The 129,764-nt window shown below is 42.4% G+C and overlaps 1 protein-coding gene across 7 annotated transcripts; it reads left to right on the forward strand.

The window, feature by feature from the left end:
- The first annotated feature begins 9,780 nt into the window (after window positions 1-9,780).
- Window positions 9,781-109,633, forward strand: LOC138717805 (PR domain zinc finger protein 1-like). Of its 7 annotated transcripts, none has more exons than XM_069851660.1 (7): window positions 9,781-9,803; window positions 87,049-87,297; window positions 93,595-93,714; window positions 96,795-97,047; window positions 104,560-105,668; window positions 105,980-106,108; window positions 106,532-109,633. In XM_069851660.1, the coding sequence occupies exons 2-7, from the start codon at window positions 87,115-87,117 to the stop codon at window positions 107,105-107,107; spliced, it is 2,370 nt and encodes a 789-aa protein (XP_069707761.1). In that variant the 5' UTR covers window positions 9,781-9,803; window positions 87,049-87,114; the 3' UTR covers window positions 107,108-109,633. The 7 variants fall into 7 exon arrangements, with proteins under 7 accessions (XP_069707761.1, XP_069707757.1, XP_069707755.1 ...); XM_069851656.1 differs by lacking the exon at window positions 9,781-9,803 and adding an exon at window positions 45,855-45,909; XM_069851654.1 differs by lacking the exon at window positions 9,781-9,803 and adding an exon at window positions 77,073-77,149.
- Window positions 109,634-129,764: the final 20,131 nt, after the last annotated feature.

Raw genomic sequence — 129,764 nt, forward strand, 5'->3', positions numbered from 1 at the left:
CCCAAATCTTTATGAAATGCCGGCATTCGTTGCTTTCTAATTAGCGGCGCCTGAATCCGTCTGCTTTGTCTCGCTCTTCGAGGCGCTGCCGCTACGCGAGTGCACATCAAACAAGGAGAAAAAAAAAAAACCAACCACCTATATTTTAATTAAATTGCCTCGCCTGCTCGCGAGGAAATAAAAATAAGCCGATGGACGTTCTGGGAGCTCATCCCTTTAGTTTGTGCTCCCCTCTGCCCACGGTTGCCCATCCCCGTCGCCGCGCGTGTTGTTTGTTTGCGTGTGTTTGTGTTTCCCGATAGTCGCACGGTAAAGCTGCTTACGCGAGCTGCACCAAAGGAACCGACGCAGAAGGAGATTTTTGGGAAGGATGTGAAAATGAATGCGGTTTGATAGTGCCGGGACCAACTGCGGAGTTCGCATTTAAATCGCGCTCTTCGTCCCTAGCGCTTCGGTTGCGCGGAAAAGGAAGAAATAAATGAAAGGACTAGGAAAAAAAAAAAACAAAAAAACCACAACTTTCTGGGAATAAAGTCCTCTTCTCGGTGGTGCCGAGGTGGTGCCTGCCGGCCCCCGCTGTCCGCAGCCGCGGCAGGTGGGACGGGGCAGAGCCGCTCCCTCCTTAAAGGAGAGCGGGGCAGAGGGATAATTAACGCGGCGCTAAGTGATCCCCTCGGCAGCATCGGGGCTCATCTCGCGGCTGGGGCGCCCCCGGGGAGCCTCCCCGCATCCCCCGCGACCCGCGCTGGGAGCCAGCCCGACACGAGGTTATTTAGGTTTTTTTTTCTTTTCCCTCTCGCCGATCGCTGGTGGGATAACGGTGCGATGCTTTGATTGCTCTCAAGCGCGCAACTTCTCGGTAATTCCTGTGCTGAAGGGTGAATGAGCCACTGGTAGGACAAGCTCAGGGAACGCACCCGGACTGATATCGGCAAGGAGAGGGAGCATCTTTATTTTTTCTTTTTCTTCCCGGGGATTTATGTGAAAGAAGAAAAAAAAATCCCTTTAAAGTGCGTTTTAAAATGCACGAATTCATGATGAAACGTGAAGCCCCCTGGCAGAGGGTTTAGGCTGAGTCCGAGGAGTTAACTCGTTCCTCCGAGCCGCTCCTCGCCGGCTCCGCTGCCCTCGAAGCCACTCGCCGAGGCTGCCTTCATACAGGGTTCATAAAAACCGATTCCCATCCGCGAGCAGTTCCTCAGAAGCTAAATGACCCGATATTATCGGTTCTCTGAGTTTACCACTTGCCTTTGGGGTAAAGCAACGGTAACCTGACAAGGCACTTACCCTGGGGGTGGAAATGAGATTCCAGGAGGATGCTGATGTCTTCCTTGGATTGTCTTAAATTTAACACTTTGCATAGTCTCTAGTGGCTTCCTGGTTATTAAAACCCCACGGAATTATTGGGGGGTGTCAAAGACAGGAGGCCCCTGTGCTGGCAGCAGGAGAGATACACGTGCTGGATTTTGGGAGTGGGGACTAGCAATCAAGCGAGCACTTACTTTCCTCCTAAACCAATCCTTTCAAACCCAGTGCACCTACTCCATTGAGGACCTGAGCCTGTTTCTCACCAGTTTAAAAAAAATTGGCTTGTTGGGGCTCTGGAATGGTTGGCAAGCTATTGATTACCCAGCTATCAGGAAGACAGACTGAAGGCAATTCAGCAGATGCAAACAGGCAGAGCCTGGCTGAGAGACTGTTTTCTTCCAGAAAACAACCTTGCAAGATGCTGAGGTTATTGACTCTGGAGTCGGGAAGGAGGTGTCTGATAATGAGCTCACTCTCTGTCTCCCTTAGATTTATAGATCAGGGCCTCCCTGTCAGTCCTGAAAATATAATCATGCTAGCAATAAACCCTGAGGGAAGAATGAGAGTAAGTGTTTTTTCTCAGAGCTAACGCAGCGACCTTCGAGTTACATACGTAAACGAGCCATAATGTTATAGCTGGACTATTTGATCGCCTTGTCTTGATTTAGCTGCCCAGGAAGGTGCCACAGCTGTCCCAGCACATGCACAGCTGGCAGCGCTTCCCACACCTAGTGCCTTACTCTGGGTCTGAAACTGCTGCTATGAGGGGTAGGGCTGCTTTGAGGTATGTAATTTGGGAATAGGGGAGATATCTGTCTCACTTTGTTTCACCAGATGGGAAAACTGCACCAGAGGGACTGCTTTTTTTTTTTTTTTTTTTTGACAGAAACATTTCCTGTCTTCTTTGCAAAAATGTATTTTATGACCATTTTACTGTGCAGACTTCTCCCTCTCTGGACATTGCACAGAGTAATGCAACACCTTCAATCTGTGGAGCAGATACCTCGTGATTTCTTTATCTCAGAACATGCCTTTGTTTCTCTTCGACCTGTTCTTGCTCTTTAGTGAAAACTCACCTTTTTACAAGCTGTCAAACGTAACAGCTGAGCATTCCTTGGGAAAAAAAACCCAACATATTTACTTAGAAATCACTTAGTATTTATGGCTCTTTGATTTTTTATTAGCCTTTTAACAGTGTCTCTCACTTTAACACTAATCCAGAGGGAAGGGGCTCCCTCCTGTTCCTAGAGCAGATACATCCAAACAGAGAAGGGGGAAAAAAAGGGTTGTTTAATTGTTTCCAGTATTTCTGATATTTCAGGCCATTTTGGAACAAGTAAAAGACCTCACTTCAGTGTGCCCTCTGCTAAAAGAAATATTGTTTCCAAATTTCATGGTTTACCCCTAATAAGCGGAATTCAAACAAACAGCACAAAAGGCTGCAAATGCAACTGCTCCTAGAATCTTATTCCAGAGAGGAGACACTGTTTCCCAAGGGATCTCCATTTAACAAGGAAGAACATAATAAGGAGATGAAAGTTTGGCCCTTTGACATAAAATGGCTCAAGCTTTGCAGTTCTCCTTCACTTTCTTTCCTAAACTCAGTCGAGTAACTCCAGCCTTCCCATAGTCTGGCAGATGAAAGAAGGATAAGTGCAGCTAAGTGGTATCCATCTTAAATGGTGCAAGTGGTTACTTCAGCCAAATACTTGACAGACTGAGAGGCATTTCAGAGAGGCTCAAGGCAGCCACAAGAACCGGTAACAGCTTGGCAAATGTTAAACAGCAGACACATGATTTGAAAAACGCATTCACTGATTTGCGCCTCAGTTTGCTGTAGTGACTCAGGATGGAAATCTGGACATCACTGTGGATAACAGTGAAAACCGCTGGTCAAAGGGCAGCAACAGCAAAGGAAGCTAATTAAATATTGGTTAGCAAAGGAAAGGGGAGGCATGCGTGGGAGAAAGATTTACATAAGCTTTGTCATCGTGTAGATCAGTGGGAAGCCCCTGCCAGCAACAGGATCTTAAAAAGAGCAGAAATAAAATGGCCCAGGGTAGAACACTGCAAATTGTCGGTGATATAGACAACACTGATATCTGAAAAGACCATGGCTGCTTTGGGGAGCATGGGACAACTAGAGGGAAAGATGAATAACACAGATGTGTAAAATACAATGGATGTTATATAAGGTAGATTAGGAACTTCTTGGCCACCCTCATGACTTGTATGAGTAATACATAAACAAGACAAGAGGAAATGGAAAAGAGATCTTAGGAATTTTCTCTACAAGGCATAGTTAACTTGTGGAATGCACTGTCATCAGATGCCATGAAAAGCAAGGTCTTTAAGGAATTCAAGGAAAAAATATATATGGATAATGCGAGCTATATTCTTAATGAAGGTAAGAATAGGCTTGTATTATCATGTTTAGAAGCAATGCAGATCTTCCCCTCTAAGTAAAAGGACATAGGGAAAAAAAGCATGATTAATCTATAAATGCATTTTGTTGGGGTTCTTGCAGCTTCCTCTGAAGTAGCCACTAGCAGCCATAATTTGAGATTGAATACTGGATACACCTTAGACTGAGATAGTTATGACCATTGCCATGTTTTTACATCTCTTCTGGAGCAGCTTTCTTTCCTGGACAGATTTTAGCTATGCTTGCTAGCACCAAGCCTGGAACTGAATTCACAGAATAGAAGTACCAAATATGACACTAAAATATTAAGTAGAACACATCAAATAAAGCTTTGTCCTTTTCTCAGTGCTATTACAGCACCTATGTGACTTAGTATGTCTCATTGCCTGTCAGAAAAATATTGCCTCCAAATTTTTGAAGATGGGACTTGAGAGCTTTTGAAAACATTACCCACTGCCTAAATAACAGTGTGTAATGTATAAAATGTTTCCTCTTAAACCTAATCGAAGTAAGAATCCTGACCAATCGTCTGGCTCTTCACATGTGGCAAAGTCAGTTTGACTTTCCCTTCCAATTCAAGTAATTGCTACAGGAAATCTTGACATTTGTGTTCTAATTTTGGGACTTAGATTTGTTTTTAGTGGAACTAGAAAAAAGTACAAGCACGCAACGTAAAATTTCTTTAGAACTACAAAGTGAAATGTTCCACTTTTATTTTTGCTCCTTAACTTTTAATAACTTTAATTTAACACATCTGGGCAGCTTGCAGACTATCAGATAATGCCTGTGTACGCAGTGTTCTAAATACCATGGACAAATACAATGACTTAACAAATTTATATTAAAAAAATCTCACATTAAATAAAGCCAAGAATTGACACTCATCAACTACTCTTACACACCCACATTACTATTTCTTCATCTTCCTTCTATTCTAGGCAAGGCAAAATGAGTAGGGGGGTTGTACCCCAAAAGGAAGTACTTTCAGTAAATTCAAGCTGTTTGAAGCTTAGAAATAAAATAAGCAGGAGATTTCCAGGACTCCAATATAGTAACTTCTCCTTCAGTACAGACTGAGGTTCAATACCAGTACCTCTGCTAACTGAAATTACAAAGGGAAGGGAATTTCTTAAAAGACTCCTTGCCACTTCGGATCAAGCACCTTCCATGTGGGATGGCTGAAGCAGAAAAAGTAATGCCCAGTGACCTGCCCAAGGTTATAGGAAGTCTGTCTAATTCAGGAGCAGAAAGTTCTTCTCTAACCCCCATAGGAAGACCACCTTTCCACACTGTATTTAATCCAGTCGGCCCACCTCCCACAGCACCACATTTGTCACATTTTGTCCGTATCTGTTGTCTTTATGGCCGAAGGACTAAAAAGGGTGTAGACTTCCCCAAAGCACTTGTCTGTCAGCTCCTTTCTTCAGAACAGGATGCCATTTAGACTCATGCATACCATTATCATAAATAACTTCAGAACTACTTAAATCACAAACAATTTGCACAAGCATTTGGAAACAAATATATGTACTGGGTATATATTTTAATTTATCGTTCCTTCTCATTTTTCACTTACATATTTTGGTAAATGAGAATAATGTGAAAAATACATAAAGGGACAGCTTTGAGGTTGCTTATCCTTCCCTTCACTGCTCAGCACCGTGGCCCGTGTTTTCTGTGTACCTTGACATGCAAAAGCCGTCTCAGATTATTCTGCTACTGATCATTAAAATATTTTTCTGTTATGCAGCTCTCCTCCCTGTGATTTTGGAAATGGAAAGCCTTTCAGCCAGCTGATTTAAAACTCTGCTTCACTTGTTTCAGGCCACTTTTTCTGATGTAAAAAAAGCCAAAAAACAGACAAAGCGCCCCAATTTACTTAAAACATTATGGATACTTGGTGGACACTTAACTTGATATTCCTTTAATTCTAGCCTTTTCAAAGTAGAACTGATGTTCTTTCAATTCCAAAATTTAAATTAAAATGCCCCGTGATGAAAATGTGATAAATAAATGGGTTTGTGCCTCTCTTTTTAAACTAAAAAAAAAAAAAAGTAAAGTTCCTTCCTCTCACTTTCTGTACTTCCCACCTTTTCCTTTTGTTTTCCAGGCATCCAAAGGTAATAGTGCTTGATAAAAATGCAGCCAGCAAAGGGAGGGGGGAGGGGGTGGACAGGGGGAGGAGAGGAAAGATAACATTATTCCAGGCCCTTGCTCTCAGATTTAATCTTTGGGCAGCACCAGAAGATAGGCCTGAATGACTGCCTGATCATCTCTTCACTCTCTCTTCATTTATCTGGATTACTCTCCACTCTTTTCAGGGACGGTATCTCACTATTCTTATTTGGTAAATTAGACTATTGTTCCCCTGTATTTCACTTACTGCAAAATGTTTTCTTTCTTAACTTCAGGCCATTGTTCCTGGTCAGTGTTCATGCTGTCACTGGTGAGGGGATGCAGGAGGAAACTGTATAAATGGGAACAGATTCTGCCCTATTTTGCCAGTATCTTGGTGTCTAGCACTCTTCATTTTGTGGAAGTTTCTAGCAGAAAAACAAAGGGTCAAATTCGGCCTTGTAACTGAAGGGACAATTAAGGAAAGATAATGAATGTTATGGACTGTAGAATATCTCAAACGGCAATTTAATTTTCAAGTTAGCAAATGCTCAGAATAAGAGGCTATGCACTAGATGGTTGTGGAGGGAGCATTTGTTCATAGTCTGATTTATCAGTGCGTCTTGTTGCCTCATGATAAATGTTAAAAAAGGAAGAAATGCAAACACAAATGTCAGTCATTTTTGTTCCATTTAACGATGAACATCAAGGCTAATAGCTGTGGTTCAGGAACAGAAAGCTCAGAACAGAATACTATAATATGTGGAGCTATAATTGTTGTCGCTGGAATGTACATTCTGGGTGGCAATCTTTTATCTAACTGTGCTTTGAAAACAAACCCCCAAAACAAAACCCACTGTAATTATATTTTGCTTGTTCGTGCTGTGTCAAACATGCCATTGCGGAGAGCAGGCTGAGGTGCGGAGGGACTAAGTGTGAGCATGTGCTGGTGCTTTACAGCCTGACGGTTGGCACAGGCACCAGCTGAGCTCCTATGAAACCCAAGGAACTGCTGCTGTGTTTGTGATGAGGGCTCAAGGAAGATGGTTACAGGCCAGCTCATCAAAGATGATGAACGTGCATTGCGCCACGTTTGATGATTGTTGAGAGGACAGAGTGAAAGACCTTACATAAAAGCATTAGCAAAGACAGAATGCCAGTTGACTCACTTGCACGGCACTGTCTCCGCAAAGAGGATGTGAAGCCATAATCAGTGAAATAAGTCCTGCTGTGTCTTCCGAGAACTGTTGAGACCCACCAGCTTTGTTACACGGTTAATGACCACCTGCCTGTGAGCACCATGCGGATGTTGGGCCTTTCACAGGAGCCACGTGGGGAGCCTGTCCGGAGGAGGATACTGCTCTTTTCTGGCTCTTTCCCATGGTTTGAATGCTACCAGGGGTCTCTCTCCCCTGGTTTTGAATGGTACCAACATTTAGACCAGCTGTGCTCACAGAAAATGTCATTCATGCAGGAGGGCCATGCCCACGAGAGTGAGATGCCTACAGTAAAAGAGGGCAGGAAGACAGAAGTCATAACTCCCTTTTCCTATTTAATCACTCTTCAGAATGAAGCAGGGAGGCAATGGCATTTGACACACTTGCATTGACTGTGCCTCTCACTCCCAAAGTATTTATTCCGAGCTCAAAAAACCAGGATGCTGGGCCAGATGCATCCTTGGTGTAAGCATGGGATGCTGGACTGGCTGTTGGTGGGGCACCGAGTAGTCTATGCTTGCCAGCGTGGGGATTGAGTGTTTTGGTGGGAAGCAAGGAGAAGACCTGCGGAGGCTCTGCCACGTGCCCACACAGGATACTGGAAAAACACTCACGGTGACCTGTCCTGCAGCGCAAGGCGCGGCGCTGGCTCTCCAGCAGTAGGATTTTCACCGACTCCTGTAGATAAACTGCCTGAAGCAACCAAGCAGCTTGAAGGGGATGGGATGTACAGCAGATCAGTCCCACCAGAAGCCAGGGAAAGGAATGCCCCGTGCCCACTCGTGGCCCTGCAGCACCCCTCTGCTGCAGCATTACGTGCCCTCCCCTAGCCCGGAGCACCCACAAGCCCGTTGATCTCGTTCTTACTCTCTTCAAAAGAGGAGAGGAGGGCTGAGAGCGCCGGGCGAGCGGAGCAGCGGGGCCAGGGGCGCCCCCGCACCCCGGGGAGAGGCGGAGGCTGCTGCCCCGGGAGCCCCTCGGTGGGGCCAAAAGCGAAAGTGAAGCGGCTCCCGAAACCCCTCGGGGGTGGCGGCAGGAGCCATGTGACAGCCGGGAACCGGCCGGGCCGCACGGGGCTGCGGGGGGCGGTGCGTGTGTGTGAGTGTGTGTGTGTGAGTGTGTGCGTGTGGCCGCGGCAGCCCCGCACCGCCTCTCCTCATCCCGCAGCGCCTCCCCTCCCCTCCATCCCGCAGCAGCATCTTCCCCCCGCGCTCACGCCCGTTCCCGGCGCGGGAGGCAGGGCAGGAGCGCGCCCCGCAGCGCTGCCCCCGGTGGGAGGGACCGGCCCCTGCGGGATGGTGGCGGCGGCTTATTAGGGTGGTCGTCTCTCTCTCTCTCTCTGTGTTCTGTTTCTTTTTCTTTTTTTTTTTTCTTTCCCATTTAATTAATTACCCTCCGGTCCCCGTTGCTCCGCTCCCCCCGCTCCTCCCGGCGCGATGCGGGGGGCAGCGGCAGGTAAGCGGGGGGGGGGTGGGGGGTGGGAGGTGCCGGAGCGGTGCTGGGACCCCGCTCCGCAGCCTTGTCATCCCAAAAGGACACCCCTTTCCCTTCCACCCCCACCCCCCCCCAACCCCCAGTTGCGACCTCTGGGGTCTCTGCTCCTTCTTGGATTGCCCCTTGCTTTAACTCCCCCCGTTCCCTCCCGGTGTTAAACCTGTGTCCCCTCTCTCCAGCCTGACCGCCCCGCTGCCCTCCCCGCTGGGACTCGCTCCCCCACCCCCGCTCTGGTTTGTAAGGGACTCCCCTCCAACCTGTCCGTAGGTATGTTTGTGTAACCGGACACCCGGAGTAACTGTCTGCCGAGGAATTAACTCGGCAACCCCCCAAAGCTTAGTTTGCATTCAATAGAGGTGTTTGTTTTTCAGGTTTAAACCTCCAGACAGGTTGAAGAAACCGCCCGAAAGGAGCCACTTGGCAGGTCTTGTTTCCTTCCCCTTCAAACCCCACTGGACGTGGAGCAGGTCGGGGATCGGGAGGGGAGAGATTTTTGGGGGAGCGGAGGAGTGAGCGGGGGCTGGGGGGGGGTGGGAAGGAGGGGAAAAAGGGCTTTAAAGTTGGGAGAGTGGAGTCTCACTTTCCCCTTTCCTCTCCTCTGAGAGCAGCGAGGATCGCTCAAGGCTTTCGCTCTCGTTCGTTAAAAATAAATACTACACAAGTTGGCAAATTTTGTAGTTTTAGAGAAGTGGATTCTCTCCAGGATTAACGTAAAAAATGTTGATGTTTGAGGAACTGCTCTTGCTCAACCCGTAAATAAAGTGGAGATGTTGACCGCTTGTCTAGTCTCTGGTAAACGAGAACAAAAAACATTTCATTTCTTGAAGGGCATCAATAATTGTGAGAGTGGGAGGGAGAGGAAGGGGTTTAACTATTAACCTTTATCTGGGATCGTAAATGAGTTGAAACCCGTGTTTCTGAAGCTTCTTTCACGCATTCGCGTTTCTGGTTTTGCCCCCTCTGCTTTCCTTCCCTGGAAGATGGTGAAAGGTAAATGAAAACGATGATGCTCGCATTAATTGGACGAGCAGGCGATTTTATGGCTCACCAGTAAAAAATAAACGCCCCGGGAAAGTTGGTGTTTGTAGTGCAAGCGGTGGGAAAGTGGCCGGGGGGGCTGGGGGCGGGACGGCGAAGCAGCGGGGCTGGCAAAAGGCAGGTTGTGCTCTTGTTACTTTAGGGGTTTCTGTTGTTTGTGTTTCCAGATCATTCACTTGAAGACGCCAGAGGACGATTTCTGGAAGGTAAGAAAGCCTTTTCCCCCCAGTGATTGTATCATTTGGGCTACACACTGTGCAGCTACCCGGGTGTTTGCCCGCAGTGCCAGCACGCTCTGTGTCTCACGTCTGTGTCCCAGGGAAGAGAAAAACGGGAGAGTGCCGAGCTGTTGCTGGCCACAGAGTGGATACTGGGAAGCAACAACATTTTTTAGCAAACAAGTAAACTGCTTTTATACACCAAGATGCTTGTTAGAGCTGATGAGTTCCTCCCTTCCAAAAAAAAAAATATATACCCTTCCTTTCCTTCATCATGACATAGCTTAGGAGAACAGGAGATGAAGAGTACGATGAAAAAGTTTCTGTTGCAGCTGTTTTCTACATGTGGAAGTAATATGTCTAACTTAACATATAGGTTGTTTCTAGCAGAGACGTTAATACTGATTTTGGTATGAAATGGAAAAAATATATCCTTGCACCTTCTAATTGCAGCTTTCACAAATGTGTTGTTATGTTACTTTGTGGCACGATTCTTGTCTGAAGTGAAATAAAATTTCTCTAACTACCTCTGAAAATAAACTGTCTGGCCACCAGAACTTTTCTTCTTCCCACAGGCTTAACGAAGTGAAAGCAGGAGATTGTCGGGGGGAGGCAGGGGTGGAAGAGATATGTGATCATAAAATTTGGCAGAGCAAGTGATTGGTGAGGGGAGTGGTGGCATAGTTTGTCAGTGTTGCAGTTACAAGCAAAATGTGCTGTTCAAGTAAATGCAAATTCAAGTAATTTCAAATGAAAACTATAAAAAAATGCTTTTTTTTTTTTTCCTTATGAAGAACAGCATCTTTCATTTGATTGTCATTATTTTGTCACTCTCTTGTCCAGGAATCAAAAATACAAACACAGAGTAATAGTGCTTATGCTGAGGAGTTACTATAGAAATCTGTACAGCATGCTCAGTTCTGAGAGCGTTCCTCTTCCCCTCCAATTAAATGAGTCCCTGCCAACAACAAGTGTGTTGATAGACTGATCTAAAGGAATTTGGCATGATGCCAACTCAAGCAATTTAAATGACGTGGTTAATAGTGCCTGCACTGTCCTTATCATACAGTAGTTGTCTTTAATAAACTTGGTGAACTTCCAAGTGATAATTGTGGATGACAAATTAACTTGAGTCCTAGCTTTCCTGTTCAGATGAACTTCGTTTTGCTCTCTTTGATAAATATTAAATGCTAATTCCAGATGAACTACATGAATTTGAAAAAATACATCTCTCTCCTCTAAATGTGTGATTTCTTTCAGGCAAATAAGAGCCGATTGGATTATCTGAAAGAATTTCTAATGCTTAAGTGTTCCCATGTATTCAACTGCTAGCAGTGTAATTTTTTTCTGTAGTGTAATTTTTTTCACGTCTGACACTGCATGCTTCAAATGAATACTTAATCAAACGCTTAAAAAGAGGAAATAATTTTGCATAAACTTGGTAAGCCAGTATAATATGTCTTACAAATTAAACCACTGTAAGTCCTGTAAAGCATTTTGTATGGAAGTTAAAATGATTGTTCCATCAATGTCACTCTGAAGTAGATAACCTTTACAAAGCAGCTAATACTATTTCAGAAGTATATACACTGGCAAACAGTGTACTGTTCCACAGTGGGAGTTTTAAAGTTTTTGAGTACCTCTAGTACCACACTGACTTTCCTTTTGTAGTATTAAAAGATTATAACATAATATGAAACTATGGAAGAGGCAGAGTAGTACAATTGAGAGTCTTAACTTCACATTGAATGTATGATTGCTTAGAGTATGATTTTTATTTTTGAGATCCTAAAAATATCTTTACTAGATCTCATCTTCCTGATTTCCACACTTGCTAGATCTTGCCAAAAGCTGTAGAAATGGCAACGTTCTCGGCAGCTGCTAAGAACTTGCTGAAGTGCTTAGTAATAATAATGTGTTTCATGTCTTGTGGCTGTGATTGAAATACAGTGTTGTGTGCTTAACTGATATTTGGGAACACTCTTCTTAATGGCCAAGACTGTTTTTGAAAATTAATACATGAATGCAGATTGTCTAATGTCACAGGTTTGATTTCTTGTGGCTTTGTTTGCAAAATTAATTTCTTTGAGACTACTGAAAGCTAACTTAATTCTACCTGTGTCCTAAAAGTAACAACAGATAAGTAGTAAAAGCCAATTACTTTCCTAAAAGCCTTGTACAAATGAAGAAGTCTGACAGATGGGTTTGTTTTTTTTTTTGTACTTCCAAGCATATTATAGCCTCAATGAAAGTATTTTAAGTGTTAGCTTTTGTAACAGACCTAAGCTGAGATATTGAAATGTTATCAGAGAATGGGGTGAAGAAGGGAATATGCCTTTATGTATATATTCACTACATATTAGATAGGTTCATTTCTGTCATTCTTTGTCAGTATGGATCTGCCCTCTTCATTAATACTGATTATTGGTTGGTTCCAAGTAAGATTTGGAAAGATATCTTATGATGTGAAAACACAGTGTTTCTAGAAACACTTTTTGATAGTTGATATGTCTCCTTAGATGTTCTGAAATTTTGGTTGTGTCTTTCTGATACATAATATGTGAAGTTAAAAGTGATAAGCCAAATAGTTGTTAAGCCTTGTAATTTATGAGTTTTTTCCCTGCAGCCCTTCTCAAACCTGATAGCCCTTTCAGTTTCACAGTTGGCCCCATGTTCCACTTTTCTTCTTGCTTTGAAGGCTGGGTGGAAAGCTCGTTAGGGTTTGCAGTTGCACTGCTGCATGCGGGGCTGGGTGGCTGTAGTTTAAACCATATGGGTGCTACTCTTCAAGAACTGCTGCCACCATTCCCAATTCCTCTTTTTTATTAAAGCCAGTGCTTAGGATCTCTTCATTAGCAGTGTATCACATTAGAAACAACATGCTAAGCATCATATAGTTGCATAATGATATTTTGAAAGATAAAGCCTTGAAGACCTGGGTTTTTTTTATTGGTGAAAACTGGTCATGTTAAACACACAGAAAAAGTGTTCAGACTCAGAAAGATTTACAGATATAGTGTGTCTGATTAATTTCTTTTGAAAATATTGTTCTCTTTTATCCTCCATTTCTTGCTATGTTCATCACTTAAGACGTGAAAATGCTAGCATGTGTAGTAAGTACAGTCTTATTACAGTGAAGAATGCCACAGAAATTTTTGCAGTAATTTTTGGTAAAGCAGTGATCTGTGTTTGCAGAATGGACTAGCCCTTGTCTTTTAAGCTCCACAGGGCAGGAAATTGTCTTCGAGGTATTTTCTGTAAAGTGCCTGGTATGTCTGTGAGTGCCAAGAAGTGATAAATAATAGCAAACAGTAGTCGACGAATTATTTGATTTTTTTTTTTTTTGGTATTATTTTGGAATTTGCCTATAGGGTACTTTCTAGCAAAAAGAAAAATGCCAGAGTAGCTTCCAGCTGGGGCAAGATGTGCCCTGATGGTGAGAGAAGCTTTTAATCGAAATAGAACACACATTTAATTGATAGTGTCTTCTATGAAGCTGTCGGGCCAAAACGTCAACTGGAGTAAATCAGTGTATATCCACTAAAGTCTGTAGAGACTTGGCTGACTTGCACCAGATGATACGAGTGTCCTTTTTGGCTCTAACAATTTTCCTTTAATCTTCTTGCCACTTAAACTTTTCTATGATCTGCCCGCATTCCAGAAGTGTGGAACGAATATGGGATAACGTTTCTTTACTTTCCTCCTCCTTTAAGCCTTTGGTGGCTTTTCTTTTGTGTTATCATGTATGGCTTATTAGTTATATATGCTCTAGTCTCTCCTTCAGGCCTGTGAGGATAACTGCCCTCCTCCAAGTCGCGCCTGAAAAGGAGTATCATTTTATTCTGAAACACTCCAGTCTTTTCTAGCTTGCCAGATGCAGGTGTATTGTAAATAGCTTCTTGATCGTACTGATTTTGTGATCAGAGGTTCCTCAATACTGTTGTTAGTAACTGTCTTACCAGTAATTTATGTCATGTGAAGAAGTTTAGAAACATTGCCCCCCGCCCTCCCCATCTATTTCCCAGAATAATTTTATTGTGGCTGCCATGCATCTTAATGTTTTAGTTACTAAACTGCATCATCTGTATGAAGTAATTGAAAATGCTGCTTGTGAACATCTTGTGTGGTGGGAAGACTCAAATGATATTTGGGCAGTAAAGATGAGAAATTATTCTTCTTTATCTTCCAAGACTCTAATAAATATTTTTGAAGGCAGTATTGGTAAACTAGTTCTTATTAGACACAGGAAACCTGCTTATTTTCCAAAGTTCAAGCTAAATCTTGCTCTTTCCTGTTGAAGTATAATGCCATTTCTAGAATTTCAGCATAAATATTTTTAACAAAATTTGCTTTTTTAAGTAATGCAGAAAAATAGTTAAGTTAGATGATTGCCCAAAAATGACAGTTTTGAAGAAATATAGCATGCATACAAGTATGTGTCTGTATTCAGATTTGGAAGCAGCAGAGCAATCATAAATACTAACACACACAGCAGCTATGAGGAGAACATGATTAACTGCCTAATCATACATTTTTCCTCAAACATCTTCTCACCCTATGCCCATTTTTTTCCTGAGTTTTTTAAACTAATAATATCTTCAGTAGGAAAAAAGCAATAAGATGAAAATATTGTGCCTGGATGCTGCACTGCAGAAGGTCACTTAGAAACGTCTGCAGAGCCTGATAAAGAGTGGATTCTGCAAGTGGAAATGAGCATACTCCATTTCCTTTGAACTGACTAGAAAGTTACTTTCCTCTTTCTAGCTTGCCAGTTCTTCCAGAGCTATAAAGGACCATAGTAACTAAACCTTTCACCAACATTTTATTAAAGCAGGAAATATATGTAATTACAACATTTCAAGTAACTCAATAAAGATATGTAGAAAACCAATAATGTATGCAACAATTTTAGTTCTTACAGGCACTCAGATGTCGATTTCCTTTTCGTTTGTAGTTAGGAAAAACTTCAGATAGAAATTGGGTTGCAAAAGGGCAAGAGTTGATGCCAAAAACAGAGCACATCTGAGAGCCCGTCTTGATTTTATTTTCTATCAGTGATACATTATTTGCAGAAAGTGAAAATATTCTAAGAGAACTCTAAACTTGACTGTAAGGCTCTAAGAGACATTTTAAAAAAAATGTATCTCCAATATACTTCCAGCTTGTGCAAGAGACATGTTTTCAGTCTTTTTCTTTGTACCTATTTTATTGTTAGAAACACTTTACAGGTCTTAAAATTAGTCCTAGTGGATGTCAGCTCCAGTTGATTTGTGACAGTTTATAGCAGCTAAGGATCTGATACAATACTGACTTGAAAGCCTGGTCCCATTAATGTAACATTTAGTGAAATCAGATTTCATAGGTAGCATGCTATAGTAAGAAAAATTCTAGATTTTCATCCCAGAATTTCCTAAAAGTACTGATTTATAAGATGCTTTCACAGGAGAGGGAAATCCTATTATTTTACTGATTTTAATGCTTTTCTTAAACTTCTGTATGGTATTTACAAACTCCAGCTAGTGATGAAGAATCAAATCCCATTATACTTGCATTGTAGATTGCTACGTCTAATGGTGTTTTTTGGGGGTTGCAAATACTTCACTGGCATTTAATTTATAGCTAAAATAAAATAATATCTCTGTTCACTTCCTTAAGATCGTAACAACTGCAGCTTATGAATTGGAGAATGATTTTTATCAACTATTTTCAAGTAATTTTTAACTTTTTAATGAAATTGCATAAGTGTATAAAAGGCCAGAGGTGGTTGTTGGGAAGCCCTTTAGAGAAAGTAGAAAAAGAAAATAAATTTTAAGTGAAGATCAGTTAAGCTAGAAATTATTAGTTTTGCTTGAACTTTGCTCCTAGAGCGAGAAACACCCTCAAAAAAATTTTCTTTTAAAGTTTTTTAAATATTGTAGAACAGTGGAAGAAATAATATATTTTGGATTGCTTTTGTGTGTAGTGAGGATTTTTTTAAGGCTAGATCTCAGAGGATTTTATATTAACTACGTATCACTCCCAACCAGTCTCTAAAACTGCAGGATGCCTACTCATGTAAGGTTTTTGTTTTGAAATCAAACTTCTTTTTGCTTCTGCAGTATAAACAATTTGAGTGATATATTGGTTGCATTACATTAAATAGCAGGACACCCAAAAGTCTAGCAGATCAGGAGTTTTATCCTTCCACCCTTGCTCTGCAATCGTGTTCGTGCAAGTTAAGTGTCTGGTTATATGAATCGGATTGCAGCGAGAGGGAAACACTTGGGACAGTGCAGACAGAAAGCTGTTCGTGTGGGAGTGTTTGCAATATCAGAGCCTTGTACTGTAAGCTGACCCTCATGATTTCAAAAGGAAAGCGCATTAACCTATAAGCTTAAAAAAGTTATCCTTAATTTAAATATGCATCAACAGAACCCTGTAGTCTTCTAAGTGCTCTTCTGCTGTGATCTAGTATGCTGATTTATCTATAATAGAACTTACTAATGAAATAAAAAAAAAACACAGAAAAAATATATCAGATCAAAGCGATTGTTAGGAATGACACTATTTGATAAGATCATCTACTGAAAATAAAAGGGGAAATGAGATCCGACTGAGGTAAAACCAGGTAAATAGCTTTCAGCTCTGCTTTTGTTATTCAAGAAGAAAGAGAAACAATAGGTGCTGTTTGGAGTCAGGAGCTGCCCTTCTAACCTCTGCTGCTCTTAAAATGCCTGAAGGTTATTGCATGGTTCATGGTGGCTTTTATGCTTGCAGTTCAACTTTTAATTTTCTAACAAAGGCAATGCGGTAGCAGCCTGCTGATAAACAGCCTGCAAAACAGAGAAAAATGGAAAAATCCCCTGCGCTTTTTTTCCTCCTTTCCAGTTACAGGCATATTTTTAACAGAAGAAGAGCACTGCCTCCTGTGTTAAGCTGCCAAAGCTGGAGACTGATTTTTTTAAAAGTAGGAACATTATTTCTATGAGGATCGATGTGCTTCTGCATTCAACAGACCCAGCCCAAATAATTGATTTGTTGCGTGCTGTTACGGGGAGTGATCTGAACGTCCACAGGGGCTGTATCTATTTCAACAAGATTTTTATTTCTCGCTGGACTGGCAAAATCAAGTTGAGTTAGCCTTTAATCCAGCCTTGTCACTATCAAAACTGCAGCTATCTGGCATGGAAGCATTCCTGCTGAGCATGAGAAGCACCCTTTGTGATCTGTAAAGCTGTGCACAGTCTAAGTAACACAGACAAACCTCATCCAGCATTTTGGCCCTGTCCTTATGTGTGCTGCTTGAATTTGTCAGTGTGATCATTGCCGGTGTTTAGAATATCATGCTTGCTGTGATGCTTTGTACTTGGACACTGGTGCAGTCTGAGGAGAGAAGGGGTCAACTTCTGAAGGTATTGTTTTCCAGCACAACTGAAAGTAATGGAATGTAACAGTTTCAGGAATGTACACCTCTGAGTATATAATAAGAGAGTATCTGTTTGTGTATTTTCACTGCTGACATTCAGATCAAAGGTTCCCTAGGTGTTGTAGTTTGAAAAAGGGAAAGGGGCCACATGTCTTACCAACTCTGACCTGTCGTCTTGCTTGTTGTTTGCAAGTTTTCACTAGAAAATCAGTCATGAGTCTGCTTCAATGAGGTGGCTTACTTTCAGGGGTTCACCTAGTGCATGTGGATATTCAGTTCAAAAAGTGGCAGATTTCAGTGATTAGAAGAAGAAATAGTATGAGCAAGTGCTGTTGCTTAAACATCAAAACTGATGGCAGATCTTGCATTGGATGGCACTGCATTGGTGTCACGAGCACTCAAAAAAACATTGTGTTTTTGAGGCAGTGTGCATTACTCGTGAATGACTGATGTCAGGAAGGCTGGTAAGTAAACTGAGAATCATCTTCAAGCCTTCACAAACACATACCAGCTTAAGCGTATTTGATCACATACATGCTAGTTAAAAGAAAAAAAGGTGAGCAGGAGTCCTATCTCTTGCCTTCCAGCTTGCTCAGAGCTAAGGGAAATGTATCCCAAATGGAGGAATATACCCCAGCCCCTAGAAGTTGTGTTAGTTTCATCTCTTTCAGCCTACTTATTAAATACCATTTCTTTACAAACAAGGGCAAATGAAAAAGATGATTACACCTGGGAGAAACAAGGACACCTGTTAAATCTTCATCTACTGTTAAGCACTGTTTTTGACAAAAATATTTAGATTAAATTTTAGATATGCAGAATAAATAAAAATACACTTCCTTCTTTTTATGTAGGTTATGTGGGATTTGTGTCATACTAATATATGCTGTTACATCTGGCAGTGAGTTTCATCTTCTGAGAGTGAGAGACCTAACTTGCTTAGATCAGAAATACTAGCTTTTTTATTTATTAGGATTGAGAGAGAATTTTACTGTCCAGTTTTTGCTTGTCACCATGACATGTCCAGCTTGATTTCTGTATAACAGAAGTGTTTTAGATGAGAGTCAAAACTACCCTCACCAGAGTCTTAAATGTTTTTCTGCTTCTGTTGCATTAACATTTCGGTCATGATAGGCTTCTTGGCAGCTTATGATGTAATTTATCATGTTGCTTCAGTGCTGGGGTTTTGTCAGCAACACGGAATTTCAGGAAGAATTTTCCATTGGCTCAACAAAGCCAGCAGCACCACTGTGAGAATTTTGCATGGAAATCTGTGTGTAGACATGGCCTAAGGGAAACTACTCATGTGTCTGATTTTGGGGCACGTTTGGTAAGAAGTAGTAAGCCAGCAGAGTTGGGTAACTGTGGTCATCAAGAGCTTTGCTTGCTGTCTATGCTCAATGTGCGTAAGACCTCTGGCAATCTTTTCTCAACATGTTGTGGAAAGTTAGTAGTGCTTTGATAATACACATTTTTCTCTTTCCCTGAGGGCTCTGCAGCTCCAGTTTTCTCTGGATGAATTCATGGGGCACATTGTTTGCTTACTGTACTTAGGCCTGGGAAATCAGTATTTTATTAGGCGATACAGACTGTTGTTCGGACAGTTTGATTTAACATATTCTTCCTGAGATACAGTCAGATGGAGTCCTCATTTTGTTTTACCCAGATTTATTCCACAGAAAAATCGCAAGCTGGGTATAATTTGCAAATGTTTGCTTTAGTTGCACAGTTTTCACAGTGTGTTCTCCCAGTTGAAGGGTGGGGAAAATATGCAGTAAGGCCTGTGACACCATTTCACACAACCCTCGGCCACATGGTTTTATTTTATTTTTGCTTTCTGTTGGCAGGCATTAAAGGGGGTGTTAATTTGTGGCCTGATAATTTTGCTTAGAAGGTCTATTCAGCCACCAACACAAAAAAGGGTTACCAGCCTTGCTGTTGTCTATGCAGCTATGGTGCAACAGCAGCACATGCTGCTACGATCACGAGGTTGGACTATTGTAATTTCTTCCCTGTAAAGCCTTCAGTCCTGCTTGTCCTTTGCTTGCCCACTGCTTCTTTGGAAAGCAGCATTGTGGTTGCTTGTCAGCCAGTAGTACTGTGTGGTCGCTGTGCTAGCTCTTTGTCTTTGGGGGTTGGCAAACTATGAAACAATGACGTCAAGATGCTGCTGCTATATATATTTCAAAGCTACATGGTAGGACCTAGTTACCTTAAAGACTGCTTCCTGGAGCTTCAGTCTGTAGGATATTTGTCTTCAGATGCTAACCCGTTTAATTTTCCCATTGTTACATCGACTACAAGCAGGGGTTGTGAAATGTTTCCCTGCTGGACCCTGCCCCAGCCCTTACGGTTTACTTCTAGTCCATCTTCAGTCATTTGGGCACAGAGACATTGTTGCAAAAGGTGCAGGTCCACAACAACTTAAGCTCTGGAAGTGGTGTAAAAGTGCAGCTTGGCTCATGCCAACATGAAACTTTTTTCCTAGTACTGCAGTTATTACACATATTCCTAAGCAGGAAAGCCTCTTCATTGTTTGATCACATGTCTGTACACATGAGAGAGCAAGACAAAAGCTGGGGACATTTAAACATCCCCGTTAAAGGGCCCGTGTTTTGTTGTAAATGTTATCAAAATATTTGTGGTTGCCAATGACTGAGAGCAGGTCTGTATTATCCTATTAGTTTTCTTCACATTTGGAGATAATATATCAGCAAAACAATTTCCAAATTAGGAAACTATACCACTTTAGTTTAAGCCCAAGAAACAAGGGTGCAATCTGTCCTCTATGCTTCTGGAATTCCTCCTTTCTGCGAAAGACTTGGCAATACCATAGCAGGCATTTTTGGCTAAAGCAAGGAGTCTATTTGCGGTATTTACGTAAATATTTTTTTTTCTGGAGGAAATGCCACTTACTCTACTTAATACTTCAGGTGATCAGCCGGTGGGAGAAAATGAGTTTGTTGCTGTTTAGCTTGCTAAAGAAGATAAACACTGTCTGCTTATGTTTTTGCCTTTTAAATATCAGAAATCTTTACATTCCCTGTTTGTGGATTTTTTTTTTTCCAAGAACAAGGCTAATGAACTTAAGTAGAAACTGTCTCAGTCTGGAATTGGGAATGATAAATTTATTTTCTTATTTTGGGCACCAGCTGAAGTGTTGGAAAAAATCAAAACCCAAACCCCTGACTGTACGACATGCATAACTTTAAAAAAACAACAACAAATGTCTGATTGAAATACCTTGCCCTGCCAATTGCTTAAGTTTTTGTCTCTTGATGTGTGTGATGTTAAGCCAGCAAAAAACAGCTAGTCGGGAGTGCTCAAGGAGAAAAAAAACAAAAACACAGGAGGGGAAATGGTGGATTTCTAATACAAAAATAAACACAGCGATAAGCATAATGCCTTCCATAATCAGAATAATGTTAAAATGGGTTTGGTTTAAGTTTCATTCACAGAAAGGCTTTGTTGTGTCTCAGTGATTCATAGGATAAAGTGATTTTTATGTCTTTTTCACTTATATTTAAGTGGAATTTCTCTCAGATGATAAACAAAGTAACACACGCTCAAAGACTCTTCCTGCCTCATTTAAACACCCCACCTTATCAAAACTCCATTTCCATGAGTGATGGATCTTGGCTCTGGATGGGAGAATAAAGTATTCAATTACCTTATTTTCATGTGCTAATGAAGCAGAATGTGGCTTTAGGGGGTTTCTTTTCAGCAAGGTAGCCTGTTTGGTTATGCACATGCCGCCTTCTTATGTTTCCTTCCACGTCTCTGTCTACACCAAGCAGTGGTTTTAATGGGCAAGTGGCTAATCCGTCTGCTTGACAGCAAGCCTTGGCCTTCTTCAGCCCAGCAGGAGCAGCCCAGGCCTGTAATTAGCAGAGCCGTCAAGCCAACTGTTTGACTCGAAATTATTTCTTTTGGCACCTCTTGCAACAACTTGATATGTTGAAAATCCATGAAGTGGTTTTTTCCCCTCAATTTTCTTTGCATCACGGAGTGCTGATGTGAGCTCTGAGCCCCTCAGCCTGAGTGGCAGCAGGTTTGTACTCTTGATTACTCTGGCTGTCCTCAAAATGGGAAATGTACACTTTAAATGTTTGCTCTCATTTGTTAACTGAGCTGAAAAAAGCAGGTGCATTTATGACTGAGGGTCAAATGGTAAAGGGAAGCATTTTTTATAGCAATGTCATGCTGCTGATGATGCAGGAGAGGTGTGAGTTCAGTCCTGGCATCCTCAGCTTTACTTCCATGAGAGGTACTGGTTTAATGTGTACGATCATTCCTACACTTAAATCTAAGCTTTTACTTAGTGCTTCTCTGAAACAGGACGTAAGTGTTCAGTGTTTTACATGGTAGCTCCTTAACCTCAGTTGCACATCCTTTTAGCACTGTATAATGAAAATTAACACATCGTGGGGGTTTTCCTAGCAACTGTATGCTAGGAATTACTGTGTCAGCTTCACCACAATAGATGATGGAGGGAAATAACCATCCAGGAGTTACTCATTGCCAGTTATGAAGTTGAGGAATTGGAAAAAAGGCAACAAATTTCCCTTTTTTCCTTCCCCTGAAGAATGAAATGAAAGGGCTTTACAAAGTACATTAAAGCATTGGATTTTTTATTTCTTTTTTGAGACTTCTAAAGAAAGTGGAGAGTGACTTAAATGGCTGTGGTAGGTGTAAGAATAGTCACCTTCAGTTTTCCTGTAAAGCATTAACGTGGGGAGCAGGAGACTTCTACTATAATGTAAGCTACACTTTTTTTCATGCTAAATTCATAAATTCTGTTCCTAGGAATTATTCAGCAGCATAATGAATCTCTGCTCCCACTAACTGATCATAACTAGTAAGTAAAAATAGACACTCGCTGAGTAGTAGCACAGGTTTTTTAAGGTGCACTGTGCTGCAGGGCAACCTGGATTTCCCTGAAGGAAATGCATACAAAACCAAAAATATAAACCTTTGGATATTCTTTTGGTTCAGTCTTCCACAGAAGTACTAAAGTAAATGTAGTGATAAAGTCCCACCATGAGTTAAAAAAGGTGAAAAAAACCAAGAGGCAAGCGATAATAGTCCTCAGCTCTTAACCTGGAGGAGACTGGAGCTTTAAAAAATTGGTATTGGGAGTTGTGTTTGTTTAGGCAGAGAGATATCAAGAAGCAGCTGTGATCAGTGAGATTACCTGGCTGGTGGTTTGAAGATATGTACGTTAGGCAGCTGGGGGAAGATAACTTGAGAAGTATACAAGAAAATGATGTGAGTTTATAACTTCCATCGTGACTGAATTGCGTGTCAAGCAAGATTTGATTGATGTTACTGGCTCCTCTTCATGGAAATGAGGCCAATGCGGTGTTCTGCTGCAGTCATTGAATACAGCTTTCATACAAACACCCTGCCTGAACTGCTCCCAGGAAATTCAGCTCAAAGGAAATTCTGGCATATTTTCCTCTCCTGCAGCTTTCCTCCACTTATAAGGGAGGATTTCCCTGCCTTTCCTGTATCCTTGGCTATAGGATCTTGGCTATCCTACCTCCAAGTGGAGGGAAAATAAGGTGATAAGGTGTGGTTCATAGTGTCATAGAATTGTAGAATCATAGAATAGTTAGGGTTAGAAGGGACCTTAAAAATCATCTAGTTCCACCCCCTGCCATGGGCAGGGACATCCCACTAGATCAGGTTATCCAAGGCCCCATCCAACTTGGCCTTAAACACCTCCAGGGATGGGGCAGCCACAACTTCCCTTGGCAATCTGTTCCAGTGTCTCACCACTCTCACAGTGAAGAAATTCTTCAACCACATCTGCCAGTTCCCTCAGGACTCTGGGATGCCTCTCATCAGGTCCCGTATGTTCAGGTTCCTCAGGTGGTCACGAACCTGATCCTCCTCTATAGTAGGAGGGGGTTTATGCCCCTGGTCACCATCTTGCTGTCCCATGACCCAGGAGGGGTGAGGAGAGCAGTTATCGGTGAAGACTGAGGCAAAAAAGTTAAGTGCCTCAGCCTTCTCCTCGTCTCTTGATACGTGATCACCATTCCCAACCATCAGTGGGGGTACATTCTCTTTGACCTTCCTCTTTTGATTGACATACCTGTAGAAGCCCTTCTTGAAAGTCTTTACTTCCCTTGCCAAGTTTAGCTCCAGTGCTGCGCCTTGGCCTTCCTGACTTCATCCCTACACAACTGGGCAGCGTCCCTATACACGTTGCAGGTTACCTGTCCCTGCTTGCACTGCCTGTGTAGTTCCCTCTTCTTTAGTTTAACCAGCAGGTCTGGACTCAGACACGCTGGTCTCTTCCCTTCCCTGCCCTTCCCTTCCCTGTCTGATTTTCTACATACGGAGACTGAGCGCTCTTGCGCTTTACAGAAAGCATCCTTGAATATTTTCCAGCTCTGTTCTGCTCCCTTGTCTCAGAGGACCATGTCCCAGGGGGTCCTACTGAGTAATTCCCTGAAGAGCTGGAAGTCTGCTTTCCTGAAATTAGTGTCCTGACTATACTCCTTACCTGTCCCATACCCCTCTGGACCTTGAACTCCACCAGTGCATGATCACTGCAGCCCAGGCTGCCTCCGATCCTAATGTCACTGATGAGTTTGCTTCTATTGGTGACCAAAAGGTCTCTATCAGCTGGACTAAGAAGTTATCTTCAAGGCACTCCAGGAGTCTCCTGGATTGCCTACAGCTTGCCGTGCTACTTTTCCAGCCTATGTCAGGGTGGTTGAAGTCCCCAAGTAGGATGAGAGCTTGTGAGCGTGAAGCCTTATGTAGCTGGAGGAAGAAGACATCATCAGTTGGTTCTCCTTGATCAGGTGGCCTGTAGTATACACCAACCACAAGGTTCCTGTTGGTTCTTCTGTCCTTAATTTTGACCCACAAGCTTTCAACCTGGCTGGAGCTCTGCAGAACACCGTGATCCAAGTCACAGCAGCTCTTTTATCCCTTAAATTTGGGAAAATAGTCCTGTGCTTTTTAGCTAAAGTTGGGTAAAAGAGAATTTTGTGACTAATTTTTTGTTTGCCAAAATGTGCTGTTCTGGAAAGCAATTAACTTGGTTGGTTATGAATCCAATTTGTTGTTCTAGTTATGAGTTGGAGAGTTTTCAGTTGAAACATTTTTAAGCTTTTAATTTCTTTACTCGTTCTCAAAGCACAGCATCTCAGAGCATCCCTTCTAAAATAAAACTTACAGTTTTAAAAAATACACAGATTTTCTTTGGGAAACCTTGATGAGACATGTTTTGTTTCACATTGCTTAACACTATTTGTTCAAAAACAAAACCAAAACTTTTTCACTGTGCAGGGAAAAAACCCTCCTCCCTTCTTAACTCGTTTTGAAAGAGCTCTCTTTCTCCATGCCCTTTTTGATGACCCTTTCTTGGATCTGAGTAGTAGAGTGTCTGATATCTTAGTGTGGCTTGAAGTTACTAAAAGCAAACTTTTCAGAATTTTGAAGAAAATAAAGGGAAGCAACATAGCAGAATGTCTCCTGACTTGAAAAAGTAAACTTGTTTATACTGCTGCACTCGGCACTGGTCAGCTTGGCAGGAGCAGATGCTTAACATTCATTTGAAGCTCATAGTAAGTAAAAATTAATAGTAAACTACATACCTATTTTACCAAAGTATTTCTTCTCAGAATAAAAGGACATATGCTACTTCTTTAGTTACATAGGTTTTTAGCTTATTTACCAGATGTTTCTCAGCTGAGAACATTTCACTGAAGTTAATTTTAACTCCTCTCTCACTTTCTGGTCCTCATACATTAGCACCTAGCTGCATCATTTACATTGGAAACATTGCAGGGGTGTTTGTTCCATGAGCATGTTTACTGAACTTTTTAGAAGTTTGCAAACTGTTGTGTCTTTGAAAACTCCTCTCAGAAAAACTATATTTTTCGGCACTTTCCATTTTAGAATGATGATGATGATAGGAAAGAGAAAAAATATTTTATGGTGGTAGAGGTAATATGATCTACATTTTATTTTATATTTATTTATTATTTTATATTTAGGAGAAATATTTACAGCAAGATATGTCCTGGGGACTGTGACATAGCTTTGTATATTTAAATATGGATAATTCTAGGCATGAATTTTGTGTGACAAACAGTTATCTTACTCCATCACATCTCACTGTAGAGGTGAAAGCTGTATGGTCATACAGTGTAGCTTTGTACAGCATAACCACTGAATTCAAAGTACTGAATTGCAGTGTTCAGCGCCTAACACTTTGTAAGAGGTTTGTGTGTGTTACTCCTTCAGAGATGCACAGACTAGCAGCCCTCCATCTGCGTGGTTATAGTTAATGTAAAATTTATCTCTACTAAGAAATATAAAGCAAATGGTCTCAGTAACTGAGCAAAACCAAGAATAATTGAGAGAAGAATACAAAAATAGCAAAAGATCTTTCAAGAGGAAAAGTCTCCCTCCCCAGTGAACTCATTACAAATGAAAGATTAGCATTTAGATCATGCTGCTTCTTGCATATCAATAATCTTATGTAGATATATAGTGCCATTGAATTATATTGTGGCACCACAGGCAAAAAATATATCTTGCGGAAACTGAAAGCATTTGCAGTTAAAACCCCGTACCACTGCATTAAATTCAGCCTGCAAACCCTCATGCCTAAGTAATCATAAAGACACACTTAAGGCTGTGGTGTCTTGGATCTCGCTTCACCGTCTGAGTAATCTTAAGAATGAGAGCAAGGAAAGCCACAACAGTAGCCTGTTCTGGAGGTGACCAGAATATGGTAAATGTCAGAAATCCACATCTGAAATAAGAGGTTGCTCGCTCTTTACCAAACACAGACAAATAATAAAGACTCTTTGATGTGGCTCTAGTGCAGTATCAGCTTTGTCTCTAAAAAGACCTCTGTGCTGCAAACTTGACTTGTGTATAAAAGTCTGTGCTGTCAGGTGGAAGAGCAGATGCAGGCTTATCCTTCCTATGGTCTCCACCCCACACCTGCCTTCTGCACCTGTAGGGTGATCTCTGTTTTGGCTGGCTTGAGTCTCAGCCAGGTAGTCATCATCCCAGCTCAGTCACCTAAAAACTCCAGATAATCCCATTCCATTGCATAAACCATAGCAGCCGTAACAGTGACAAGCAGTTGCACAGCAGCTGCTTACTACAGATAACACAAACTACAGATGGCTAGGGAGACAGGCACCTCAAATGCTGCTGCCCAGAGAGTAGCAGCTCAGGTAGCAAGTGAGGCCTCGCTGTCTCCCTGTGATTCCTAGCACACATGGCAATTTCTTAATCTACAGCACTTCATACTTTTGCTGAATGTATACCCTTTCTTAATATTAGCATTGCCTTTCACCCCACTGCTACTTCTACCCAATCCTGTGTCTGGGGTACATAGCAAGTACCTAAGGGTCCCTCTTTCCTGCTTTCCTCTTGTACAGTCCTCCTTTGCCCAGCCTTTTTTGTCACCATAAAGGAGCTGGTTTTGATATACCTGATCTGGCAGCATAAGACAGGGCTGTGCCTTTCTTTCAGTCTTAATTATGTAAAGATTAGATTTTTACACGTGTTATGTTAATATGGTAAACCTTCCACTTCTGTCTTTTGTAGGCAGTGGGCATGCTAGGAAAATGGTAAAGGACGAAGTGACTAAGAGCCTCTAGTGGGGCAGCTTCACTGCCCTTCTGCTATACCTTTCACACTGCCTTGGCCATTTAAGTAGCTTTGTTTTGGAAAAAAAAAGGGGTTAGGTATTCTGCTAGGTAAGAAATGTCCTTCCAGTCATGATAATTAATGTAATTAATCTTCTAGGTGGATTGTAAGTACTTCAGCCATGAAATGGTGTTGGCTGGTTTGAGAAGAAGTGATCCTCAGCTCCTGCATAGGTACCACTTGTGTTAGGGCAGCCAGTCAGGCACCCTTATGAGAGGGTTTTCCTTTCCTTCAAAACTCAGGCTTTCTGTAAAGATGGCAGAAAGCGGAGTTTAGTAGTGAAGAACATGCTCAACTTGATTACTGAAAATTAAGGGAGTCCCACGTATTATCATGATGGAATAGCTACTATTGCAACACATGCAACAGCAGGCGTTCTTGGGGTGGCAGCTTGGGGTGCTGCAGGACAAAAGGGTGGCCCTGTGAACTCTGCCAGGTTAGGCACTCTGCTCCCAGACTATATAGTGTAGTCTCTTTATTAACCTCTTATTTCTCAAAATTTACTGCAGACTATTTAGAAGGCCATAAAAAAATATACTACGAGGATTTATTATATATGATTGCAGCTGCCAGAATGAAAAAAAAAAATAATCTTTGTGAAGCTAGTGATAGTGTATTTGGAGGGGAGTGAGTTGCTTTGGGTTTTGATGTTGTGATGTTTACACGCTACCTTACAAAGCTCAGTGCAGCACCCAGCATAAATGAGTAAAAATTCAGCTCTCCAAGAAATGTCTTTGAATGAAGGTTTCTTATAAGTCAGAACTGCAAACTCGAGATATTCTTGGTGCCCAGACCCCCATCGCTCTGCGTCACTGTGAGCAGAGTGACACAGGCATCTTCCCTGTCAATCATTCAGCAAATAAAAGAGGTAAAACACCAGTGGGGAAGGTGGCCAGGGTGGCTCCTACATTGGCAGGTGGGCAGCAGGTGTGTGACTGCCTGCACACCCACAGCTGGGCTGTGAGCCGAGGCAGCTACCACAACGGGATGGGCTGAGGGAATTCAGAAGGCAGTCTGTGGATTTGTATTCCCAACTCCTCCTAACCCCGGTGAGGGCTGTGTTAAGGGAAACAGGGCCGTTTATCAAGCCTTAGGTGTCACTTGTCAGCCAAGGAGTTATTTTTCCCACATAGTCCTCAGAGAGCAACACATAATGTAAGGTGAAGGAGGCTGTATCATTTTCCCTTTATTTTAAATAAGACAATTATTATTTGTAAAGGAAGCATTAATCAAACAAAATTCATACCTCCTGGCAAATTAATCTACCCTGTAGTCTTTTAGTTTTGGTTATATGGTTTAATATCTTTGTACACTAAATAATGCTGTATTGCAGGTTCACATCTCAAACTGGTTCGGTCAGTTCTAGATCTGCTGTATAGGCATTTCAGATCACAGCTCACACAGGGACTGTTCCTCCAGGAATCATCCTGGGAATTGCTCCTCCATGCATCAGAAATCTGGCTTTTATCTTACTTTGGTAAGGAATAGAAGAGGAGCTGATAGAAATCACTCATCACTGTTAGCTGCCATGAAGCAGACATGACCTTGTTTGTTTTGAGCTAGTTTTCAGATGAAGAGAAGGCATTGACATTTCTTTCCCCTCCTTTTAGATTGATGGGTGGAAGCAGTCCTTGGGATTTGGCTATTTTCAAAACAAAATATTTGACCTGAAAGGTAATATTTATAGCAGGCAGCTAATAGAAAACACACTTGCCCTCTCTCTGTCTCTCTGTCTCTTGTGTATGCATGTGTGCACACTCCGGGTTCGCTCCTGGGCCTGACCTCTGCTGCGTGCGCTGCAGCTTCATTGACTTCACCTCCTATTCCCTCTTTCAGAGAAATGAATCACTGGGAGCAGCGGGGCTTGGTATGCGGGGAAGCAGGGTGCAGGAAGTTCACGGCAGTCCTGTGCCATTCTGACCCTCTGCGAATGTCCCCTCCTGACGGAGTGATGAATGGCATGGGGCTTCTGCGTCAGTCACTTGTGAACTCTGAAGGTCACCCGAGAGACCGTATTCTTTCTACGGAAAGAGACCCCGGAGGGATGTTGATTTAGTGACATCTAGCAAGGACTGACCCTGTCAGTCAGTGCAGTAATGTTGGAGCGGTCAGCGGTGTTGGCTGGATCTAATGCAGGAGGAAATGATAGCTGGACTCCATAAAAGCCCTCCTCCGGATTGCTGATTGGATGTGGCAGGTGGGAAGGGGCTATTTTGGATGAGGTATCTGGCTGAAGGAGCAACTGCAGTCCCAGCTCTCTTGCAGCGGGAAGTGCTTTGCACTTATGTGAGGACTGGGTGAGGCCTTCTCATCTGCTTCTAAACAGGCGCCCTCCCTTTTTTTCCTCAAGGAAAAAATATCTTGTCAGCAGGGTAGTAGGGTCTCGAGGGAGATTAAAAAGGCACTTGTAAATAGAAGTGGTGCCCGCAGTTCTTTAGGTTCCAGTTTCCTATGAAGTTTGAATTTGAACAAATCTAGTTTTCTCATGTTTAGACTCTTGAGCATGTCCATAAATCAATTATTGTTGTGATGGGGCTTTGTTGTGATGGGAGGTGGCTCACTGTGTTTCAAGATAGGTACAGAACAGGCAGTGAGATGCCTGCACCATTAAAATGAATACCAAGAGGCAGAAGCAAACCAGTTGCAAAAACAGCATTTGGAGTGAGGTGGGAAAGGACCTGGGCTGAAACAAACACCGTTTTGGTTTCCCTTTCTGTTTGCCAGTATTTGCAGTCAGAAAACCTGAGATGCAGTGCCCATGAGCTCACCATTGAGGCATTTTCAGTAGCGTAGTCTGACCATTGCTGTAGACTTACCTTGTATTTGAATACACATCATATTTTTTGCAGATAAAAATGCTGGTGCACCAAACAGCAGCAGCCTTGCAACAGTCCTAAAGCTGGAAACCCGACACAAAGATTCAGCATTCCCCAAACATCAGTTTAGTCATTAGAGGTTTGGAAATAAAGATAATACTCTAAACAAGTTGGAATTTGAGTGAATTTAAGCTGGGTATTTATTAAAGCTCTATTTAGACTGAACCATGATGAGGCTGGATTGCAGAGTTACAGGCTGTGATCAACACTCAGCAGGAGGTTATTTAGATTAAATACCAACTGTCTTGAAATGGTGGGAAAAGTTTCAGACAGAAGTTTTATTTACTGGTTTTTGGGACAAAGTTATGGGCTTGCAGTAATATTTCAGGAATTCTGCTGGAGAGATAGTTTTCCTCCTTGAAGAAATGTTCTTCTTGCATTGCAGTGTTCTTGAATTCATCTACTCCCTTACATATTCTCTGATGAATACAGTTGATATCCAATTTGCTCGCCTCCTTTATATCCTTGCTGTGAGACTGTAATTATCCTTTTGTTTCTTGTAGTCTGCATATTTTTGGTCAAGAGTAAAATAAGACAAGGGAGAACTTTTATCTTGGGGGGAAGCATCACAGTTTTCTATTTTTTCTTGAGCTTTTTGACTTCCTTCTCACCTTTCTTTTTCCTGGGTCCTGACTGAAAGGTGGGCTTGCTTCTCGCTTCTCATCTGCTGTTTTATTTTTGAAAATAAGAATGATGACGGATTTTTTTTACCCCTCATTGTTTACCTACTTGTCCACACCTGTTTCTTTCAGTCTGGTTTCCTTCAAGTTTTAGCATGTATTTTTCTCTTGTTCTGCCTTTTGCTTTTCATTTCTTCTCTGTGATTATGCCAGATCCCCTGGTGCCCCCCTCTCCTTCTTTCCAAGCTGCCAGCCCTGGCTTTGCTTCCTCCTGCCCAGCCTCAACAGAGGTGTTCGCAGCTTGGCTGCGCAGCCCCTGCTGCTGCTGTGGTGCCACAGACACACTCCTGCCTTTCCGTTTGTCCCAGCACAGCAGCATTCGGTTTGAGCACTAATGCCATTTGCATTGTGTTATTTAGGGGTCAGCCCTTTGAAAAACTAATGCATGTAGGAAGCACCATAATGACTATGTTGTATTACTAGGCTTGAATTGCATAAACCAGAGTCCACTGACTTACTTTCAGAGTGAGTGCACAGTGTATAAAAATCACAGAGAGGAAAAATGATACTCATGCAGTTAATGTCCCTGTAAACAGAATGAGTGATTCCGTAAACAAATGTGGCAAGCACCTCCCTAAAATTAAGAAAAACTCATGTTTCCTGTAATACTGCTTCATGTTTATATGGGGTCTCTTGTCTATTTCTGGCTCCATAAAGTGAGCAATACAAAATACTGGAAATTACAGTTAGACCATTAAAGATCTCCAGGCCTCTCTCTTAGGCAAGTAAGTGAGATTGCATGTTTATTATTGTCATCTGGCAACCATGATGGAGGTATTCAGCGCAATTGCTAATTTTAGCTAAATATTTTTTCTTTTTCCTTTTTTTTTTTCTGTGTTTTTTAAAGACAGTCTCAATTGCCACAAAGTTTTCTTGAAATTAGTTTTGTTAATGATGTATTTCTTTTGCCTTAGTTACTTTTCTTTGTCTGTAATAGAACTTGGAGGTTCCTGGTAAGAATGTGCCTACCAAAACAGGCAAAAGAGCTACATAGTCCTTGGCACACAGCGCTGTTAAATAAATCACTGCAGAAAGGGCCTTGGCCATAATGGGCTAAAAGCATCTGCTCTCCAAAAGCCACAGGCACAGACGTGTACACTGCTTGTTGGAAGGAACGGGTTGGAAGGTGGAGATCTTGCAGGCACAGCTGCAAATACTAGAACAAAATGAACTGGCCCCATGGCCAGTGCTTAACAGATAGATAGGAGGGAGGTACCAAGGCTGATGTATTTTATATGTAGAGGCATAGCCTGAAAGGATACGTGTGAAGCATGGTACCGCTCAGCATAACCTGAGGAAGCCCAAGGGATCTCAGTTGCCAAGTCCTTGTGTGAACCATGCAGGATAGGCTTGGCAGCTGACATCCACTTACTGTGTTAGAAAGAGTGATGCAGACTTTGTACAATACAGATACATTTCATTAATAATTTCACCAAAATCTAACAATATAAAATTTGTTAAAATAAAACTGAAAATACTGAAAGCCTTTGACCAGAATCTATTCAAGTTCAAACTGAAACTGTCTTGTTTGATTTTCCAGTGTCATAGTGAAATGAAATACTCCTTAAGTCACTGTAACAGTATTTAACTTCATCATGTCTTTTAAATAGTCTAAAGAAGTTTTTGTTTCCAGCAAAATAATTTCACTAAAGATAAACCTACTAAGTAGGTTAATCAAATTGTGATTTAATATCTGAAGCGTAAACACTGTGTCAATTGTGCAAAGCCCTCTGGTTACAGTTTCAGGTTTTACATCCTAGTTATTCCTCTTCCATCCTGTCCTGCATAGAAATACTGTAATACTTTAAAAGCTTATAGCGCTTAACCAGAAACCACAGGTGAACAATCACAGGACACAATAGCATACTTTTAAATAGTGTTTCCTACAGATCCTTACAGTGCTTAGCCACAGACTATTTATTACAGCACCGGTCTCACATGAGGTTTTGAGGAGGCTCTCATATGTATGCAGTTTCATCTTCATATCCTGACAATGAAGAAATTGGAAACATCCTTGCTATTTAGTTTATAGAGATGTCAACAGACACTGGAAATTTATAATTGTTAGAAGGAAAAAAAACATGAGCACAAAAGGCGTTACAGGTCCTCAGATCGTGCAGCACTCAGCAGAAATGCAAAGTAGTTGTCAGTCAGCTTCTCATTAGCTGTTTTCTGCAGGGTAAAGAGAAATTGATCCTTAGCTGGTGTGCACTGACTTACACAGCTTCTTCTTTCCAAGGTGCTTCCTTGCAGAAGCTGTGCCCAAGCAGGCAAGCCATCTCAGACGGTGCTAGATTTTGGTGATTTAAGAATGAGCCGGGTGTTGGCCAAGCAGTAACCATCACAAGAACGAGTACCATGGCAGCTCTGGTTTCTAAGCAGCTGGGTCCGTATGTGCAAGAGGTATCAGTTAGTGCACTTCCGCTTAAACATTTAAACAAAATTTTGAAGTAGTTTGGGATTTAGTATCAGAGTCTGAGAGCATCCCTCTGTGTGCCCCATCAAAATTCCCCATGAGGAAGGCCACTTTAGGGAGTGTGCTCTTCTACTGCTGTAACATCTCTACTTTCCAGAGACTTCAGCTAAAACTATAATGAATATGGTTATTAAAACAGACAAGCAGCCTCTCTAAATTCAACCATACATTTGCTAAAATAATTGCACATCAGCAATAAAAAAAAAATTCCTATACAATAAATACCATTTTCTCTTTTGTTAATCTGAAGAGCAACTTTGTTGTTCTTCATGTAAACAAGGCAACTGTAGTGACCTTATTTTGGATTTCATGAGTATGTCACACAGTTTATTTTCCAAAATCTAATAAAATGGATGGGAAAAATTCTTTGAAACTCATTAAAATGAACCCTAATATATATAATCTAAAATGTGGTTTCTGTGCTTGTACAAGCTGTTTGCATGCTATTCTATACTACTAGTTCAAAAATCTCTTAGAAGAGGAAGGAGCAATGAATAACAAAGCTGTGGCTTTCCCCAGCATAGGGGTGAAAGCCTGAGCAGAGATTTCTACCAACACAAAAAGAACTCCTGAGAAGGCATAAAAGGTTGCTGTTTGTTGTGGTAGCCTAAATAATAGTGGTAGCCTAAATAATAGTTTTGGAGATTGAACATAGAGGTCCCAAGATGCTGCCTCATACCAAATCCCAGGAGGGTATTACACATCTCAGTGGAAAACAGAAGTCCAAAGTTTTCTTTTCCATGGGTTTCTGCAAGTAATGTATTCACATCGTGTCAATGTCCTCTCATACAAATTTGGTCCTAGGTTCTGTCTCTGAACAAATGTCAAAACTGCAACTGGGAAAAATATGGTTTTAACTTGGCTTTGTATTGAGACCACGATTTTAATTTTCAGTAATGAGATTTCAGCAGCATCATGAATTAATGCAAATGTTTAAGCTATCGACAATTTCACAGCACACACAAAAATCACACAAAGGTGATTTATAGCTTATCACTTGCAACATTGTCAGGGAAGTTTTATGTGAGCCTGAATTTTTTTCATGCACTCACAGTAGCTCTGAACAGCACAACCTGCAATGTTAAGTGTCACATAAGTAAGAAAGTATATATTTCTCTGTCATTGTTAATTTGATACTGAGCCGTGATAGATTTATGAAAGAAGCTATGTATAAGAAGTACTATTTATTTCTATGTGAGGTACCGCAGGAAATGTATGAGAAATGCTGTGGGGTTACCATGCTTTAGAAAAAGATTCAGGGTATTACATGTATAAAACATTATTTTATTATTTTATTCCCCCCTCTGGATTAATATGCACAGGCAGGACGTAAGTAAGGCTTTGATTCTGCCAACATTCAATAGAATTTCCCATGGCAGCAAAGTTAAGCATACACATTTGTCAGACAGGCAATTTAGAGAGATAGTAAGATTCATAACAGTGGTTTTTTGCTTGCTTGCTCATAAATGGTTTATTTTGGGCCGATCTTAGGTTGGCTGTGTGTGGAAGGCATAAAGCCATGTTTTGAGGCAAACCTGCTTTGTTACATTTGGAAAAAATGGTTTGGATTATGGTTTTCCCTCAAATTATTAACAGGTGCAAATAATGTTTGATTTTACTTGCTTTTTGTTTACATAATGATCAATGCAAGAGTAATGTCAGAATTAGCTTGGAAATAATGCAAGTGTTTTTATTTGACCTGGTTTCTGCATTTGTATGAATTTCCTTTTCCTGCATATAAATATCCATAAAAACATGTTGAAAATTTCAGGTCTCGCCTAGTTATTCACTTTGTTGTGGCTACTGCTATCTTTCTGAGTTTGATTCTGCAACCACTTATGCACCAATGTTCCACTTGATGGCCTCTTAACACACAGTGTACAAATTAAAAACCCTGCCGTTTCATATATTTTTAACGTAATACTCTTCTTGGAGTATCACAGAAATAAGAGGAAGGTCAACTTGTACACTTTCAGTTGTGCATGGCTGTTCTCCAATTCCTGACTCTCCTCTAATGTTCCTTTTTTTATTATTTTTATTACTTATCAGTCTTCTGTTACTTAACAGATGGTCAGATGCCACATATTATTTATGTGAAGTCTTTCTTTACCCCTGAAGCTCAGGCAGTAATGGTATTATTATCCACAGAACATTGTTTTTCCTATGGAAAGACTGGTAGCTACGCTGTTTACCAGCTAACTACTAAGAAGGCGTAAAACCCCATACAGTTCTGACTGTTCCTCTATACGTGGAAAGTACAAAATAATTTAAGAACTGTTTCTCTTTTTTACTCAGGCGATGTTCCGAGTAAGATTTCAGCAGAATCACTTTTTAGATGCAGCAAAAAAAAACCAAAACAAACCTTTCCAAGGACTCCACTGTTTGTGTCCTCTCTCTGTCTTTCTCTTTTTTATGTCTTGCAAACAGACATCCTCGTTACCCAAATAAGCCTCTTGAGTTTTGCTTTTCCCACCCCTGTATTTGGATCAGGCTTTTCTCTTTCTGGGTGGGGCAAAAAGTGAACTCTCCTAACATACAGTACAAATTAGGTCCTTTTAAAAACAAAGACTTTCTTAAGAATAGCTGTATTTTATTTCTGACAAAAGAAGGGAAAACACAAGTGCGCACACTAAATCAAGAAGTCAAATGTGTGTAATCTGATGCCAAGTGTAAACATGTATGGACTTTACAAGGCTTGCTGACACTAGATACTTTGATTTTCTTTCATTTGAAAAAGTGCTTTTGAGTTTTCACAGTAGTGCTTGCAAGAGGCAGTCAAAATCGCAAAGTGAATAAGAGCAGGTCTATACAACAGCTCGTGTTGAATTGGGACTTTTTATTTTTATATGGATATGGTATTTTCTGCTCAGAATAGCTCATATAAATTTGGTAGATCTAGCTCCATATGCAGCAGAGCTTTTTGGCCTGGCTTTTTGGCAGAAAGTTTCTTAAGTGAATACTATAAAAAGCTGCTAAAGAGTCAAAATATAGTCCCTACCATACTAACAAAACTTCGATTTCAAGGCAGGTTAAGCATCTAACTAACTGAAAACATTGTTGACCCTAAAGACCACCTGAAAACTCTTCCAGCACTGAGGGGCCGCAATAACTTTCTGTGTTCATTGAAGGAAAAACAGTACAGAAGTTAGTGATGTAATAAATAAAAAGGTTGTCTTCACTGCTATTCTATATCAGGCTTCTGCTGTAACAAATCATGGTACTTCTCCATCTGTGCAGAAGTACTACTGTAAAACTATGAATTTTCAGGCTGCTTAACATTTGTACTGAGCAGTTCAAGCTGTGTTAATTATATACCTGTAAGCGTGTAAGCACTCTGGTACTGAATGGTGGTTGGGTAGATCCTGGAGGTCTATCAAGGAATTTTTCACATAATTTTAATGTTAACAGTATTGCTTTGATATTGTTGTGGGAAGGCAAAGGTAATGACTTCAGCCCTTTACGTTTCTTCTGAAAACAGTGAGGCATGTGATGGTCCTTATTTCTAGTGAAGAAGGAGATACTGATCAAAATGCAGTTATAAGAGTTTTTCTGTGCTGAGACACAGCATTTTGCAATGTAGATGGCTGGTCCAGCCTACCATGTGAGCTGCAGCAGCCATAGGACCAGTCCAGCCTAAGCCACTCAAGCCCTTCTCAAAAGTTGGGCACCAAAAGCCAACTGGAAGAGTGCACGACTTGCAGTTCTGGAGAAGTACGGTGCTCAAGGAGCTGTGCTGATAGTTCAGGATCACCATACTAAACCGATGTCCCTGATGCTGGTCAGTCCCTACATAGGCCTGTAGGCAGTAAGGACAGCAGGATGGTGGGTTCCTGCCACCTGAGGGACACCCCATGGCAGGCAAACTCCCACCTGCCCCATTCTTGACATGTGATGCAAATTTAGCACTGGCCAAGTCCCAAATCCTAAAAAAGTTGAGGGAAGGCAGTGTAACTCACTCCCTCATAACCACCCCTGGGCACCTCTACTTCACTAGGTTGTGGTTGCTTCTCAGGAAAGAATGACAGGAAGAGCTGGGATGGTGTGATGCCACCTGCCCTGCCTGTGCCACCAGACCTAGGGGGCACCTCCCAAAGAAGAATCTAGAAAAGCCTAGACAGAGTCATGCAGTGCTTGTCTTTTTCTCCTCTCCTCCCTCAAGCTTTTTCCATGCAAAAAAAAACAGAGAACTGGCTCCTAAAAGTCACTTGGATGAATATAAACTCTTGAAAGTGTCACGTAGCCCTTGGAATATTTCCAAATAAACCCTGGCTTATTTGGAAAATTTGCTACTTGAAAGAAATGCACAAACATTGGTCTCAATCCAAAACCATGAAATCAACAGGGAGACTGTCATTACAGAGGGCTTTGGATGTGGCCCATTGGTGGCTATGACCGGAATGATGTTCTATTACAATAAATCATTTTTAGATTCCTGTTTTACAGATGCCTGCAAAGTTTTGATGAAAGGAGAAAGAAAAGAACAACCTTCAGCTGCCTTCCAGTGAAATCTTCTCTTTCCCAAACTCTTTGAAACTATAATTTATGGATTGTACTATTATTCTACTTAGAATACAGTACATTTCTTTGCTCTTTTTACAAAGATTAGAGATAGATGTAACCATTTAGAATGAAGAGTGAATTAGCTGTGCTAAGGGCTTTACATTTTCTTGTTTGTTTTCCTTAACTACTCAGATTGTTGGGATATCTGGATCCATAGGGCACCCCAGGTAGTTTAAATACACATAGTACAGAAGAAAAAGAGAGAACAGCAGGGACTGAAAGAAAAATTGAGTTGGTCCTAATTAGCGTGTTATATATCAAGTTCTTCAGTGTGCTTTTGCAGAAGAGATGCTTGAAGCTGCTTGTATGTTAGTATCAGTTGCTTTGTATCCAATTTTTTATCATTTGTTTCTGGTTTGAGAACAGCAGACAGTGCATTGTCAGAAAAGCACAGGTTTCTCTAGAAGGGAGTTGCTAAGTGTAATGAAGAGCAAAGCATTGGTCTAGAGGTTGGAGAAAAGAGTTTGGTATGAATTAGGATATCAAGACAGATTTTTTTTTTTACCTGCAGAAAAGCCAAGACAAAAAAAAAAATTAAATCAGTGCAGAGTGTATAGGGTCTTTAGATTATCACTTCTAATGTAATCAAGCCCCAGCTTCCAAGAACGGTAAGTCAGACTCTAAGGTCATAAAGTTGGCTTAAAAATCACAGATTACAAAAGTAATATTTTGAGTTCTTTAATTAGGCTTCTGGGTTTGATGCTATTAGATTTCAGTTTCTCATGAAGGCTGAGATTCCCACAAAATGACAAGATTTTTTTAATACAAGTCTTTAAAAAAAGCCTGTCTCGTAAGGCTCACAGTAGAATTCTTCAGAGCTCACAACACTGGTCTTGCACAAGTGCAAGCCAATGGTAGATAAGCAGGGTCTCCAAACTGGCTTTAATAAATGCATTCTGTTCCTCACCTCATCTGATAAATAGATCTTAACATCATTAACTATTGTGCTCATAAACTCTTAAGGAGTGCTTGCTTCCCTTAACTGTACAGAAAAGCCTCTGCTGTGTCAGCAGAGGTTTCCCATCTCCAAGGCCAGGCTGGCAGCTCCAGGTGTGTCCTTTTCTCTCCTTTGTATTGAGAAATGAGAAAGCAGCGGGCAAGAGGATGCAATGTAGACTCTGTCTGTCTTTCTGTTTAACAGTTCTAATTAGTTGTCTTTTCCCAGAAATCACGGAGATGGTGATGGTGTGCCACTAATAATACGTTTTCTTATTGACGAGTCTGAAAATTCAGTAGACATTCAAATTTTTCAGGTCTTCCAGAAGAGCAGGCAATAGTGCATCTGAGAAATTGATGCACTGGCAGAGAAGCAGCACAGGATGCTCTATTGCATCTCACTGACCATCCTGGCAGGATTAAAAGTATGGCTGTATGGTGCTTAAGTGCTTCAGAGAGATTAATCAAATTCTGCTCTTCTGCTAGGCTCACAGTGAAGATAGTAATGCTCTGGAAACAGGACCTAATTTACAAATAAGTACTACAAGATTTCATCTTGGTCCAAATGTTGGATTTATATGATAGCAGGATCTCACAAGTGGGCTCAGGTTGCTCTTTCTGGGGGAGGCAGGAAGGCAGAAGAGAAAAGTTGATCCATATTTCTGCCCTTAATTTTGAATAGAGATGACCATTTCAAGTAGAAAAGAGTTATAGCCATGGCTGGGGCACCAGGGATAAGATAAGGTTGTCTTACTGCATTGTAAGTGAGATAATTTCTGATTTTGCTCATTGGTACACCTTACGAGCTGCTTCTCCTGAGTGCATGAAACTGAGCGAACAAGGAGAACCTATGTCACTGAGATGCACTGATGTGTGGGAGGTAAAAGGCCTCCTTGTCTCCTTTGACCAAGAAAATCCATACTTGGCCCCATTTGCACAAATTACTGCCTCTGATTTGAAGAAATGTTTGGACCGATGTGTATTGGTTTGGTTCTGGGTTTGTTTGGTTTGTTTTGTGTGGGGCAAGCGTGGTTTACACTTCTGAGAAGGTGTTTTTAATGATGAATGCCCAGAATCTACATGGCATCATATATGAAAATTGATGTGGTTTCTTTAATACTCTGCATTCATGCAAGTACAGGATTATTTGCTTTCCAGCTTTTGAATGGAACAGTAGTATGTATATATATGTGCATATGTGTTCACTGACAGTAAATGAGGAAATGGGGAAAACCTGAGAAGGATAAATCAAAGTTAAAGTGAATCTCAGAGGAGATAAGTGGTGAAAATGGGTAAACTGAAAACTCCGCGTCTGTGGGAAAACATGGAGGAACAAAACCACAAACAGCAGAGGAAACAGTCAAATCTAAACAATGAATTGCAGCAGCAAGCTGCAGCAAATGTGATTTTAAAGAACAGAGTGTTCACAACAGACATACATCACTGCTGAAGATCAAGTCTGTGAGCACTGTTTTCATGCTTCCCCATCCCCAGTACCTCTATGGGAAGCTCAGCTTCTCCTGTCCACTTTATTTGTTCAGTAGTGGGCTTTATACGACTGATTCAGCTCTCATTAAACTGATTTACTGGGCTCACTGGCTCTGCTCAGCTTCAGTTTATTCCTACTTTGTTTAAAATTCGGGAAGTGTTGGGGGAGGGGACAGGACACTAATGGCCGTTCTCGTGCAAGTGGAGTGGTAGCTGATTTATTGCAAAGGTTATAAAGGAAAAGTATTAAGTGTGTTCCATTCTGCTTGGCAAAGCCATCCTGCACAATGTCCAACAAAACCCTGGGAGCACTGGTTTGTACCAGAAAAAAAAAAAAAAGAAAAAAAAGGGAGGAGGGGTTTGCATGTGTGCAGAGGGGGGACGCTCCACCAAAGATGTGCTGCTCTTCTTCTGAGCACTAATTAAGACTGTAAATCACAGGCAACATGAAACAACTGTATTCGACGGAACGTGGACAGTTCTGGAGTTCTGCTGTGTTTGCGCGATCAGTTTGAATACCTACACTGAAACGCTAATGGGAGAGCAAACTTCAAAGAGAAATTTTGGCATGAAGAAGCAGTCTGCAGGACCATTACATGGATAAAGTTGTAAAATAGACTCCTCCATGCAAACTGGGAAGGGAGGTGGAATGAAAGTTTGAAAGGTTTATAGGAATTCAGGCTTGTTTCCTTTCATGCGCAAAGTCAGTCCCACATTAATTTGGTCTCCTCTTGAGACAGACTTGTGCATTTGTGTTTCAAATAAAAGGTGGAAGGGAAGGGTGACAGCAAAAAAATTGTACTTGGATAATGAAAAGCTCATTTAATAGTCTTTAAAATTAATTTTATTTTTCTAATAAATAGTTGAGGGACATCTTTTGTCACATCATAAGTAACGGTGGGTCACATGCCTAGGTTTATGGAATTAAAAGTCTAAATTTGTTATGATCAGGTAGTTTTGCCTTCAGCAGAACATCAGTTATAGAAATTCACCCAGTAATTCCTGCACAAATCTCATGTCCTAAACGAATGTGCTAAAGCTTGTGTTTACGAAGCCATCTAATCTTGATTTAAAGGCATTCAGGAGTGCAGAAACACCACACAAATGTAGCTCACTTTATTATTATTTATTTAAAATACAAATATTTAAAATTTTGTTTTATTTCTCCATGACTTTATCTAGTTCCAGTTTCTTGATATTGTGGCTATACTAGGCTGCAGTGGAGCTGCTCTAGTGTAACTGAGAAGATTATTTTCACCCTTTGTAGAATATGGTCCATTTATTCCTCATTTTACTTTGGTATAAAGCTACTGGATGCAAGTAGCGTCTTGATGAAAAATGATCTGTCCTTAATAGTTAATTTACAAGCAACTGATTTCCCAGCACAACATATTTACGTAATTATATAAGTAGACTTATGTCCAACTGTTTGTCTGGGATTCCTCAAAGTGTTTTTAGTTTCCCAAGAGTGTTTTGAGATGTAATTCATAATGTGGGGGATTCTGGAATGGCTGATGTGGTTAATTTTTCTTCTAGTAGATTGTGATATTGTAATAGAGATATAGAGATACTCTTTTTAGATATGCAAGATGTAAGGAAAAAGAATTGTAATGATTAACTTTGAAAAAAAATCTGTAGTTATATTCAGTATCAAGAGCCCTGTTTTGCAGCAATAGTCTCCATGCTTACCACAAAGTGCTGCTTCCACTGACCTTGTTAATTTTATGTCATCAAAGGATAAACAACTGATGTCATTATCGTACTCTGAAGACTATTCATTAATATAGGTAATTATTTCTGTATTTAAATACTGTAGAAATGGTTATGCAATGGGTAGGGAAAAGGAATTTGTTCTGTTACAGGAATACACATGCTAGAGGGTTTATAGAATGAGAATTTGGGTGCCTTAAACAAAAAATAGGATTCAGAGTAATTGGACTTGTCATAACTTGCAGAAAGAGCCAATTTATCTGTATGTTACTTATGTTGTCAAGGAAAGTACTTGATATTAAGCACAGTGTGTCCACGTCTTTGCCACTGTACTAGTACTTCAACATAGTACCTCTCCTTTCCTTGGTGACAGAAAAAACCACAATAACTGACATTTAAGACAGCATCTATTTTTCTTAATTGGGAACCAGGATTGTGCTGCCTTAGGATGCGGTTCCTTTCAGAGGTACTCAGATGGTCTTCAACAAGAATAAATGCATGCTGTTTGCTAAAAAAGCTGAACTGTAGTATAGCCATGTGTTTGAAAAGGCACACTCTCAGTCTGCATGTCCAGATGTGAATAGTTTAAAGGGTGCACAGTCTTGAGCTCTACCTATGCTGGAAAATAAATAGTCTTGTGAAGAACGCTGAAATAACAGTAGACACCTCTGTTATTTCCCTCGCTACCAAAAAAAAGGAGACACAGCATAAATAAACAGTGTATTATATATATTTTTTTTAAAAAAAGAGATTTCAGTGTTATTACAGAAGTTCATACAAAAGGCACATTCTCAGCTTGGCAAACTCACAGCATTGCCACTGCTGCATGGCTACATTCAGCTGCTAAGGATATCATGTGCAGCCACCATGCAAAAGCACACTTGTGTTATCCAGTTGTCTTTCTGGCAATGTTGTGGCTAGCTTGGATTGGCTGTGGCTAAATGTGTGGTCATAGGAAAAACATGCATAAAAACTTCTGACCTGAAATGATTGGCAAATGATCTGTCCCAAGCTCTTTAAAATAAGCATACCTTGCTTGTTTAAAAATAAACCTTGCTTCCCTAGTTGGGAACATCCTCCTTTTCCTACCTGCTGATCCATTTACCTTCCCCCACTCCAATCTTCCCCAATGATAATGACACAAGCATTTGTACAGCTGTGTGTAAAATGGATCAAGCAACTGCTGGGCTGTGAACTACCCTGGCTGAGTGCTCTTCCAAAAGCTTTAACTTAGGATCACCTCTGGGATCATCCAGGAAGAATACCTATTCATAGCCCAATGATTTATGTCAATTCACAGGTACTTTATGTGCATGGGAAGCAGGCAAACATTTATGAGTGAAAGGTAGTGAAAGGAAGCAAAAACCAAGGAAAGTGCTGAGTTTTCCTTTTCTTGTTGATTCCAGACCAATATCCAGTCCACTCCTGGGAAATACACTCCATGCAAATGAAGTGCATAGAATTTCTAGCCAAGTGAAAAACACCAGCTAGTGGTATGTAAATGAATGGGCTTTCTGCCCTTGCTGGCTGAATCTGTGTTAACAGAGGCGCTTCAACAGCAATTGGTATCAGTGTGGTTGCTCTTCCACAGTGATGTTGTACCTGTCTGTATACACAGGCAAGGATGCTTTAAGTATCACCTTGTGGCAAGCGTATTGGCTCAGAAGAGAGAACATCTAGACAGAATTTCATGGTCTCCCGTTGTCTCTAGTGTGATTCTGAGCAGGGAGCTGGAGTGGCTTATTTTTCACCCAGCCTCACATGCCTAAATGTGAGTCAGTTCTCTCAGAGCTCCCTTTACTGCCCATGAAGAAAAACAGCCAACACTGAGAACACATTTATCAGTCTCTTTCAGACACCTACAACGAAGTTTACGGTTAGTCAGATGAAACCGACACTTGGCCCCAGACTTTAAAATGCATTAAGATGTCCAGTGATGTAGACAGATACATACTGGACATATCAAAAGCTGGTGGAGATCACTCTAGGCTATTCTCCGTTCCCCAAGGAGACAAAATACCTTTAACAATCAGTCTCTGAGCCTCTGGATTAATGATGCTAGCCTACTGGACGTAGGAGCCCTAGACACTGGAAATCTATACCACTAACTGGTGGTAATGGTTGCTAGCAATTTTGATTGGGATGGTTGCAAGCAGTGTGGACCTGACTGAACCAACACTCTTTTGGACAATTCCTGGGTAGCGTTTGGGTGTCAAAGACAAACCAGTTGCTGGTAGGTGACTTGGATGCAGTCCGGTTGTTAGAGTCTCAGAGATTGACATAGGCCCTTCTGGGTGAACAGTCAGCAGTGGCTTAGAATGCTTGCAGCCTTGGCCATAGTCTTTGCGTCCCTCTTCCTTGTTTATTAAATCGTGGTCATAGCATTCCCTGCCTTGGAGTTGTTTATGAGCGTAAGCTAAACCTTGTGGAAGAGCGCTGAGCCAGGGTAGTTTACAGCCAGAACAGTTCTTTGCACACAGCTGTACAAACGCTTCTGTCTTTATCATTGGGGGAGACTGAGGTGGGGGAAGGTAAATGTGTCTGCAGGTAGAAAGAAAGGGGTGGCAGCAATTGCTTTAAACCAGCACTGCTGCAAGAAACTTGTTCTTCAAATGACCCCCTGTTGCCTTCACCTGCCAATCCATGATCGTTTGCATCGTTCAGGATAGTGGCTTCAGGGAGCCCCAGAACAAAGGCTTTCCTTAAAAAAACTCAGACCTTGCTCAGATAAAACTCCCACTCATGCCTCAGGGAATTTTGCATGACGAAGGATTACAGGATGGTGTCTCAGCTTTGCAGTGCAGTGCTACTTGGAGCTGCCTTTTAGTTTTGTGGATGAGTAAGACGGTGCCCATTTAGAGGGAAATTTTATTTCTGTTTGCTTCTACTCAGGTTGCTGGAAACTTTCTTTACTATCCTCTTTTGTAGGCTAGAGATGGGGCTTTTGAATAACACACAGGTGAAGAGAGAGAGCACCCACAGGAAGGAGGTGGTTTGGGTGATTGTGGGAAGGAGAGGGCTTTGAAGATATTGGCAGGCAAGGGGTAGCATTTGAGTTTCCTAAGTTGCCCACACTCCCACTCACATGAGCCCCAAGGCTTCAGAGGTGAGTGCTGTTAAGCCCCACCTCAGCCTGTGAGTCTGCGTAATGTTTGGGGATCCCGAGATTTCTTTACCCCTCCTTTTCTGGTGTGGCAGGTATGCTGCATCATGTGTTTCGTTTCTCTGACTCTGTGATTACTTATTGTCATTTTGTGTGAGCAAAGCAGGCAGATGTTACAATACCTCCCTCATCAGCATGTCCTATAGTTTCTGTTTCCTTGGATGAAGCAGAAAAGCAGTCACTTCAGGGCCAAAGAACTGGCCCTCGTTTTGTCAGCTGGAAGGTGACTAGTTAAAATCTAACTAGCAGTCTCACACCCAGTGCCTGACAGGAACAGTCTTTGAAGTCTATTAAGAAAATAAAAATTCCCTGCGCTGTCATATAATGGAAATGAGTGTACTTCAACAGCCATCCACTCTAATCTGTTAGCCAGCCCTTAGCAGCTTACCAAGCCTGTATTTAACCTATTTCCCTAATGGCAATTAAGAAATGTTTTCATTTCCCAGGGAGAGGATTGCCAATGAAATCCCTCTTTCTCCCCCAATCCCCATCCTGTGGCTCTGTTCTCTCCTCTCTTCCCCACACCCCAGCTCCTTCTTCCTTAGCCCAAGGCATCCAAAGCATTCCCCGTGTGTTTGGGTAGCATGCAGTGAGGAAGAAATGATTAAGCAGCTGAATGTTTGAAATCCAGCTAAATGCACCGATTATTATCTGCTTAGGGCTTTCTTATCTCGAACTGTGTGGTGCTTAATGGCAGGCCCATTGTTTTCAGCTCAAAGGTATTAATGAAGGAATCAGGGCAGCAGGCTGATGTCATAGGTGGCTGAAAGGTGACTTGCTGCACTGATTTCCCTTACTCCACCCCTTCACAAGTCCTTTCCAACTAGTTCAGGAGAAGGCTTGGTATTTTTAGAGTGGAGAAGGGAGGGGGAAGAAAAAAAAAGGCAGCCAGGTTGCATTTGTGTGTCTGGTAAAAGGATTGCAGAGGCTCCTAAATATCCTGCTTAAAAGATGTACTCTCTTAGCTTCTGCTCTACTTTCTCGCCTCATAAAGACTCTGAACTGCTGGCGTGGGTCTCAGTCTGAAAGCGGCCGGGTGGCCCTTGTCCACACCTGCCCTAGGCACTGGCCAGCAGACTGCACTTTCTGTTCTGACCTATATCCAAGGTGAGGGTTCCACTTTGCCTTTTCCGTGCGTAGAGTGAGCTGTGAGTAAGCAGCTGCTACTAAGGTGCTTTTTGAGGTGGGTGTAGACCCCAGGATGATGCACAACTTAATGGAGTGCTTACATAGTCAAGTGTCAATTGTACTTCTTACTTTTCAGAATTAAATTACACTTATTTTTTACAAATGGACATAGTTATTAGATTCAAAGTGGTGTATGTGTCTCTGGGGTGGGATATGTGTTTTCAGTTTTCCTATTATACTACACAAGCAGGGAAAAAGCTGAAGATTCAGAGTAGATTAGATTTCATTGTCATTGCGTTTTAATCGTACATTGTTATTTCTGTAATCCTTTACGTGACAGTTTTAATCTGACATTGCCTTCTTTTTTATCATAGACTTGAAAAGTATGCTGCTTTCTCTGACTTAAAACTTAAGAATTAATAGTATTGCTCTACGCTATAGAACTTGGCATCACACTGCCTACAGAAATGGCAAACGGAGATAAAATTTCATCAGGGAATTTGAAGAAAGATGTGTTACCAGAAACTGACTTGCAAAGCTTTTGTGATTTGTGGAATAAAAGAAAAATATGTTTTAGACAGTGGTGTCAGAGGTAGCAGGTAAATGAGTTCTCATGTGAATACATATACAAGCAGGTCTCAGACAAGAATAAAAAATGATACTTTTTTTTTCCATTTTCATGAGGCAGTCTTTTTGTGTAATACGTAATTGAATCGGAGGCTTCATGACTTCAGTGAAAATTAATGTCTTTGTTGGCATGTGGTCAGTAAGTTTGGATTTCTGTCTTACCTAAATTAATGCATGATGAGTTTACTCCTTTATTTTATTTTTGATTGTTTGTGTTTGGTTTTCCCCATTTCAGTTTAGTTTAGGTCTGGTGACCACACAGTAGCTTTCACTGCTCACTGGAGTATTTTGTGCCTGTTGAAGGAGAAAGCAGAGGCAGGAAAAAGAGGGGCACTGAATACTCATACATGCATCAAAGCCAGCTGCTGTCTGGGAGTCAGATTTGTGTAACAGCAAGTCATCAACAATGGAAATGTTCCCTTCAATTTAGTTTTTCTTCTTGTTTCCTGAGAAAAAAACAAAACCAAAACAAAACTGTGGAATGCTAGATTGCCTTTTTTTCCCCCTCATGACTTACTTGCTCATGGCTGGGTTTTTTGCCATTGGAAATGAAATCAGCTAGTGTTCTGAAGGAAAAGATGGAGAACTTTCTAAAAATGTTAGCTGAGTTGCACCAAAAGGGTTGAGTGAACTGATCGGCACTTCCAGTCCCCTCCTCCCTCCCTCCCCAGTTCTGTAGGTTCAGCAGTAAAAACCTATTGAAATGTGAGATTACCAAACTGAAGCAATCACTCTGAAATGATTAAGGAAGATGACTATTCTTCTCTTCAGATGGCCAAAAGTCATCTTGTTCGGAGTTTCTTATCTTCGAGCTTCTATTTCACAACTGGTTTTGTCTTTCTAAGTTTGTGTTTCCTATTAAAATCTGAGAGCGCTTTACTCGTATATAATAAGCTTGCATGTAGAAACCATCACCAGTAGTTACAAGAAGTGGGGGTCTGTCTGTCCCCTAAAATTATGTTGAGATTTGTTGAAGGAAAAAGTGTTTGTTTATTTCTTCAGTAATTTAGCAGGTTATGTGTCAAACTCAGGGTGAAATTTTGTTTGCTGAACTTATCTTAAATATCAGGAGGGGAGGAAGGTTCTGTTTAAAGGTCAAAGTGTTTCAGGATTTCAATTCAGTATATTTTTTACCTTTAAAGTTTTCCCTTGCCCCACCCAGACCTCAGACCTTGTAAGCATTTCGGGTGTCGTGTACATGTTCATCTTGTATTGAAATTTTTGAAACAATTCTACATTAAATCCCAGGATAGTTACATATCCACATACGTATTATTAGCTGCTGTGCACAAACATGACTCTGGGAGAAATTTGGTGTTTGAGGTTAGAGGAGAATGCTGGAGCCGACAAAGCTCAGATGCTAATTATAATTAATTTATGTAGTGGCAAAGATAGGTGCACTGCCAGGTGCTTTACAGGCAGATAAGATCTGGTTTCTGCTTCAGTGAGTTTACAATCTGAGGCCCTGGTATTGCAAATAGTTATGCACATGAGTTATGCCACTAAGTGCAGTGACACTGCTCATGCATGTGAAGTTACTCACCTGTAGTGAGCGTATCTGTGTATGGTTTCAGCTACATTAGCTTTTCAATTGATTTTGGGATGAGTCAGGAATTGTTTAGTGTGATAACTGAAGTTGTTTAATAAGCTCTTAGTCAAAAGATGATACAGGAGTCACCTTTCCTTAAGGGAATTGAAAACTGAGATATTTCCAGGAAGTTTTTTAGGATGTAAACAATCCACGTTAGACTGGCACTTCATATTACACTGGCTTAAATTATGTCTATTTGCTTACAAGTCACACAGGACAAAAAAAATCACCTTATAATTTGAAGGGAAAAGTGTTACTCCCCTTCCTCATTTGTCGTGATGCTGATCTTGGGGCCACATTAAGAGTGTTTCCAGTGAAATTACTTTCAAGTCTGGGAAAATTTAATCAGCCGAGGCCTTGGTAGCTGTAAATTTGTGGCAGCAGTCCCTAATTCATCTTGTAATTCTATGACAGGCTCTGAATTGCCCGTATTTGGCCAGGGATCACCTCAGTGGACAGTTAATGAAAGAGTAGAGGGAACTTGAAGGTCAGTCAAACTGAATTCTTTTTTCTTCCTGCATGTGTCTCTTTTTATTGTAACCTAGCTTTTTTTTTTGTAAAATTCATTAAACAAAGCCCGGGTTTGTTTCTCGCAAAGGCAAATATATCACTCTTAGTTTATCTTCCTTCTTCCCTCGAAGCATTTATAAAATAGCCCAAAAAGTCTCAAAATAGATGTTTCTGCTGAAATTACTAGACAGAATTACACTCTAGCCAATTTCTATTTCTTGTCTGAGTGTGATTGTGAGAATAAAACTGCAACAGATGCTAGAGCCAGGTATGTTTTTGAGAGTGGAATTTGTTCTTTGACATGTAAATCTAATCTCAGTACAATGAGAAGACTTTAGTTATTGGCTCAAGCTCAGAATAAGTGAATTTGAACATCAGAAAACCATGAGACTCCAATCATAATAGCACCAGAAAATGCTTTGGGGTATGCTGCATTCAGACTAGCCAGCATATAAGCTGAAATAGCTTTTGTTTATTTGAACACTATAGTAAATGGGCACCAACTTAGAAAAGTATGGGATTTTATTGTGAGATGCATAGCATAACAGATATGTTGAAAATAAAATGGTAAAAAAAAAAAGAGAGGGGCATGAAATAAAATTTATAAGGGGCTTTTCTTTTTCTTGTTTCCTCTTTCTTATTTTATAAAGTAAGTGCCTGTTAACACTATTTTCTCCTTTTCAGTATGTTTTCTTTCTTTGGAGGACATCAGCCTTACCTTTTGTTTTATCTCATTCACTTTGTCCCTCAGAGTACCTTATGTTTTAATCTTCTCCCTCCAGGTCACTGTTACACCCTTTTTGCCTCCTTTTTCTATCCTTTTCCCATTGCTTCTTTCTCCTTCGTTTTGATTTCCATTCCAAATGCAGTATCTTCCCACTTCAGAATTTCCTTCCCCTATTCGGCCTGTGTCAGAAACAAATTTGTAGGTTTTGCCATCGTGTGACACTTCAGGATCAAGTGTTTTGAATGACCACTCTGGCTTCAGAGGAAAAGAAAGCATTGGTAGATGAAGTAGTGTCTTTTCAGCACCTGAGCTCCTAGTATCCTTTCACTCGCAACAACATCACTGCTACTTCCTCTCAGGCTGAATTCAAAACCCTGTGCAACTCTTGAGAAGCTTCATTTGCTATTAAACTAAAACTACGAAGTGAAACAGGAGACAAACAGGAGATACGAAAAGTGGGTACGGAAGCCTACATTCTGTCTGGAGTACAAGGAAAAATTTAAAAAAGAACACAGAATCACAGAATAACCTGAGTTTGAAGGGACCCACAAGGATCATCGAGTCCATCTCCTATCCCGACCTAGGACAACCCCAAAATTTACACTATATGTCTGTGGGCATTGTCCAAATGCTTCTTGAATATTGTTAGGCTTGGCACCATGACTACTTCCCTGGGGAGCCTGTTCCAGTGCTCCACCACCCTCTGAGTGAAGGACCCTTTTCTAATATCCAACCTAAACATCCCTGGCACATGTTTCTGTGATTCCCTCGGGTCCTATCATTGGTCACCACAGAGAAGAGATAAGCTCCTCCTCCTTGTGAGGAAGCAATACACTGCTATGAGGTCCCTCCTCATAAAGATCTAGAGGTGAGTTTACTTTTCCAAGTACATTTAATTTAAACTAGCCATAACTACCTGCATTTTATGGCTATGTTCTAGTCAACCCTTTACTGTAAATACAGTATATTGAGCTCTTCTATTTGTAAACTTGCGATTTAATGTCACTTTTTGATAGCCTTCTGAAGCACATCCATTCAACACTTAGTATGCATGAGCTGTACCTGTGTGCGACAGTGGGACATCTCTTGCAGACAGTGTGGCTGTGACCACTGCTAGCCATTTACCAGCACCAGCGGATTTCCAGCATTAGTGCTTTTGCAGATCACAAGTGTGGTATGGGAAGCAGTATGATGCCTTTCAAATCGACCATGCTGTTGCATCTCTGCAGTCAAGAAGGGGTTTTGACCATACTGAACCCTTTCAAAACGATGCCAACACAATCTCAGGCAAATCCTGTGGAACAAAAATGGTCTTTGTTCGTGCACAAACCAATGTGGGGAACAAAGTGGCCTCTCACAGTGTTAGCAACACCCCGTTTCTACACGTGCTGAATTTCCAATATTTGTACAAGAGGCCACTCTGAGAAGGCTAACTGGAAGTGATCAGGGTTGGTTTGCATCTTGATTTTGTGTATTTCTGTTTAAATCAGAAGAAGTAGTTGTATTTGAAATGCTGGATTTGCAATAACAGCGTAGAAACAAAATTGCTTCAATGGGGACATGAAAATCTTCTGTTTATTTGTGAAAAGCTATTGTTAATTTAATATAATTGGGTGACAGGCTTCAAAAACCATCATACACTATTTGTTTATAAAATACTTCTATTAATGGTGTAAAAAATCCAATAACAACTCAAGAAACTTCATTGTAATATTAGTGCCTTCCTTGACAGGGTTTCTTTTCATGAGGGATTCCTCTATGGAACACTAATCAAGTCCATTCAGAAAGGCCTTAATTAATTTAATTAAAATCTGTCAGATCAAACTGATTAGCCTGACATCCAGCCTGGTGGGAGGAAAGAGGCCAGTACACACGTTTTAACTGTGTTGAGGTGGACTTGCCGTCTGCATTCAGAGATGTATGGCCGCTGTGGTGATCAAAGCCGTCTTTCATTGTCATCAGAATAAACGTTGTGGCTCCCCCAGGCAAGTGATCCAGTTTCTTTTTGTTGGAATATATTTCATACCTCCACAGCCTGGCAGCTCAGGAGGGGATGGCAGATACCTGGCTCTACGTATGATTGAAGGGGAGCACCAGGTGACCTTTTCCACCCTTCTGACAGCAGGAACACACATTAAACATTTTTCATCCCTTTGCCATCCTCTTGTCTTAGCCGTTGGCCATGACCACTGCTGAAGGGGCAGGAAAGAGACAAAGGCCGCGTTGACAGAGGCGGCTGTGCATGCTGGCAGTGAGCACGGGTATTACTGCAGCAGAGCTTTCCAAGGAATGGTATGTCCATGTGCGTCTTCTTCCTTTCGAGGACTGAACTAAGGTGGGAGCTGAGGAACTGCGCCGTCTGCTCTCTGGCTGTGCTCTTCCAAAATATGAGGAACCTCCTCAACCACATTGGCTTCTTAATCCTACAGCTGCTAATAATGATGTGTGGTTTCTATGGTAAACATCAGGGCAGTCAATGCAATCTGTGACTCTAGCCCTTTCCACTTCCTCTACCCCACACATGTACTTCTGGAGTATCTCTCATCTTCAAAGGTTTTGTTATAAACACTTTTATCCATCGTTCTAGTGGGATGGATCCATCAAAAGGGTAATAGCTAGTAAATGCTCAGGTTTTTAGGTCCAAATCCTGCAGGCGCTTCAGCATATGTTTTAGTTTTAGATACTGTAATTCAGGCTTCAGCAGAACCATTCACAGTGCACGAAGTTAAGCATACATGTGAGTTAGGAACTGCAAAGATTAGAATAGCATTCCTGTTTGCTAGAAATAAAAAGGTAGATGAAGACAGTGACCCCAGCTACAGAGGAACAACAGTTGCTGAAGGAAGTGCAGTAGCAGCTCATGTGAAAGACATGCCAATAGAAGAACTTCCAGTGACACTTAAGTGTTTGGTCTTTATTTGTGAAAAGGACCCTTCTCCTGGCAAAATGCTAATGGGCTGGTTTCTCTGAGGGTGGAAGGCTTCTGTGGGCACACATGTGACATCTTTCTGCAGTTTAGCGGTATGTATCCAATATCCAGTACTTGGGTTCATCCGAAGTTTTTGCCAGAGGAACAATAGAGATGAGTGTTGGAAGAAATAGAATCACTGTTTTACCGAATCACAAAATGGTTGGGGTTGTAAGGGACCTCTGGAGATCATCTAATCCAACCCCCCTGCTAAAGCAGGTTCACCTAGAGCAGGCTGCACAGTAACGTGTCTAGAGGGTTTAGAATACCTCCAGAGAAGGGGATTCAAACACATTTTGTCTGCAGATATTTTGCCTTACTTATAACTTCCTGAACTTTTCTGGCCGGTTCAGTTGAATTGATACAGATGTCCTCAAAACAGGCAAGTTAGCTTTAGTTTGAACACTGAACCCGAAGTAAAAAGGGTGTATTTGGTTGGTTTAGAATCTTACCATTGGAGAAGTACGCTTTATGGAATGATTCAGGGTCATATGGGTAGGCGGGTAGGGCAGGCAAATGCTTAAGAAAATAAGCCACTAACAAATATATTTGTTTTTTAAAAAATGGTAGAGTATTTTTCCTTCTCTGCTAGATAAGCCTGAGCTTAGATATTTAGGCACATTTTCTTCTACCTGCCAAGGCCTTTTTGATTCTGATTTTGTATTACTTCCATGCTGGCCAAGGGATCCACCCACGACGAGACCTTTTTGCTAGGGAATTATTACATAGTGTCTGCTTGGTCTCTGTTGATGATGATTAACTCAGCAGTTTCTTCCTAGTTGAGTAGGAGAGTATTTTTTTTTTCTTGCTTTTACTATGGGTTCCCTTCCCTGGTATCTTCCCAATTTCTTCATTATTTTTGGTTCAAGAGAATAATAAAACTGAACTCTACTCCACTGTACTCATTAAATTAGCTTCTGCTCTATATTTTATGTATAAAATTGTCAGGCATCTAACTTGAAAAACTTCCAAGATTCCAGTCGTGTAACTAAAAGTGAGCAGTTGGCTAAACACATTGTTATAACGCATGTTTGTAGATATAAATGGGGGAAAAAGAAGGAAATTTAAAGAGGTATTTCTTATTAGGATTTCATAAGATTTCCCATAAAGCAACTGTACTAACTGTGTGTGCTTACTTAAATCAGTGATTTTTTATTTTTATTTGTTCTTCATCCTTTCCTTTCAGCTAGCCTAATATTTGTGAGGAAATAACACTGGACATTATTGATCTATTTTTTTCTTTTCTTCCTGGCTCATAGGTCACAGTTTAGGCCCTAGTTCAGCAAAGTACTTAAGAAGAGGCTTATCTTTAAGCACATGTTCAAGTCTCAGCGGAGTAAATGAGAATTAAGCAAATACTTAAGTACTTTACTGAATAGGGATAGAATTAAGATGTAGTTGAATGTTTTGCTGAATCAGGGCCTTAAAATTAAAAATTAATCTTATTTGTGCTACAAAGATTGGAAAGCTAGGCACTAGATTTGGATCTTGAATTAATATAAACGAAGAGCAGGGTAGAACCAACTGTCGCAAGAAGAAGAGTGTATAGGTGTAAAAATGGGGTAAAGCCGGAATTGTTAAAATTGCAGGTAGGACAGAGGAGAGTTGTGCGTTCAGTTCCTACACCTGTTTTAGACTGAGTTACTGGAGACTGACAAGCCCTTTTGCTTCAGTCGTGGCCTTGGCGAGCCCTGGCATACATAAGAAGCCCTATAGCAATAATAGCTGCCGTGCTAAGTCTAAAGTTGAAGGAGAAGGGGCTTAGCCTTTCGAAGGCTTGATACATACTCTGTCCTGTGAAGTGCAGTTAATGCCATTTCCCTTCTTTCATTTTGTCTTTCCTTTCTCTATCTGATTGCACTCCCTTTGAGGTGGTGAGGTTTCTTTGTATGTGTTTACATGATGCCCAGCACGGTGCTCTTGCTTGTGCCTTCTAGATGATTTTGTAATAAAAGTCTTGTGCTTTTGGCTTGACAAAATAATTTGAGTGACATGACAGACTATCATTGCAGCAAAAGTTTTTGTCAAGACTTAGGGTAATACAAAATAATTGCAGCACTGAATAGTTTTCTGACCACCATGAGTAACTTGGGAGACCCTGGGAAAACAAAGATTTTCACTGTTTTTAGGAAGACACCTGCAGTTTTCAGCCTTCAGAGTTGAGCAGCTTGTGGATGAATGTAGGGGAACTGGTCTTAAGGACGTTTGTTAATAATTCTAGATGCAAACATCTAGTATGAGTTTTTAGTGCCTGTAAATTCCTTCTGAGCAGCTTTTGGTGTCAATAATAAACGTTTGAGTTGTGTAACTGAAGTATTTGACAACTATTGCTTCTACAAACGTGGAGCTTGTACCCAAGTTTGGCTCACCATGCATCATGGTGTTCTGTATTAGGGTAGTTGGTGTTACCCTTTAGCAGTGCTTAGAGAAGACTGACCCAAGTGCTCCTCTTAAGCTAAACTTCATGTAGGGATACCTTAACAAGTATGCATAGTGACTGTAATACGACCTATATCAGTGCTAGCTAATGGTTAACCAGCTCTGTTGGACCTGTGCTCCTTAAACAAACACCATCAGTGTGGGATGAGTTGTCTTATTTCTGCAGACAGGCATAGTGCAGGTTGGAGACTAATGTTTTCTTCATAAGAGTAGAAGACAGCAGGACAGCTTTCACTGCCTGCTCAAACAGGGAAGGGAAGGAAGGCATCGCGTTACTAGAGCTGCTATTTTCAAATAAAGACAGGAGGGATGAGGGTAGTGGGATTTCCCAGTATGTCCTGAAGTTCGCAGGGTGGCTGACCTCAACTCAGCTGTTACTTTGATTTTTTAACAGATTGTTGTCTGAGCAGGTGCTTGATGCAGTATAAAGCTTCTCAGGAAGTTGGTGTAACTTTGCTTTCATGCTTTGAGAAAGGGGAGAGAACTAGACGAGATCATGCTTTACGCAGGAGGTTACTGTGTGGAGATATTCTGTACGGTGAAAGAAGGGGCAAGATAGTGCTGAAACTTTGAGCTTTCTGTAGAAGGCAAAAACCTAGTAGATCAGGTGAGTCAAAACTCTGTGGATCTTGCTTATATGTTGGGGGCTTTGAAAAATTTGTGGAAATGGTTTGTCATATGGGATAACAATATTGTTCTCTGAACTTTTACCAAGGCAAAGATTTACATTTTATATATGGGAGAGACCTCTTACTCAAGCACAGGTCTTGAATTGATAGCACTGCATGGTCAGGTCAGCTTGATTAATCATCTTGGCTAATAAATGTGTTGAGTTAGTACCTCGAATCTGAACAATTCTTGAACTTTTAGCAAAATGGTGATACTGGTTGAGTTGTGATTGTGTCATTTTTTTTAATATGGCAAACACAAATCCCCTCTACACATTTGAAATAAGAAAAGTAGGCTTTTGTTGAGCATAAGCAAATTATTCATTCCTACATGTAGAAAATGAGAACTAGGAGAGAAAGGCTTCAAAAGCGCATCTAGAGCAAAATCAATGTATTTTGGTTTTTCATAGTTATGGGCAGAATAAGTTGGTATTATAGTTTTTTGACCATGGCTAGTAGCAGATATAGTGAGTACTTCAGGAATTGTCTCAGTGTGATTATTTTTACGGACTAACTTTTCCTCCCTTGATGAATTAAGTGACCTTCCCCTAAAAACAAATTAGATAGTTAGCTTTGATTGAAATAGTGGATTTATAACTGTATAGCATCTACTGTTCACAATAGAAGCTTCTGTTCAGGACAGAGTTTAGAATTTGATGCATTTAAGGTATTTTTATTGACAGATAAAAATTCTTTGTTAACACATTTTTAGGCATTCAGCTCCCTCTTCGTTTATGTTATCCTTTTACTGGTGTAAGTATATTTAATTCAACAACGTTCCTGACGTAATTTAGAGCATTAAACATGTGACAAGAAACAAAATGATGAGTGAATGAAAAGATAACTTCCTTTTTTTATTTTTGTGTTGCTTATTAACAGTATACTTCATTTGACTTTTGTTGCTCAAAAGCTGTCAATTATGTTAATATTAAATGTCAGTTTCCTAGTTAACATGTCATGAAAGCCTCTAGAGCACATGATTATTTCAAGAATCTTTCATTCACAAAATAAAACACATAGACATAAATATTTTCTTATTTAGTCTTTTTAAATTGCTATCAAGGAACAAAAATTTTACTTGTAGCCTGTAATTACTTTGTTAAAAATTTTTTTTCTTGATAGACTTAATTAATGCACAAGTATGGTTTGATATGATAATTGATTTATAATGGTGAATGAAATAAAAGTGAAGATATTTTAAAAAGATCAATGAAATATTGACAGGCCTGAAACACAGATGGTTTTGTTTTGTGAATTTTCCAGTCAATTTGTCTCTTAGGCAGAAAAATCACACTTGAACCGTTTCTATGAATTATTCTACTAACTGCAGAAAACTTAAGATTATGGATCAAAATTGTTTAAGTGACTCTGAAATTAGAGGTCTGGAACAAGAGGCAGTTTTTGGACTCCTTTTGGACAAGAGCAATGTTTGTTAAAGAAAAATGCATCAGCTATTTTGCTGGGAAATTCCTCTTTTAAGCATAGCAAAGTTATAAATATTTCTCTCCCTAATACCTTTTTGGATTAACGTAATAAAGTCTAAAGTGACTATATGAATATATGTTTCAGGACTTTTTTGTTTCGCTTCACTAACATCCATTTTATGGAGGCTTTATGAGTTCCAATGTACCTTCCAAATATTGACAGTCTCGGGGCTGGATAGAAAGTTCAGACCAAATCTTGAACCTCCTCGTGTTGGTTCTACAGACTGTCTGGAGTCCAAAGGTTACAAACTGCTTGTAAACTATCTCCAGAATAAAAGCCTGTGTGCCAGGACATCAGTGCTGGTATTGTGTTCTCTATTCTTTTCCTAATTTGCAGTTTCTCCCTACCCTGCCCCTGTGGGTTCTCAATGGCCTGAATTGCTTTATTCTGCTTAATTCATTGAGGCTCTGCTAATCGCTGTCAACTGAAAGCCTGTCCTGAGACCCCGAGACTTTTCAGAGATGTTAATTCATTTAGTACTACAAAACGGAAGAAAAAACCAAAAAAAACAACAACAACGAAAAAAACCCGAGTAGTTCTAAATTGTCCACTCCTGAGGCAGGACAGTGAAACCCTGAATTCAGCTCTCCAAGTGAGTACGCAGCTTTTAATGGTACTGATTTAAAAGAGCTATTTTCTTTAACATTAAGCACCACATACAAACATGAGGTAACTCATATAATTTGGTAGCAGTAAAGGGCCTCTTAGCTGCATGTTTTCGTCTGTTGAGTCTGGCAATGTAAAAAATGAAAGTTTGCATTCAAAATACGCTGTACAAGATGGACTCAGTGCGTACTGAAGTCAACAGAAGTCTTCCTGTGAATCCAAATTTAAGAGCTTGCTTTGCGTAACTCTGCACGCTAAATAAAATAAGACCATTTATGTCCTTAAACGTGAGGCAGTAACACACTGCTAACCTTACAGGTTTTCCTGGGTGTGGACCTTTGTGGTAGGTACCTGGAGGAGAATCTTCATGCTAGAGTCAAGTGCTGAGGCTGTCCAGGTGGCTCACTGGGAGAAGGTAATACTCAGGAGAGGACTCCCAGGAGCCAGCAAGCTCAACCAGAAGCACCCTGAGTTCAATCCAGCAGTAGGATTTGTGCATTTTTGCAAAGTTGAGGATGGGACATAGTCCAACTCCATCATCTCCCAGTAAACTGAATTGCCTATCTGTGCTCTGAAGATCCTTTGAAGATCCAGGCTCAACCTCTCAGGCAGAAATGCAAAAATGGTAGATTTCCCCAATGTTATAAAAAAAATTGGTTCTAAAATGAACTTTCTGCCTTATGCCCTTTTCCAAAGAAATACTTTTGCTAGACTTACTACTTTCCACAGGCAAACACTGTATGTATTTTTGTATTTTGCTCCAAGCTGTGATAATTTACCTCTGTTTTAGTTCTTTAAGAAAACTTCAGCAGGGAAATGCAATTTCTCATTTTGTAAACAGAGCATATAGTACTTACCTCCTATAGCTGGTTGTTTTTCAAACGTGAAATTCCTAGTAAATGGATCTAATTAATATAAAATTTTTTAAACCCACATATTTTTTTCCCCTGCGTCACTGTATGGTTTTCAGTTATTAACGAGAGTATGTAGAAACAGTGGTTCATGCAAGTGATAAAAGGTCTAGTGAAGGCAACTTATCTGAGTCTTTAACTCTGACTTGATCCTCAGTGATCAACTGAAACTTGTCGCTTTATTCACCAGAAACATCTGTTTTACATAGCTTTTACCAAAAACTTTGTTTGTATCAGAATTTGTTAATATTATGGTGATATATGCTTCATGGATATACTCTAAATACTCTTCATAGCCAGCAGTAATCTCTGTAGTAAGTCTTTTTACAAGGCTTTGTATGGTCTTAACTCTTAGTGAGATAATCCCAAATTTAGCGTGTTAAATATTTTCAAGAAATAGGCCTGCTGACTTTTAATTTGCAGGTCTGTTTTGTACAGCATGCAGTTTCCAGGTACTTGGTATCTCTTGTGTCGTGTAACCCATATCGCACTCATGTCTATCTAATCTTGCGGCAGGTGAGAAGCTGTAATTTGTTGGGCGTCTTATCGAAATACAGAAAACTGATGGGGAAAGAATGGCGATTAAGCCATATTTGGCCCACAGAGCCTTAATTCTGTTTTGAAAAATAGGCGGCAATGAATGAAGGATCTCCAGAGCTGTTTAAAACCTTGCGGGTTGTATGGTGCAGAGGTAAGCCCTGCAAGGCGAGCTGAGCTGTACGGGGCACCAGCGCCCCTCGCTCTTCAGGGGCCGAGCATCCCCCACACTCACCAGCATCTGTTTGTCCAATGATGCAAGAGTTTGCTAATTAAACAGTTCACAGCAGTGTTTGGGGCAGAATCTGTGGACATTTAACCAATTGAACAATTTATTGCTGTAATTGAAGGGGTTAGCTGGTGTTTATTAACTAGCTTTCCTGTCACGTTCGAATGGCCAGACTAACCCTTGGTCCCTGGCTTGTTTTCAAGTGTCCCACTGCTAGTGTTGGCACTGTGGTTGTTGCTCTTCAGGCTGCTGCTTCAAGGCCAGAACTTTGCTTATCCTCCTTTTGCAAATTCAGCAACATTACTGGACATATTTTTTCTCACAGAAGAAAGTGGTTTGTTACAAATGAAGTACTCTCCCTTTAGAGCAAAAAGGAGATTTTTATCATAGAAAAAAATAAATTGGGATAATTAGGAAATTTCAGCAATCCGCTTATGACTTGAAAATGGGTGTTAGGCGGAATCTCAGCCTTGCACTAGTTTATTTTCCCTTTATGATCATGGTCTCTTCTGCCATCTCCATTGTCATTAGAGCAAGTTTGAGGCTTGGATAAGGGCATCATTACAGTGGTGTTCAGCAGGACTTCCAGTCAAACCACTGAGGCACACACAGTTTGGGACACAAATCTCTTCAGGGGAACAATGAGTCCTGATGGTGATAACAGGCTGCTTCTCCCCCTTACCCATGAAAGCTTCTATAACTAGAACTAATTGGCCATTCCTAAAGTGCAATTAGCAGGGATATTAATCTAGGCCTGACAGGTGTGAAAATGTGTTTCTTTGAGTCTATTGAAAAGACACCCTATCTGATCAGCTACAGGGGGAGCCTGAGGCAATTGTGTCTATAAACTTGCAAGGCTTTAGTTTGTCAGAACTCAATAGCCCAGTTTTATTAATCACGTTTGAGTCAGAGGACATTAATTCAACAGAAATGGGTGGGAGGAAGTTCACTTAATACTAACATAATACTTGGTATCACTTTCATCATTGGGAAAGGAAATGCTTCCTTCCGCCTTCATGTGGGTATGGGAAGAAAAGGGAAGAGTTTCTAAAAAATATATATATTTGAGTTAGAAAGATACGTCAATTATTTCGCATTAGGGATCATTCAGTAGGTTGTCATGTGTGTCCCCCCACCCAGTTCACTTCTAGTGCAGTTTGATAATCTCCATTTGTAACATGCAGCATTTTTGCTTTTATCATTTAGTCGTTCTTCATCCTACTAAGCAAGCACAGCACATAGCAGTGACTTTAAAAAGTGGCATTCTCATCAGCTGTGTAGGTATTAAATAGTACTAATGTAACAATCTCCAGTGGAATTTTAAGACTTGTATAAGGAACTCAAGCAGGATACATCACTACTAATTCAGCTTCTTTATGGCTGGTGTAAATGGGCACAACTCGGTGGAGCTGTACTGATTTACACATGTCTGAAGATCCTGAATTCAACTAGCAGACTTAATGTGGGATGTTGAATCTGTAGACAGCTGCTTGGGCTGGTGGGCTTCAGGCTTGGAACAAGGCAAGGGAATTTGTATTTCCAGTTTTAATTAAAAGAGATGTTCATGATATAAGACTAAAAGTCAAAGCCTACCCTAAAGACATGCATCTGTTTTATATAAAATGAAGGCATTATAGGAGTGAGAAATTGCTTGAAGATGGTCTTAATACTGAAAATAGTGTGTGTTCATGGGCACGCATATGCATGTATACTGCTCAGTCAGCTAGAATTTTATCCAAAAATGGAAAATTCTGTTTTGCTTTATTATGTAGGATCTGCTCTGAAAAATTTATGCATAATGCTTTACTAGTTCTTCCTTCTGGAAGCCTCCAAATGTCTAGACCACTGTAGTATTTCTTAGAAATACCTTAGAAGATTTCCTAGAAAAAATGAGCCTAGGGAGGTCTCCTTGGTCACTCAGCCCAGTCTCCTGATGAGAAAGGCAACTTCATAAAGAAATAATTTTAATAATGAACAAGGCATGTCTTACCAAGGTTAGGATTTTTTGCTCCACCACTGTGATGGATGGAAAAGCCTTTCCCAGACTAAAGAACTTCTGCCTGAGCTTGCTCAGGTCAGTTTTGTTCTGTGAAAATCTTCAGCTGAAAAACCTCTACCCCGTGACATATTTATAGAGCACAACTATATCCTTTCCCAACCTTGGCAAAGCCAGAAAGCAAGAAAGATCATGCTTGCGTTGCATAATGGAACAAGGTTCAGTGGCCTTCAAGAGTATGAACAGTGATTGAGGCAGCCTTAGAAGCAGTTTAAGTATATCCCTGGATTTAAAATTGTGTACCTTTCTGAGCTGTAAGTCTTATTAACTTAGCTGCTGAAGTATCTGCACCACTGTCTTGATGCAGTGATGCCCTTTATGACACACCCTTGGAGCTGTCTCTGCAGGCTTTGCAGCAAGTGTGCTACGTGGCATACATGGACTCTTTTGCTTTTTTTTTCTAAAAAGGCTCTGCATTTTCTAACCTATTGCCATCTAAATTGATCTTTATTCAGCATGATGACCAGCATAGGAAATTACACCCTCCTTCCGGAGCAATAGCAAGGTTTGTGATTTCTTTGGAACTCGTTGCCCTCCTGTCAAGACATCTGAATTTTCTAGGTGATTTATTGGTTTAGTGTTCAATCCCTGATTTAGGAGGGCATGCAGTCTCTTTCTTGCATGCAGTCCCTTTCTTGCCTACCCGAGATAGTGCAAAACATACAAGAGGAAGGGAGGGTCTTGTGATTGAGATGAAGAGCTGTGATTCAGGACGTGTGGGTTCAACTCCTGCCCCTGCTGTCTGTTTTCAGTGAAACTTTGGAGAAGTCATTCAAGCCCTTCCTCTTATGCAAAATCTCTGACTCTTTTTGTCTTTTCTATTGAGCAGAGAGAGTCTTGTTGCCAGCACATTTGCATGGACGTTTGCATGCCTTCCCCACCATGGTTGTCCTCTAATGCAAGCTGGACAGCCTGCCTTCTCACGTTTGAGGAGGAGGATTCTGGTGTGGGAGTTTTGGGGTCTATTCTTAGCACAGAGAACATGATCCCATGCCCAAATCTGCTACCAGGACTCCTGCTCACTTTTCCATCTCTCCCCCAGTTCTTCTCCCCAACACCTCTTTTCTCCCCTGTCCCTCCTGAACCACCGAGGAGAGGAGAGGAGAGGAGAGGAGAGGAGAGGAGAGGAGAGGAGAGGAGAGGAGAGGAGAGGAGAGGAGAGGAGAGGAGAGGAGAGGAGAGGAGAGGAGAGGAGAGGAGAGGAGAGGAGAGGAGAGGAGAGGAGAGGAGAGGAGAGGAGAGGAGAGGAGAGGAGAGGAGAGGAGAGGAGAGGAAGAGAAGGACTAGCTTTCTTCCTCCCACTGTGAAGCCAAAATATGTTACTATCAGTCTTTTCTTAACCAGACATGGGAACAAGATTACTCAAATTGATGTCAAATGAGTACAAGATATGCAGTATTGCAAATTACTGACTAAAATTATTGAAATTACCCAGAGATTAATGGTTTATTATAGCTGGAAGTTGGGCAGCCTCTGGTGTTTACACCATTGTTTGTGGTGGAAGGGATAAGTCCTGCTGCTTCACGTCTTCACCCTTTTTGTCTACAAAAAGGGTGCACAATGAAGATGTTTGTTCATACTTGCTTAACCTCAAACTGTTTGGACAGTTACTTTCTTCATACCTCAGTTATATTTTCATTCCTATTCAGCTTTTTTATTAGCAAGTTATTTTGCAGCTACCCAGAGTGATGTTTAATAATCGCATTGAGATGTTTCTGTCCTAGAAATGTAAACAGTAATAATGAAGTAGAACCTGCTTTTACTCAAGAGATACCTGAGCAGAAAAAAATATGAGAAATTAAAATAATGGCTAAATAAGTATTGATGTGGTATTTATTGATAGAAAGCTGCAGCTCTTTGCTGCATGACTAGTAAGAAACAGGAGCATGAATAATAGCTACCAGTGTCCCAGGTTTTAAAAGTCAGAGGAAATGGCAGAAAGAAAAAGCAAATGAAGATGAATGAAACCCCAGAAAGGTGAAGGGAGACATCCTCCATGCTGGACAGGGCTGGACAGCTGACTCCTGGGTCGCCTCAGCTGTTGCTTTTTGGAGTGGTGTTTTGAAAGGGTACTGTTTGGTAGAAGGGCTTCCTGGCTGCCACCACCATGCACTTACAGATGCTGCCTGTGGGTCAGCGGAAGGTCACCACCAGTTAACTCATCACCTCCAGCGAGGAGAAAGCTCTTGGGGATAAACTGTCTTACTATCACTGTCGAACCCACACCAAGAGAACTCACAGATGCTTAACTTGCCCTTTTGCTTTGTCTCAAAACACGTTTTCTTGGCATAATTAGCACTGGCAACTAATATCTCTCCCCTCACTTGGTACAGCGAGTTCAGCATTGGTTTCTCCAGCCTGGTGGTTGGATTTTCTCCTGGCCAGTCCCTCTCCCCACACTGCGACCGGGACTGGGCTGCCCTCTGTTGCCTCATGAAACTGCCAAGATGAAGCAAGGCTTTAGGGTCTGCAGAGGCCCCCACACACTTGGGTGCTGCCAGAGCATGCATGGGTGCCCCCAGGGCTTGCTCTGTGTGTTGAGCCTCGTGGTCTTGCAGAGCTTAAAACAGAGCCAGCTCTCCATTTCTGTGGCATTCAGCAACTCCATGGCTCAGTGCCAAAGGGAAGAGGTGGCTTTTACACCTCTGCCTGTACTCTGAACGCTATCAGTGGTGGCATCGGTGGCGACATCAAGAGGGGTTAGACTGAATGTGAAGGTGGACAGTGTTTGCTTATATAAAGTCGGTATGTTCAGCAAACTGCATTGGGTCCTGTAGCTCTTCAGCAGCTGCATTTAAATCACTGTGTTTTGAAAAAGAATAAAGATGAAAATAAATGGCACAAGCAGTGCAGGGTCCCATTTCTTAGTGTATATAGAGGTACATGAAAAATCAGTGTATTCTACATTTCTCCCACATTTTTGCTTCTGACAGCTCATGGGTGAGTCTGGGTGCAGATGCTCCCCAGTTGCTACGTTCTCAGGCAGCGTTTCCTTGGGTGTGAGGATTGGTGGGGTTTTCTTGAGTATCCACACAGATTCTGAGCAAAAGTCTGGAAAAGGTAAAATGCTGAGGCAGTGCGACTGAACTCTGCAAAACCTCCACAGGTTGCAGACTGCTCTGTTCTTGTCCGTAAAAGAATTTAGTAGACCTATATTTTATGTGTGTGGGTACATCAGTAGATGCGTAAAAATACATATGTCTGTTTTCAATAAAAGTATTCCACGATCTAAACATCTTCCAGATAACATCTTAAAAATCTTAGGCTTCACATTTTCTCAAACAAGCTTGTTCAGGGAAACGAAAGAGGGTGCTTGACAAGATTATGGTGTTGCTTCTATACATTTCCTTTATTCTTGTGGCTAAAAGGAAATTACAATGTGTTGTTAAGTCAAAGCATGGTCTGTGGAGCTAAACCAAAAAACCTTTAAATGGACTTCTGATAAAAGGGAAAACTACACAGCAGAGAGACAGGATATCTTTAATTTAAATAGTGGGTTTAGGTATATTAATTTGAGTTCAAAGCATCTTTCAAAGGGTATGATGCCCACATTTTTAATTTTACCTAATACTGAGCATCTGGTGTGGACTGGTTTGTGGTACTGAGAGCAAAAGGAAATACATTACTCATAGATGAAAGGAGTGAGGGGGAATCACTGTCCTGACTAAAAATAGCCTTTTTTCCACCAGTTAATATCAGCTGGAGGTTTGATTAAATAGTAATTGTCTAGAAAAAGACAATAATTGAATGCGACTGTTTCCTTTCAGGGGCCAAGCCCAGGTGGTGAAAGTTAAGTATTGTCCTTCAGATAAGGTCCTGAAAGCAGTTTTCCTGGATGTCCACTGAGCCCTTCTGCAAAATGTCCTTTCTGGGTGCGGAGCTGCGGACAGACAAAATCCAGGCCTTTTCACAAAGCAGCAGCAGCTTTCGGAGATGTAGCACCGGAGGGTTTTATGGCTGCATTGCAGATACGAGCAGGATCACCTCTTTGGCTGGAACTCTAACCCAGAGGCGCAGACATCACAAGAGACAAATGGCTTGAATTAAGAAATAGGGTTGACATCTATAAAAGTCAGAGCACGTCAAGTAGGCAACATGTGTAATGAGACGCTAACATTATATCTAATGGGGACATTTGAAAGCTGTCTGAAAAACTGAAGATTCCATTCAGATCTCTACATTAAAAACCAAAATACCCCAGATTAATGCTTTTGGAGGGTTTCCCTCCTTAATTTATTGATCTGAATCACTGTGGTCTTTTCCTAAAGATCAGTCTGTCTTTTTCAGTAGGATGTTAGTGATCATACTGGTGACAACTTTGCCTAGGTGTATCAGACTCCATAGTGAAGAAACATGTATTTATGTGAGGTTAATAATATTTTCCTATGGAATTCTGTAAGGTTATTCTCTCAGAATAACCCTTTTATGCTTTGTGACACTAACACTCATCACTTGTCTGGGACTTTGCATATTATGAATATCTAAGTATTATTTAATTAACCTCTGAAAGTGTCCAGAGAGCCATGAGATAAAGCTAGGTAAGCAATGCTTGTTCTGCCTTATGAAAGTTTGCAAATTGCTACTTATTCTAAGTGGAACAGACTCAAAACGTTGGGGAGTTTTTCATGGAGGAAAAGTGGAGGAGGAGAGAGCGTGAGAGACACTGGTTTGCTGCAAAATAGCCAGAAGTTAGAGTGCTCCCTGGGGAAAGGGAATGCCAGCATTTTCAGCCCTTTGTCCTACTAGGTGAACATTTGGGATTTTAGCCTTACTCCTCTACATGCTAAATAAGGACTGCAATGGCTGAGCTCTGCTTGGGTGGCCTGGGGACAAGCACTGGTCACCATAGGCCTCTGGCAAGAACAGCTCCCGAAAGCTTTGCTGGCCATAGCTTGGACTGTCTTTTTTTCTTGCACTCTAGAGTTCTCATTCTGTGCTCTCATCCAGACAGAAATATCTCTTACTTGAAAAGCTGCATATATATTCTACCAGGAAGCCTGGGGTTTGGCCATTCAACATTTTCCAGGGGAAGGTGACCTCTTGGCTAGGTAAGGATAGTTGCTTCAAAGCCACAGCAGAAATTGATACCATATTCAGTTTGAGAATTCGGATGTCTTGACTCTGTGGTTTAAACCACTAGACCACACTCTTTCTGAAATAGGTAGGAATATTTGCATTTTTATATAAGGAAACTGAGGCACAGATAGGGCACAAGGCATGCCAGAAGCCACGTAAGAAGCCTGTGGCAGAGCTAAGAACAGAATGCAGGCTTCCTGATACCAGCACCTGTGATTCAGCTACAGCTCACTGCGAGGGCAGGACAGGAAGGAACAAAGAGATTAAGATTGATGTTCTTCTGAAAGTGAAGACTTCTCTTGCTTCAGTTAGCGTTTTCCATTATACCCACAGCAATGGCAAAGTCATTCTTTTCTGCATCCCTATAATCTAATTTTTCTTTTCTTTCACAGTTGGGTTTAATCATGAATATCGCTTTGGCACCTAGCAGGAAACTGCTGGCCACAGATTGGTAGGCTAAAACGAGAGACTGCCCCTTGAGAATATAATCCTGGTCTGCAGGGGGCACAGAGATTTCTTCACCTCTGGCAGGCAGCCTGTAGTTTAAAGTTAAGGAGAGCCTGAAGCTCCTCGTTTAGGTACAGCACAGCATGCTAAAATTTAACATGAAATTTAAAGAAGGGGAGAGCGATCTTAACCTGATGAGAAGGGTGACGAGTTTGCTTGTGGCAACTCTAAATATATAGAAAATACATGTGAAATTTTAAAGGGCTTGTTAACTGTGAGTTCTGGAAATCAGTTATTTTCCTGTATTCCTTCATTGCAAATACAGTGGAAAAACAATATCATTCTGTCCACATTTATCAATGTGTTTTAGTAGAAAAAAATGGGGTCAATAAGTCATCTGAAAAGAGGCTAAAATGAAGGAAGATTGAGAGTTCATCGCTTCCATATTTTGAGCCTGCGACTTCCAAAATCAAAGGCCTAGTAATCCTAATGGATTGACTTCCAAAATTCCTTGGATTTGTATTGCTGGACTTGTCTCTCTCCAGGGCTTAGCTGGATCCCTGCAGATAGATTTTCAGGTTTATATGCTGTAATTCCACTTAGTCCAGCTGTAAACTTGTGGTGACTGTATTAATACATTATAGAGGGGGAAAAAAGTTAAAAAAAAAAAAGAGTATACCTACAAAACCCCTAGCTTGTATATCAAATCCGGAGGAGGGGGAAACTAGGCATTTCAATTAGTTGGCTGTGTGGCCTGATTGAAGAACAGCCCCGTGGCTAACAAAGCTTTGTCTGTAGTATCAGCTTGCTTCTCATCCACCAGGACAAATAGAGTGGTTGGTCATTAACGGGCTAGCCATCGGGTAGGGGTTTTGTTCTTAAATGGGGGCTTTGTCTTATCCCTGCTGTTTAAGCCCTCTCCAAGCACTCCTCACCTGTCATATCTGTCATACATTTAATTCATCACGCTCTCTGGTCAAAAGCTACACTGATAGTATCAAAAGAAGAGGAGGGGGCTTCTTATAACTTTAGCGATCAAAGGAGATTACCAAGCAAATAAGATTTTAATGAAGACGGTAGGTTTGGAAAGGAGAATTTACTGCATTGCGAATTGCTAACACATAAAGGTTCGTTTTATCTGGGTAGTATTTGAGAGTGGAATCCCAAACTATTACAGAGAGAAGGATGGATACATGTGTTGGTTCGTGGTTTTAATTAAAACCACAGAGGGAGGAGATGGAGGGGCGGGGGGAAAGAGCTCTTTTATTTCACTTATAAAGGTCATATTTTAAATCTGTAAATATGCTAAGCGTAGCAGACTGTGTTTAAACAAGTTTGTGAACTGATGACAAAAATATCAAGCTGTTTGCCACTGAACTGGTATTGTCCAGCCATTGGTCTCTGTTATTTGACCTGAGTTTCAAAATATCAGTCACAGCATTGACACACATATGGTTGGCCTCACTGCAGCCCCTCGAGAGGCAAAGCAGACAGGCAGTTCCCAGTCGCGTGCACAGTTCAGACACCCGCATGTTCCTGTGATCATACATGACAGAGGCCAGAGATAAAGGAAATACACCTTTTGTGTCAGCGGGTGTTTTCCAGGAAGGCAGCCCTGTAAAGGAGGGAATGGGGAACACTGAACACCTTTGCTTACAGGTTTGCACAGCAAATCACATGCTGCCTTGTGGTGCTTTGTTGTGGAATGCGAGCCGTCAGCATCCTTACCTTTATTCACAATTATTTTCTATTAAACCCACATTTTTTCTGCAGAGGAATTATGTCGTGGGGGACTGTCAGTCCAGAACACTTACTGTGTTCTCTGATAAAGTGGCAACAACCAGTGGGGAATTATCTATTGCAGTTCCTGCTGCTACTGGCATGCAGTAGTCAAGTGCTGCATGGCTCATCGTTCAGAGATTCAATTAGCAGCAAAGATGCTCTGCTGGAAACATAGAGCAGTGCTTCAGCCACCAGCTGGCATCCATGCAGAGTGTACAGCCCAGCCTGCCCTGCTAGCAGCAGAAATAGGCAGCTTTATTTTTGCAGTTTTTCCTTGCGATTAAAAGAAAGTCTCCGTGATTGCTGAAGCTTTTCCTAAATTAAGGGGTTGTTGTATTATTAGCGTGGATGTTAACATCTTTACTTCAAAGACAGGGGGAAAGTGGCTGCCTAGCTTTCTTTAAATTGAATTAAAAACATGGGGTCCAGGAAGGAGATCACAAAAACATGTCTGAGCTTGTCAGCCTTTACGGGTTTGGGTGGAAAACTCCAGTTCTCACTTTCCACTGAGTAATACTGAGAGCTCATTATTTGTGTGGTTTTCAACCAGGCTATGAATTATGAATGATTTATTTAAGAAGTGATAAACTATGGGCCTGCCCTTCAGCTATGAGGAGGTCCCTACAGCTGAGGTGTTTTATATTGAGCAAGGAAATGGGCCTAAGCATCCAACCAATGTGGGAGCTAATTTTTTGTATTTTCAGTTGTATGTCAGCCAATACCCATCTCTTCAGTTGCTTTTCCTTAGCCCCTGGAATCTCCTCATACACGAGTCACAAGGAACTAGTTTTACTGAGAGATGAAAAATCACATGCTCTCATCTGGTGACATGAATTCAGCTGAACCAAAGTCAGACCCAGATTTATTTGCAAGTGATGATGGGATAAAGATACAGCCAGCACCAGTTCAGAAACTCTGCTTGAACCTTGCTTTGAGCAAGCATGTCAACAAATAGCTTCTAAACTGATCCACTTGAGTAGTTTGGTGTTGGTGGAACTGGGAGTTGTTCTGCAAAACTCTGCCCTGTAAACAGGGTTGGCACGCGTGCCAGACACATTTACATTTACTGTTGGTTTAAGGATCTCCACACTTTTATTCAGCTGGAAACTGAGTGGGTTGTTTGGTGGGTTTTTTCCCTCTGTAAGGTAAGGGAGGCAGAAGCTAACTTACAATATTATCTTCCTTTCACAAATTAGACGCTCTGGGAAGGTGCATGGGTTACTTGAGGTATAGACTAACCATCTCAGCTAATGTGTTGTGGTTATAGATCTTAAAGAGTTATTTGCAGAACCAAAGTACTTATGTAAAGAAGTGGTTTTTAAAATAACATAAGTCCACATGACAGCATATAAAAGTCAAATGACAGAGCAATTCATGGGTTATTGTTACAAACCTAACCTTTCAAATGAGCTCCTAAAATACTCTGTGGTTTGAGTTTCACTTAAGGAATTTACTTTTAAGCCACTTTCTCTGAGTTTAAATCTGTCTACAGAAAACTTCAAAAACTCTTTTTTTAGGGGAAAAAAAAAGAAAAATAACTTTTTTTTTTCCTGCAGTAAAGCAAATGCTTTTGAAACATATCACCCCATACCTGACTGGAATTACAAAAAAAAAAAAATTACCTTCAGAAATGGGACATCAGTTTTCTCCAACAGAACAAAAGCCACCGTGCCAACACTTAAAAATGCAACACATCAACTGCTCTTATAGCTCATACATTATTCTCTGCATCAAAGCTTGGGGGGGGAGGGTATAGAAAAAACAGAGAGTGAGAGAAGGAAAGAGTCAAGCTCTTCAGAGCCTCTAATGACGCGTGCCAAACACGTGGAAGGTAAATCCCCTAATTCAGTCTATTCTTTCAGCATTCCCTGGCGGCTGGCCAAGCTAAATATTTCTGCCGGATAAAAAATGCACCCTCATATGCGGCACTTTCTTAACAGGATGGGTCTCCAACTTTAGCGGAGAGGGCTTCTCTGGGGGAAAGCAAACATGTGTGTTCTCTTATCTATTTATTTATTTTATTAAAAAGGGGCTTTATGGGCTGTGATTGGATTAACTTAGTGAACCCTGGAGGAAGAGGAAAAACAAATTGGGAAGCTGGTTTAGCACCCCCACCTTTTTGTCATCTTCTTTTGGGATTTCCTGGCTGGCTGCCACCTTGAGCCTGTTGAATGTTCTTTAGATCAATCAATTAAAAAGGCTTTAATATTTGGGTGATTGGAACGCAACATATGGGCTGCTGGTGCGGATGTCATGTGGTGCGTGGAGTTAATTGCAATGATTAATAGAGGTGTTAGTTTCTTCAAGACTAATTGAAGAAAGAATATAATTGGAAGCATGGACAAACCATTCCTGTTGAATTTTTTTTAACATATTGTGTCTCTTGAACACTTCTACATGTTTATAAGCATGCAGATGGATTTTGGTTAAATTTCTTTGATGTAGTGATTTGCAAAATCAAAACTACTGTACACCCAAAAGTCAGATCTGTTTTTATGTAAATTAATTAATCTGAAAAAAATATTTCCATGTGTCTTGTCTGTTTCTGTAACCAGCACGTACACTGAATATCTGGTTACCTGTTTGTCTTTAGATCCTCACTAGACTTAAACCCAGTCTCACTGTTGTCTGTGGGGCTACAGCATTCATTCCATCCTCAGACACTGATCATGAGCCTCCAAAGGTCTGATAGGGCAGTCTTCTTTATACACAGTGTGTTGTGATAATTTATGCTCTTCTAGTTTCCTAGCACACTGCAAATGTGCTAAGTACTTCAGGGAAACAGCATCTCAGTTGTACTGCTCCACATCTTGTCAGCTTGACCATATATCAAGGGGATCCAGTTATCTATACACAGGATTGGCAAAAGCCTGGATTTGATAGCCGGAAAGAAATGTGAAGTAAGAGAAATCCAGAGGATTTCACTGAGATCGGATCTTTTAGCTTCTTCACTTTCGTTAAGAAAAATACATACTTTTTTCAGTAGTAGTAATCTGTGAATTTTTACCAAAATTGTTAAGCTATTGCAAAATACAAAAATAAAGCTATGAACTGGCTGCAGAGGACATCTGGCAGCAAGGAGAGGGTGCAAAGGATGTGTCTTCTTAAAGTCATCAGGCTGCACAGGGTAGTTTACAGGTTAGAAATGGGGAAACTGAGAAAACATGACAAGCATGGTCTGGCTGCCTGAGCACCGTGCGAGGAAGAGCAGTGTTGCGTCCTGCTTGCTGCTGGGCTGTGGTTACAAGTGCCATAGCAAACTTTCAGCTATAGATTTCTCATGACTGAAGATCATGGCTTAAGTAACTTGCAAATCTGCTAGAGGGCGAACAGTCACCTTTGGGAAAAGAAAATCGGGCAAGAAGGTAACAGATTATTGATCTAAAGGTAAGTCAGTTTGGATGTAGGGGAGACAAGCTACATTTTGAAGTGTGGTATTTTCACAACAGCCCTCTTCTTGGCTGCTTTTGGTAATAGAGGAAAAGCTTATGTGTAATTTTAATGTTCTGGAAGAAAGCTTTCTGCCCGAAAAGGATGTATATACTTTCTCTATTGTTTTCCTTTACACATGTGGTGGAGCTTCTGTATTTTGCATCTTTTTCAAAAGTCAGAAAGTTTATTATGCAGCCCAGAATAAACTGAACAGAGAAGTGATAGATAAGTTGGAGGGGGGGGAGGGGAAATTGTTGTTGGCTTAGAAAAAAAGGGTATAGGATGGTTTTAATATTTTAGAGTCTTCCCACACAGATTTCCAGTAATGCTTTGAAGGCAACTGTGCGTCTGCAAAGACTTTGAGCCTCCCCGGAAGATGTGGCCTGCCTTGTGTACAGATCTGAGCAAAGCGTTTGTAGAAAGGAAGTGGCTGTCCTGTACTAGGGGCTGAGAGGAAGGGAAGACATTAGGTCTGATTGCAAGCTTCCCTTACACCCTGTTGTCTGATTTGTGTGCATATAGTGCTAATAATTCTAGATGAGGGGTATGGCAGAACAGACTGCTGCAGATTAATCTTTAAAAAAATATTTTATTATTATGATTATTAGGTGATGAGATAAGTCATCTGAGGATCTGGTTTTATTACAGCAAACTACTGTAATTAGATAATCGCTTGTTTATTTTTTTAACCTTAACAATGATGAAAAATAGTAGCATCAGCATTTTTGCTGTTTCCATTTCCCCTTAGGATTTAGTATATGAAAAGGAGCACTTTACGTAAACTTGTTGGACCAGGAGCATCCTTTCTGTCTTTGTCAAACCTTGCCATGTATAATTAATACAATCCTAGTGCACTGGCTTGGGCCTCTGAAATAGGAATAGCAGGCCAAGGAAGTAGGATTTAAATCTATGCATGTGCTTAGTATGTGATTTGTGTATAATGCTAATATTCTCATTTTCTTTATACAAAAGAGAAAGTTCAATAATATCCCTCTAAAATTAATTGCAGGAAAACAATCTCTATCGTAAGCAGGGCTTGTAGCATTATCTGTTGCTAAGACAGATAGACCATTTTCATTAGAAAATGCCAGTTTTAGATGCTTATAAATCTACTAAATTCTAAATGTGTGGCTCAGTTGTTTCTTACGTTTTACTTCACTCAGGCTGTATTTTCCCCAAAATCTCTTCTGCCATTTCCAAGAACTTGGCTATGTCAAAAAATGTGTTGCTAACATTACTAGTGTGATGTCTTTTCTTTTGAAAAGCAATCTGCACCATGACAGCCCCCATTTTTTGGAGCAGAAGTCTGAGTGACAGGTTCAGTGGCCCAGAGAAGGACAGCATATGTGGGCAGGGGAGGGTGGTGGCTGTTGTCAGGGATGCTCAAATGCCATCTCCCTGCCAGGAGCACTTCCTACTTCCTAGATCTGCACATGTGCTTCACTTACACTGGGTCTCTGTCAGAGCAAGAGTGGGGACACACCAGTCCTGTCCCCACCTCCATCCCTGACTGTAACACCCAGGAGAATTGTTTTGGAGCTAGAAGCCAACCTAGGCAAATGGCAGAGCAGCCTGCCCAGGAGCTGTAGGAGGTTCACTTCAATGAGTGAATGCTGTCTGGTCTAGGAGTGAGCACCTGAACTGAGAGCAGAAGAGTCTATGTAGGTGCATGGTTACTGCAAACCATCCTGAGGCCAGAGAGTCATCACAAGGAGTTGTTTTTAAAAGCCTGTGGACAAGAGCTGAACCTGGAGAGGATTATGAAGGAGGAGAGAGAATGTGCCTGGAGATCACCAGTGTCAGAGAGGAGGGAAACTGAGAGTAAGGTTGGTACAAGATCGAGGGATTTATCTTTATGGGTTATTGTAGACGAAGACAAGCAAGCTCGGTGTTAAAAGCGGGTGGGATGTAAGCCAGCTCTGATCCAAAAGCTGCCTGACTGCATTAGCACGGTGCTAAGCCCAAGCTAATATATCCGGCTTCTCACCAGGGCTTATTAGCTTGGGCTCAGTGCCATACTAACATAAGTCACAGGACTTCCAGTTGGCTTGACACCATGTCTGCTCCATGTGTGAACTGCGCTCACCACTACATGCCTACAGAGGTGAAGCAGGAGATGCCTGGAGACTACACCATAGTGCTGTTCCAGCTATGGAGGCCAGGCAGGTTAATCAGTGAGAAGGGGCACATGAGGATGGAGACTGTCCCGTGTTCATGTAGATCAGGAAGGGGAAGAGATGCAGTGCAGGTGAAGAACCAAGAGGGACTGAAACTGGGTTGATGAGAAGACTTGGCACAAGGAGTCTGGGTGGGGGAGAAGAAAATGGGAGTGACTAGAAAGGGAAACTACAAGAGGGGTCAGGATGAACAAGGTGAGGACTTGCTGGGCAAGGAAACCAGAAGTTTTGAGGCAAAGTCTGGAAGATGGGCTGAGACAGGAAGAGAGGGGAGGGGGAACAAACTCAACATCAAACCCGGCACGAAAACAAGTTGCCTGATAGCAGTCATTCCCCAGCTTCCAGCATGTCAGCTGAAGATACCCACCAGAAGAAGTGTCCTATGCAATCTGCCAGCAGAAGTGTGCTATCCCTTCTAGTGCTTATGCTGACCTTGCCAAAATCAGCTGTGTGGTTGTTCTGAGCCAAGTCTGTCAGCTTTCCTGCAGAGGATTGCCTGTGGCAGGGCAGAATATCCCAGTTCTGCTGATGTGGGTGTCAGTGTAATGCCAGGTCATAGAATCTCAGTTTTTTTCTATTTGCAGTTTCAAAAAGCATCAAAAAACTGTTGAAGAACATTACTAAAATTGCAAACTCAAGTACTCTAGAGTTTAGGTTGTTTGCCTAACCCAAATTTGATCCTCTTATGCATTATGATACAGTCTTTAATTACTCATTTAATTACTGTTTTTTCTGCTGGTTACTTGCCTCATTCAGGCATCAGCCGAACTTGCTAGGGGAGATGAATTGGGGTGGTGTAATAAAATGTTATCTTTAAGACACCTCTTCTCCCCATCTTGTTTGCTGCAGTGTGAAGAAGTAAAACAGTCATGGTAGGAAGAAGTGTTGCTCTTCTTAGGGCAGGTGAGCTCTGCTCTGAGGAACCAAGTGTTATTTCTGCCCATGATTCTAAGTAAGATTCATGCCAGTTCACCTCAGCAAAGCCTTTTGCAGCTGGTTTTTAATTTTGACATCTTCTGGGTGCCTGATGTGAAGCCCTGCAAAACACTGCCATCACAGATACCAGAGGAGAAATGCTTTGAACATAGAAAGTAATACTCCATGTTGAGTAAATCAGCTGCTCTACATCCCACAATTAATATAAACTTTTAATGTTAACATCATTGTGCCTCCATGCCCCTTCTGCAAGCAAGAATAGCAGTAATACTTTCATCAGCATATGGGAGAGGTATTGTGAAAATCAGGTTAGTCATTATTTGATAATTGTGAGGCATTCATGGGCTGCTGTAAGTGGAAAAATACAAGACAAAATTGGTTTGTCTTCCATTTGAGCAGCGTGTGGTAAAAGTAAGATATTGGACCTTCCAAGGAGAAAGAAGAGAAAAATTCTGGGAAAATTGCTTTTCTAGTCAGTAGTCTTTTTTCTAAACACTGAACAAGGAAGAGATCTGGTAGAAAGAAAAAGATGGTGCGTCATATGCCAGGAGTGTAGAACTGAGTTTCTGTATGCAATTGTACACCTGGTATCTCCTACCATTTGAAAGAGTGCATGATTTTGCACCATAATAGTCTCCATTTACTGTCATTTTGGAGTGTTTTTCTCACTGCAAAACATGGCTTTTTATGTGAGACTATTGTCTTGAAAATCTGATGGTCTGCTGTAGGTTTTTACAGAACTTTGACTCAGCTTCAGGGAAGGAGGAATGAAGAAGCAGAAGAGTGAACTTCTGGAAGCCGAAACCCTCCTTTCCCTGCGTTTGAGCAATCTGCACTCTTGTGAAATCTTTTGAAATCTAATTTGCTGATGTCTTTCTGACCCCCCAAATTATTCTTGTGCAAATGTTGACACCCAGCAGAGATGAAATCATTGACTTATGAAAACATATCTAGCTTATCAGAAACTGTAGGATCCCAACAATACACTAGCACCACCAGCCTTTCTTTTTTTTTACGCAAAACAAGAACTTGATATGTTTTCCAGATGAATTAAGGCTGCGTGTGAATTTTCTATGTGGGCTGAACACATAGAAACCAAAGGATATTGGTTTCTCTACTGACCTCTTAAATCTGTTAGTCCTCAATTATTTGGGTTTTTTTTATTATTTTCCTGACACTAAATTTCCTTGATTTGATTGCTGAATGAAAGCGAACCAAAAACGGATAGACAAAATATCAGAAAAATTTTGAGGCTTTGGCCTCCTATATCATGCCATTAGACATCAGGCAGGGAAAAAAGAACAGTTATAATTCATTGATTTGTGGATGCCTGTAAAGCCATAAGAAACATTTAAACTTGATTATATATCTTAGAATTTTTACAGTGACTAGGTAAATCTGAAAAGAAAAATATGTTACTATGGATTTTGCTGTGCACAGGAGGAGGGATCTGCCCACTAATAAAGCAGTAAACACCCAGTATACCAATTGATCCAAACATGACAATTTTGAGTTCTGATGTGCAGACAGTGAGTTTTGGGTTTTCTGTTTTAAATTAAAGGTGTGGCTGCATGTTCATTATCCTTATGATAAAAGCAGTAAAAATAGGTGCAAAAGGGCTCTTGTGCAATTTTGTAATTTACCTTTATTTTAAACAGGCGTACACATCTTCATACATTATGACAATCAAAATTATCAGGCCACCAGGCAGAGAGGAGTTTGTTTTGTTAATTGCTCTTGTTAAGCCTAATTACAGAACGGGGTGGAGTGGATGCGAGGGGAGGGAGGAATCTGCTAGCGAGAGGAAATTCTAAAATCCTCAGAGCAGTTCCAGGCAGTGTGTGTTGGGGAGTGAGAGTGCGTATGTGATGTGCGTGTACGGGTGTGTGAGCGAGTGAGCTTGTGTGCATGTGTGTGTAAGAGTGTGAGAGTGAGTGACAGACCTTCCATATGGACTAAAAGCCTGAGATGCCTGAGCTGGAGGTGGGGAACCTGTGCTGTGTGGACACATGAAGGTACCACTGAACAAAGAAATGTGCTGTGTTTTGCTTTATGAGTTAACTCCTTTTTCTTGGGGGGCGGAGGACACGATGCGGATTACTTACTTTGCTGTTAATTTTCGAATTTTGTTTTGAGTGTTAGAATGATTTGCTGATGTGCCATGCCGTCCTTTGATATTATGGGGTTGTGGGCGCAAGATGTGTGTGTAGCTGTGGGTTGGTATCCTAAATCCCTTTCAACTATTTTCCTTCTTCCCAGCGATTGCAGTGGAGTGGAGTAGTGCTGCCCTATAAACTGTGTTATTTGTTTAGACTTTCCAATGGACAGTGTGTATCCAAAGAGCCCTACTGCCCTGCATTACTCCAGTTTGTTTGTGTGCCCCACATTATGCTGCTGGCAACTCTGTGCTTGACCTGCATTGTTAGCCCCCTCCGTTGCCTCAGGAGCCTCCGGGACAGAAGTTTCTGATAAAGCAGTTTTGAGCAAGCCAGACGCAAAGTAAATGATTATATAACAAACTTGTGCTCTTCTCTGGGGTATGTTACCTGACTTGTTTGCTGCCGAGATGGTTTTATTGTTTTTGGCTGCTGGGTGGAGGGAGGGGACTAGAACAGCGGAGGAGTCACGCTTTTGCTTTGCGTAATTATAATGTACGCTTTTAATAAAACCTTTTAGTGCTGTGAATTAAATCGCATTGCAATCCTGCACAAGAAGAAAAATGCTGCTGCTGTGGTAGCTGACAGCTGAGTGGTTAGACGGCCAGCATGGGTCTGAGGCTCAGAAGCCTTTTCTTGGCTGGCTGGAGATACTGCTGGGTAAATGTGTTTACTTTTTCCTTCGTATTTATACTAGTTAATGTGTCGCACTAGATAAATCTACTTCCTGAGTCCGTCTTTCAGCTTGCTCTCTTCCCTCCCAATTGACAAATGGTTTGAGTTTGACACCATTTTATCAGTTGAGCCCCTGCTGGGTGCTGCATGCGTCCTTGTTTCTGCTTTATCGTGAAAAGTGAATTATCTGCAATATTTTGTTACCATCTAACTAGCAGTTGGCAGGCTTTCCTATATGAACTGATTTAGATTTCAGCAAGGGAAGACTGTTGTCTTTCTCTGCAAAGCCCTGTTGTTGCTCTCTAGGAAAACAAAAGATCCCGGAGCTTTCTGCACCGCAATCTGCTGCTGTCCCACTTTCAAGGAGGTGTTTTGTTTGTTGCGGCAGCTTCCTATCTTAAAATGATAAATTGAGCGGACATGTGCACAGTTTTAAACCTCTGTCTCCAGGGCTTTGTGTTCACTTAGGATAAAATGCATTATTTTGTGGTAGGCTCTGGTGTGATTTAAACTAGGTTTAAACATTACAGAGCAAAAGGGAAAGCATCAACATCTTTAGCAGTGGTAGTTTGATGAGGAATAGCTGTCAGGAGAAGAACTCTACTTACTTACCTCAAATGGGTTGCAAATGCATTAGGGATTCATTAATATTAATAGTAGAATAGACATTTCCTGCATTCGTTTGACATCTTCCACGTTCTTTTTTTCTTTTTTTTCTCTCTTTTTTTTTTTTTTTAAGAGCAACTTGGAGTTCAGTTTTAACACTTATTCAAGTTAATACAGGGATGATAAGCTAAAGTTAAACACAAGGAGACCCCTGAGTGTGTGGGGTCGGTCTCCAGGAGTCCTGGAATTTGGTGCTGTGCTTTAGAGGAGGATTGGGGTAAACTCTTGGGTGAAGCTATCAGGGCATTTTGCAAAATGGATCTGCTAGGTACGATTGTAACAAGAAGAAATTGTTGTCAGAAGAAATTGTTCTATGAGGGTGACAGGAAGGTCACTATCAAAACGGCATGTAAAGGTTAAAACCTACATAGGTTTCTAAAGTGGGCATAGTAGTGGCTTGTTCACATGTTCAGAGGTGAAAAAAAAAAACAAGAAGCCACTCTTCAGTCTCCAAATGTTTTGTGAGGTTGGCTGAACAGATCAGTTTGAAAAATAAAAAGATACAAGGTAATTTTTACATCTTATAATTCCTATGATGCACATTTTCATGCTTCTGCTCTGTAATCAGCAGGCTTCCGAGCTTTCTTCAAAAAAAAAAAAAAGGAAATTTGAGAAAAACACCAAATATCTTTGAGACGTAAAATAAAACCAAGAATATTGTCAGCACCATGAGAGAACATGAAACAGTGATGACTGTTTTTCAGTGTCCCCAACAGGACAGCACAGTTTCACCCACTGAGCCCTTTAACTAGGAGAACTCGTTGTAGCAAAGTGAAGCAGGGACTTGCTTTTTATAGAAAACACAGCTAAGAGTCCCAGTCTGTAAAATGTCAAAAGAAAAAAAACAAGCTCCCACAGAACACCTAGTCTGTTGAGGCTAGTGATACAGCAGCTAAAAACGCAGAAGTGCACACGTGTTTGGCAGCTCTTACTGATAGGGCAATTTAAATTGTCGGTGTGCGTCTGCTCTACTTGTTGAGCCTAATGAAGAGTACAGTTTAATCACTGGTGTGCCAAATTGAGCATGATTAGCTGTTATTGCAGATTAGTGCATTGTCTGGGGCTCCAGAATTATTGATCCGGGTGCTGTGCTCTGGTGTTTTCTGTGCCCTCTATCGTAACCTCTTCTTAATGCTTAGGGGGGCGAAGCAGGAAAGGAGAGTAGGAGGGAAGAAGTCCAGATGGGAAGAAAACAGGTCCTGAAAAGACCACATAGGAACTAGGTCAGGTACTCTGGAGATTAAAGAAGCATGCTTCATCCCTGGACGCAGGAGGCAGGGACAAGTAGCATACAATTACAAGGAATTAGAACGGCAACAAGTAGTGCAGATTTATCAGCTTTAATTGTCTATTGTCAGGACAGAGCCCTTCTTGTAGATCAGGCATTGCCAATACTTTAATACCTCTAATGGACTCTCTATTGTGGAATTATCTCTCCTAAGGACAATGTCTTCCTTGAAACTAGTTGTTTGGGGGGGGGCAAGAGGAGAAAAAAAAAAAAGTAGCTGCAGCCCTCGGGTTTTTTTTCCTCTCTGGTTTGTCACATTCTGCAGGAAGCAGCTGAGAGCCCAGTGTTGCTCTTCTGTCAGCAGCGCTATTCCTTCAGGGGAACTGATAGATACCTATTGAACATTAACCCCCTTTGCTCCACCTTCCCCAACAAGCTCCTCCAGAAACAATAGCTGGTTGATAAAGAGCAGATAAGCAAGGACACCCGGCTTAAGAATCTCTCTGCTATCTTTATTTTAAAAGCTTTCCTGGGTTTTGCAAAGTAAACATTACAACATTTAAAGAAGGATAAGGTGTCAACTATTTAATGAGAAGTTGTGTTTAATAGCAGAGGAATTCTTCCCTCCCCCAGTCAACACACAGGTATGAAAAGACTGTTATTTCACCACCGTGGGCTAGGAAAGGTGGAGAAATGACAACTGTACTTACAGAAGCTTAAAAAGTGGTCCCTCAGCCTGCCGCAGCCAGATTCCCTAATCAGCTCTAAACATACAGTCAGTATTTTGAATCCTTTGGTCCTAGATGCACGGTAGTTGCATTGCTAGATCTGTGATAATCTATGGGTAAATATTTTCATTTCCACCATATGTGCTTTTTCATGGTGAGTAGCTGTTGTTTTTGTTAATCTGTTTCAAAATGGGTCCGTGGCCAGTTCTTTGAGAAAAGTGGCATGGTTCCACCCATAGATCTCACCTTCCTTCTGCTGTGTTCCACAAGACTGGGGAGCCTGGAGAGTATCTGAAATGAAAACTAAATTGTGCTGAAAACAGAGTCCAGAGTTTCACCAAGGTTCCCATCACTATGATTTACCAGCACATTGAGGAGAGAGTACCCCAAGAAGTGTCATGATTGAGAAGATGGGAAGAGACATGAAAGTTGAATTAATGCAATTAATTCTGAGATGGCTTTGTTATTTTAGATTGTTGTGAGCTTGTTGCAGGGCTCATGTCTTTGAAACATTCACAGGAGTGAGCCTTTTAATATATGTATGCTATCCTTTCTCCATAATCATCTGGAGATCAGCCTATTTTAAAGGAAAATTTCCCAAACCACATGCTTTTTTCAGTCCTCTGTCACCAGTGAAGTTTGAAGGTGGTTGGAATGGGTTGGCCTGTTTTCATTCATTTTTCCTCAGACCCAGTTGCTATGCACAGAATATTCAGAAGTCTGTGTTTGGGATGTGGAAGGTTGATTTTTGTGGTCAGGTTTTCTTGTCCAATATAAACTTGGGTTGGTAGAAACATGCAGAAACAATACAAGCATCATTGTTTGGGCTCCTGGCTATCATCCCTACCTTTCCCAAGGCCACCATTGCTCAGAACTGTGATGGGAAGGCTGATGGTAACCAAGAGGGGAACATCTGTGGTCTTTGCTGTGAGGCATCTCCCTTCTCACAAGGGACAAGGAGATGGCTCCTTACATTTAGTCCAGCTCCTGAAGTCTGCTGCCTTTTCACACAATGAAAAGTGTTGCAGTGACAAAGCCTCTGCTACTGCTATCTTTTCAGTACCCTCACCCCAGATTGTTTCGTGGGAAACGAGCGAGTTGCCTTCAGGAAAGCAAAGTCCAGCTTCTCACAGTGACTCCTTGCACTGCTGATAGCAGGCCCAGACAGCCTTGGCTCCTTCTTCTCAAACTTGAGCCTCAACAAGAGGAAATGGCTGAAGCATAGTTCTCTCTTCTGTTTGCTGCAAAAATGTTTTTTCCCATTGGAGGATGGTTGCTTTGGCTTATAAGTCATCTAGGCAGTATTTTAATAAGGCCTAGCTGGAAACAAAAAGGGATATGGTATTTTAGTTTGACTTCTTTTTTTTTTCTCTTTTTAAGGAATATTTCTTGAGAGGATAAGACAACATTGAAATTGAAAGAGCTGTTAAGGCTTGTGCTAGACAGTAGCTGAGAGTGCAGCCAAAAGCTGTGCTCTTGGTATTGCACAGCTGAGACAAAAATTAACATAAAGGCATTTGGAAGTGCTACAAGGCAATGACCAGGGTGCTCTGTAATTTAAGGCAGTCCCTGAAAGCTGCCTGTGATAATTCAAAAGCCTCCTGGCTACAACATACACCACCCCAAATGCCCTTGCAAAAATCCTGATGCAGATAGAAGTGCCATTTTAATTTCTCTCCTTATAGGCAATACCATGCTGAAGTAGTCTAGGGCATACAGAGCCTCTGAGATTGTATCGGAAGCCTATAGGCTGTGCTTTGCAAAGGTCAGGCTGGTCTGTGAGAAGGTAGCTTTAACTTTTCCTGTTGCACAGTCACGAGAGTGTGCTGGGTCTCTTGAATCTGACGGCAACAACGTTTTCAGAATTGTGACCCCAAAACATGAGTATATCTCATCAGAACTTGAAAGCAAGTTCTTCTTTTGAGTTGGATTTCTCAGCTGGCTTTTAAAAGATGTGCAGTCGTACAACTACATCATGTACCTTCTCCACACAATGACCACAACTGGTCCCCAAATGTTTGCCAGCACAAGGATGCCTACATGCAGGAAGTGGGAAAGGGGGGTGGGTCTGGTAGTTACTCTTGATGTGGTCAATCTGCCACTGACCTTGTTTGGGCAAGGGGAAGGGGAGGATGTGAAAATGAGACTCTGCTTTAATCTCCGGTGTGCATTTTATCTCCCCTCCAACTTTCTAAAGAAGTTTCATCTATTAGAGCCAGGTCCACTCCCTCCTTCTTCCCCTTACAATTGCCACACTCGAAGGCGCAGGGAGAACAGCAGCAGCAGCAGCTGAGGCCGAGTCGCACAGGCTTGTTGTTGAGCCGAAGTGGTGATAGCATCAAAGGAAATGGATGGGGATTTCTGAGATCAGATCTGTTAGGGCCATTCATGATTTGTTGCCAGGCTGAAAGCTGCTGCAGAGAGAGCTGCCTGAGAAATGCTGATTAATACGGTAATTGAGGTTTTCTGTGAGCGAGAAGGAAAAAATGAAAATATGACTAAAAATGTTCTTTTTGAAATGAACAACATTTGAGATTGCACATTCCAGACAATAGCAGCTACTGGTAAGAAAGATTTCTATAAAAGAGCAGAAAACTGCCGGTTGAACAGGGCATCTTTTTATGTTTCTCTATTAAGGAGGAAGGTCAGAAGGTCACTCTATATATATTTCTTTAATGGCAGAGTTTCCTTTGTGATTTTTACTTTAGTACACATTCTTAACAATTTGTTTCTGTCTCTTCTTTCTTGATAAACTTTGCTTTATTCCAGATCAGGCACCATTAGGCTAGACCTGCATGCCACTGAAATGCCTTCTCCTGTGCTACAGTAGTTCTGGGCTCAGCTTCACTGAGACACCTGGAGCTAATTTCAGAATAGCCTCGGAGTGTGCCAAGGACTTACTTCAAGTCCACAGGCTTCACAGGCTGTACTTACCTCCCCAGGCTCTGGGGAGAGCACTGACCTGGGACACTGGCATCCTCCTGTTGTCCTGACAAATATTTCACTTCATCTGATCTGATCTAATCTCTGCTTCCTCTTCTTCTCCAGTGCAAAAGCTTTCTCAGTTCCTTGAAAGGCAGATTTGCTTTTCTCCTCTTCTTCACATTAAGAAGATCAGCCCCTGAAGGAAACACACCAACCCTTTTTTCTTGCCCTTCCTCCCCCCTTTTATTTCTAGCTAACAGGGAAGTGAAAAGCTCTGAAACAGCTGCCTCTCGGAGTGAGACTATTTTTTGGTAAAATAATCACCTTCGGTATGACTACATTGTTTTTCTGTTCTGTGTGGTGTGACTCAGCATCGGTTAATTAACCCAATCAAGTAGGCCGGATTTCTCTCCTTTAATGAATGGTTCTTCCTACTTCAGAGCCTTCCTAGACCTCATTTTGGATGTGGCTCGGTTTTAGCAGGTATATCCAATTACATTTGTATCCTTCAGCTCAGTACTCGGGCCACCTCTCTTGTGGAATTACGCCGCGGTGGAAGTTAAGCCAGGACACTCACTTGCAAGCAGTTGCCCTACTTCTCTCTGTGGCCACAAGCCCCCGTGTGCTGGCGCATAGAGAAGGTCTTTACACAGATATACTATTCTCAGCATCTCAGACCGAAAATGGCAAGCAATTCTTTCCACGTGTCATTTTATCAGAGGAGGAGGAGGAGCAGGTTAAGGGAAAGGGATGTCTGTACACCCATCAGAGAGAGAGTCAGGCACCCAATTGCATAAAATGTCCTTTTTTTCTTCTTCTTTCACTCTTTGTTTCTGTGAAGGAAAGTACATAGCAACCAGATCGCCCCAAAATACAAGTGCACGTGTGTTCAAAAGAAGAATGTGAAACTAGCTGCCATGTAAAGTGCCGGGAAAGCGGTGAGCAATGCGCTCGCAGATATGCGAGAAGAAGGAAAAGTAGTAGAGTTGCCTCACAGCGAAGCAGTTAGTGTTCGCACTGGGCCGTCGATGGCTATAAATGGAATTGTGCATCGCTGTTCCTCCGAGTGCGAGGACGCCTCGCTGAAGAGACAGGACCACTGAAGGAAGTAAGGCATCTGGTTGTTTCGTAATGAGAAGCAGGAATGCTCTTAATAATAAACAAACAGGACATTGTATGCCATCATCACAGGATGTCCTTCCTTCAGCCAGCACGCTGACTTGGATCGGAGGGAAAAAAAATCGGGTGCAGGGTCCAGTAATTGCTATCAGCAGCCCTCCTCCCATCACCAGCGTGCACCCGGATGGCCGCTCACATATTGTTCTGCGCAAGATCGGTGCTCGTTTTCTTATCCCGCTGCGGAAGAGGCATCGGGTTTGGACACTGCCTGCTCCTGCGAGCTTCCCGGCTGTTACTCGGGGAGATTTTGTTTAAACAAGAAAACGGGAATGCTTTTCCTAATGCCTTTTACGAGCATCCCTTAGAAAGAAGTTCTGGAAAGGGGTTTTCCCCTGTGTCATATGCCCGCACATCAATTCGAACTCTGAAACTGCCAAATCGGTACTGAGGTTTGGGAGCAAGCGCTTTAAATCGGGGTTCAATCGGTGCTCTGGAGCCTCGTAGTAATTGTAGCTGTTAATTGAGTAACGCCCTAGCTAACCGGACCGAGGGAGCTCGAAGGCGAGTTCTCGCTGGACCCGCGGAGGTTCAAAGAACACGAAAACCCGGTCGAGTGAAGCGCCAACCGCCTTCTCGCGCGGTGCCGGGGCCGGGGCAGAGGTGGCACCGCCGAGGAGCGGCGGCTAATTAGGAGCCGGGTAATTGGGGTGTGTCGGGGCCGGGTGCGCGGGGCGGCCCCGCCCCCCGGGCCGGGCGGGCGCTGGGGCAGGCGGCCCCCCAGCGTCTCCCCGGGGGAAGCGCAGGGAGCGCGGCGGCACCTGTCTGACAGCGGGGGGAGGAGCGGGAGGGCCGGGAAGGAGGGAAGGAGGGAGGTGTGAGTCAGTCTCCCGGGGACCCAGCGGCTGGAAGGGAGGAGAGATGTTTACTCTGCCGTAGAGATGAGCTCGGTTGGCCGCCGGCGGGGGGCTTCGCTGTGGGAACGCGCGCGGATTCTGCCCCGGTAAGGAGCGCGGCGCCTGCCCCCCCCCCCCCCCCCCCCGCCCCATCCCCGCCTCCCCGGCTCCTTCTTCTCGCCTTCTCCGGCCGCGCGGCTCCCGCAGGACGGAGCAAAAGTTTCCTCGTCGGCTCTCCCGGCTCCCCCGATCACCATTAACCCCTTCGCTCCGCCGCTCGACCGCCCTCCCCCCCCTCCCCCCCCCCCAGTCTCCGGCACGAGTGTCGCTGTTCGCCCCCCTCGAGGATGGGGACGGGGCTGGTGCCGCCACCCCCGGGCTCTCCTGGAGCCAACCTCGCCGCTGCCTCCAGCCTCCTGCTCCTCCAGCCTCCCTCCTGCTCCTCCAGCCTCCGCCTTTCGGGTTTGGGATGGTTTTTTTTGGTTTTGGATTTTTTTTTTTTCTTTTTCCCGGAGGAGGAGTGTGAATTTCACGGTAGCCGCGCATCCGAAAAGGAAAAGTGAAGGGATTTTACGCCGGGTTCGAACGTCATTCCCGGCTCCAGGTGTAGGCGCGGATTTCGGTCCTTGATGAACTTTATGGGAAGAGCCCGACCTGGTACCTGTTTGGTGATAGGTCTGATAACAGCGCTTCTGTTCTGAATAGGCGGAGGGGCTGAAGGACTCGCAGGAATTGTCCTGCGAGCCGCCTATGCGGTGATTTGAGCTAGTAATTCTCAGAGGTACCGTCAAAACCAAAAAGAAAAACCCCACTTTTAGAAATTTTATTTCCTTGTTTATCCTGCTCCTCACCTTTTTCAGCCCCCGGGAGCGCGTTGCGGGGCGCTGCGCGGGGCTGCAGGGATGCTGGCAGGATGTCAGCTCTCTCAGCCTTCCATGCCAGAGGATAAGGGGACGTCAGGAGGAGGCGGGGGGGCCAGGTTGTTTTGAAAGTTGTTTGTGTTGAAAGCCGGTGGGAAAGTTCAGGCTTCCCCATTTGGAAGAGGCAAGGCTGGGTTCCGCTCTTCCAACATGCGCTTTCCATTTTTAGCTTCATTCAGACGCAGACAGCAGCTCCTTTCCTCTTCCTCTCCTTGTTTGTGACACTTTTCTGAGGCAGCTTTTCCACAGGAGACTTAAGTGGTCTCGCAGCCATGACCCCATGCTTTCTTCAGCACGGAATATTTTTTTCTCTCTAAGGCATTAGGGAAAGGGTCTGAAAAAAGGTAACGTGGTTGTCAACATAGGGATTTTTTTTCCTCTTTGTTTTTGTTCTCTCCTTATTATTAGCGAGGCGTGTGTTTTAAGGCACTGCTTCAGTCAGAGCAGCTTCGTTTACACTGCTTTTTGGCTATTACTCAACTGTACCAACTATCCTGCATATGCTTTTAAAGTGTCACAGACTACTGTATTAGTCACGCTGTCTCAACGGAAACCACAACACTGAAGGACAATGAGGATTAAAGGCTGTTTTCTTATTTTCCAGGCTGCTACACAGTGTAGCTCGGACGCTGTGAGTTTTAAGAATCTGGTGAAAGGGAGAGAGTGGACAATGAAAATGGACATGGAGGATGCTGACATGACTCTGTGGACAGAAGCCGATTTTGAAGAGAAGTGCACGTACATTGTAAACGATCACCCGTTGGATCCCAGTGCCGACGGAGGCACCCTAACTCAGGCAGAGGCTTCCTTGCCAAGGAACTTGACTTTCAAATACGCATCTAACTGCAAAGAGGTAAGCGGCAATGCTCTGGGGAAGGTTGGAGTCAGACAAGCCAAATCACAGCGCTTTGGAAAGTGTGTGCTCACCCCAGCTTCCATTCTTTAACACATACACGCACACTCCACCAATAACAAATGCTGCCTGCTGGCTTTTATGAGGGGACCCTAATAAGTCTTTGAAGAAACTGTAAGCTGGTCATCTGTCATGTAATATTTACACTGGAAATAGCAGCCAGCCTATCCTTAAACTGGTTCTATACCAATTCATAAACAGTTAAACTTTCAGACAATTTGAACAGCATCTGAATAAGCATATTTAAACTGTGGACTAGTTCTGTGCCAATTTCTAAAGACTGCTGTTTGCCAGGACCATTCATTGCCTCTGGCTCAGAGATTAAAGTGCCTCAGTTGTCCAATAAATAGCTTTAAAAAAAGTGGAGGGGGGAAAAAAAAAACCCAAATTCCTGGAAATGCATTTAATTATTTCTTTTTGTTTTCCCTTTGGTTATGAAATTGCTTTATTCTTTTTGTAAGCATACTGTATTCCTAGCTTCCTAAATTCTTAAAAATTCTAGCGTATCAGTTAAGGAAGCGTAGGTAGAACTGTAGCAAGCTTGACAGAATAGTGGCTGTTAGCTTAGATTAACTTTTGTTTATCTGGGACAGTATCTTCAATGGTAGCTGGCCGTTCGAGACTGTCCTATCCTTGTCCCTGGAGTGGGTACATTCTTTGTTGTTGTTTCAGAAGGGCTGGAAAGAAATGAGCCTGGATGAGCAATTTGGTTTTGTGTTTACTCCTTCGTATAGAGTAGCTATTATAGCTAGGTGTGATGTTCGGCAGGGTAATAACCCTAGGGACAACCCTTCATTTCTCCTTGTGCTGAGACTTGTGGTATAGCAGCTATTACCTGTGCTTCTACTTTGGCTAAACACACTGACCACAGAGCTGAAAAGAAGAAGTACACTCATCCATGCCTATCAAATATTTCCTTCCAAAGTAGTTACTTGTTTAATCCTGCATGCAAGAATAGGGCCGGACCCCCAGCTGGAGGGTATCGGCACCATGGAAATTAGTTGGCAGTGCCTAATATAGTGTCTGGTAGGTTTAGTAAGAGGTTAAAGCTAAATTTTCCTGTAAAATTTCCCTTCTCTTCCCATATGTCCTGCCCTGCCCTGCAGAACTTTGTCAGAGAATGAACGTGCTCCAGGAGAAAGCATGAAACCTTGTTTTGTGTTACTGCGTTGTAAGATAGGTCTTAGTTTGTCAGGGCAGGTGGGGAGATAAAGCTGCGACTCCGCTGTGTGGTGCGGAAGGATTTCTTGGTTGAAGGATGAAGTTGCAGTGTGACAGCTTGGGCAGAACCTCGGCAGCCGGCTGGCTGGTGACTGATCGGCTGCTCAGGCTGTTTTGCTCTCTCTCTGCCCCTGTTCAGTCCTGCTGCCACAGCAGCAGATGTCTGAGGAGCTTTCAAAATTCCCAGCGCTGTGTTTGGAAACATCAAGGTGTAATTTCCTTATGCGACGGCTCAGGTCAGTGAATCAGGGTAGGAGGATTGCTGCCGTCTCTGTGTAAGAGCTGTGGGGAGAGAGAAGTTGTTGAAAGATTCCTGGTTCTTCCTTGTAAAATGTGACCCGTGCAGCTCCCTGCTAGTGGGAGTCTGAATATAGGACATCCTCCTTTTGTTCTCCAGAGTTCCCCCTAGTCTTTTATTTGCACTGAATAGCACCTACCCCAAGGACCAATAGGAACTTCCGAACCCTGACTATTTCTAAGGTACCTTTGAAAGAAGGGGCCTATCTGAACCTTTTTATTTCCCCCCCCGAGCTTCTGTGAAAGCTACCCTCCTGCGAATGTAAGGACAGGTCACTCCTTTGCTGTTTGTCGGCAGGGTGAAACAGTTGCAAATAGCATAATCCATTTGGGTTCTAGCAACTTCTGACGCCAAACACTCTTTTTTTCCCACCTACCTTTGAAGTTTTATTTTGTTCAGTGGGGTCAGGATTGAGTGTGTGTTGCTCTTGCACATCAGTGTTTGTGCGGTCAGCAAGGGAGTCTGATTCTCATTTTGACCTCATGGAAAACCACTGGAGTCCTGACAGCTTTGTAGATGGATTTTTTTTTCACTTGCGAAAGGATGAGGCAAGACTTCAGGGGATGCGTGCGTGCATGTTTGCCAGTGGGTTTCAGATGTGAGCTGTCTTCATTGTTAACTTTGGGGAGAGCTGTGGCTTCATCTCGTTAGGAATTTTAAATGCTGAGTCAGTTTATTGACAAAAACATGTATGATATATCACTTGTGAAATGCTAACACTGTCATGATTAGATCATTAAATCCTAGTGCTGTCATGATTAGTGTTATACTTCCACTTGGAAAAGGAAAAGTACCATATGCCTGCGTAAGAGGGAGGAAGCACAACCGCTGTTGTCTGGGGAGGGTTGCTTTTTGTGTTTCTTTTCCTTGCATGCGAGTAGCTCCTCTTTAAAGCTTTATTGAATTTGCAAGGGAGCCCGTGACACGTCATACCCTTGTTTATTCCTGGATCTTGATTGGGGATTTTTCTGAAGGACGCATTTTTCATTATGAGTTCACAGTATGTGTCAGCATTTTAAAAAATGAATTACTACTGCTCGTAACGTTTTAGGCTGATAGTTTTACATGAAGTCATTTATTTATTCCTATGTGTGATTTATTTATCCTTTCCTCCAGTTTTAGCAATTGACAAAAATATGATGAAACGCAGTGCCAAAATCGTGCTCTAGAAGGCCATATGTGAACGATCTTTTTCATCCAGAGGTTTAAAAACATTTTTTTTTCCAAAACGTTTTTCTCCTTTTAGTCTCAGTGCTTAAAGCGTGAAGAGCCCTTCTTGATGTAAAGAGCCAGTTACTCTGCTGTCTTGACTATTACTAGTGCCTCATCCTGGTCTGGGAGCTTGACAGGGAGAAACATCTCAGCTAAGCCATTACTTGTTGCATTTCTCTGATAAGGCTGTTTCTTAGAGGTAGACCTTGAATCAGTGATTTTGATGGAAGCAGTGATTTTGATGGAAGCAGTGATTTTTGAACTGTTCTTAAGTGTGCCTGGCCAAACTTGGATACCTGCTTCTCCCCTATTGCTTTTATATTTTTTTTTCTTTTAAATATGATCACCGAGGAAGCAGGCTGACAGCATTTTATTTCATGACATCTCTTTTAGAAAACTAGTGCTGGGCAAACTGGTAAAATTTATGTGGGCTTATGTAACCATGGAACTAGTAGATTAAGGAAAAAAACAAAACAAAACAAAAACCAACCGTAAATCAGTGTTATTCCAGGACACGTGTTTGCATTGGGAGAACAGTGTTATTTCACTGATGCCAAAAAGAGTTAGTTTGTTCAGCGGTGGGGGGTTTGTTTTGGGTTTTTTGGGTTTTTTGGGGGGGGTTGTTTGTTTTTTTGGTTTGTTTGGTTTTTTTTAACGGTCCCACTGCAAAATATCGCCCTGTGGCAGCACTCGCGGGGCGGTTGCTCCCTCTCGCCTGCCGGAGCCGCGGGGGCGCGGGCCCTTCCGGAGCCCCTCGCGGCGGTTCTGGGCTGCGGGCGGCGGCGGTTCCCGAGCGGCGCCGAGCGGGGCGGCGTTAGGACCCTGGTCAGTTCCCGGGCGGCCGCCCCGGGCCGCGTCCCCGCGGGGCGCGCAGCGCTCGGTGCGGGGGACGCGCCGGGGAGAGCGGCTTGCGGGAGCGCTGGAGGACGGGGCAGCGCGGGGAAAAGAGAGACGGGGAGCCCCGAGCGAGGAGGGTCGCGCAGGAGGCGGCGCGGCGCGCCTCCGCGGCGTGACTCGTGTTTGCGGAGAGCGGCTCGGGTCGCGCCGCGCGGTGGTTCCCCCGCCGCGGGGCCGGCCCGGCGGGGCTCGGCGGAGCTGCCGGGGACACCTGGCGGACGCGAGTCTGAAGTGCCGCTCCGCCGCGGCTCTCCGCCTCCCTCCCGGCGCTTGGATGCGCGGGTCGCTTCGCTGTTTTCGCCTGCGAACCCTCTCGCTCTCGGGGCTCGGGGGCTCCCGCGGCCGGGCCGTGCTGCCCCCCCGTTGTCCCGGAGGGTCCCCCCCGCCGCGAGGATTGGGGACCAGAGACCCACCCCCCGCTTAAAAACCGTCGGGATCCCTTTAGTCCGGTTTAGCAAAACTTCAGCTCTTGGCACACGCGGACGTGCGGAACATCCTCTGCGGAAATAACCTTCGGATGGGGACGGGGTGAGAAATCGTCTCTGTGTTCCGCCGCGCCAGGGGAGAAGCGAGCGCTGTGTGTGAAGGGGATATCAGAAAAGTATCTGCTGTGTCAGAGCCACGAGTTCAGGGAGTGTTTCAAGTTGACTAGTTCGAGGAGCGATTTCTAGAGATTCTGAGAATTTCATTAAAGTCATTTTAATTAAGGCCTGGCTATCTTAAAACAATTCAAAAACCGAAGCTTCCGTGCAGTAAAACTGTAGCTTAGTTGTGAACTTTTCCTGAGAGGGCAGATGGATGTAAATGAAGATATATGGGGAAGATGAGAAGAACATCTGCCTTTTTCAGCTCTCTATGAGAAATGTACAAGCAAGACAAAAATAAAACTGAGCCACTGAGCTTGTTTCAGCTTGCGGTAGGGGTAGGAAAATTTCTGGAAGTCCCTTTTCTCTCTTTCTTCAGTCCAGATGCACAGATCAATGGAGCATTTAACTACCTCTGCTGTTGACATTTAATTTTTTGTTGTTGTTGTGTGCTGAAACACATGTTGAAACACAGACAAGTGCACACAGCTACCAGATACACCCAGCAATCTGTTTCCGTGTGGATTACCAGCTTGATTCCATGACGGTTATTTGTCCACTTTATTTTGGCATTTACTGTGAAATTGCACTAGATGTTACTTGTTTACTGGGATTTTTAATCTTGAGCAATATGCAGGCAAGTTTTTCTGTCTGTGTCGCTCTCTCACGCCAAGGGTAATACAACAGAAGAAAAGGTAGCATGCGAAAATCACAAGTCTTAGCTAATTTGTGAAGTCCAAGGTTTTTGCTGTCCTTTGCTGCAAAGGACTGTTGCTAAGAAATGCTCCCTGAAGTGAGCTATCTGCAGGGTCTGAGGAGTGCTAATCTCCTTTGGTAAGGACGATGATTCCTTACAGGAGACAGACAGCAGTAATCCCAACTCTCAGTGTTAGCCAACCACTTCTACTATTCCTGTCTTGTTCTGAAATCCCATCGAGCAAAAAGATAAGGCAAGGTGTGTGAAAGGGATATGATCAATACATTTTGCTGTGAAAGTCTGTTTATAATACCAAATGAATAGGCTTTTTAACCCTCTTTTTTTCCACTGAGCAGCAGGATCAGTCTTGCAAAGGCTCGTGGGGGTTGGTTTACAAAATTGTTGGTTTTCTAACATTGTTTGACTGCATTAAATGTAAAAAGATTGGTGAGGAACAGAGAGAGACAAAACCAATAAGTCAGCAGTGTTTTGCAAAGGGTTACTCTAAGGCACGTTCTTCTGAATAGTGATGAATTGCTTCCTGATTTGTGGTCAGTGACTTTTTTTGGTATAATTACTGTCAAGAAGGAAGCTGAACAACTAGAATACATTTCTTAGACCTAGCACAGTGGAGCATTTTCATCAAAACCCTTAAGCCTTTCTGACCAAACCCACTTGACATATGTTACCGGAACTGCTGCCTTCTTTTTATAAAAGAGGGTGATCTGTGAGTACACGTCCCAAAGCCATTTCATGTTGTTTTGTATGTCACTGTATGCTGGTGAGAAAATTGTAGGTCGTCTTTTTTTTTTTTTTCTCCTTTTAGCTTTCAGGATGGGTATAGAGCAAGGAATGTGGGGGTGGAGGGAGGTTTCGTTTTGATCTGGAGGAGCAGTCATTCCAGTTCCTAACTTATTAGAAAAGCGAACTCTGTAGCAGTGAAGTGATTGATGGCTATTGAATATTTTTGTTTGCTAGAACTAGACTTTTGGAGGTTGGCTTTGATAGGAGAAATAACTTCTAAAGTTATCTGGCAGTCTGCACATTTCGCTGAGTGTTTCTTCTTGTAAATGTATTTCAACAAAACACATTTTTCAGGTGGTGTTCGTCTTTGGCTTCCGTATGTCTTGGTAAGATGCTAGTACCTAACAATACTAGTCATATCACATCCAACACAGTTGTTAATTTATTTCTGTTTTGCTGACCTGTCACTAAAAATTTCTTGCATCTGTTGCTTTACCATGTGAAGTTCAGGGGATCGGGGAGAGGAAGAAAGACTTTTCGATTTCTGCTGGCGACGGACTCATCCTGTGCTGCTCTTCTTGTAGGTCACTGGAGTTATAAGCAAAGAGTACATCCCAAAAGGAACGCGCTTTGGACCCCTGGTAGGAGAGATCTATACCAGCGATACGGTTCCCAAGAATGCAAACAGAAAATACTTTTGGCGGGTAAGCAGGAAAAAACAGCACCATGTTGTTGCAGTAAGCAGATCGCTAAATGAGTACAGCTGAAAAGCTGGGTCACTTCCTGCTGCAGATTTCTGTGAATGCAGGGGGCAACTTCTGTACGCTGCCAGGCATGAACAGAATCAGTGGGGTGGACTAAGCCAAGTAAAAGCCTGGCTGTCTTGGATGTAGGGACTGTGTGGGTGGAGAGAGCAGGGGAGATGTATGGCCCTTCCTGGCTCTGTCTTCCTAAACAGATCAATGTGTAAAGAAATAGTTCTGCTGCTTGCTGTAGGAGCAGGTTGTTTTGCATTTCTTCACAGTGGAAAGTCATTCTTCTTCGTGCAAATATCAGGTATCTTGGATTTTTCCAGCTGTGAAAGTATTGCATCGTCTTTTACTCTGGAATTATGGTAAATTTTGTGACATTTTTTCTTGTAGTTTTGAATGCAACTGCTATACCACAGCAGTGGCAGACTTCAGCATATAGCATTCAAGTCATAAGCTTTTCTAGTCTGCTTTAGAAAGTGTTAAAAGAGCAGTCCAGAGATCTTAGTGAAGAGAAAAATCCATTAATGCCAGACAAACACTAGAGGTGATGCCTAATTTGTACTTTTAATATAAGCTGGAAGGGAGCACCAGCCAATTTGTTTTGGCTTGGGGAATCTGTGCTGAGGAATATGCTTCCAGTTTATCAGCTGACATAATCCTCAGTCTCCTTTACAGACACATTATTAATTATTAGAGAACATTTCTTCAGCCTCATCTCCTTCCATGGATTTGTTTTGCTGCCTTCTAGCCATTTAGGTTGTGTCTAAATCAGTGGATTTGGGAGTACATCCAAGCCTCTGTGCCCAGGTGCCTGCCTGCCTTACCAATATCCCAACCTCATATCCAGGTGAAACCCGGGGCAAGCACCAGCTTTCTCCACACCTCTTTCTTCCTACCTAATTGCATAATTTCGTTTTTCTCAGATTGTCTTCGTGTGATGTAATATAGCATTGCACAGGCAGTTATTTGCCTGAGTATTTTTACAAAGCAGGTGATGTGTTTTCACATTCACAAGGCTACAAAATTGGTTTTTTAGCCAAGTTTTTCAGGAGCTTGTATCTGGCATAGGAAGCAATGGGTACGCCAGCCCTAGCCCTGCCAGTTGCTAATAAAGTGGCAAACATTAGCGAGAGGGTTTGCTAATCGTATTGCAGGACATTCATATATTTCAGTGAGAAAGATGACATCATTCTCACGATGCGATTTTAAGCCTTAATGCAGAGGGATCCTCAGAAATAATATCCTAGGAGCCATCTAAGCATCGTTAAAGTCTCTGTTGTAATCCCTTGATTCATTCAAGACACGCCGCTGCACTGAATATGAATTCCTTCCTAGGGGTCTGAAACAGGCTTACATATGCAAAGGAAATTGTGGGAGATAACTTCCCACATGTTATTAAATGCATCCTGGGCTTGCTGGCAGGAGTGGGAACATCTGCTGCGCGCACCGGGGACGCTGCCTGCTCCTTGCCCGTGCGAGGGGAGCGGGGCTGACGTCGTTTCTGGGAACCACGCCGTGACTCAGCACATCTGCTCTCGCCTTCCCCAGAATAGGTGGGAGCCTGGTGGGGTGTCTTCGCCCCAGAACACGATGACCAGCACTAGCCGTGGAGGGCCAGTTTGGGAAATCATGGCAGGCGTCGAGTGCTGGAGCCCCATGTTCCTGGAAGTTTGCGAGCCGGGCTGAGCCGAGAAACCCAAAGGCTCCTCTTGGTGCAGCACAACTCGCCTAGCTCCCTTCCATTTTCTCATAACAAACACACCGCAAAATCTCTCGCAAGCTGCTTTGATGAGGCCACATGTATTTCCCCCTTCTCGGTTTACAGGAAGTTACTCTTAAAGAAAGTGATTCTGGTGTTTATGGCCCGCATTAAAGGGCCAGGCTGCCTTGCCCCTGTCCGCTGGCAGCTCTGTCTAGAGAAAGGGAGAGATCCCAGCTGGACGGCGGGTGGTCACAGGGCGCACTGCCCAGCCAGATAGGTGCGAAAGACAGTGGTGTGAACACAAAGGCAGGAACACACCACGGAGCGTTTTCCCCTCCAAGATAAGCTTTCTCTCCTTTGGAAAATCATTTCCCGCTCAGTGAGGTGCATCACTGGTGCAAGCTGCTACCACTTCTGGCTTTTGCGTGGTCATATGTTTTGTGAAACCCAGGAACCTAGTTCTGTCTGAGAGTAGGGGATGTGTCTTCAACCACCGTGTCTCCTGGATTTTTTTTTATTTTTATTTTTTAATAATTCTCTTACCACTTCAAGAAAAAGTAACTTCTGTCAGGGGTTGGGACTTCTCTCCCCCTAAGCTTCCGAGGCGTTTATAGATTCGTGTTTTCTTTCCCCTCGGCAGACAAGACAGAACATGTCCTTTGACAGAAAAAGTGACTTCTCATCGGCTGGCACTTCTCCAGGTCTTCGTTAAGTTATGGCAGGTGAAGTTCATCTTTGCCTCGCCCAGCCTTTCTATAAAAGGGCTACAGTCCAACTATGAGCAAGTGTTGCTTTAGGACTATAGGGGGGTGGAGGATGTTTGCATAGTTTAAACCTTTGGGCGGAGGTGGTAGGAAACTGCAAGTACAGAGGCCATAGAAAAAAGTGAGAAAGGCTCTGACGTAGCACAACCAGTCAGTCTTATACACAGGTGACTCAAAGCATTAATGCAAGCATGCACTCAGACCTGCAGTCATTAACATTACCCACTTGTTGATCATAGCACCGGGAAAAGGGCTCTAAGGTAGACTATTGGCACAGGAAGAGTGCTCTCTATTTCAGATTTTGTGTCCGATTTGTCCATACTGGCAGAGACACAGGCTAAGTGGAAATGGAAAAGGTGACTGGACTTATATTTGCATAAGCATCTCTTTTCCTAATACAGAGGATATCAGAGCTGGAAAGGTGGGAATCCAGCTTAAATTCTTATTTCAGTAATGCCTTTTTTTTCCTTAAAAAAAAAAAGCTTATCATTTTTCCCCTCTGGACTCCGCATACGTGTTGACTATTTTGCATATATATACTCATAGGCACTTCGTTTCTATTCCAGATCTATTCAAGTGGTGAACTTCACCACTTCATTGACGGATTTAATGAGGACAAGAGCAATTGGATGCGTTATGTAAACCCTGGCTACTCTGTCCAGGAACAGAACTTGGCTGCTTGTCAGAATGGAATGAACATCTACTTCTACACCATCAAGCCCATCCCTGCCAACCAAGAGCTGCTTGTGTGGTATTGCCGAGATTTTGCGGAGAGACTGCACTATCCCTCCTCCAGAGAGCTGACAATGATGAACCTCAGTAAGTGGATTACAATATAAACAAGGAATGCTAGTAATGTCTCTTCTGCCTATATGATTTAATAATAAGTTGTATGATTACACAGCTGCATCATCTGTTGTGTCACAGTAGGTAGCTTGGAGTGGAAAAGAGGAATTAAAATACCCAACACAACAGAATGAGTTCCTTGTGCCCTTTCAAATGTAAACAGATTATAAAGAATCTGAACAGTTACTGGTTTATAATCTGAGTCTTACCTGATGAAATTCTGGACCGACAGCCTGAGTACATCCTCTGCTTTCAGAACTGTAGGATGTTGGTTCACTCTCAGGCTTTCCCAGTCCAGATCTCTTTGTGCATAGAGCATATTCTAAAGGCTGTCCAGTCATGCTCCCAAAGAGCTACCCTCACTGTACAAGGAAGTAGCCATGTGCCATGACTCTGTCTGGGTGTCTAACAAAGTATATTTTGAAAGCATGATGCTCTTTGAGCCTTTCATCTGTGCTTACTTATCTTATATGGGAGCAAAGCTCATGTGGTCTTCTGATCTCGTTACTTGTTTTTTCAATACTGTGTATTTTGATCCTGTTTCTTGGCTCTGTATCACAGCTTTCATTTTCTGTTAAAAAATAATGGCTCTGGGAGCAGGGGGAAGAGGTATTTTCAGGAGTTTATCTGTTTCCCTGTGGTTTCTGACCATTTCCAGCCTCAGTCGTTTACTCATAACTAATCACCGCCTAGCACGTAATCCTGAGCCCCTTGAAGAGAAGGAGAGATTCTTGCTGACTTTTCATTCGTCTTCTAGGCTGCCTCCCCTCCTGCTAGCTGCTATGAGATAGAGGAGAGCATTCTTTTGCTCTTCTGCCAGCACCTACATTTTTTTAATAAAAACGGCTATTTGCTGTTATTTGGCAACAACTAATATCAGTGTTACTTCAGGGGTTGTTAGAGCTAAAATGTCACCCCACATCATGACAATAATTAGATTAATCAAAAGTACATCTGTCCTCCACGGACATCCTTTTACCAGTTTTTGGTCTGTCCCTACTAAGTACAAATTACAGAAGAAAATTTGCTCTCTCTTAGTGGCAGAAGGAAGAGAGGGAGGGGATGTCCTGTGCTGCTGTATTCCCTGTTCGAAAAAATATCTCACTGATTATATCATCTTCACGCATATGTCATTTCACTGCTCACTGTGCAGTTTTATTTCCTGGTATGATGATCTGTTGGCTTTCCAGTGGGACGTGCCAGTATGTCAAGATAACAGCATTAAGGGCTCCTGTGGATGAGGAGTTTACTAAGATCCAGACATTTGGCCAGCAGCTAGGAGGAAACACAAATACAGCCTCAGTTTCCTGCATCTGCTGGCGTCTTAGGTTGCATGCAGAAGCAGTGAGGAATGTATTTGTAAAGTGTCAACTAATTACCTGGTTACTCTTGCTCAGGTCAAAACTGAGATTGTTTGAACATGTGCAGAATTGTGCATTTTAGAAAAAGTCAGTTTAATATATGGATTTAAAGAGATGGGATCTTGAACAGCAATTGTGTAGTTTAGGCTTAACATTTGAAAGAGCAATCTTTCCAGATGCTGAGATGGAATTATCCCTTATCTTTAAAGATAATTTTGTTTAAACCATTTAGAAGTTTCCTGTTAGCCCCCTCCACCAAAAGAAAATAGCAGTTCAGAAAAATGAGAAAAAAATCTCACTTTTTTGTTTACCTTTTCCCCTCATCTTTGTGACAAACATTTGGGTGCAAGGTCAGTTAGGCCAGAAACCCTACAGGTACCATGAAGATTGATTCAATGCCCTTTCTTTAAAAGTATGGGAAAAAAATCCATAGGTCTCCAGAAGATGCTTATTTGCTGAAGGCCTTGTAACAACAGACCAAGCAGGAATGTTTTTTCCAGCATTAGTAATGGAACCAGATGAGTTTAAAGTGAATGTCAACACCATTTCGTTTTCTTCCTCTTCCTCCCAGGCTACTTCTTCTAGTTAAACCTAAAATTAGCGAACATCCCTAGCACAAACCTGGCCAAGGTGCCCTCACACTGCATTAATCTGTCAATAAATAATTGTCCCCAGAGAGCTAGGATCCTATGCCCGCTGCATAGCCTGCTGCATACATGAGGCTTTGACCCAACAAAACATCTTAGTACAGACTTGCTTGAGGGGACCCTCCCCACTGGTCTTCTCCTCTACCTGCAGAAAGTCAGGAAAGCCCTCTATGGTCAAATGAACCGCTAATAATTTGGTGTTTAAAGTGACACAGCTTCCCTCAGTGGAGCAGGCGAGCATTGCCACCTCTCCCAGCTCCTGACTGCTGGTTTTGGCACCCTTTGAGAAAGAGGGAGGGAAGGTTGGGATCCAGGTTCCACCACAGGCTGAGGTCAGTGCTCCCTCCCACTGGGACACGCACCAGCATGAGTGTGGGACAGCAGCAGAGCCAGCCCACTGCTGTGGTGTGTTGTGCCCAGCTCCCTCCCTTCACCGTGTCTTGGATGCGCAGAGCATGCCACTGCCTGCGGGAGTTGTTGGAAGAGCTGTGCCTTGGCTGGTCGCCCAGCCTGGCACAGGAGAGGCTGCCTGGGACACACACCAATGGAGAGCTTCCAGTGTGACCTCAGTTTTGCTGACTTAAAATATAGGTAGCTGCTTTAGGTGCCTCAGGGGTTCGGGGATCACGGTCTTGAAGTTCAGCACCTCAGTTCCTCTTTAAGCACTTGAGCAGGATGGGCCTCCAGGGAAAAAATGTATCAGAGAATTTCTCTGGCTTTATTTCCTGTAATTAGTGGCCTCAAAAATGAGAGAACTACTACTTTAGAGCATAAATATATTTACACATCCACATATTACATCTATTTGCCTCTGTAACAGCAAACTTTCAAATTAAAGGTAACTTCTCTGGCGTTAGTCCATTTGTGCCGTAGAAGGAAAGCATCCAGATTCAAGACAGCAATTAGGCATGTACTTAGTTATGGGTTTAACCCTGTACTCTGTGTTTTCTTGAATTGAGGCCTTTGACCCAGTCCTTCAGACGCTGAGGCACACACCTACCTTCATGACCATGATTAGCTCTGAGTGGAGCTACGTAACTTGGAGTGGATGTTGAAGTGCCTGCAAGGAGTTGCACAACAGTGGCGGAGACTCCGCGTTATCCCAGCACTGGGATTTCAGTCTCATTTCAAATGATCCCCTTCTCCTTCCTGCCTGTTTTGAGGCCACTGGTGGTGTGTTCTGTCAAGATTTGTGAAATGTGCTTAATCTCATCAACTGGGCCCTCGCATTCTCTTTTAGTCTGTGATAATCTAGGCATTCAGACTAGCGAACAGACCAAGGAAATCTGCTTCAGGGTCCCACATAATCTAGAATTTCATTCCTGCCTCATCATAGTAGCATAATTTTGGGATGGAGGGTGGAGAGAGTAACATGGTTGTGGTTTTTTTTAAAAAAAAAACAACGAAAAAAACCCAATACAATTGCTTTGACTCAGGACACGACTAATTGATAATAATGTTGTGTATTGCAATCATATGATGCAACTTCCTGCTGCTCATGTCGTGTTTGTCTCCTCAGTCAAGTACAGGCAGGTGACATCTTCTTTTGGTCAAGCTTCAGAAAAAAAAGTTTGAGTTGGGGGATGACAATTTGTGCATTTAAAAAATATTTGAGAACTAGCAGATTTAATGTATAATTCAGTATTTTGGATTCTATGAAGATTAACTTTTTAAAGCTTTCCTAAATGTGATTTATTCTTTTTTCTTCCTGCTGGCGCTGACTTACTGACTGTCAGCTAAGTCCTGCTGCTCGCTTTCCCTTTTGCTTATGGGCAGTTTCACTTTCTGGTCTTGAAGCTTTTCTGTTTGGGTTGAGAGGAAACATCTGCGCTTGTTTAAAAAAAAAAAAACCTCTTGGAATCTTCAAAAGGGCTCAGGAAAATTATTTTGAAGTGATATGAGGGATTGTTTTCACAAAATCAGAATTTGGGGGCTAAAGTTGACTTAATACTGAGGATTATTTGAAGGATCACTTAAGAACTCTGAGCAAAATGTTTTCAAAGGCATGTCACCCTGCCTTGGACGCATACAGAAAATAGATTATCAAATTATATACTTCTAAATGTTGGTCTCCATTCTCATTTTGAGTGGAAACGCTCTTTGTTTTGCCTGCTTCACAATTTCGAGGTTCTCTTTCTACTAGCAAAAGAGGTCCTTAATTTAGATCGAAAATGTGAATCGGCATAATTAAGCTGCACCACTCAAAATGTTCAGTACCGTCTCACTCCTGAAATTACTATTGAGCTTACTATCTGCCTACAACCATTTTTCAAGTTTTTAGAAAAAACATCATTGTTTTATCGAAGTCTTTCTCCTGCTACAGCTCAGAGCACAAGAAATGAGAGCAATTCTGTGGCTATGCAGCAGTCTGTAGCTGGAACACCCACACTGGAGTAACTTCAGGCAGCCTCTGTGCTCAGTTTTTATTAACACTTAAAAATAATGAGAGTTTTGTTCCTTTTCCTCTTCCACACACTAATTTCAGATCTGAGCAAATAATCTGCTCACCTCTCTCAGAAGTGGATCGGGCTTCTAAAGAGGCACGCCTGGGACTTACTTTCTTTTTTTTCCCCCTTCTCCCTTCAGATCAGTAACTTACAAAAGCAGTTACACTGTTCTTGTTTTGACATGAACCTCTCTTCTATGTGTGTTTCTGACCACAGCAACTAGACAGATCTTGGAAGAGTATGTGCCTATATTTAGTGTGTATATAGGTATGTATATGGGGGGGTGAAGGAGAAATGCATTTTAAGAGCAAGAGGGAGACATTGTAATCAGTAAGAACTTAAATCTAAAATCAGAACGTTTAAAAAAAACCACATATGAAATAGATCTACTTTTGAAATATGCTTCCTTTAAGAGCAACAAGAAAGGTTGCAAACTCCTCATCTGTTTGAACCTTGGTTTAAATTCACCTTTAGTATAAAATATAAGAACCTCTTCTTGGACCCCAGCATTACCTTCTCTTATTTTAGAAGGTGTTGACACACTTGTTTATGTTTTGCTCACTCTAGGTTCCCAAACATCCCTTGTGCACAGGTAATAGCGGAAGAAGCTAAGAGGGGATTTATGGAGCAAAGATAGCTTGCAAACTAAAGTGAGCTGTCACAGTTAGACTTGAAAAATAATATTTAAATATTGTGTTTGCACATTGAAATTAGTAGGAGGGGAGGCTTTACCAGGAACTTTGAAGGGAAGGAAAGAACAATTATCTCCAGTCTGTCAAGTGGGGACACGGGCCTGTTGCACAAGGGAAGTTACATTCTTGTTCTAAGCTTCCTTTCTGTCACTCACAGGCTTGTTCTAGCACATAAGGTCCACACCCTGATGTTTAGCCTTGTGACAGTAGGGGACGTTCCTCCAGCTGAAGTGTCCCCAGTTTCTCTGTCACTTTTCCAGCAACACCAGCACTTGTCCTTCCTCTTCCCCTCCCCCCAGATTTTTTTCTTTTGAAAAGTGTCAATTTGAACTTCCTGCTCAACAGACCCCACTGAGAAACTGATATGGGCCTGATAAGGTGGTATTTATTTTTTTTTTCTGCCGCAAGGTTTCACAAGTCTCACTTCCCGCCCTCCCCACCCCCAGCTTTCAATACTTCCCAACACTGATAACGTCACCAGGAATGTTTGCTCTGAGACACTGGCGTGGTGACAGGCAGCTGATAAGAAGATGATTTTATCTACAATGCCATTATGGAGCTTCTTAGACCCCTATGTTACACCCAAAAATCTGGGTGGACATTTAGAAAATGAGTTACCAGTCCATGGATACAGATAAAATGAGAAAAGTAGATTATTTTTAATGCCAGACAACACAATACACTATTAATTTGTTTTTGAAATATCTCTGCATTAAATAGCATAGAAGTAATTGGGAAGCACATTTATGTGTGTACATGCTTGCTGTACAACACAATCTATGTTTTATCGTAAACATTTTAATTGAACATAACTGTTCAACTGCATTTTGTTGCAACTTGAAAATACACAAACTACCTACCTATCTCAAATCAAATTTGCTTGCTGCTTGTCTAGTACCATTTGAAAAGGGATGCTACTGAACAACTGGTTGCTGTGAGTAGGAGCATGCTTTGAAAGCAGCTGTTTTCTGGGATACGTTTAATAAATGACTGTTTCTTTGCCTTATAGGGTAATGTGGCCAAATGATAGGTTCTGTCAGGGTAGTGAATAGTGAAGCAAAGAATCTGCACTGAAAGCCATGTGGTCATTACTGGTTCCCGTCTTCCTCGCTGGGTTCAGCTGGTCCTCCAAAAATCAGAAATAACTATTTCTCATCCTGGTTAGTGAAGTAAAAACAGTTAGTCACAAATGTAGATATTTGGCGAAAGGGCTGCAATACTTTCGAGTCACATATCTATCAGTGTTGATTTGTACCTCCTGATGGAAAACATTGCACACAACTAACCACAAATACAAAACCTTCTGGTAGTTTTTCCCCTACAATAAAATATGTTACAAGTCATCATCATTTCAAGATTATGTAACTATTAACTTCAGGAGATTAGATAAAAGTAAACTGCTTTTTCTGTTGAAGACATCTTTCAGTGTACTCTTTGTGTTATACTGTGTCCAGATAACAAGGTAGAGGCTTTGAACGTGAATAAAAGTGTATGCGTTGAACTGATTCAAATGGAGGCTGGCTTCTATTTTCTTCTAAATGCATACTTCTTTTGCCTTTTTTGTTTTGTAAGTACATTTCAGCTTAAGCTGGAGCCAACTAGTCTTGCTTTCTTTTGCTTTGCTTCAGCGTTTTTTTATAAAGTACAGCTGTAAGCAGAGGAGTTTTGCATAGATTGAATGCCACAGAAATCTGCAGTAAATAGTCTGCTTTGTTGTAGATGTTCCTAAGCAGTATATTTAATGAGTAATGATCTGTTTACTGATGGAGAATACCTTCTCTTTGAAGAAGGCTTTCATCCTAGCCAGCCATGGTTTTTTTGGTACTGTAAGTAATTGAACTGGCTGGTGAAGGGACTGCTGTGGTTTGGCAAAAGCCGATTTGTCATGCCTTGTTATTTTACTGAGAAACATTTCTGGAAGTTTGTGTTCTGCAAAATCCTTCTGTTAAACCTGTGTTGTGAACAAATGTTTGTTACCGCATTTATTAGAATTACTGCTTAAATAGACATTGAACAGTGAAGTTAGTCAAAGTTAATGGGAAAGAAAGGTGAAATGGGTTTGCAAAGCCAAGGCCAGCATTCTGCAAATGAATCGTCATCCAGATCTGTGTATACTGGCTGGTGTCCCTTAGATTAACAATGCTTTTAATTAACCGTTAATATCAGCAGGCATTTCTTCACACAGAAATTTTTTTTTTTTTTTTTGCGAGTTAAATGATTGCTCATCTCTGAGAGCAGCCCTTCCTTCCCACTAAACTTGTAGGAGTTGGATTGTGTTTGGACAGAGATAATGATGGTGGCTTATCTAACTAATCATTGCCTTGTCTTTGTATTTCAGCACAAACCCACGTTAATCCAAAGGAGCACAGTGCTGATAAAGATGAGCTCTATCAGAAAAGTATCCCAAAGAGGGAGCACAGTGTGAAAGAAATCCTGAAAATGGAATCAAATCCTCCAAAAGGAAAAGACTTTTTCCAGACCAACATTTCACAAGTTACTCCAGAAAAAGACTTGGATGATTTGCGTAAGAACTATAGCCCAGAGAGGTGTTTCTTCCCTCGAGTTGTCTACCCTATCCGACCTCACATTCCTGAAGACTATCTGAAAGCTTCCTTAGCATATGGGATGGACAGACCCAGCTACATTACTCACTCACCCATCCAGACATCTACGACGCCAAGTCCTTCCGGGAGGAGCAGCCCAGACCAAAGTTTAAAAAGTTCAAGCCCTCACAGCAGTCCAGGGGTCACGGTTTCACCTCTGGCACCTACTTCTCAAGAGCACAGAGAGCCGTACTCATACTTGAATGGATCGTATGGTTCAGAAGGATTGGGGTCTTATCCTGGATATGCACCCCCTGGCCACCTCCCACCTGCCTTTCTACCGTCCTATAACCCTCACTACCCCAAATTCCTATTACCTCCATTCAATATGAGCTGTAATAACCTGAGCGCTTTGAACAATATCAATGGCATCAACAATTTCAATCTCTTCCCAAGGATGTATCCTCTGTATGGCAACCTGCTCAGTGGAGGTAGCCTTTCACACCACATGTTGAACCCCACCACCCTTCCCAGTTCATTGCCCAGTGAAGGAGGCCGTCGATTGCTGCAGCCTGATCATCCGAGAGACTTCCTCATACCAGCACCTAACAGTGCCTTCTCTATCACGGGCGCTGCTGCCAGCATGAAGGACAAGCCATGCAGCCCTACCAGTGGGTCACCCACGGCTGGTACAGCAGCCAGTTCAGAACACATAATGCAACCTAAACCTACCTCAGTGGTGTTGGCTGCCACCGGCGGTGAAGAAGCCATGAATCTCATTAAAAGTAAGAGGAATGTGACCGGTTACAAAACCCTCCCATACCCACTGAAGAAACAGAACGGGAAGATCAAGTATGAATGCAACGTTTGCTCCAAGACCTTTGGCCAGCTTTCCAATCTGAAGGTAGGCAGTGGAGAATAAGATACAAGCCTTCCTGGAAGGCTGGGGCTTCTCCTTCCCTGTAGGCTATCTAGGAACGCTAGGGCAGGCCTCCCTTGCACGTTAGGTTATTTATCAGTCTGGGCTTAATGTGGCACCCCCCAGCCAGAAAGCATGGTTGTAAAGACACTGTTTTAATACTAATGTCACCTAATTAGCTAGATAACATTGTATTTTAGCAATGAGAGTCTTCTGCTAACTTCAGGAAACATCTGAAAGTACATTTGTTACAGTACTGGAGACTGCAAATTGTCAATTTCTTTGTTTCTCTGTAGGTGCATCTCCGTGTACACAGTGGAGAGAGACCATTTAAATGCCAGACTTGCAATAAAGGCTTCACGCAGCTGGCTCACCTCCAGAAGCACTATCTGGTACACACGGGAGAAAAACCCCACGAGTGTCAGGTATGTAACACAGCACAGAGACAGCTCCCCTTGGAGGCCTGAGGGACGGCAGGGCTCATGCACACCCCGTATAGCGTGCAGGGAGGGCTGTGCAACAAACTCTCAGCTCCTCAGACAGTATCGCTGAGGAGACGGTATCGCAGCCTTTTCCAGCCTCGATGCAGCAGGGTCTGTGAGACACCTGGGTGGCCTTTAACATGCTAGAGCAACATCTGCCTGATATGGTTTTGCCATCAGCCATACTCAAAATGCTGTTCAGCAATATTTAAATAAAAAAGGTGGGGATTTTTTTCTACTTGTGAGAAAGTGTGAAGATATAAAAAGCTGCCATTTCATCCTGCTGTCTCCCCCTAGGTGTCTGTGATTTAAACCATAAATTCCCCTCCCACTCATTCACTGTTTCTCTGCCACCCCCCATGTTAGGTTTGTCACAAGCGGTTCAGCAGCACCAGCAATCTCAAAACCCACCTGCGGCTCCACTCCGGAGAGAAGCCTTACCAGTGCAAGCTCTGCCCAGCCAAATTCACCCAGTTTGTGCACCTGAAGCTGCACAAGCGTCTCCACACCCGGGAACGTCCCCATAAATGCATCCACTGCCACAAGAGCTACATTCACCTCTGTAGCCTCCAGGTCCACCTGAAAGGCAACTGCCCTGTCGCCCCTGCTTCTGGCCTCTCAATGGAGGACCTGAATCGAATCAACGAGGAGATTGAGAAGTTTGACATCAGTGACAATGCCGACAAGTTGGAAGAAGTGGAGGACAATATCGACTTAACATCGATCGTGGAGAAGGATATACTGGCCATGCTCAGAAGGGAAATGGAAGGAGCTAATCTGAAAGCATCTCTGCAGAGGAACCTGGGAAACGGACTTATCTCCTCAGGATGCAACCTTTATGAATCGTCAGATATGTCAGTTATGAAGTTGCCTCATGGTCACCCACTACCTCTGTTACCTGTAAAGGTCAAGCAAGAAACAGTTGAACCAATGGACCCTTAGAACATTTTGGCAAAGTGATTTTTTTTTTTTATTTATGACTTGGCAAGTCAGGGTGCCTGTAGCAGTTGCTTGTATATAGTTTCAATGCTGCAAAGCAATCTCAGCTTACAGTAGTTTCCCTACGCTCTCCAGCTGAAAGAAGGAACTCCAAAGTTACTGTTTTCTCAGGGCATAAAAAGAGGCAAAGGACTGTACATTGCCTCGCCAGTTCCTAAAAGACAATCATCTATCCATAATTATTTTTTCAATGATAGTACTTCATAATTTATTATGCAATTAATCTTTCTAAAAGCAATAATTAGGAAAATGTTTACAATGACTGGAAAATTCATTGTAATTTTTACTTTAAATGTTTTTATTTTTTGTTTTATGGCCATTCTTTGTAGATATTTTTTTCTGCACATCTGTTTTAAGAACCTAAGATTGGGGTTTCAGTAAATGTGTTTTATGTACCAATGTCTTTTAAACAAATGTGGTTTTTCATATTGCCAAAGTTGGACATTTGACTTACAAAATCCTAGATCCGTTAGTTTGAAAAAAATGCTGTGTACTTTTGTGTGCAAATCACCCCACTGGGAATTGAAAAGGAAAGAAAAAAAAAAACAACAGAGTAGCAGCAAGCAGGGAAGAAACTGCTGCCCCTGCCTCTCTTGGGATAGGAGAGAGATTCTACTGCCTGCAGCTCTACCCAGAACAGATGTGGCACAGCAAACTCCTACCTGCCATGGACAATACCCCAGATTTTTAGAAAACAGCTACAGCCCCACACGTTGTCATGTAACTTTTTGACCAAAGGAATGCATCAGCTTGAAATGGCTCTTCCAAAATAAAATCTCATTTACATTCTTCTGTTTCCAAAAGCAGTTTAAAAGCAAACATACAAATATTCTTAATGTTCTGCCTAAAAGGAGGTTTTTGGCAGACTCCTTTTTTGTTTTGGCCAGAGCCTTCCGGGGATTAAAAAAACCCCAAATCCGTCAGACTCCCTGAGAAAGAAAGGAGGGGTTCAGTTTTACTTGTATTTTCCTCTCCCACTTTGCCTGGGTAGAAGTGGGGAACAAAGTCCTTTCCTGGCACATACATTTTTCTTCCTTCCTGTACGAGTCAGATTTTTCTCAGTATTTGTGTTTGTACATTTTGTCGTTAATTTAATTAAAGAAGAAAAGGGCATTGCAAAGTTGTTGAACAACAATTTACCTCAGTGCTTGTGTCCAGTGGTGCAGACAATGCTGTTTTATCTAAATGCTTTGCTACTTTAGAGAAGAAACCAAAATGTGCACAGGGAAAGATAGAATGCACGTCCTTTTATCTTTTGTTTTGCTAAGCCCAAAGATGATATGGTGACATTTGAGGTGTAGCAAAGAATACATGTATATTTATAGATATATTTATACCACTATACTATATATGTATATGTATATATATTTATATCACTTAAGTTGTGAGCCAAACCATGTAATAAAACCTATTTTTCATCTAAGTGTGAAAATCAAATGTTATCCACGTTTGCATATTACCAATGACCTCAAAACCAGAAGGATGTACTAAGGCATTTACCACTTGCAAGCACGCACGCACCCCTGTCCAGGCAAAGCCTGAACGTGCAAACACCTTATGTGATGACATCACCCCCATGTGGCATCTCAGCAAATTCAGTGGGAATGACCCAGTTCGCAGGACGGGGGTCATCAGGCTCCTGCTCTCCAGGCAGTGTGTACTGGGGGAAGGAGGTGGGTGGTCAGCAAACAGCCAGAAAATGTAACTGAAAGAACTTGAAAAGAAGCCAAATATGACCCGTGCGTGGTGTGTTCACAAAACACGGCAAAATGCAGGATAGAAGTTAGTTGGGATGAGCCCCTCGTCTTGTTTTAACGAGACATTAATGGGTTGCCTGCTCAACTCACATAAATATAAGTAGCATTATCACACACCTCCCATCTGTCTGTAGCTTTTTATCTGGTTATATCTTACAAATTTAAAAATAGCCCACTTCTGCAATCCAGAATTCAGCAATCTTTTTTCTCAGCATACTTCATTTTAATGCCTTCTGTTAAAAAAACACCAAACAATCCTGAAAAGCAAGTCTCTCAACACAGCTTTTGAAGGACTACCGTTCATTACATTTCCACTCCTGCAAATTGTGAGGCTGACATCTTTTAAATGTAGCAATAGTTCATAAATGTAGTACTTGTAGGATAAACCAAAGTATCACTACTCTGTCACTGGACACACACTTTTCCTATTATTTGCCTGTAGTGCTTTCTTGTATTTGATACAAATTTTACAAGAATTTATATGCATCAGCTTTAAGAATTGTTACTTCTCTTTACTGTTTTCCCCTTCCCTTAGAAGTTTTACATGTGAATGTAGCAACAATCAACAGTGTTTTGGGGTTGGGTTTTTTTGTCTCTCTTAAGAAAGACTGACCAAAGTTACCAGGCTTTTTACTTTGCTAGAACAACAAACTATCATATGTTTACGTATTGGTTTACATTGTTATTTATGTGCAAATTGTCAAATGTAAATTAAATATAAGTGTTCATTGCTTTACTGATGCTTCCCTTGTCTTCAATCTCTCTGCACTGTCCGCGTGTGCAGCCTTCTTGCCTTCTTACGGGGCGCTTTCCCCTCCCAGCCGCAAACACACCGTACACTGAGAGTGATGATGTCTCTAACAATGCTGACTTCAGCCTTTGTGGGTTCTGATTTTCCATGACTGAAAGTTGCTAATAGCAATGTCAGAGCTGAAAACCCTGGCTTTGTTAATTATGTCGCTCTCATCTGTTTTAGCCAATACTTTTTTTCCCCCCAAGAATTTGCTTCAATGGAAATACTTGAATGCTACCTGCTTTGCAGATATGTGACCAGGGCTCTCATTTACATATTTCCAAATGATTGTATTTCTGGCCTGAAACCCTAACCACTGGGACCACAATGACACACTCAAAATGTCAGCATGAGACCACTTAGTCCTGTATCAGCATGGTGGGAACTGCATTCAAAACAAATGTGGATCTATTTTCGCGGCTCACCAGCAAGATGCGAATGCAAACTCAATCCAGAAGAAGGTCAAGTGTCTGTTCTTCCACCACCACTTCAGCCAAAAAGTAACAACAGGCCAGGAAGCCCCAGAAAGCTAATTCAACATTTGCTACTTTCATCATTTACCATGAGATCTAAACCAGAGAGGCCATGTGTTGCCCCTGAATGTTAAAGAAATAATGTTTCTACTCACATTGAGACACTCAGTGCCATATGATGTTCTAGAAGTATTTCTCTGTCCTCTTAAAAATCTCATTTAAACATCTGTCTCAAGAATTTGAAATACTGCCAACACTGAACTATGGAGTTAAGAAAACCAGAGCACTGTTGTCATAAACGTGCCAAAGGCAGCATGTTATATTCCTATATTAGACAGAGATATTGCTGTAATATTTTTTTTAAAAAAACATAAGATAACCGTTACTGCCATAAATCTTACTTCATTATTTGGCAAGGCATTACGTTGTGCTGGAGAGTTATGTCCTGGGGACACTTGTAAGCTTTAGAAGATGTTTAATAAAACGCATTACATAAAAAGACAATGCACGTTATAGATCACAGCCTCGTAAGGCTGAGCCTGGCAGCTGCTGCATGGGTTTCTGGCAGCCCCCAAGCCACCTGGAAGCCATGAAGGTGTGTATTGTGACCAGAAATACAACAGATCTCAACCATGGCAACACCACCACCAGGTTGGCTAACTGAGACAGCGTTAGCAAGGTGCAGCAGTGGGAAAGCTCCTCGTTTTGGGTGCTGCCATAAAATGCAGCCCTGTAAGGCCACCTGCCCCCGGCACAGAGCCAAAGGTTGACTGAGAAGGAGGGCTCAATGCCCACCTTGCTGCCGCCAGCATGAAAATGTTGGGGCACTGAATGTGATGTGGCCAGGAAGGCAATGTGCACTTTCCTTCCATGGTTTTGCCATCTGAGCTGCCTTGCCATGGGATGGGGCAAATTACAGCTGAGATAGACTTAAACACAGATTTCAGGAGGATTCTGCCCTTCTGGCTGTTTTATAAAGCTTGGTGTGTCTCAGCTGGGTGCTGCGGGAGACACCGCTACTTGCCAGTGTGGGCAATTACAACCCTGAGGTTGAAAATGAAAAACATGACTCACTGAGGGGGTATGAGCCCTTCGGATTCAAATCAGCGGCTGCCAGTGTATGGCTGCATCCCAACACGTGCTGGGATAGCGCTCCACGCAGGACAGGACCCAAAACCTGTACTGTCATTGGGAGGCTTTATGTTAGAGCAAGAAAAATAGTTGTGGCTGAAATTAAAGGAAACACTTGGCTAATTACTGCATGAGCCGGGGCTGACTGGATGCGGTGCAGCTGAGGAATGCATGTGTCACGGGGCAGGTATCTGAAAAACACAAGCTGTCATGGTGGCCTAAGAAAAACTCACCGACAGCATTGAGGTAGCTGCCCTGGCACTGAGGCAGAGGTCTCCCTCCTCCGTGTGGAGTCAGGGGAGACTGGTAGGGGAAGAGCAGCTGCCTGGGCTGGGATGTGGAGGCACAGATGGAAGTTTTGGTGACGTCAGCACCAGGAAAACACAACTTCTTGTCAAAGACATGACAGTTACCAAAACCACGGGTGTTTAATTTTTCCTCAGATGCTGAAAAAGGACCATCCCACAACCGGTATCTTGGATGTCATTCCCATCCTCATGAGCAGTGACTGGAAGTTCTAGCAAGTAGCATGGTTGCACACCCATCAAGGTCACGTTTGCACTAACTGCAGTCAACAGCAGAAGGCTCACAAGTCTGCAACACGCTAAAGGACTCTGCTTTTGCCCATTTTTAGAAGAGGTTGGGGACGATTTCTCTCCTCCGCAATTCACAGTGGTGGCTGAAGGGAAGAGGAGCCACTAATGCTCACTGAGCCCCCGCTGCCTCGGTACCCACTTTGGATGCAAACTTGTATTCTTGTCCTGTGGTAGAGGAGTCAGATGTCAGTTGCTTAAAAATGCAGACACTGCCTTCTGCTTCAAAGCCAAGCGTCCTCACCTCCACCATGACAGCTCACAGTTGGTGGTGCTTTTCACTTCCAGGTAGCGTGGGCTCAGCTGGCTCAGGCCACTCAGCTTTGCAAATGTCAGCCTGGGCACAAGCTCACCTAGAAAAGGCACCTGAGACGTAGCTTGGGCTCCTGAAGTGCTTCCTCACATCCTGTCCTGATGTTGCCCGGCCACTCATGACAAAATTCTCACCAGCATGCTCTCCTAGGACAGGGCAATGCAGCCGCTTGCATCAGCCGAAGCCCTGTGTCTGAACATCTGCCTCCTGGCACTTCATAGGCACCTGCCAGCTGTCACATCTGGCCACTAACTGCTTTCTGGAGCTGAGGGTTGAACAGACTGGCTGCCATGAGAGGTAGGCTGGGACCTTGAGCAGAAGCCCAGCAGCAAGGCAAGGAGCTACAAGTCACTGAGTGGGTGGCATGTGCCCCTGGGAGGAGACCCTCCTTGGCGGGGACGCCTGCAGCTGAGAGGGAGAAAACTCCAGCACAGGGCATACGTGAAGTTCTGCTTCTTTTTGATTCCAGGGGATGGGGCAGAAATCTGTGCCCAGAGCACAGGGGAAAGAGGCACAGGTGTATGCATGGGGCAGAGATTCTTAAAAAGACATGCTTGTTTCCCTGGGAAAGAGAGAAGGATGCTTACTGCTTCCTGCCCTGCAAGCTGGTGGCCAGGCACCCTGGTGGCATGTGGGCGCATTAGCCCTTCCCTCTTCCTCTCTGGCTGCTGCGTGTGGAGAGATGGTTGAGATGCCAAACCACTTAGGTAGGTGTGACCAAATAGCCCTATTGAAGGGAGCCAAACCAGTATGACTTCCTTATTGTGCAATGATTAATAAAGGCCTTCAGCTCTTTTTTACCATTAATTGTGAATAGGCAAGTCCTTCATCATTTCCTTATCCAAGGACTGAGTGAGATTCCTTACAGCATTCCTGCCCCACGGAGTCTGCACTGTGCTGGGAAGTGATTCCTGCAATATTGAAACCATGCACAGAAAAATCAAAGGCTGAAGACCACTTTCCCAGTTCACCCATGCTAAGGAGCCTGGACTTATCCCCAGTGTTCCTGTCTTTACCACAATTTACACGGTACATCCTAATGTATATGAGTGAAGCAGAGAGCAGCTTTTGGGCAGGAAGAGGAATGCAGGCAGGAAGAGGAGTACACAGTTTTTGTGATATTATAGACTTGGCTCCCAGCTTCCCTGCAGCTTTCCTACCGCAATGCTTTCTGCGTGAGGACTGTCCCTCTAAGAACCTTTGCTTTCCCCTGTCCTCAGTCAACCTTGTGTATTCAGATGCCCTTTTTCTTAAAAAAAAAAAAAGGACAGGTTTTTATTGACAAGATTTGCTCCTGTTGTCAGCCTCCAAGCGCCACACAGAAATTCTTCTTGGCATTAGAGCTTTAGTAAGCAGGGAAGATTTTATTTCTTCTGGCTGTGCTGGGGTCGTGTCCCCAGGCAGGGACACAGATACCCAAGCTGGGTGGTGTCCCTGAGAGTTCTCACTTTACTCACTATTTGTCACGAAAAAAACAAAAGTTAAAAATGTTGTAGAAACTGCAACCAGGTGCAAAAGGGAGCAAGGATACATAAAAAGTGAAAATTTGCCTTTTTAATAAACCGTTACAAGTGAGCTGGGTGTTTAGAAGGGAACACACACTGGTGGTTATAGTCATTCAGAGAAGATTTTGTATGTATGCATGTGTTTTTAATGAGATCAGAGTGTGCAGAATGGGGCTCCTTTCCTAACCTATATTGCAGCAATTTGTGCATGTCTGTAGCTGTGGGTGTTATGTGCTTTCTACTCTGAGTGGTAAGTTTCAGTTTGATTCTGCTCTCGAGAGCCGTGGGGACAGTTTGCACTCACCTTATCAAGACAGAATCCAAACAGATTCATGGTGAGCCCAGCCCCCTGACACTGCAAACTGAGAAAACATGCAGTAAGCACACAAAAATGAGTGAGGCGACGACCAGAGCTTTTTTTTCTCACCAGAGCATCCCAATTGGCCAAAACGCTCTCGCTCGGATCAGCGGGGCAATAAGCTGCCTCGAGAGCAGCAACCTTAGCACCACCCCAAGAGGCCCTGGCCAGGATCCCAGGAAGCAGAGTCAGGACCCTGGAGCTGGGGCTCTTTCTCTACATCCCTGCTACCCTAAACCCCTGCACCATCTTCTCTAGCCCTCTTTGCCAATGCCCCAGTGCCGAGGGCCTGTCCTGGCCCCATTGACTGGGCAGCCACAGGAAGCCCTAGTCCATCCCCTTTCCTTCCCAGGCTGGCCCTGAGCAAGCCTGGCTGTGAACTACTGAGCAAAATTGTGCTTATGATTAAAGGCAGCAGCAAGGGAAGGGAAGGTACTATCACAGCCCTTTGGAAGTGGCTCTAGTTTGTCTCCAAATACTTGTGGTCTTAACAGTAACCCCTGTGCTCAGTCATGGACCCGATTTCCAAATGAGCATTTCTATCTCTACATCTATTTACTAAAAAAGCTTGTCTTTTAGACCACACACCAATGCCCATGCTACCTGTTCTACCATCCCCAGGCGGACTGTGATCCAGATGTGCCGCACCTCCTCCATCCCTGCACCTCCTGCCCGGGGGTCCTGTGTGGCCACCAGCCCCATGGCAGCAGCCCCAGTGATCCACCACCCTCAAGAAAAGCTGGTTCCCTGCAGAGACAGACCCCACAGCAACCTCAATAGCTGCTGCTGAAATCTGCAGAAAGAAGTTTCCCTGAATCTGGAACTGTTCAGTATGAGTTCAGTATGGTTCACCTGGGATGCCCAGGTTCCTCCCACCCTCCTTAGGTGCCATGAACCACAGTTCACTGGAATGCTTGCTCACAAAATATTTGAGTGTTTCTCCAATGAAGTTATGACCTACATAACAGCCAGGAGCTACATGCAGATTTCCACCCTCCTTCAGATCTCCTTCAGGTTTTTAATCCCCACCCCCTGGATACAGTCATTTTCTGCACAGTCACTTGTCTTGCTTGAGCTCACAAAGGAGCTCAGAAGATAAGGTGGAGCATTGGCTGCAGGTACAGCTCCCTCTGCCCTACTATGTATGAGCAGTTCAGGCTCCTTCAGGGCAGAAGCAATGTGGCACAGGCCCTTCTGCTGTCTACAGGGGGAGGGATTAGCATCCGTGTTCTGCTGGTGAGCACCTGGCAGAGAGGCAGGCTGAGGAGCTGAAGGTGCAGACTGTACTGAAGGCACTGTATCTTCTCTTTGCTTTCCTTCAAAATCTCATCTACGTGTCCAAACTAAGGAGGTCAGAAAACAAGCACCCTCCCTGACCATCAAACTCCTGAAGCAGCACACACTCCTGCAAAACACTAAGAGCCTTGTTGGATGTGAATATCCTGAATCCCAGACCTCTGCTTCTGGCCATCTGCCTGCTGACTACCTCTGCACCCATTAGCCACAAGGGAATATTTCAATTCCATGTGCATCTGATTCCAAAAATACATTCAGGGATGGACTCAGACACAAGAATTCAGCTGCAGGAACTCATATTTTCCTTATTATTTTTTCATATACCCCTCTAGTTTGGGTACTTAAGTGTGGGAATGCCTATCAATGCCGTTCCTAATGCATTTCTTTAATTAATTCTCAGTGTAATTGAGATGAACCTAAACACTAAAGCAGAGATGTGCACCTGTGTGGGGGATTGTATTCAAGTTTAAGCTTATCTTAACAATGGACATTTAAAAAACCTATTTTTTTTAATCTAGAAATTTCAGTATTTCAAGGCCAGAGCTAAGTTTTTCAGGAAGGACAGAGACCCAGGTGCCAAGATGGCTGGGTTCAAGTTTTGCTACCTTCACTTACTGGTAGCAAGGTCTGGAACAAGTCAGTTGACCTTCCCATGCTGTGCCCAACTCATTTGTAGAACAGGAACAAGACTTGTGCAAGTTGTGGTGAAAGACTAATATTTGTACCTTATTTTGAGACCCTCCAAGCATGTATTTTTGTTGTTCATAGAGAGAGAACAGGTTACTTATAGCACTATCTGCAGTATTATAATATTTAGAAGTCCTCACTTTATGGGCTATGACTACCCTGTACACAACAAAAACTCTCTACCCCAAGGAGCTTACAAACAAAGCACTATTAAAAACCCGAAAAACCACAGTGGCTAGGTGCAGAGCTTAAATTTCCATTTTCTCTCAGCATTTTCCCACAAGGGGATTGCATGTGAGAGCACACAACAGAGAGTCAGATCACGCCCGGTTCGGTTGCTCTGGCATGCCATTTGGCAATACAAGAATGACATAAATTAAAGTGAAACCTCTTCACCTCAGCCTAAGTGAAAATGTGAAGAGTGAGGGGGGAGAGGAAGATGGGGGGATATTGATCCGTATCTACTCAACAGTCAGACCAGTGGTGTGGTGACAACAAAAGACAGGCCCTGTGCTTTTTCAGTAACTAATAATCTATAGAGAACCATTTCCTTTTCTGCTGTTAAGATAACACATTCACCACCTCAGCTGCATGCAAATAATTCATGCCTCTGCTTAACTAGTTTACCTCTCCATTGCAGACAGAAGGGCAGAAACCTCCCACCAGCATCAACCAACGTGCAACACTGAAAAAGCAGCCAGCTCATCCAGAACTTTCTGAAATGTTTAAATCGTTAGAGGACAGCTTCACCAAATGCACTGCAGGAAAAAGGTGGCTTTGTGACATTAAGTGGCTTATTTTTGCCGGTCTTTGGTCCTGCCTCTGACCCACACGTGGGTTGCAGGCTGGAATTGACATCCAAAGAAAAGCAGTTGATATCTCTGCTCATAGACCACAGCTGGTCAGCAACTCATCCCAGATTTAAACACAATATATTAGCTCTCATCTGTTGCCAGAAATATTACATGCTATTAAAAGCCCAGGCCCCTAGAAATGTGCTGAAACTGAGCACTGGGCCTTGACTTCACATCACTTGGAAATAATCAGGTATCGGGTTGGACATGTATCTGTATCTAATGGAAAACTTGTTCTAATCAAAACACTGACACTACTTTCACTCACTCACCTCTCTCCCCGCACAATGCTAGCAAGGTTGCAATGTCAAGCATCAGATAGTTATGAAATGCCAGAATTAATTAAGCTTGTCCCCAGGTAAGCTTCAGGAGTGGCCCTTGCTCACAGGATCACATGATGGTTTTCCCATGGGACTTCTACCTCACTCAGTGCACAAGGTGGGAGACGCTCATCCTACATGTGACAGGGCAGGAATGCTCTCTCTCTCCTCTCATGTCTACATACCCATTGCTGGTCAGATGGCTCTGGACTTCGTGTGCCTGCCCTGCTCTCCAGTAGGAGCTGGTTGCTCCTCAGTCCTTTTGGTGAGCCCGTCAGGAGGATGACTGATGGCTTCACCTGTATCATTCAGTGCCCACATCAAAGAGGAAGGTTTCCTCTGCATGACGGAAAAAGAAAAAAAATACAGGAATTTAAAATACAATATTCTCTGTAAGTACTCATATTTTCCAGGGCAGTTTATCCCAACTGAAAGGTTATTTGACTGTAGCATAGCTCATTTTAATTTCAGGGATCACTGGGAATCCTCAACAATTTCCAACGGAGTACTTAAACCAAGAACTAGCAAGCTGTGAGGTTTACAGATTAGAGCCTCCATCAGTTCCTGATGGCAAAGGCCGCAGGGAAAGGTAACATGCGTCCTGCAAAGACCACATGATTAGGTCTGACTTGGCCTTAAGGGTGGCTTTTCTCAGCCTGTGAGTGCCCAAGCTTGCCACCTCAGTGCTGGTCTCACAGGCTGCTTGGGCAGGCCTCTGGGTTTTAGAAAGCACATGAATTGGTGAGATTCATCCTACTCTGTGGCTGGCCTGGGGGACATCAGTACAATGCAGAAGGATTGGCATATTTCCATTAATCCAGCCACCAGCTCTTCAGGCTGTTGGCACTGCTGCCGGGAGCAACCTGTCACCCATAATGTAAAGCAGCATGTGCTGGTGGTGAGCCCCACGCTCTTTCTCTCCATTCCCATTACCTTCCTCAATCTCCTCCTTCCCTGCACCCAGATCTATCCTCTCACCTTCTTGGTCAGCATCCCCAGGGCTCTCAGCACTCTGCTGGTGTTGCCAACCCTGCTGGCACAATGACTACAGACGATGCTGGCCACTGGCTTCTTCAGTCTCACCAGCCACAACCTGGTGGAGGGAAGTGGTGAAACTCTGCCTTTTCTTTGGAAAATCTGGCGTCCCTTAAGAGAGGGGACCTAGGCAACTAAGGGCAATAAAACACTAAGAGAAAAAAAAAAAACGGAAGAACATCTTTTCACAGTCTGTAGATGCAAAGTGAAACTATTTTGATAGATTCAGCTCTCCCACATTGAAAGGCTCAGAGTTTCTCATCTCTGACTTTACTGCAAGGCATGAAATTTCACCCATGACTTGACAAACTATAACATCCACAATGCTCTGTGGCTCTTCAGAAGTCTGCTGCCACCTCACTAAGCTCATTTTTCTGGGTTGATATTGCCAAATTACTTCTTTTTTTTAAGGTTTTCTTTATTTTGATGCATTTTACTCTGCTAATACTTCTCCCTGGAGCTGAAAACCCAGTGGTGCGGAGCTGGTGCCCTTATTAAAACACTGACATCTCCATAGCTGGATACAGGCAGTCAGGGAAGCAAATAACTGTGCCCACACTAGAAAAGCATCCTTTTTACTGGCAGATGATGACAACCAGCTTTCCTGTGCATGTTGAGAAAACTACTAAGTTGCTAAGCAAGAGTCATTTGCCTTCAGCTTTCTCACAGGGACGCACGTAGCTCAGCAGAGGGCAGATCCAGCTTGGCAGCCTGATTTTGGACAGTCTTCACCAACAACTCGTGTAGTGTAGCGGGCATTTAGATCAAGATTGGTTCATGCAGAAGCATTTTAAATGAAGAGAACTGTGTTTAAGGTTCATCTTATGAAAGCTCAGCCATGTGTTTGTCTTACCAGAGTTAGCTCAAAGGGATAATAATTCTATATACTGCCTTTGAAAAGATGCAGTGGGTTTGCTCTATTCTGTTTTAGTAAAAAACCAATCTAGCCACAGAGATGAAGAAGTCAGTAAATGTTTTGGGCTGGAATGATTATCTTTCTAAAGGAAATGGTCTATCTCAATGAAATTGCAGAGGGGTTCAAAGGAGTGTCTGACAATTTTTCGTATAATACAAGGAAACAACTAAGGATTAAAACCCTATTATTCTGGGATTACTGTATGACTTTTCTTTCTAGCATTATGAAAGGTTTCTGTTTCCCTGTCGACAGATCATCTTCTACAATGTTGTCTAAATAAACACTGCATCAGCCACTCACCATGACCATTGTCACACCCTTTGATTCAGGGGAGATAGGAAGACAGGTCAAAAAAAAAGAGGTAGCAGGTGGTTGTATCACTTGAAATATTCATGCCTAATATCTTGTTTTACCTAGAACTGATGCTCAGGTACCTAAGGTATGTTTCCTGCTTTCTTCTCCTTCTCCCTCAAGGCAATTTCTTCTCTATTGTTCCTAAATCATCTTGGTCAGTTTTGGTATTGACATGCATGGGAGCCCATATATGCTCTGCTAGCTTCAGGGATAACTAATATATATCCTCTCTAGAATGATTTTAAAAAGCCATGAATGGGGAAGAACAAAACCAAAACACAAGTTTGATGCTCTGGATAACTTTTGTCCTGGTGCATAAGGGAATTAAATTGTTTCTTTCCTCCCCCTGCTTTAAAGGCAGAAGTGGTATTAAAAACACAGAACCTATTTCTCTTCAAGCTCTCTTGCAACTTTTAAAACATAGAGGCCAAATGACGAACTTACCTTTCGTGTCCTTTCGTTAAGCCTTATTGGTATCAAGTGAAATTAAACTAGTTGTTGCTGTTTACCTTCTCCGTGCTATTTCCTCACACAAATTAGTCATGATCAGCTCTACTTCACAGTTGTCCTTACAAAAAAACAGAACAGAGTTAAGGGTTAAGCACTCCCATACAATTTACCAGGGTTAAGCACTCCCATACAATTTACCCAACAAATTTGTCATACCCCTTATACAGAGTTGTCCCTCCAGTTCTGCCTGTTCCCTAACATATCTGGCAGTTTGAACAATGTTGGCAATATATGAGCAATTAGGCATTCCAAGTGGAAAGGTTAATATACCTTACCCTCAAATGCAGGGTGTGTTTTGCCTTGTGCCTTCAACCATCCTTGATGAGCACTGATTGCTCAACAGCTGTAAATTAAGAAGGTCTTTTTTTCAATTTCAGTATGGCCTAGATTGTTTTGTATTAGCAAAAGGCCAGTAGTCCTACGGTGAGGACGGAACAAATGCGTCCTGATTCAAGTGCTATAGAGACAAGATCACAAAGAGGGAACTTCCTTGCTGTTACAATTTTCCAGGTTTTAAAGGCAAATAAAAAGGTGCAAAATCAAGTAAAAGACAACCCATATAAGAAAAATCCCTCTGACAGAGCTTGGATAAGGACTGGTCAAGGAGATATGAGATCTGTCCTTGATTTCCCTTTCTTTTGGTTGAGCAGTATTGGGATCTCAGTCTCTTCTTTTGCCAGCTCTCAGGAAAGGTGCTTTGTTTGTGGTCCATGTCTGGTGCGAAGCTCCAGCAAGGGCAGGAGCTGGACAAATCCCATAGCCCTGCACCATGTGCGACCTGCAAGACTGCAGTTCACCACAACAGGGATGAAACCACCTCCCAAGCCAGACAGCCCAGGAGATGACATCCTCATCCCAAACCATGGCTGAGGTTGGAGACCATGCATGAATTGAAACAACAGCCCCACAGAGGAGCATTCCTGGCTGTCAGGAGGCCAGCAGCTGTCTGACCGGCTGTCACAGCAGCAGGGCACACCCACCAGCCAGCCTGCCCACCCTGCCCAGCAAGGTTGCTTGACTGCATAGTCAGGACCTGGCTTAAGCCAGGAAAAAAAAACAATCTAAGCAGTAGAGAAGGAAGTTTTGCAGGTCACAGCCGCAACAGGTGCTCCCCATCCACCCTGAGCCTTCACAGGAGGCCCAGAGCACTGGTGGATGAAGGAGGTCAGGTCTGAGATGCCCAGCTGGCCCCTCCTAACAGGGCCTGAATAGATCTGAACAACCTGAGCTGTGTTGGGGTGCTCCTATGGGGTCCACACACCTCACCAGGGTCTCTCATGCAGCACCCCCTGCCTGGTAAAAACTGCTGAGAATTGGGCACTTGGGCTCTGCACTTGTGGCTGGTGGTATTTCCCTGGCTGGGGCGATGTTGATATTCATAATGAAGCTTTGGCAGAGAAAAAGAGACATGTTGTAACCATTAGCAGACTTTGTGTTTCACATTTATCCCAGAGAAGGACAAAGGATAACTCAGCTCAATAGGGGTTTTGTGCAAGTTTTGGTCTACACTTTGCATTGTAATACTAGTCCTGTTCTTCACTATGGTCTTTCTCTGACCCAGAAAAACTTGATCGTGAAAATAATGTTAGTTAGAAAATAATGGAACTGTTAAGTCATTGCAGGCACATGTGTGTCTCATTATACATCAGTTTGGTTTCACTATATATTTTACACTATGTAACATAAATTTCACTATGCGCCACAAGTATTTCAATATGTGATAGTCAGAAAGTGGCAGTTTACACTAAAAGTTTCAGTATGTGGTAGGATATTTCAAATACTATAAATTCTCAATTTAAATGAAATGTACTGTGTAGAGAAGTAAGAAATGTAGTTGGTTTAAGTTTACTCAGTGTGGCTTTCTTACAGAATGGTATGCAGTACTGTGCTGTTCAATTGCCATGTTTATTTTTATCATATATATTAATGGATGGATGATTAAGTGAAAACTCATTAAATATATACCACAAAGGACTCATGCAACCCAAGTTCCGTTTCTTAGGTCTTTTATCTCAACTTGACTTCTACCATATTAACAAACACACTATATTTATGAAGACTATATTAATGAACGAAATAAGCTTCCTGTGTGAGGCTTGTTATCTGCCTGGTTTTCCTTAAATGAATTCTCTTTGAGCAAGTAAAATTTGAAGGACATGAAATCCCTTGTAAAGGTGAATTATTAAAGTCATTAGCAGGTATATCAAGTGTCTACACTGAATTGCCATTTCTAGCAGATGATCACTGTTTCAGTTACAAATGGTAGCAGCGGAACCTGCACTGCCAACACTGCTAACCATGGGTTTGAATCTGGTGATCAGTTGACCATACAAGTACTGTATTTTGCTAACAAACCAGATCCCAGTTGCTGAAAAGGGTATCCAGTATTATCCGTCTACAATGAAAAGCTCTGTCATGTATTAGAGTTATCAGGTCATCGTATTTTCAGCGTCAGAGAGTACGGATTACCTTTGAAAAATACTTGTCACGAATCAAGAGTATGTAAAAAACAATCACATGGCTTAGTAAAGCCAAGGCAAGAACCATCTCCTGCAGTCTCTGTCAAATCTATACTGATGTTTCCAAACTGGTCCAGCAAAGCAGTTTTCTGCCATCAGAAATGCAGACAGAAGAAAAACACACTAGGCTAAATTTTGGTTACGAGTCCTCCCTCATTCTCATCTCCTCTAAACACAAGCTGCATCAGAATGGCTCCATGCAAATTTCTTGGGTTTTTTTTCAAAAAACAACCTCAGCACAGAGCATGGGGCAATGCTGAACTCCAGCCCAAGAGAGCAACATCAGCCAGTTCCCTCTGCTCTGGCTTCTGCCCCTCAAGAAATAATCACACAGGTAATTTTCTAGCAATTTTCAATGGATAATTTCAAAATGCTAATGATTTGTACTGAAGTTTAGTGTTTAGAACAGGAGGCCTCATCTACCCAGTCTTGCATTTATAAGGCAAGGGCGACCCTGTGCTGGAGAGACTCTGGTCAAGCCACTTATAGAGTTACAAAGGCTCTGGATTAATTAGAAACTGGGTCTTTTAACGTAACTCCTTGCCCCATCACAGGCCTAGCAGACCTCATTGGTTCCCTGCCAAATAGTTCAAGCACCTATTAACCAAGGAAAAGGTAAAGAGCTTGGGTTGTAACGTGCTGGATTTCAGCCCAGCAGTTTCAAATCTCCTAACCTACAAGAGCAGCTTATCTATGTTTGGAGGTCAAAGACCTCAGCAAAGCCCTGTTAACAGGTGTGTGCTGGCTCAAACTCAAGTGTTTGGCTCTCCAGACTGCAGTGATTCCTTGGTTTCTTACAAATGGGGCAAAAAGGTCCACCAAAGCAGACAACGACACACTCGGGGCTGGCCTGAATCTGCTTATACTAATTTACTTGGCAAAACATGTCACCATCCTTAGCTCACAGGAGGTGGAACAGAATGCATCATACTGCTTGGCTATCCTCCTCTTCCAAAATTTAAAACCAAGACCCACAGTACTCCTTCTTTGTAGTCTCTACCTACCATAAGAAACAAATTCTGCCTCAGACATACCACAAAGCGAAGCTCATGAGCTGCATCAGATGTTTCACCGTAACTGGGTTGAAGGAAATTAGAATGTTTGTCTCAGATGTGAGGCATAAGGACAGTTCAGAGAGCACAGAATTGCAGAATCATAGAATGGTTTGAGTTAGAAGGAACCTTAAAGATCATCTAATTCTAAACCCTGCCACAGGCAGGGACACCTCCCACTAGGTCAAGATGCTCAAGGCCCATCCAACCTGGCCTTGAACACCCTCAGGGATGGGGCAGCCACAGCTTCCCTGGGCAACCTGTTCCAGTGTCTCACCACCCTTATTTTGAAGAAATTCCTCCTTATGTCTAGTCTAAATCTGCCACTCTGCAGTTTGCAGCCATTCCCCCAAGTCCTATCACTACATGCCCGTGTAAACAGCCCCTCCCCAGCTTTCTTGTAGCCCCTTCATGTACTGGAAGGCTGTTGTAAGTTCTCCCTGCAGCCTTCTCCTCTCCAGTTTGAGCAAGCCCAGCTCCCTCAGCCTGTCCTCGTATGGGAGGTGCTCCAGTCCTCTGATCATTCTTGTATACTTCCTCTGGACCCGTTCCAACAGCTCCATATCCTTCTTACGTTGAGAATTCCAGAACTGGACACAATACTGCGGGGGGGTCTCACAAGAGCAGAGTAGAGGGGCAGAATCACCTCCCTCGACCTGCAGGCCACAATTTAGATTACTGCTTTCATCCTAGAGGGGGGCTGAGTGCAATGGGAGCTGCCTTCCCCGTGCCCAGCCTGATTCCTTGAACTAAGACGTTGCCCCATGTGCCTCCTCCAAAGCAGCTTGAGAGCATCCCTCCATTAGACTAGATACAACACAGGCTCGTGTCTCCATTGAATAGGATATTTGGGATAAAATAAAGGTAATGTTTTTAAGCACGTCTGCATTCCAGCATGAACAAACCTGAGTTGCTACTGTTTAAGAAAAGGAGATGAGACAACAGTGCAAACTTTCCTTTCACTTAATCCTGTGTTAGATCTGGGCTATGTACAAAGCAATGTATTTATGCCCTAGTTTCCACTGCCAATACTGCCAACAAAAACTAAATTACAATTATTTTCCTGTAGTCAGGTTGCTGGTCCAACAAGTTCTGGAAGGAGAGAAATACATTATGCACATCCTTAAAGTCTCCTCCTAAGCACTGTCAGGCTATAATTTTAGTTTACTCTTATTACTGATCATTTATAATTGATGCTGAGCCATCCTTTAGCCATCAAGAAAGTTACATTATCTAAGTTGTTGCACTACTTTCACTAACTCCTCTAGTCCAAAGTTTTTAGTATTCCTTGACTGAAAAGGCAGAATAGCAACAAAAGTTCATAAAATATATACAAAATTATTTATTGAATCCAAATCGAATTAAGTTTCACTTGTAAGCTAAAACACATGATGTCAGGAAAAGAAATTGCAGCATAGCTTGCAGTATTTGCTGTTGTGATTTAAGAAGCAGTTGGCATTGGCTTGAAGAGGGCAGTTTCATGTGTACCATTAGCATGTAATACAGGATTTTCCATCTTTGCTGACTGAAGAAGTAGGACCATTTGTAGTGTATAATTAAGCTGTTGAGTTTCCGTTGTTTTGAACATGACCTACCTTTTTTCCTCTTTACTCAGCTATGGCTGAAGCTAATATCTGTTCATCAAAATCCGTCTGTTTTGAATCAACCTATCTCCATTTATGCAAATCTGAGAGGGGAAATGCTCACAACGCTGTTCATATTCCTGATAGCTGAAATATTCCCGTGGAACATCTCTGCCACGTTCATATTTTGCGGGTGCTTGTCTGTTTGAAGTCAACTGCTACAGGTTTTCACACAGAAAAATTTCATCAACCTCATTTCCTCCAGCTTTAGCAGCAAAACATTAGCATCAGCATGCAATAGGCAAGAACCTTGCAAAGTGACACCTTAAAGAAAAAAACCTTGATAAGACGGTTGTCTTGGCATGGTATGAAAATTTTCCACATCAGCAGCTCCCTGCATAATTTTCTGTTGATTTTCTTCAAATCATTCTATTTTTTTTTTAACAGCATTGGTGCTTCCTTTTGCTCTGATTGATAACAATTGAGGATTTCAACAACATACCACAGCAAATAGTGAGAACTCCTATGGGTTTGCAGAATGCATTTTACCTTCTGGACAACTGCAGAAAATGAACAAATCACTTCTTAAATGTTGGATTTCTATACCTAGATATCTGCTGTTTCCCATGGCATGCAAGCTTAGGATAACACAAAAAGAAGGCAGCGCAGAAAGGTGTACTGTAATCAGCAGTTGTCTTCTGAAGTTGGCACATCTAATAACTGCCTCATGTTTTGGGTTTTGATTTTGAAATTTTAACATCTCATTACCATCACAGAGCTGGCAGATTGGAAGAGTTTGAGAGGAATAGACCAAATCCAAATAACTTCTTATAGGCAGAAGCATCAGAGGATGCTGCAATCCCAGAATGCGTTTAGGAACACATTTAGGAGCTGTGGAGGGTTTCTGCTACATGGAGGCTGTGCCTGGGGATGAGACACAGAGGCACAGCCTTTGGAAAGGACATTGCTCAAAATTCACAAACCAACCTTAGTGTAAAGGAACCTTACTGGTCTGGACAAACTCCGAATCCTCACAGCCCATGTGAAAAACAAGCATTAAAATTAAGAGTACTCCAAATTCATTCTCAACAAGTGCTGTCACATATCAGTTTCACACCTTCCCTGGAAGCTGACATTTGGAATTTACATTTATCCCTCAGCTGCTTCTGTGTAAATAACGGAAAACGTGAAAATGATACTCAGGAATCAAACCAGATCCTCTTTGCACTCCAACTAGGCCTATCCCAGACCCTGGGTGGCAGGAAAGGGAAGCAACACTGTCTTTTTCAGAGACCAATACCCCAGAGCATACTGAAAGTAATTATTTCCATCTGCCACACGCTACCTAGAAACTGAAAATTGTTCTGCTAGTAGAAATCTAATGCACCTGTGAGTAGCCAGAAGGAACATACTGCTTTCTTGTGTCAGTGATCACAATGTTCTGGAGATGTGAAAGGTGCAGTTCACTGTTCTGCTACCCTTGGTGGGGTGGATGTCTAGTGCTATGTCTCCAGACTGACTAGTATATAAAGCAGCAGGTGGGAGAAAACAGAAGTACAAAAAATGCTGCCCCACTGCAGAAATTACTCTTTCCTTCCAATCTGCATTTGAAAAGTATTAGAGTAGTCAATTTTTCCCCTTCTTTTGAGGAAAAGCTGGTAATGACCCAATTAACTACTTGTAGAAAGAGAACTGCAAGGAGATTATTAAGTTCTTTGTGCAGTCACTGTTTGCCATAAAAGTAGTTTCAAGATTAATGTGTAGGACTTCAGCAGGCACAAATGCCCAGTTTAAGCAGTGCAGTTGCCATAGTTCAGCCCATACCCCCCCCCCGATATTTAGCTGGTTACTGATACTGAGATTATTGACCACTATCAATGCAAGCAGAGCTGTCACTCCATCAATGCACCACCACTGCCCCTCATTCCTATACATCTGATTTATAAGCTGCTGCATCCACGCCTGCACCATCCATCCCCCTTTCCAAGGGAGCACAGCACCAGGTGGGGAGAAGGGAGAAGGAAACTAGCTGTCAGCTTCATTTCCATAGCTGTTTAAACCCTAACTATTTGTTAAAACAAGGATCAGTCCAGTCTCTTTGTGAAGGAAAAGCTAAGCATTATTAGCTGAAGGCACAACTTAGCGTTTGAACAGCATGCCAGTTATGCTTAACCATGAATATAGGACTATATAGACCCATCTCTCTGTCTTCCCCGACTTGGTGAATAGCTGTGAATATTGTATCTTGATCAAAAGCACAAAGACAGCTGAGCATGTTCCCAAACACTATAAACAATTGAGAAGGAAGCAGGCTACAGAGAGAAACAGATGACCTTTCTTCAAAAAACATAGCTGAAGTCTAGCTCTCTGTGCCCACCTGAACTGTCAGTCGCCCAAGCTACATGGTGTCACCAGCCAGCCCTCAGCAGTTAATACTCAGCCCCCCACACAGGAGGCGAGCTCAGATTGAGTTACCTGGCAGAGTGAATTGCTGGTTTAGCAGGACTAGAAGAATTTTAGATAAAAGATGAGATCATGCACTTTTTTCTAAGAGAGAGTCTTAGTAGCAAATGCATAAAGCAAAGCTCTCATGTTTGCTAGAAAAGAGATTTTAACTGATGAAAAATCTGCAGTTACTAAACTCGTCACAGTATTCCTCATTAATTTCTCAATAACCGAGAATTGGACTGGCTAGAAGCAGACAGACTAGGCAGCCACCCTCCCATTGTTAAAATAATTGGGATGTCTCAAGATTCTTAGTTAAGATAACTAGTTCTTGTGGTCTCATCTTGTTGAAATATTTTGAATATTCTCTGTTTCTGGCAGTCCAAGGAATTCTATTATTTTGTTTGACAAAAGAAGAAAAACCAGGAGATATGCATGATGAATCCCCACATAATCACCCTGCAAGTCAGATCAAAGAGGAACTCTGTCTCAAACTGCAATGTTCATCACCCCTCCTTCTTATTTATTAGGAGATGCATTTGCCAGACACAATATTTTCCAGAAGGGAAAGTAAGATCCAGAATCTAAAATATTAAGAATATCGCCTCCCCCTAACCACACATGCTAACCTCAGCCTTATCAAAGCAGTTGAGAAAAGCTGAGGGTGATGCACTGCATTGGTTCAAATTAAAAAAAAGCCAAGCAAAAGATTTTTTAAATTTTATTTATGAGATGTGAAAAAGTTGCCTTTTACTCTCCAAACCATAGTGCTAAATACCAAAGACACTGTGAAAGAGGCGCCTCTATTATTCAAAAAATATTTGTGTGCTTTTGGTGGATTAATGGCATTTAACATTTCGGTTAAACACACAAACAAGCACAGCTTTTTGTTGTTGCTTCAAATGAAGCCAGAAAGAGAACAAAAGGCATTCAACTGAACCAATTTTGGTTTATAAACATATTAATTTTAAGAGCGCTATGTGTACACTTAAAATGAATTTAAAGCAGTCAACCTTTGCAGTATGATGCCCAGTTTCCCTGTATCCAAATAATCCATAAATCCAGATGCAAGTTATCACAGACACTTCTTTGGAGAGCTTGCAAAGTTAAAAGTCAATGTTTCCTATTAATTAATAATTGTTTTCAGCTGGTTTGGCAAGTGATTAAAACAAAGCGTCTGCCTTTAATGTTTCAATAGAAAGGTTTTCTTCTTTAGAGGCCTAAGTGCCAAGCGTGAATTACCACATTTTCAGGAAGGTGTCACATTTGATTGCTTGGAACATTTGTAAGAAAATAAGATGAATAGATACGGTACCTGCCGGTGGAACAATTTCCATACCACATCCATTAAAACTACCCACCGAGCAGTTTCAGAGGAACATCAGCTGAGATAATGAAAACAATCCTTCTCATGTTAATGGAGTACCATACTATGAAAGACTCATCCCGTAAAGAAAGCTTACAGACCATGCACCATTGACCAAACTGTGCCCTCTTGTGAATTTGCGTGCCCTTTCAACTTTGCACTGCAAAGCATGGTAGCACCTGACCCTTTTGAGCTCCAAACCACAAGCAAGATATTAGGCACTCAACGTATCAGCGGCTGGTTCAACCTAACTGCAGTTCTGACCTGCGCCTGCTCCACAGCAGGATTAAACTGAGCTTTGAGAGGGACCTTCTGCCATAAATAGCCTTTTAAGCATGGTCTTTTATCCTCAAATTTCTGCCAATTCATTCTTCTACTAAAACAAAAATAACAGTTCTCTTGGAAGTTGGATTTTGGTCTTCCTACAGAGGAAGGACTGCAGATTTCACAGCACGAGCTGGGACACTCTGCTTGCAAAGTGGAAGGTACTGACATAAACAGCGGTAGATTCCTAGTTATCTTCCCTGTCTGAACACCAGACAACTGAATGAGAAATCTTTCTCTTCTGCTGCATTGAGAAATTTGTGAAGTGATTGAAAGTGCAGCATTTGAGCTCCTCTCTTTCTGGTACATCACAGGAGTTGCTGCTAGCTCGTCCTAGCTCTTGGCTTCTGCCTCTAGTTTAAAAAACTTTTAAGATGTTCTTCAGTTGTTGAGGTAGGATTTAAACAGCACACTAT

Source organism: Phaenicophaeus curvirostris, chromosome 2 (assembly GCF_032191515.1).
Source record: "Phaenicophaeus curvirostris isolate KB17595 chromosome 2, BPBGC_Pcur_1.0, whole genome shotgun sequence".
Taxonomy (NCBI): Eukaryota; Metazoa; Chordata; class Aves; order Cuculiformes; family Cuculidae; genus Phaenicophaeus; species Phaenicophaeus curvirostris.

What these genes read in the sequence shown, in the direction of transcription:
- LOC138717805 (XM_069851653.1), top strand. Translation starts at nt 87,016, where the DNA reads ATGAGGATTAAAGGCTGTTTTCTTATTTTCCAGGCTGCTACACAGTGT. An exon ending in GCCAGCTTTCCAATCTGAAG is followed by an intron (nt 105,669 to 105,979) that starts GTAGGCAGTGGA and finishes GTTTCTCTGTAG; the next exon opens with GTGCATCTCCGTGTACACAG. An exon ending in AAAAACCCCACGAGTGTCAG is followed by an intron (nt 106,109 to 106,531) that starts GTATGTAACACA and finishes CCCCCATGTTAG; the next exon opens with GTTTGTCACAAGCGGTTCAG.